At 36.6% G+C, this 116,891-nt stretch overlaps 2 protein-coding genes across 2 annotated transcripts; one reads left to right on the top strand and one right to left on the bottom strand.

The window, feature by feature from the left end:
* Nucleotides 1-35,862: 35,862 nt before the first annotated feature.
* CCNH (cyclin H) lies at nucleotides 35,863-48,551 on the top strand. The gene is made up of 9 exons (XM_058168499.1): nucleotides 35,863-36,090; nucleotides 37,123-37,245; nucleotides 38,422-38,495; nucleotides 38,724-38,934; nucleotides 41,032-41,195; nucleotides 42,307-42,377; nucleotides 45,299-45,410; nucleotides 47,072-47,132; nucleotides 48,369-48,551. Exons 1-9 carry the CDS (start codon nucleotides 35,974-35,976, stop codon nucleotides 48,399-48,401), a joined length of 966 nt encoding a protein of 321 aa, XP_058024482.1. The 5' UTR covers nucleotides 35,863-35,973; the 3' UTR covers nucleotides 48,402-48,551.
* A 2,505-nt stretch (nucleotides 48,552-51,056) lies between these two features.
* Nucleotides 51,057-101,753, bottom strand: RASA1 (RAS p21 protein activator 1). The gene is made up of 25 exons (XM_058168498.1): nucleotides 100,952-101,753; nucleotides 89,979-90,131; nucleotides 87,736-87,871; nucleotides 86,288-86,358; nucleotides 85,327-85,444; nucleotides 83,516-83,547; nucleotides 81,848-81,900; nucleotides 80,805-80,955; nucleotides 75,130-75,208; nucleotides 73,125-73,245; nucleotides 71,772-71,928; nucleotides 70,144-70,231; nucleotides 69,497-69,574; nucleotides 67,860-68,017; nucleotides 67,537-67,613; nucleotides 66,896-67,068; nucleotides 63,832-63,991; nucleotides 63,504-63,646; nucleotides 62,101-62,216; nucleotides 61,148-61,234; nucleotides 60,417-60,484; nucleotides 59,684-59,772; nucleotides 58,897-58,974; nucleotides 58,016-58,150; nucleotides 51,057-51,862 (listed from the first exon to the last, which is right to left on the bottom strand). The coding sequence occupies exons 1-25, from the start codon at nucleotides 101,380-101,382 to the stop codon at nucleotides 51,779-51,781; spliced, it is 3,036 nt and encodes a 1,011-aa protein (XP_058024481.1). The 5' UTR covers nucleotides 101,383-101,753; the 3' UTR covers nucleotides 51,057-51,778.
* Between the last annotated feature and the right edge of the window lie 15,138 nt (nucleotides 101,754-116,891).

Raw genomic sequence — 116,891 nt, forward strand, 5'->3', positions numbered from 1 at the left:
CATGGAGCGCTTTAAAGGTAGTAACCAACACCTTAAAGTGCACCCGAAAGGCCACAGACAGCCAGTGCAGTCTGCGCAGGAGTGGTGTTACACGGGCGCTACGTGTGGCTCCTCTATAACCCGCGCAGCTGCATTCTGGACTAACTGAAGCCTCCGAATACACTTCATGTAGCCCCATGTAGAGAGCATTGCAATAATCCAAGTGAGAGGTAACAAGAGCATGAGTGACCGTGCATAAGGCATCCCGGTCGAGGAAGGGGCGCAACTGGTGCACCAGGCGAACCTGGTGAAAAGTTCTCCTGGAGACGGCCGTCAAATGATCTTCAAACGACAACCGTCCATCCAGGAGAACACCCAAGTTGCGCACCCTTTCCACTGGGGCCAATGACTCGTGCCCAACAGTCAGCTGCAACTGCAGCTGACTGTACCGGGGTGCCGGCATCCACAGCCACTCCGTCTTGGAGGGATTGAGCTTGAGTCTGTTTCTCCCTATCCAGACCCGTACGGCTTCCAAGCACCGGGACAGCACTTCAACAGCTTCATTGGGGTGGCCTGGGGTGGAAAAGTACAGCTGTGTATCATCAGCGTACAGTTGATATCTCACCCCAAAGCCACTGATGATCTCGCCCAGCGGCTTCATATAGATGTTGAACAGGAGAGGCGAGAGAATCGACCCCTGCGGCACCCCACAAGTGAGGCGCCTCGCGGTCGATCTCTGCCCCCCTGTCAACACCGTCTGCGACCGGTCAGAGAGATAGGAGGAGAACCACCGATAAACAGTGCCTCCCACTCCCAACCCCTCCAACCGGTGCAGCAGGATACCATGGTCGATGGTATCAAAAGCCGCTGAGAGATCTAATAGGACCAGGGCAGAGGAACAACCCCTGTCTCTGGCCTTCCAGAGATCATCCACCAACGCGACCAAAGCTGTCTCCGTACTATATCCGGGCCGGAAGCTGGACTGGAACGGGTCTAGATAGACAGCTTCATCCTGGTATTGGGGAAGCTGCCGTGCCACCGCACTCTCTACAACCTTCGCAACAAAGCGAAGGTTGGAGACTGGATGATAATTTCCCAAAATAGCTGGGTCCAGGGAAGGCTTCTTGAGGAGGGGTCTCACCACCGCCTCTTTCAAGGCAGCAGGAAAGACCCCTTCCTGCAAAGAAGCATTAATGATCCCCCGGAGCCAGCCTCGTGTCACCTCCTGTGTGGCCAGCACCAACCAGGAAGGGCACAGGTCCAATAAACATGTGGTGGCGTGCAGCCTCCCCAACAACCTGTCCATGTCCTCGAGAGCCACAAGGTCAAACTCATCCCAAACAATCTCGACAAGACGTGTCTCCGCCCTCTCACCTGGATCATTCCAATTTTGGTCCAAACCATCCCGGAGCTGAACGATTTTATCGTATAGATAACCACTAAACTCCTCGGCATGTCCCTGTAAGGGGTCATCCCGCACCTCCTGATGAAGGAGAGAGCGGGACACCCAAAACAGGGCGGCCGGGCGGTTATATGCCGACGCAATGAGGGTGGAAATCTCGCCTCCCTCATTGCCACTAGGTAGGTCTTAGAATAAGACCTAACTAGTGTCCGGTCAGCTTTGGAACTGCTGGACCTCCAGGCACTCTCTAGGCATCTTCGCTGGTGTTTCATCTCCCTCAGCGCCTCGGTGAACCAAGGGGCCGGTTGAGACCTACGCCGGGTCAGAGGCCGCAAAGGCGTGACACGGTCCAAAGCCCCATCGCGGCCTGCTCCCAGGCCATGACTAGTTCTTCAGCCATGCCGTGGGCCAGATCCTCAGGAAACGGCCCAAGCTCCGTCAGGAACCGCTCAGAGTCCATCAGGCACCTGGGACGGAACCAACGCATTGGTTCCGTCTCCCTGCGGTGGTGGGTGGCAGTCCAAAAGTCCAGGCGAAGGAGAAAATGATCTGACCATGACACAGGTTCTGTTATTAAATCTCTTAATTCCAGATCATTTAACCACTGACTAGAGATATAAATCAAGTCCAGTGTGCCTCCCCCCATGTGCGTAGGGCCATCAGTTACTTGAATCAGGTCCAAGGCCATCATGGAAGCCTGGAACTCCCGGGCTGCCGTCGATGACAAGCTGGTCGATGGCAGGTTGAAATCCCCCATGACCATAAGTCTGGGGGTCTCAACCGCCACTCTGGCAAGCACCTCCAACAACTCGGGCAGGGCTGTAGTCACGCAGCAAGGAGCCAGGTACGTGATCAACAAGCCCATCTGATTCCTATGACCCCACCTCACAAAGAGGGATTCACAACCGGCCATCTGAGGTACAGTGGACTCCCTCGGTTCTAGACCTTCCCTAATAACAACTGCCACCCCGCCACCCCTATCTTGGGCTCTCGGTTGATGAAATGCTCGGAAACCCGGAGGGCACAACTCGACAAGGGGAATATCCCCTTCCGTGCCCAACCAGGTTTCCGTAATGCCCATGAGGTCCGCGAACTCCCCCTGAATAAGGTCACAAATCAGGGGGGCTTTATTCACCACGGACCGAGCATTGCACAACATCAACCAAAGGCCCAAGCTCTGAGAATCTTGGCCGTCCGGGGAACGGGTAAAGACTAAGGGGCCGGAGCACGTGATCCCTTTAATATAGCGAGCACGTGCTCCCAAAAAACAATACGGCCTCTTGCTTCCGCCATATCTGCCTCTCCCACTTACCGTACAGATGGAACGATCCTCAGAAACTGGAACATACCCTTCCCCCCCTGCCTTCGGGCCAGATAAAGTGGTGCCGCGAGCGAACGCAGGGGCTGGACCCCTCCCCGACGGGTTTCTCCCCCCACCCGTCTCATCCCTCCCACCCCTTAAAAAACCCTTCTTTAAAAACCTATTTAAAAACCCCCAAAGGTTCTTCTTCGACGCATGCCACCTCTCTGGATCCCAAGACCCTTCATTAAGGCAGGCCCTCGATAGTGTAGAGGGCCATTCCTGCGAGGCGGGGGAACCCCGCAGTCGTAAGAGCTCACTAGACAAATATTTCATGAAAAATGTAAAAACAGCAGAAAAAGAGGGAGGGAGGGCCATCCCTAGCCGGCATAAATATTGCAGTCCTTCTGAATAATCCAAAACAGGACCCGATATAAGATGGTAAAAATTCGGGCAGTTCATTCTCCGTTGGACAATAAATATCAGAATAAAGTCGCTGGGTAAAATGCCACACAGTATCAAGACTCAGATCTTAAACCAGCACCAATGTCTGCTTCATCCTTGTCCTCAGCGATGTTATTGTTGTTATAGTTGTTATCAATGTCGTTGGTATTATTGTTAACTTATCAAGGGCCAACATGGGCCACAACGACATCCTTAGGACCAATAATACCATCCCTCCATTGATGTCAAATGCCGCAGATGAAAAAGCGACCAAAAGCCAGGTCATGGCCAAATCAGGTCGGGAAACAGCCGATGGAATATCACGGCCACAAGACAAGGCCCGCCACTGATGCCGCAGATGCCAAACACGGCCAGGGAATCGGGCCAGACCAGGCCGGAATGCCGATCCAAACCATGACATGGCCACCACAAGACCAATCAAAGGCCAGAGGGATTCCAATGGTCCAATATCTTAGAGGGGGGGAACTCACGCAGCCGACCAGTGTTGCCAATACCGTCTATACCATCCATACCGCCATTAATAAGCCGCTGGTGGAAAACACGGCTGATGGAAAAATACCGCTGGTGGAAAGCACAAAAAGCACGGTCAAAAGTCAAACCGCTGGTGCGTCGCTCCACCACCGTCCATACCACCTTCAGCTAAAGTCTAGAGATCTTTTACAAAAAAAATAAATAAATGCCGGGTTGCATGTTTATGGAATTTTGCCATAAGGTTTGTGAGCTATTTTTCCCTATTGTACTATGTACATACATACCCATAACAATTCCTTTTGGGATAAATAGTGTTATCAAAAGAAGAAAAGAAATAATAAGCAAAATAAATTAATGATAGGAGGTAAGAAGAAACCAGAGGAAAGCACAACTAATAAATCTAGTTTCACCAGTTTTATTCATTATTCTTCTCTATACCTTTCTACCTTTGCAGAGCATTCTTACTTCTACCAAAGTCATACAACAATTCATACATTGCCATTTGTTCTTTAAACTTGTTGCCTTCTTTTTTTTGAAGATCTAATCAACTAAACTTCACTGTAATTTTGTGATCTCTCCATTCCTTTAACTAAAAAGACTTGAGTCCTTTTATTGTGTTGATTTTTTTTTTGAGCTTTAAGAATTTAGCTGCAACATTTACAGTTTTTTTATTGGACATGAATTTGCTGCAAAAGTGAGATAAGAATAAATAAAATAGCAAAATAAGGCAGCATAGAACAAACCCACACTAGCTGCATCTTCTAATAATAATATTTATTGATCAAATAGATGCATGTATGGTCTTTATTCATATATGGATAACCACACACACAAATGCTGGAATTAAGCTGGTGCTCATACAGTAGGTAGGATTCATGTCATATGGTTAACTGCTACTCTAGATAAAGGAGTGCCTGCTAAATAATCATTGAAAAGCAAAGATGCCTTGCTTAGCTTGGGAACAGTCATCATCCCAGCTTTCTTTGCTAGCCAGTTTCTTTTAAATAGATAAATAAGATGGTCCAAAAGGGTCAAGACTTGCCTTCTCTGTTTGCTTCATTTACACAGGTTTGTATCCCTGCAGGGAGAGGGCAAGGATGAAAACCACAAAGACAAAAAATAGTACTGATGTATCTAATGAAACCTCAGTTTGCAAGTCACATTAGCCTTGGATTGTTTCTGACCCTAATACAAAATAGATATTTTTGTTTCTGTGCACATTAATCTCACCCTTGACCTAGTTATATATGAACAGGGCCTTATAGTAAAATGAGATTTATGTAAGCTGCCATTCAGCCAAACATTCATATGTGGTCATCCAGGATTTCATCCTTTGCTTCCCATACTCCAACACTATCTTGAAGACTAGCAGCACAGCTTGATTTAGGGTTGTGTACTGCTTCAGATTGGATCTCTAAGAAATGTTTGAAGCCCACTGGAATCAAAAGCAGATGCACCTTTTTCTAGAATTTCTCTCCTCCTTTATAACTACACGAATGGCATGTCAGTTTCACTGGAAATTGAGAGGGTAATACGACTTTTGCAGAGCAAATGTTCATATCCTAGTCTTTTAACTATAAATTAAAAAATCTTCAAATGGGAAAGAGGAAAATTAAACTATATCCTTTTCCCCTTCAGGAAAACAGGCAAGATATGAGCTAGCATGAAGCCATGTAAACAAGATGAAAAGTTTAAACCCAGACTTAACAATTCTATGACATTAGCACTGTAACCATTTAAATGCCTGTGCCTTTACAAGATGCTAGTATGTGATGGGTAATGTCATAGAGGTGATACTCTTTGCCTCTTTGAATGGTAGCAATTAGATTATTCAAACTGTTGGGTTGGCATTTTTCCTTCCTCATTTCCAAGGGCTTCTTTTCTACTTTCAGAAACTAGAAAAGATTTGTGTACATAAACTTCTTTGGGCCACTGGATATGCTGGAGAAAGCCCAGAAAGGATTTCAGGCAATGCCCCAACTTGTATGTTAGAGAAAATTGTTTGGTTACCTAATTGGAAGAACAGAATCATAGCTCCTGTATTTATTGAGTCAATCTTCTATCCCAGTATTTTCCACCAGAAAGCCTGACTAATCCAAGTCTAATTTAAAGGTCTATAGGAAGGGAAATATGAACTTAAAATTAAGAATTAACTGGAAGTGGAAAAAAAAACCACACAGGTTAGCTGGCCGCTTGTTCGCTGGCTTCTGTCTAGGTAATCCTTGACTTACGATTGAGCCCAAAATTTTTGTTGCTAAGCAAGACAGTTGTTAAGTGAGTTTTGTCCCATTTTATGACAGTTGTTAAGTTAGGAACATGGTTATTTGCTTGTCAGAAGGTCACAAAAGGTGATTACATGGCCCCAGGACACGTAACTGCCATAAATACATGCCAGTTGCGAAGTGTCCAAATTTTGGTCAAGTGAATCATATGCTGAAACACTTGTAAGTGTGAAAAATAGTCATAGTCCTTTTTTTCAGTGCCATTGTAACCTTGAACGGCACTAAATGAATGGTTGTAAGTAGAGTACCTCTAATGCATTTTTATTAAATTGCAATTGTTTCTAATTTAGCAACAATTGTATATAACAGAGTTTTCTGAAGATTTCTATTTCATTTTTTTCAGGGCTTTGTTCTTTTTTACAGTCATTAAACGATCACCATTTTACCCCTTAACAAAAAAGAGAAAACTTCTTATTCATGCCTATGTAGAAGTGCAACCTTGGGTTAGTGTGTCAGAAGAATTACAAACCAATTGTATGAAGACTCTTCCTTTTTTGCATCTCTGTTTGCAAACAAAAAATACAGAGGCTAAAGCTTGGTAATCTAATTTGCTTCTGGGCAAATTCAAAGTGCTAATAAATATTTATTTAAGCCCCAAAAGGCTCGGATCTGAATCAGTTAATAGAGTGCCTTCAGCTGCCTGATCCCAACTGTTCCGTAAAGTCATCTGGAGAATTTGGTCACAGCTGCCACAGATCATCAGATGATGGTTTAGTTTTCTGTAGTGACTCCTTATATAGATAAGTGGCCAGATACCTTGGGTTTTCTTTAAGACCATCATTAACATTACATTTTGTTTCCATGCTGTCAATTGATGTTTTAATTGCTTTTAAATATTTTGATAAATTAATCTGTTATATGAATATGTGTCACAGTTAAAGGTTGTTTTAAATGTGACATATATGTGTATATGACTGGTCCTCGCACTTATAGCCATTGCAACGGTCCCATGGGCATATGATCAGAATTTAGGCACTTGGCAATTAACATGTATTTTTAACAGTAGCATCATCCTGGTGTCATGTGATCATCATTTGGACCGTCCATCTGGCATCTAACAAGCAAAGTCAATGGGAGATTTTGCTTAATGTGTGATTTGGTTAACTGGGATAATTCACTTGACAACCATCGGAAAATAAGTTATAAAACTGGATGCAACTCACTAAACAACACCTCAACTAGCAATTAAAATTCTGGTCCCAATTGTGTCATAAGAGGAGGACTACCTATAATAAAAAGGTGTAATAAACATTTATTAATATATTCCATAAAATTTAAGAAAAAAAAATCTAAGCAAAACAATTAATTTGGCCATGACAATTTTATTGCTTGGTAAAAGTAACATGCCAAAATAATAAATAGGATTGTCATAATATTGACAGCTTGAGACAAAGGGGAAAAATTAAAACTCTCTGGGGAAAAAATATTTTGAAACCTGTCCCCGAAACTTTCTACATTCTGAAAGTTGAGTTATCTCAGCATTTCTACCAGCCCTTCTTACAATAGCTGGCTGCTTTCACTTTAATTGAGAGGCTTGAAGAAATCTGATGGTTCTTTATTTATTTATAGCTTGTGCTCACGTTTATGCAAATAAGGAACAAATCCAGTGGCAAGCTTAAAAAAAAAACCTGGAGATCTGACTGAATGCACAAAAGAGCAATTGCACATCTTTTAATGCATTCTCTTAAGGAGGGAAAAAGAAACAACAATCACAAGGCAAAAACTTTGCAATACAATTGCCTTGAAAAAGGCAACAAATATTTCTCACAAAATAAATACTGTCCATTCTTGTCAGCTTTTTTCCCACCTCCTTTGTGTTCCAAGAAATTGCCAGTAATGAAAACAGAGCAGAGCCAATCAAATTGTTGTGTATACTACTGCACTGTGGAAACTGGAAACCCTGCATTTCAAGTATGTGTTATGCATTATTCATAGCCTATGCATGTTTATGTAAATTAACAAAGGCGGAAGTGTATGGTGAAGCAGTATTAGTAGGTGAAATAATGATGGGGAGAAGTACCATGCTTAAAATGTATGTTAACAAAGATGCTGTCCTTAACCTACTTCATTAACATACACGCACGCACATGCATATATGTATTCAAGAAGTTACATCCTATGAAAAAATTGAAATACATGATCTTTTACTCAGGAAACTTGCATTTTTCATCCTTTTCCCAGATTACAGCTATAACATAAAGCTTTATAAACAGTAAGAAAAGAAAGATATATAGGCATCAATATCATTGTCAAATATATGACACCCTAAAATATTAGAATGCCTCAAGTGAGAGTCTAAAATGTGATCAAAATAAAAAAAGGGGGGGGCATTGGATTTTGGGATGTAGTTAAAGAAGAGGTAAACTTATATCTTGGTAGGATCACCAGACCAGGTGTAATTCAAACCGCATCGCCATCCTCCCCCTCCAAACAGAATGATTTGGGTTAAGATAATTACTCTACAGACACAAAGAAAAGCTGTTTTCTTTTTCTGTCTATCTCTTTCTTTCCACAGCCAGTGATAGGAGGAGCAAGGAGGAGAAAGGGGAGGAGAAGAAAGACTTGATTGTAATGTTCATTTGCAGGAGATCTGTGCTTTGGAATTGAATGTGTGGCCTTCTGCAGCTTATTGACATACAGTATAATTTTGTGCAGGTTTTCTATGCATACTGCATTGTGATTTGATAGAGAAAAACAAGATTCTTTAGCTATCTCCTGCCTCTTGCTTTAAATTTGCTTGAAGCTTAGCATTCAAAAGCCTTTCGATTTTTCACTCAAATTAAATACAATAATCTTCCAAAATGCAACTGTAGATATGTGTATAATTTACTTGTTTAAATATTATTCTTGGCTTGACTTCCTACTAAATTTATTGTATCTGTGTGTGCAATATGTGAGAGGCAGATTGAGAAAACATAATACTGAAAAGTGTTTCCAGCAAAAGAAGATTTGGCACTGCATCTGAATATTTTCAGTAGATCTGATTGAGCCTATAGGTTATCTAAGCATTTGGGTTTTTCTTTTATATCTCTGATATGTATTGATCTAATGCTTACTAGAACCAGAGTGGGATTTTTTTTTTAAAAAAAGGGATAAGATAGCTATTATTAAAAAAATTGAGACTTTCTAGAATTTGGTATTAACATTTATTGCTTCCAGATTTAATATGAATATCAAAATTGAAGGTAAAAGTACCTCACAACAAGGTACTATGCCTTTTGCCATATTCTCCTCATACTGCCATTTTAATAGTAAGATCCCAGTTGCTACTGAATGCAGTCCTACAAACTTCTGCATTTCCTTAAACATTGTATTCTTGCCAAGCCTGTGGATGGGTAGTGTCCTTTTGGATAGATAAGAAATGGATAACAGAATACGAATATAGACATGGAACTTTTAAAATAATTTGACCAATCCTTCAGTGGAGCTATCCTGTCAACTCCCATTCCCCTCTAATCAATTACATTTACTCAAATTTGCTCCAAAATGTGCTTGCCATTATTTGATAAGGAATGGTTAGGTCATTGTAGTAACTTAAACGCAAGACAATAGACACCAGGTTGGCATCGTAAGTGGGAGGCGCACATTTCTTGCTGATATTCAAGGAGAGAAGAACAATACTATAACTGAGTAACTTAGTGCTACTGAAAGGCCCTTAGAAGAATTATCATTGTTTTCCTTCATTTGAGGTTGGCACTTTATTCCATTGGCAAACACTAAAAGATATGGAGTTTGTGTCACAGCAACTTTCATCAGTATGCCTCTCACTTTCTACCCCCAAGGATGTTGCGGGATACATGGTCATGCTTCCTGCTTTGATGTTGTTGACATCCTCCAAGAACCAGGGACAAGCTAACTCTTTTTAGCATGCATACAAAAAGGTGGGGCTTCAAGGGCTCAGTTGACCTGCTATCTTGAATGATGCTGTTGACCCTCACAGAAGCCACTGATCAGGAATACTTTAATTTCTTTGTTCTTTACTAAAGACTAGCAAAGAGGAACATTCTAAGAATGGCCATGGTCCAGGCCTGAAGCAGGCTGCTATTATCTGGAACACCAAAAATAAACTTTTGCTGTTTTGCTGTTGTTTGTAAAGTTAGGCAAAGTTGGCCCAGATCATGGCTAATTTATATCATACAAGTAAGTGTCCCATTCAGTAGGTGCAACTAGTAAGCATGCTGTTTGATTCTCTCATGTGAATTGGTATGATACTGTGAATTTTATACTGTGTGAGGATTATTTCTGTATACCTGCTAGTATTCTAGGTAATTTACTTTTTGATGAAGGACTGTAATAAATACTTTTCCTAATTCCTAACTGACTTATTCTACTTTTTTGACTCGATTCTCCCAAAAGATGCTGATGCATGCATGAGTAATGAGCAAGGGTGCTGCTTCTACCTACCAGTTTTTGTTTTTATCCCCTTTCCCAATCCCTTACAAACCACTCTGAAGCTGGCCTTCAATACTTTCATGGGCTAAAATATGATAAAATGTAACTTATAAAATTAGGTAAAGATGCTCCAAGTGAAGATGAACTACTGTTTGTATACACAACAGTCATTCTGGTAACAATGGAAATGGTTTGCCACTGTCTTCTTGCAGAGCGGGTTCCTCCCACCTCCACCAACCCATCTCTTTTTAACTTTTCCACCTAACTGACTATTCTGGTATTCTATGGTCTTTCATCCATGGAATAACCTGGACTGATCCTGCTTATATTTGGAGTCCAGGCAAAATTTCCCAGATGCTATCATTGCTAAAACAGCTGAATCATAGAATAATTGAAGTCATTTGGAATAACAAATACATTCCATTCCTGGTTTTGGAAAATGTGTTAATTTGTATGGCTGTTCGCAGTTTAGCTGATTGTGCATACACATGTATGCATGCATATACAGTACATAGTATACACACAGAGAGATTGTTGTGATGGAAATTCTTCCTGCTGTGAAAGTGCCATTCCTTCAGTTTCTATTAAAATATCTCTATTGCTAAAAGGATAACATTGCAACCCTTGTTGAAACAGATGTTGAGAACAACTGGAGACTGCAAAATAGAGCATCTATGGTATTTTTCCCACTGCTTAGTTAAAGCACTCTCCATCCATTCTTGAATCAGGAAGTAAATCTGTGGCATGAAATTTGCTGCCCCATTGTTAACTTCTTTCCATCTTGTCCTGTCTCTGTTCTGAATGATGCTGTCTTGATTATGTATATGTTTTTTGTATTATGTATGGAACCCATGCCACATTTCTGACATCAATACAATTGAACGTGTTCAGAAATATTTTACAAGAAGAGCACTCCATTTCTCCGAATACAACAAAATACCTTATGCCACCAGACTTGAAATCCTGGGTTTAGAAAATTTAGAACTATGCCGCCTTCAACATGACCTGAGTTTAACTCATAGAATCATCTATTACAATGTCCTTCCTGTGAAAGACTACTTCAGCTTCAATTGCAACAATACACGAGTACACAATAGATTTAAGCTTAATGTTAACCGCTCCAATCTTGGTTGCAGAAAATATGACTTCAGTAACAGAGTTGTTAATGCTTGGAATACACTACCTGACTCTGTGGTCTCTTCCCAAAATCCCAAAAGTTTCAACCAAAAACTATCTACCATTGACCTCACCCCATTCCTAAGAGGTCTGTAAGGGGCGTGCATAAGAGCACAAACGTGCCTACAGTTCCTGTCCTATATTTTCCTTCGTTATATCCAATTAATATAGTTATTACATACTCATACTCATATATATGCTTATATATTGTATAATTATTTCATGCTTATGCTTATATATACTGTGTGACAAAATAAATAAATAAAATAAATAAACACAGCACCTGATAAACTAAGTGACTGACTGGTTGATTCCTCCAACTTTACTGTCTTCGTCTTCTGGACATCAACAACTAATGGGAACAATAGCTGCTGATCAATCACATTGTGGCAGGAATGAAGCAGGAGTGACAGCAGAATTCTTTGTGGCCTCTTTGTGCTTCTTCTCTATTTTTCTCTACCCTATACTTGTTGTAAGCTGAATGAGATAGTTTTCGTTTAAAAAAAACACACCTTCAACAAAGGAGGTTGAGTCATAAAACCACTTTTATTTGGTGTTTCTCTCAAATTCCTTTTTTATCTTATGCAAACAACAAATACTGATTTCCATATTTCTCCGTGCTTTGTTCTGTGTAGCAGGGGTGGAATGGTTAGTCTCGTCATTCTATTTTTTTATATTATTTGTACTAAACTGGTAAGAATTATAGAATTAAAGTATTTACAGATGTACTGGCTGAACAAACATTTTTAGCAGTTTTAATTAGCCATCACCCCAACATTAGAGTGTTTGGCTCATGAAGGCGAAAATATCAGACTGGTGACCAAAGGGGTTCTCTGTGAACCAAAACTGAGATAACATTTTCACATTAGTTTGAAGAACTCAACAGGCCACTCTTTGACCCCAAATAATCTAATGGATTTTGTTGTTGTTGTTAGTTGCGAAGTCATGTTTGACCCATCGCGACCTCATGGACAATGTTCCTCCAGGCCTTCTTATCCTCTATCATCCTCTGGAGTCCATTTAAGCTCATGCCTACTGCTTCAGTCACTCTATCCAGCCACCTCATTCTCTGTCGTCCCATTCTTCTTTTGCCTCCAATCTTTCCCAGCATTAGGCTCTTCTCCAGTGGATTTTCTATATCTCATAACTGGTTTTGGATGCTGTCAGATGATGGGAAAAACTGACTTTAACCTGTGTACAATGAAGGATGACTTAAGCTTTTCTCACTCAAGGTCTAGTGATCAGATGAAAGAGACACTGCAGACAAAAAAGAGATGCTGCCAGATATATTTGGACTGTTGTTAAGTGCGAGGGAGAAATGGATTGTGTGGACCCCAAGTGGCAGAGGAGAGGGAGGAAGAAGAGAAGGGAACTAGTAGCTCCTTTTTGCTGGGGGCTGGAAGAAGGGTGAAACAAAGCCAGGTAACTGGTAGTGGTGGTGGATTTTACAGAGAATTAGATACTGACCAGGAGGATGAAGATCAGATTTGTGTTATGATTGCCTGCAGTTAGATTGCTGCACATGCTGAGTTTGATTCAACTCATGAGCTGTAAGCCATTTTTTTCAAAATGCCCCCCCCCCATAAGCCTGCATGCATGTATGTAAATTTGTTCTAGCTGCCCACTCCAGGAGACTGGAGGCTGAAGACAAAGGGTTTATCTCTAGGGGGAAAAAATGGTCCAGAGGTTGTGAGCCTAGAGGGGGAAGTGGGAATGACCTTGAGGAAGAAGAGGAAAGGCCACTATTAAGGCAATGGTCATATAAAAGAGGTCTGAATATGGGGCAGAAATGTAACACGAGAAAACATCTCACATAAAACCATCTCACCTTCTGCGATGAAAATAAAGAGAGGGAAGGGGAAAATGCATTCAGACTTGCTGTTATTATCTCTTTACAATAAAAGTAGTATTGCCTTCATGACATTGGTTTCCTAGTCTGGGTCACCTTGAAGGGCTCAGAAGGCCATGACAGAAAAAAGCATGCTTGCTTGGACCTGCAAAGTGACAACAATGATTAGAGGAAACGTGGAACACACCCTATTTGAAGGGCAGAAAAAGAAGCTGATATCACTGATGTCAATGGTGGTGCAGTGGTGAATGTAGTATTACAGGTTAATTCTGCCCACAGCCAGGAGTTCAATCCTGACCTGCTTAAGATTGACTCAGCCTTCCATCCTTCTGAGGCTGGTAAAATGAGGACCCAGATAGTTGGGAGCAATCTACTAACATATATAAACTGTTCAGAGAATGCTGTAAAGAACGTTTGAATGGTATATAAGTCTAAGGTCTATTGCTAAGTGCTACTGCTATGTGAATCCATAGCTTGGTAACTTCCAGGCTGTCTTAACAACCCAAGAGGATCTTACAAAATGGTTGCTGAGCAAACAGGCAGAGAACTTCCCCTGTCCACTTCCTCAGGTGTCACTGACTGAATTCAGTCTAGATCAGGGGTGAAATGCTCCCAGTTTGGACCAGATCGCCCGATCCAATAGTGATGGTGGCAGGTGGTTTGGAGAACTGGTAGCAAAAATCCCTGACCCGCCCCCCATGCCTAGCTGAGCTGCGCGATCATCAGAGGTTTTTTCTTTTTAACCTTTAAAAGCATTTTTCCTTTAGCCGAAAAAATGCTTTTAAAAGTAAAAAAAAAACCACTGATGATCGCGTGGCTCAGCAGGGATCATCAGAGCCTTTTAAAAGCATTTTTTCTTCAGCCGAAAAAATGCTTTTAAAAGTAAAAAAAAAGCCAGTGATGATTGTGTGGCTCAGCAGGGATCATCAGAGCCTTTTAAAAGCATTTTTTCTACAACCTCTTTGGCTGAAGAGTTTGTAGAAAAAATGCTTTTAAATTTTTTTAAAAAGTTGGCCACGCCCACCCAGTCACATTACCCTCCCCACCAAGCCACGCCCACAGAACCGGTAGTAACAAATTTTACATTTCACCACTGGCCTAGATGGACTTGCCCAGTTGGAATCCAACTCTGAGTAAATCTGAGGGACATTGTAGGGTCAAGTATGGGCTAGCACTCAGGTTTAGTTGAATTCATTCTTTGTTTTTCTCTGATACTGTTCAAGATTTTGTCTTTCTCCAAGAATGCTTCTGATACTTAATCTTGTGGAGAACCAAGGAACACCTTAGGTTTGGTCCAGGGGCTGCATAGAACCTATCTGGTCCAGATCCTCAGATACTTATTCCAGGTAGTCCTGAAATAAATAAGTGCTGAGGCAATAAATGCCTCAGCATAACTGTCCAAGAGATCTCAGGGAAAGCCTTAAGATCCCTCTGGAGCCCAGTCAGGTCCAACCAATCAGACACTGACTGGACAAAAGAATCCCATTTTTTCTCTGGATTAGTCAATAAAAAAATAAACAAACAAAATGCAAAAAAAGCATATTCATACTTCAAAAGAGAGTCAGCATTATGGAGAAATGTGCTAGTAAAAAAGAGTGTAAATATATCCCAAATAGTTTAGTTTTGAGGATGCTAAATTTTTTATAGGGAAAATATGTTGCTTACTCCATCCTAATATACCTGACAATAGTGTTTGAATCTGGCTAATGGATGGAGACAATGAGTTTTTCAAGCAGCTATGAGATATAGTAATAACCTAATATCTGGCCTAGCTGGGCTGAAGCTAAGAAAAATGGTTTTATATTCAACTATATTGCACATTTTCTACCTTAAAATATATATTCAGGAGCATGGCTAAGGGGTGGGGTGTGCATTTCATAACTACAGTTACAGTTCTTCTTTCCGCTATGCCTAACTTGTCAATAGAATTCAGAAGAAAATCCTTCTTAGAGATTTGAGAAGATGAGGCACCACTAATCAAAACAGAGACTATACATTGGATGGATCCACTGTTTGATTTGGCATAAGCTTCATGTATTCAAAAACACCAATAAGAACAAAAGTCAGTTTGTACATTTTGATCCAGCAATCTTACGTGGCTTTCAAGCAAGCTGTATAAAATAACATTTTCCCCCATTTTAATTTGTTGCTAACATATTTCCATATAAGAAGAAGCAAGGGAGGGGGAAGTGCAGTTGTCAACTGTCTTTCTAGCAATTGCAAGGATTTATTTATAGGTGTAATTTCTCAAAAGACCGTTCCATGTGTAAGAATGGAATTGCTGGAAAATGTTGGCAATTATTTTGCAAGCTGTGGTTTCTCCCTTGCATGATGCTACAGCTTATTTGCATACAGTATGATTGAAAATGAAACTCTGACACATAGGATTTCACAAATATCAAGCAGGGTTGGGAGGGGGAAACCGACTTAAAACAAATAAATGCTGCCACTTATAGATCACAGACAGTGTTGCAACTGCTAAGTATTTCGGCTGTTTGCTTTGTTAATGCACATTTATGAATATTTTATTAAAATAAATATATCATTTTTTAACTCTTAGACAACAGACAAGAGAATAGCTTGATAAATTCTACAATTGATTGAATCAAAAGCTGTCCTATAGGTAGAAGATGTCTTTTAAAAACAAAATATATTAAACAGACTTTTTCTTTAAAAAAAGTTTGTTTTTCAGTATGTATGGATTTATTGATCCCCATGGCCCACCAGAAACTTGAAAACTGCTGCAAAATCACTATACATTACAGTAACCTTAAATATGTTTATTCCAAATTGTTCCCTAGAACTCAGAGTGAAATATCATCAAATACTATGTACTTACAGAATTCTGAAATTATCTTACAGATATGATAAAATGCACCAGGATTTCTGTGAGCAACAGTACAGAAATATCTCTTATAGAGGAATAAATAACAAGGGACACAATCCTATGGTCTGTTGCATATCTCCTTCCTTTCCAGGCACCCAGAAAAATCCTATCTACAATGTCATGTCCTCATCCCAGTTGCAGGCAGCCAATGAATATAAACCTCTATTCAGGTAGCAACTGGATGTGTCTAAGAGCCAAACAAGATGTGTGCCAATTGAATGAAAGTAAATAATGTGTGCATTGTAATCTCATTTTAAAAAATGTGGGAGAGCTAAGCAACTACTCTGATGATTGAATAGACAGGGTTGGTTCTCTCCTAATATATATCTGAGGACCGCTTTGGTATAGTGGTTAAGGCATGAGGCTAGAAATTGGGAAAACTTGAGTTCTAGTCCTGCCTTAAGCACAAAGCCAACAGGGTGACTTTGGGTCAGGTACTTTCTCTTAATCCTGGGAAGGATTCTGTGACAAATCACTTCTGAAAAAGAAAACTGCAGGATTTATCCTGGCAGTTTCCGAGCATCAGACATGATAGAAAGGAGCAAAATACTTCAACTTGTGTAAACCACTCTGGTTGATGCTATTTTATGAATTGCATCAAACAAGGATGTGCAAGGAACTTGGAGCCCACCAACGTCAGGTTTGTTGGCTCCCCATCTGCAGCCCTAGGTTCCTATGAAATCTAAATAGTTAAAACTATGAAAAAGAAAATCTACAGAATCTTATTTAAAATTTGAAAATATATCTGGAATAAAAACACAGAATATAAAAGTCACCATACAATAAAACCTACTTGAGTAAATGGCCTTATTGGCCCCCATATTCAGGTCTTAGCCTGGTACCAAAGCCAATAAAGCCTACCAGACACAAGGTGCGGGATTAATTTCCTTTTATTGAAGTGCTTTAGCAAAAGGGGTCCCAGCCAGCAAAATTCCAGGACCCAGGACAAAGGATTCAACAAGATATAGTTTTTCAAGATGGGATAAAGAAGCATTGTGTAATAAGCTTTTTGAAAGTTATCTAAAGGGTCCTCTATTGGCTCCATGACATCCCTATTTCTAAATCTTAACTAATAAACACTTCAGAAATTATCTAACAGGTTTTCTATTGGCTCTGCTTCAGCCCTATTCCTAAAAGTTAACTAATAGGCATTCTAGAACAGGGGTCTCCAACCTTGGCAACTTTAAGCCTGGAGGATTTCAACTCCCAGAATTACTCAGCCAGCTTCTGACAGGTTCTGGAGAACCAGTAGCAGAAATTTTTAGCAGTTCGGAGAACCGGGAAATACCACCTCTGTTTGGCCCCAGAGTGTGGGGGGATGGAGATTTTGCAATATCCTTCCCCCAGGAGTGGGGAGGGAATGGGGATTTTGCAGTATCCTTCCCCTGCCACGCCCACCAAGCCACATCACACCCAGCCCACAGAACTAGTAGTAAAAAAAAAATTGAATTTCACCACTGCTTATGACGATTACAGCATTCCCATGGTCATGTGACCAAAATTCAGGACTTAGCAACTGACTTAATATTTGTGACACTTCAGTGTCCTGGGGTCATGTGTCTTCTTTTGCAAACTTCTGATAAGTGAAGTCAATGGGGAAGCCAGATTCACTTCACAACTATTACTAACTTAACAGCAGCCATGATTCACTTAACAACCATAGCAAGAAAGATTGTAAAATGGGACAAAACTCACTTAAAAAATGCCTTGCTCAGCAGCAGAAATGTTGCTCTCCATTGTGGTCCTAAGTCAAGGACTACCTCTACCTCTAGTAAGTCAAGGACTACCTCTATCTCTTACTAACAGGTAGCTTGGCTTGCTTAAGGACTCATCTATCATTTGGCTCACATGCAGGTATGCCAGCCTGGCTGCCCAAATATCTGCCTGCCCAAATATCTCACCTGCCAGGAGGCTCTCTTTGGGGGCAACAAACTGTAGCTGTAATTTCTGGTTCCCTGAGGCCCAATGTAGTTCAATACATTTAAATTGCCCTGATAATTATGATAATATCTACTTGTCTGAGAAAATGAAACCCACAGACTTTACATGTATTGGAAGCTTTTTAAAAAACAACAACACGTGTTTGAGCTTGGTTTATTCTAGCTTTTAAACAATTTTTTATTTAAAGTTTTAACAGCATTAATAACTAACACAAACTAAAAGAGAAAAGGGACAGGAAATAGTAATAAAAGAAAAGCTAAAAGTGCTATAAGAAACCTGTGTTGATAAATTTATAATTTATCGACAGACTAAATCACAAGTTCTTTTTTTTGTAATCCTCCACTACCAACCATTTTCTTTGGAAGAACATCTCATTCAATCTTCACCCAAAAGAGCTATTTCTCATTTATTGTTAATGTTAAGTCACTAACATGTTCTAAGGAAGTCTTTGGTAATGTCTCAGTTTTATGTACATTAATATGCATAAACCAAACCAAACTAATAACCAAAGAGTACGAATCACATCTATTCTTGAAAAAGATCTATATCTTTCAGAAAAAAACAGGAAGCTCTTTTGTATCAGCATTTTTATATCTCCATACATCAACAAGACCCAAATTATCCATCAAATAAGTTAAAAAAACTCTTTGGTAGTTTGCATTGTGCATTTTTAATATTTTTCTCAGAAGTTCTATTTTTTGTGTGGGGAAACCACTCCTTTTCAAATTCCCAGAAGACACCAATTTTCATATGTGAAATCCAATAAAATTCCACATTAAGCATTTATAATCCATAGTTAGGCCAAGATTTTAGAAAAGTCAGTTTATTCAACTTTAGTATTATGTGAGCAATTAAAATTTCATTGAAAGAGCACTATTCATCAAAGTGGAATTATCTATTGCTTTAGGACTGAGAAAATTCACCAATATTTTGACCAGGTCTTTTAAATGCTTACCACACCTGTAACACGTGAAAGAATTAACAGGTTTTTAGCTGATATTGCAGGAACTTAAGTTTTGACTATGGCGTTGATTTTCTTCTGTGACATATCTTCTACCTTTATTTGCAAGTATAGAGAATATAAAAAGAAATCTGACATTAGATTTCATATCTCAGAATTAATAGCCTATCATGACCCCTTGTTTTAAAAAAAATCAGATATATTGCTGGCTGAATAATTTCAATTTCAGTCATTAGAGAAAGATAATATGCACCAATGCGGCTTAGCCAATATATTTAGCCCTGCTTCTCCCTTGTATGTATTCTATATATGTATGTGTATGTGTATGTGTATGTGTATATGTGTGTGTGTGTATAGGTACACACACACACAGACACACACAGACACACAGATACAAACACACACACAACCCAAAATCTGGAATTGGAATTATATACTACCAAGAAGTATAATCATAAGAAATGTACCTTGATATGGGAAATGGGAGAAAAGAGCTGGAACAGTCCATAGTCCAGATGTTCTGATGTAGATATATTCACTTAACTTTTTGGAGAGTTATAAATGGAGATGAGAAAGTTTCTCTTTTAGATTTGGTATGAATTCCATGATTAGCCATTTCTTGAGAAGAAACAAGCTTGAATAAGGTTGATATTTTTTTAAAAAAATACTGATTTCCCTCTCATGTGAGTATTAAAAGCAGTTAAAAAGAAAATATTCCTGAAAGTTAAAAAGTATAAATTAAAATTAATATTAAACTAATTAACAATATTTGTGAAATAAGCCTTATCCTCCCCTCTAGCAATTTTTTTTAAAAAAAAACTCTTTCTGAGCCATGCCAGGAATTAATGGTTTGGCCTAAGAAACTGAATTATTAATAACTTAGTGAACAGAATTAGTTTTTCAGAAATAGTTTATAGTTTGGTTTCAATTACTAATCTAGTACCCAAGTTTCCGTTTTTAAACCCCATGCCAGGATACTAGAGCCATTTTAATGTTGAAGCTCACTCACCTCCACAAAAAAGCAGAAAAGATTGTGACATAACTAGGTCATGGAAATATAGGAATTTTTCTCATCCCCTTTTCTTAAAGGTTATCCTGAGGAAATAGTTCTTCCACAAATTATGTTTATCACACTTTGAGAACCTACAAGGTATATCATTATATTTTACCAGTGTAATTGGTTAACTCAAATCTTTTTTGGACAACTGGAATCACTAGGAAAGCAACATAATTTAGGAACTATACGTGATAATGGTGTGTATGTTTCAGTGTTATTAATATTAATTGTGGTATTTTACTTAAGTTGGCTACAGTGAAATGCAGAGCTCTTGCCCAAAAACAAAATGCCACTGAAAGTTATTCATGCAAAGACTAAAGACAAACATATTATAGTCAGCAAAAGTCAGAAACTCATCAGAAGCAATTATAGAAACTGTAATGCTTTCTGTCTTTCTAACTAAACAAACTGCATAGACCAGTGGTTTACCAATGGTCTACAACTCTCCCCTTTCTCCCCAGACATTAATAGTTGGTGATATATTTCTTCCCTCAGTTGGAAATAGTATATTAATATACACAACTGCAATTTTCAGAATGTAGATCTTGCTGTTGGTTGTGATGAAGAGCAGACCTGACTTTCACAGACACCACATATTTCCTTTTTTCTATACCTGTATTTACAATGTTGTGTAGCACTGAGAGATGAACTCATTTAGGAAACTGAAAAGAGTAGTAGTAGTAGTAGTAGTAGTAGTAGTAGTAGTAGTAGTAGTAGCAGCAGCCGCAGCAGCAGCAGTTTTTTAATCCTGATTTCCTACAAATGTTTGATACAGACTGGAGGGCACAATAAATGTATTTTTATTTCCTAAATTAGTCATCTTGGAAAATATGGACTGTTCTTTACAGGAGATAACTGGTTTTTGACTATTTTTCTACAGACTATATGATTCTGGCAAGCAATAATGCAAAGAGTGTGCTTTAAGCAGCATGGCAGAATGAGTTGTGACACCCAAAACCATCCACTGCAATATATTATAAATAGGAGCCCATATGTCCATTGTATCCAAAAGAGGACACAATGGAATATGAAGGTGTTGTCTCCCCACCTTTTCCTTATTTTAAACTATTCACTAAAGGCAACTGTCTGCTGAGAACATTGATGGAGCTCCTCTCATGATTTGTGAATCTTGGCTTCTGAAAGTTTCAAGAAAAACTCCAGATACGAAATGCTTTGTTACGCACACTTTCCATCTCTGCATATAGTATAAGTGTTCTAGATTATTTCAGATTGTTTAAAATACATTTTAGGAATACTATAATCAGGTAAGTTCCAGTTTCATTCTTGTGCATTAGTTTTAACTGTAGTTCTGGGGAACTTCTGCAAGATCCTGGAAGATTAATCATATAGAGTTCCACAAACCTTTATGTAATTTTCCCATTTATTAACATTTGGACAAGGCAAATTGGGAGAGGTTTTTGAATGTCTGAATTAATTGAATGGTACCACTGAAGGTTACACAACAAGGAGTAGAAAAGCTGTGACCCTAAATTGAATGTAGTTCTTAGCTCCTTTTGTGGAACCTATGGGAATGACAGCCATATGATTTCCCATGCTTTCCAATAAAAATAAGTAGGCTAAATATATCCATTTTACTTAATCTTGCCAATGAAAAAGGGGTGAAAATCCCTCTACTGAATAGCCAAAGTAGCTTGAGATGTAGAATCTACTGAATATAATAGTATAACTGCCCAAGTAGTTACTTCAAATAATCATGCCTTTTATCTTCTAGAAAATTCAGGAGGTTGAGTACAAATATTTAATACATCCTGTGGATATGTGACTGAAACTGTTATGTATTAACAGTTGTGCCTTTAAATATTTGAGCGGGAAATCAGCACGTTGCTGATTGGACGAAGCCTCCAGCAGAACTGTATAAAAGGAGAGGTTTTTCCCCCAGCCTGTTGCTGGGTTCACCATATATTAAAGAGCTGTTGTCACTACCCTGGTCTCCAGCCTCGTTACTTCCCGAACTTAACATTGGCAACGAAGGTGGGATCTCGAGGCTAAGGAGAACCAGAACCGAGCTGAAGCACGCTAGTTCCGAACCCAGCAAACTCAGGGCAGAAACGCGGAAATGGCAAACACGCCACCCGCACCGTACAACCCGGGCAAGGAGAAATGGGGAACATATATGACCCGTTTGAAAGCTTTCTAGAAGCCAACGAACTACAGGATCCCTGATAACCGCAAACGGGCTTACTTCCTAAGCCATTGCGGGCCGGAGGTAATCGAGATTGCGGAAGCCCTGGCAGAGCCAACGCCGATACAATCGGTATCGTGGCCGACTCTGCAGACTTTGCTGAAGAACCATTTCGCACCGGCGCCGTCCAAATCGTGCAGCGGTTTGAATTGGAGAACGAGACAGATGGAGGGCGAGTCCATCGGTGACTACATGGCGCGTTGAGAGAAGAGCGCCCAAGGACTGTGGATACCGAGACTTAGACGAAGTGCTACTCGAGCAACTCATCCGAGGGGTCAAGGACATCCGCCTCGGCGACGACTGCTAGCCAGGAGCAACCTGACACTAGCCACCGCTCTGGGCGAGGCCAGAGCACACGAAATGTCTACTAAAGCAGCAGAGACTCTGCAAAGCCTCTTCAATCCAAGGCGGCGCAAAGCCAACGCCAGTACACCAGGAGGAGATTCAGTCCGAATCAAGGTGAGGGCGAGGATGAGGAAGGGTCTGCCGGACCGAGAAGCGCGACACTGAGGACCGTGAGTGCGGAAGCTGCGGAGGGCAGCATCAGCGCCAACGCTGCAGGTTTAAAGACGCAACATGCGGCGGTGTGGGAAGAAAGGACACTTAGCTCAGGTTTGCAGAGCGCCCAACCTTCCGCCGAAAATTCAAATCGGCCAATCAAAGCGGAACCGGAAAGGCGGCCCGATTGGTTCAAACAAGAAAGCGCGAAGTCTAACCAAACGACTGTCATTATAGGCGCGCCTCAACCAAAGTGGAGAAGAAGATTTTACAAAGCCCAAGATCGAGGGAGTACGGTGCAGGCTTGAAGTAGACACGGATCAGCGATCACCATCATGTCCTGGGACACCCTGGCGAAGTCGCTGCCGTCCGTCATGAGCGCCATTTGCAAGCACAGCGGCTACGAGTGCCACGACTACCAGGGAATCGCATCCCTGTTCGAGGGACCACCTCCGTCCGAGTCGAGTACGGCCCTCACAAAAGACCCTGCCCATCACAATCGAAGGAACTCTGCCCAGTCTGTTGGGACTAGACTGGTTTCGTGCCCTGGGCATGGGAGTGACTGGCATCTACAGAAGTAACTGCAATTTGAAAGACATTCTCTTTAACGAGTTCGAAGATGTCTTCAAGGACTGTCTGGGCAAGTACAAGGGGACCCCTATGTCCTTCAACTTAGACCCCAGGTAGCCCCATTAGGCTTAAGGCGAGGAGAGTCCCTTTGCCCTAACACCAAAATTGGATAAGGAGCTGGACAAGCTCAAAAATCAGGGGGTTTTGGTGCCAGTCGATCACGCAAAGTGGGAGACGCCAATCGTCACCCCCATCAAATCGGACGGGTCAATTAGAATTTGCGCTGACTACAAGGCGGCTAACAAAGCCTTACAGAAAAGCGTACCGGTTCCGTGGTGCAACATTTATTGCACTCCTTGGGGCAAGGGCAAGTCTTTGCAAAGTTAGACTTGGCCCAAGCCTACCAACAACTGCCAGTAGCGCCCGCACAGCGAAGCCCAAACGATTGTGACGCACAGGGGGGCATTCAAGTGCACCCGATTGCAATTTGGGGTTAGTGTGGCACCAGGGCTGTTCCAAAACCTGATGGAACGACTACTGCAAGGGCTCCCAGGGGTAGTTCCCTACTTCGATGATGTCCTAATTTCAGGAGAAACATGGAGGAATTGGGGAGGCGGTTAAGAAAGGTCTTGAGCATTTTCCGGACAGCGGATTAAAAGTCAAGACAAATAAATGTCAGATAGGGTCGAATCGGTCGATTTCTTGGGCTACGGATAGACAAGAAAATTCACCAATATTTTGACCAGGTCTTTAAATGCTTACCACACCTGTAACACGTGAAAGAATTAACAGGTTTTAGCTGATATTGCAGGAACTTAAGTTTTGACTATGGCGTTGATTTTCTTCTGTGACATATCTTCTACCTTTATTTGCAAGTATAGAGAATATAAAAAGAAATCTGACATTAGATTTCATATCTCAGAATTAATAGCCTATCATGACCCCTTGTTTTAAAAAAAATACTGATTTCCTCTCATGTGAGTATTAAAAGCAGTTAAAAGAAAATATTCCTGAAAGTTAAAAGTATAAATTAAAATTAATATTAAACTAATTAACAATATTTGTGAAATAAGCCTTATCCTCCCCTCTAGCAATTTTTTAAAAAAATCAGATATATTGCTGGCTGAATAATTTCAATTTCAGTCATTAGATGAAGGATAATATGCACCAATGCGCTTAGCCAATATATTTAGCCCTGCTTCTCCCTTGTATGTATTCTATATATGTATGTGTATGTGTATAGGTACACACACACACACACAACCCAAAATCTGGAATTGGAATTATATACTACCAAGAAGTATAATCATAAGAAATGTACCTTGATATGGGAAATGGGAGAAAAGAGCTGGAACAGTCCATAGTCCAGATGTTCTGATGTAGATATATTCACTTAACTTTTGGAGAGTTATAAATGGAGATGAGAAAGTTTCTCTTTAGATTTGGTATGAATTCCATGATTAGCCATTTCTTGAGAAGAAACAAGCTTGAATAAGGTTGATATTTTTAAAACACATTTATAAAAGGTGGATGACTAAATTGGCCAATTCCTGATTTCCAGCTTTTGTTAATAAAAGACCTCATGGCCAATGGTCAAATTGATGGGAGAAGTTATTCAGTAGTCTGTGGAGAGCCATTCAGCTTCTCTACTTCTGGTCCATACTTTTGCTGCAAGGAAAACAAGACATTGTTATTTAAGAAATAAATAAGAAACAAGGAAGTGCATTCTTATTTTAAAAAAATCAGATATATTGCTGGCTGAATAATTTCAATTTCAGTCATTAGATGAAGGATAATATGCACCAATGCGCTTAGCCAATATATTTAGCCCTGCTTCTCCCTTGTATGTATTCTATATGTGTATGTGTATGTGTATGTGTATGTGTATGTGTATGTGTATGTGTATGTGTATGTGTATGTGTATGTGTATGTGTATGTGTATGTGTATGTGTATGTGTATGTGTATGTGTATAGGTACACACACACAACCCAAAATCTGGAATTGGAATTATATACTACCAAGAAGTATAATCATAAGAAATGTACCTTGATATGGGAAATGGGAGAAAAGAGCTGGAACAGTCCATAGTCCAGATGTTCTGATGTAGATATATTCACTTAACTTTTGGAGAGTTATAAATGGAGATGAGAAAGTTTCTCTTTAGATTTGGTATGAATTCCATGATTAGCCATTTCTTGAGAAGAAACAAGCTTGAATAAGGTTGATATTTTTAAAAAAAATACTGATTTCCTCTCATGTGAGTATTAAAAGCAGTTAAAAGAAAATATTCCTGAAAGTTAAAAGTATAAATTAAAATTAATATTAAACTAATTAACAATATTTGTGAAATAAGCCTTTCATTACCTTTAAACATTTGCTTTGGAGAAAATGAAACCCACAGACTTTACATGTATTGGAAGCTTTTAAAAAACTCTTTGGTAGTTTGCATTGTGCATTTTTAATATTTTTCTCAGAAGTTCTATTTTTTGTGTGGGGAAACCACTCCTTTTCAAATTCCCAGAAGACACCAATTTTCATATGTGAAATCCAATAAAATTCCACATTAAGCATTTATAATCCATAGTTAGGCCAAGATTTTAGAAAAGTCAGTTTATTCAACTTTAGTATTATGTGAGCAATTAAAATTTCATTGAAAGAGCACTATTCATCAAAGTGCTCTATTGCTTTAGGACTGAGAAAATTCACCAATATTTTGACCAGGTCTTTTAAATGCTTACCACACCTGTAACACGTGAAAGAATTAACAGGTTTTTAGCTGATATTGCAGGAACTTAAGTTTTGACTATGGCGTTGATTTTCTTCTGTGACATATCTTCTACCTTTATTTGCAAGTATAGAGAATATAAAAAGAAATCTGACATTAGATTTCATATCTCAGAATTAATAGCCTATCATGACCCCTTGTTTTAAAAAAAATCAGATATATTGCTGGCTGAATAATTTCAATTTCAGTCATTAGATGAAGGATAATATGCACCAATGCGGCTTAGCCAATATATTTAGCCCTGCTTCTCCCTTGTATGTATTCTATATATGTATGTGTATGTGTATGTGTATGTGTATATGTGTGTGTGTGTGTGTGTGTGTGTGTGTGTGTGTATAGGTACACACACACACAGACACACACAGACACACAGATACAAACACACACACAACCCAAAATCTGGAATTGGAATTATATACTACCAAGAAGTATAATCATAAGAAATGTACCTTGATATGGGAAATGGGAGAAAAGAGCTGGAACAGTCCATAGTCCAGATGTTCTGATGTAGATATATTCACTTAACTTTTTGGAGAGTTATAAATGGAGATGAGAAAGTTTCTCTTTTAGATTTGGTATGAATTCCATGATTAGCCATTTCTTGAGAAGAAACAAGCTTGAATAAGGTTGATATTTTTTAAAAAAAAATACTGATTTCCCTCTCATGTGAGTATTAAAAGCAGTTAAAAAGAAAATATTCCTGAAAGTTAAAAAGTATAAATTAAAATTAATATTAAACTAATTAACAATATTTGTGAAATAAGCCTTATCCTCCCCTCTAGCAATTTTTTAAAAAAAAAACTCTTTCTGAGCCATGCCAGGAATTAATGGTTTGGCCTAAGAAACTGAATTATTAATAACTTAGTGAACAGAATTAGTTTTTCAGAAATAGTTTATAGTTTGGTTTCAATTACTAATCTAGTACCCAAGTTTCCGTTTTTAAACCCCATGCCAGGATACTAGAGCCATTTTAATGTTGAAGCTCACTCACCTCCACAAAAAAGCAGAAAAGATTGTGACATAACTAGGTCATGGAAATATAGGAATTTTTCTCATCCCTTTTTCTTAAAGGTTATCCTGAGGAAATAGTTCTTCCACAAATTATGTTTATCACACTTTGAGAACCTACAAGGTATATCATTATATTTTACCAGTGTAATTGGTTAACTCAAATCTTTTTTGGACAACTGGAATCACTAGGAAAGCAACATAATTTAGGAACTATACGTGATAATGGTGTGTATGTTTCAGTGTTATTAATATTAATTGTGGTATTTTACTTAAGTTGGCTACAGTGAAATGCAGAGCTCTTGCCCAAAAACAAAATGCCACTGAAAGTTATTCATGCAAAGACTAAAGACAAACATATTATAGTCAGCAAAAGTCAGAAACTCATCAGAAGCAATTATAGAAACTGTAATGCTTTCTGTCTTGCTAACTAAACAAACTGCATAGACCAGTGGTTTACCAATGGTCTACAACTCTCCCCTCTCTCCCCAGACATTAATAGTTGGTGATATATTTCTTCCCTCAGTTGGAAATAGTATATTAATATACACAACTGCAATTTTCAGAATGTAGATCTTGCTGTTGGTTGTTTATTTATTTTATTTATTTATTTTGTCACAACATCATACAAAAAGATTATATAGTATATACACATATAAACATATATAGGAAGAAGAAAAGAAAAACAATAGGACAGGAACGGTAGGCACGTTTGTGCGCTTATGCACGCCCCTTATGGTCCTCTTAGGAATGGGGTGAGGTCAATAGTAGAAAGTTTTTGGTTAAAGCTGTTAGGATTATGGGAAGAGACCACAGAGTCAGGTAAAGTATTCCAAGCACTGATGATTCTGTTGCAGAAGTCGTATTTTCTGCAATCTAGATTAAAGCGGTTTACATTAAGTTTAAATCTATTGGTTGCCCTTGTATTATTGCAATTAAAGCTGAAGTAGTCTTTGACAGGAAGGACATTACAATAGATGATTCTGTGAGTTAAACTTAGGTCTTGTCGAAGGCGACGGAGTTCCAAGTTTTCTAAGCCTAGGATTTCAAGTCTGGTGGGATAAGGTATTTTGTTGTTTTCAGAGGAATGGAGAACTCTTCTTGTAAAATATTTCTGGACACGTTCAATTGTATTGATGTCAGAGATGTGGTGAGGGTTCCAAACAGGTGAGCTGTATTCTAGAATTGGTCTAGCAAATGTTTTATATGCTCTGGTTAGTAGTGTGGTGTTTTTGGAAAAGAAGCTACGCAAAATTAGGTTTACAACTCTTAGAGCTTTTTTTGCTATGTAGTTGCAGTGGGCTTTGGCACTTAGATCATTTGACATGAAAACTCCAAGGTCTTTAACGGGATGGGGGTCGTCTGTAAGGTAATGTCCATCTAGTATGTACTTAGTGATGAAGATATGTATTAGTGATAGTATGTACTTTGTGATGAAGAGCAGACCCGAGTTTCACAGACACCACATATTTCCTTTTTTCTATACCTGTATTTACAATGTTGTGTAGCACTGAGAGATGAACTCATTTAGGAAACTGAAAAGAGTAGTAGTAGTAGTAGTAGTAGTAGTAGTAGTAGTAGTAGCAGCAGCCGCAGCAGCAGCAGTTTTTTAATCCTGATTTCCTACAAATGTTTGATACAGACTGGAGGGCACAATAAATGTATTTTTATTTCCTAAATTAGTCATCTTGGAAAATATGGACTGTTCTTTACAGGAGATAACTGGTTTTTGACTATTTTTCTACAGACTATATGATTCTGGCAAGCAATAATGCAAAGAATGTGCTTTAAGCAGCATGGCAGAATGAGTTGTGACACCCAAAACCATCCACTGCAATATATTATAAATAGGAGCCCATATGTCCATTGTATCCAAAAGAGGACACAATGGAATATGAAGGTGTTGTCTTCCCACCTTTTCCTTATTTTAAACTATTCACTAAAGGCAACTGTCTGCTGAGAACATTGATGGAGCTCCTCTCATGATTTGTGAATCTTGGCTTCTGAAAGTTTCAAGAAAAACTCCAGATACGAAATGCTTTGTTACGCACACATTCCACCTCTGCATATAGTATAAGTGTTCTAGATTATTTCAGATTGTTTAAAATACATTTTAGGAATACTATAATCAGGTAAGTTCCAGTTTCATTCTTGTGCATTAGTTTTAACTGTAGTTCTGGGGAACTTCTGCAAGATCCTGGAAGATTAATCATATAGAGTTCCACAAACCTTTATGTAATTTTCCCATTTATTAACATTTGGACAAGGCAAATTGGGAGAGGTTTTTGAATCTCTGAATTAATTGAATGGTACCACTGAAGGTTACACAACAAGGAGTAGAAAAGCTGTGACCCTAAATTGAATGTAGTTCTTAGCTCCTTTTGTGGAACCTATGGGAATGACAGCCATATGATTTCCCATGCTTTCCAATAAAAATAAGTAGGCTAAATATATCCATTTTACTTAATCTTGCCAATGAAAAAGGGGTGAAAATCCCTCTACTGAATAGCCAAAGTAGCTTGAGATGTAGAATCTACTGAATATAATAGTATAACTGCCCAAGTAGTTACTTCAAATAATCATGCCTTTTATCTTCTAGAAAATTCAGGAGGTTGAGTACAAATATTTAATACATCCTGTGGATATGTGACTGAAACAACATGCAATTGTTATACATTTTATACTTGATTGATATGAATAGGCTAATTCTGGTGATCTACTGGTATTAGTAACTGACTTTCCCACCCACAATTACCAATGCAATACCTAATGTAACCAGAACTGAGACAAAGGGATGTTTAGAATTAATTTAGGTACAAATAAAAACAATAAAGCTGAATCTTTAAATAAATGATCATCTGAAAGGAAAGGCATTGCATTCCTATGGTTCTTTAGTTCCAGCATTTGTTAATAAGCGACAATATGGCCAATGGCTAAAATTGACAGGTTATTCAGCAGTCTCTGAAGAGCCATTAATTTTCTCATCTGGTCTTGCTGCCTAGATTCAGGTGTAAGAGCAGTATGTCACATGTTTTAAGGGTTTACCTACTCCAAGCAAGCAATACTACTCTTACCATACGGTTTTTGTGTTTTGCGTCTCACCCCAAAGAAACAAAACAGACAATACCACACCATTCAGAGTAGTAGTAGCCCTTAACAATAGCATCCTTTATGCCATTCTTTTTATTCCGCTGCAATTTTTGAACACTAACACGCAGAAAAAATAATAATCTTATTCCTATTTAATATATTATACAGGCAAGCAGGGTAGGGGGAGATTCCTGTTGAGAAAACATAACCATGGCAACAACAGAGCCTGGGAGGGAACCATTGCTACTTGTGAATTTCAATGTAATCAAGGCTACAGGAAAAAAAGAGAAGAGTTTTTCTTTCTTTTATCCCAGAACAGACCTGCTTTTCAAGTGGAGAAGGAAAACACTTATCAGTAAGGCAGCTGGTCTGGTTCATGTTAGTGCTTTATTGTGAATCTGAAAAACAGGCAGTCGAGTCATACTTAGTATTTATTAGGGAAATCCTCTCATGCATGTCACAGGATTTGGAAATGAAACATTTTTAATGCACAGGCTGGTTGGAAATTCTTGAAGCTTCTACTCCTGTATATTTGGAGGGCAATGTTCATTTAAATGTAAATAATTTGACATCAATCTTTACTTTAGACTGGTCCAACCACTACTTTTTGGAGTGAGGTCCTTGTCTTGGTACTCAAAGACCAAGCACTATTCTTGCCTCAGGAAAAAAAAAGTAAACTGGCTTAGCATTAAATTATGTCTTTAACAGGAATCGTTACAGCAACATTTATCCATTTTACTTCTGGATGATGCAGAATCTGACATTAGATGTTCTCAGTTCTGCATGCTAAGGATCTCAATCCACATCATATCTTTTAATACATTTACTTCTGGTGGATAATAAATTCTCAGAACTGTTCCACAAAATGTTAGCTTGACAAAGACTGACTGTGTCAAGATTAGTTATCACAGAGACAAAGGGATTTGAACTGGGTCCTCTTAGCTCCAACCCAGCACTCAGATGAATACCAATAAAACCAACAGAATGGTAGAAAGAACTAGATGCATCTTTTGTATCTTTTTGTGCTTTTTTTGAAGCCTTGATTAACAGCAGTGGGGCTTCTTGTCTATTCCTTAACTGTCAGAAGTGGAAACAAATAGTGTATATGTACACCAGTCTGCAAGTATGGTTAGTAGAGTAAACAATCTGAAGCCATAAATCATGGAATCTGAAGAACCACAATATCACATCACCCACAGGCACTCACAATGGACATGGCTAGTGATTGTGTCATTATATCGTGACTCAAATACTGTGATTTATGTATTTGTATATGATATTAGGACGTGATTTTAAAAGGTGGGCTTTGCATTTTGATGTCCCCACTGTTAAATCATTGTATCTAAGAGCAGATGCCTATGGCACCACACTTTCAATGGCAACCAGTCTTATCTGCTACCAGGAACAGAGCACAGCAATCATGAGCAGGACTGCCAGAATAAAGAGCTTAAGCCTTTCACTACTTCCCATTTCAGACTCTTCCACTGTACTTGGTTGAAGAAAAATAATCTGCAAGCAACATTGCCGTCTCTTTGGAAGATCACCTTGATCTGGTGAATGGGTATTAAGTACTGTATACTGTACATGAATGGACCACAGCCTTTAAGAAATCAAAAGACAGAGCATATTTGGAATTCCCCACTTAATTCTTTTTTCATTGACCCTACATCAAAGCCATCCCCCCCCCCAGTGTTTTGGCTAACTGAAATCTAAGGCTCTAGGATGTAAGAATCCTCACTCCTAGCCTTATATTTGTAACCATTACATTAAACTGACTCTTTAATTTAAAGATAATTAATATCAAAACATACTCCTAATGCAGCATGCAGTCTGCAGCTAAATAAACACCAGCATTCTGCTTTGCACCAAGAAAGTTCTTTAAGACATGTTTGCTAGGTCAGGAATTCCACATATGTGTGTACTCATTGATCTTTATGCCTATGCTGGGAGCATTTTTTAGACAGAAGAATTGGAATAATAATTCCAGTTCTCAGAGATGGAAAGGACTCCATTCAAACTATGGTTTAGTATTTGAAATAGTTAGGTGAGTTGATCTTTTTCATTCAAGGTGGTAAAGTTAATCACTCCCAAGAATTAATTTGGTGTTTTGAGTTTTTCCATACACTGCTGTTTTTCAGAGCCTTAGATAGCATCTTTAATTTACTGTAACTGTTTAAGTCTGCAATGAAGTTTTTTAAAAACACATTTATAAAAGGTGGATGACTAAATTGGCCAATTCCTGATTTCCAGCTTTTGTTAATAAAAGACCTCATGGCCAATGGTCAAATTGATGGGAGAAGTTATTCAGTAGTCTGTGGAGAGCCATTCAGCTTCTCTACTTCTGGTCCATACTTTTGCTGCAAGGAAAACAAGACATTGTTATTTAAGAAATAAATAAGAAACAAGGAAGTGCATTCTTATTTTAAAAAAAAAACCCTCAGCAAAATTCTGGCAGATTTTGATATAACTCAGGTACATTCTTAAAGGGATAAGTAATTGGATAATTTTCATTATGTTCCAAGTTTGCTTTGCTGTTCCACCATTCTCATAATTCTGATCAAATATTCTAGGACATGTAATGCTTAATGGCAAAATAAAACATCTTCATACATTAAGAATGTTTACACATGACTGGTCAGAGCAACTGATTAATAACTTTTACAGCTAGTTATGAAAATGAGATTACAATACTTGTAAAATTAACACTGCATTTCTAATTCTCTAGCCTCTGGACAATTTGCACAACAGGCAATTGAGCCATTCATAATTAACTAGCACATTTCAGTTTCCAGTTTTAATTTTCAGTGGTGCATCTTTCTGAGTCATCCATTAAAACTGTACCATTAAACAGGTACTGAGGTTTTATTTATTTGCATTATTCCCTTCCACCATTAATGGCTTGGTAAACTTTATAAAATAATTTTTTGCTACTGCTGCTTTCAAAACATTGAACAAAATCACTATGGCTTTTTGCAACAATTTGAATAAATCATCAACATTAATTTGCTGATGCAGTATTTCTAGAAACACAAAGCATATGGATAACTTCTCCCTCTGTATTAGGAATCTGCAACCTAAGATATGCCATATGTTTGATACAAGTATGAAGAACCTGTGACTACTTGTTTTCTTAATTACATCTAGAGCTTTCCCATCTCTGGCCTACTTTATGCAGTAAATATTATTCTGCTCCAACTAACTTGAACTCTTAGCCAAACTTTTCACCTCTGATTTGTATTGACCATTAGTGCAATTGTGGTGCTATCATTTCTATATTCTGGAATAGCAGGAGTTTTTGTCAATATTGTCACTATATTGCAGAACTATCACACTATTAATATTACTAGGTATCTATTGTATCTGTTTTTGTCAGACAACTTAAACTTTTTTTGATGTGTCTCTATTATTCCCTAACTTTAACTGGCTAAGTGTTATATTATATCTTTACAGAAGCCAAGTACAAAGTTAAAACTTGGACGCAACAAAATTATTTCTTGGCAGTTAAGGAGATGGAGCAACTAATCACAGCATGGATATAAATAAGCCTTTCATTACCTTTAAACATTTGCTTTGGAGAAAATGAACAACTTAAGGCTAAAGATCTGTATTTTTTTGCAGCTATACCAGGGACTGAGATCAGCATGACTGCATCTTCTGAAAGCTGCATACAAAGATGACTTGATAAAGAATTTTTATTTTTTCGTCAAATCAGCACAAATTGCCTATCAGAGATCTATGGTGGAGTGGGTGGCTGTTATCCTACTCTAATGAAGGCGGCAAGCGAAGCCTATTCGGCCAGAGGCATCTTCTAACGAAGTCACCCTTTGCGCCTGCATAGAAAAAGACATTAAGGCAGCACAAAATTTTGCTTCAGAAAGATTAAACCATGCATTAAGATTCTTGCCGGTCCCTGTAAATTGTTCAAAGATCTATCTACGGCAGAGTAACCCACCCGGTGGGAACCAACTATTCAGCTTGACAGTAGAGAGCTGGTAGTCCAGCTGCATAGTATTTCTTTTCCAAAAGAGGACTACGAAACGGCTTTTGGAGATGTGATATCCTTTTCGGAGCCGCCTCCCCAGGCATTGAATTCATCAGAAAAACTAGGATCCAACTTCTCGCAACGTTGAGACGACGAGGAGAAAAAAACACCCTTCGAATTGCGTTCTCATTGCAAAACTCTTTGCTCTCCGCACCGCCACATCCAATAGGAGGAGGAATCCTTTCCCCGTTCGGAGACCCACCTGATCCGTTGCACTTCAACTCCCATAATTCCTGGGCCGGCCTCGGACACTATGGGAAATGAAGTTCAACGTGTTCGGAAAGAGAGGGCAGGTTAGGCAAACCGATCTTCAGAGCTGCGCACTTTTCCATTCAGAGAGAATGGGTTTACTTTATTCCCTTGGAGGCTGCGCCCGGGGACTGGCATGGTGTTGCAGTACCGATGGGCATTTTCCGAGGCTTTCCAGGGCAAAGACGTCTGCAATTTTAACGGGATTTCAATCCCAGCCATGTCGGGCGGAATGCCGAGATCCTATACTACTGGATCGCCGGAGGCCAAAGCTAGGCGCGATCTTCCATGCAGAGTCTCCGTTGACCCAGCTTGCCCATCTCTCGCAACCAGGAAGGCTCGGATCGGATCTAATCGCGGTGCCTTTTCTCCGAGTTTCCAAAATGCAAATTGCTAAGTGAGAGACCCCCCCTCCCAACACCCCCCGTCCCCATGAGAGCCAAAACCAACAAACCGGCAAGAATTTACGGGCGGGAAAAAAAAAACAACTAAGCGGAGGCTCCAGCATTTTTCCAGCAGCCTTTTTCTCGCTATAGTTCGGAAATCCAGTCCTGAATCACGCGGCGTGTGAGAGCTCTTTACTTTTTAAGTCTATATCTGCACTCGCCAGTTATTCTATTAAGGACTTTTTTTAAAAAAATTCCCCGAGCTGCCCGTTGACTGAATAGAAATACAGGCGAGCCACATCAGAGCATGTGCCAAGTTAGATTAATACTAGTTAATTGAGAAAAATGCTCACGATGCATATATAGTGTAAATCTTAAATTGGCGCATGCTCCGATGTGGCTCGCCTGCATTTCTATTCAGTCAACTGAATATATACCGGTATATATAAAATTTCAGAGCACCGAATAAGATTCATTACGCAGGTTCGGCTTGTAAACGACGGGAAACTGAACTAGCTCATATGCTATTATGTAGGTGGTGCGAGCCCGCGAATTTTTTTTTTTTTTTTTTGCTGTTGCTCAAATCTAAGGTTTCCTTTTTCTGAGTAAACGTGAAAGTTGCCCCTCAGAAAGACGTCGCGTCGCGCTCTTTAATATTATAATGCAGCTTTCCGGAAGTGCGAGCTTATAAAGCGACTCTAATTTTCTTATCTCCCGGAACGGCCCTGCGAGAAAACCCCGCGAATTTAGATTTCAGGGCGTGCTGGGAAATCCCACACCTCGCCTTTTGGTGCAAAGCATGCCGGGAACTCGGGGCGGAGTGGTAGCGACTGTGATGACAGTTGGGGAGGGTGGGGCCGGGGCCGGAGGTGAGCATTCCCGTGGCGGGGCGTTTCGCCGTTTCCGGGGTTGAGGAAGGCGGTTCGTCTGAAAGGCGGCGGTTGGGCGAAGCTCGGGGTCGTCGTCGTCGGTCGCTGTGATGTACCACAGCAGCACGCAGAGGCGCTATTGGACTTTCCGCAGCGAGGAGGAGTTGGCCCGCAGGCGCTCGGACGCCAACCGCAAGTTCAGATGCAAAGTTGTGGCCAATGGGAAGGTAAGGGCGGAGGGAGGGGGGAGAAAGAACCAAGGAGCCCCCGAGCTTGCTTTCCGTTGCATTTGCCTTGGGTCTTTAGGATTGCCCGCTTTAGGATTTGTCAGAATGGTACAGGTACCCGTTGCTTACCGACGTTAATTGGGACCCCTATTACTCCACAACCCCGTCGTAATGCGTGGGTGTCACACGTGAGTACACCGACTTATGGAGGCAGTTTGGCAGTCCCCGCCAACTTGAATTGTAGTGCGATTTGCTACCCTGCCGGCTTCCCTTTGCTTGTTGGAATCGCATATCTGGGACATGATGCCTTTATAATTGGGAGCCAGTTGCTAAGCGCTGGAATTGTGATCATGTCACTGAGGGCGCAGCAATGGTTGCAACTATGAGGAGCCGTTACAAGTACCATTCATTCAGCAGTACTGTAATAACTTTGAATGGGTGGTCATTCAATGATTACAACCTGTATGTACCAACACTAATTCAGTATGCTGGCTGGGGAACTCTCGGAACTGAGGTCCACAGATCTTAAAAGTTGCCAAGTTTTGAAAACACTTATATAGATTCTGTTTTCCCTTAAAAGTAAGAGAAACGGATGTTATAGTGGCCGTGTCCCCATGAACAGGTCAGACTTCTCTTGGCAGGAGTGAGATACTGTGTTATATCTGTGCATTATTTTACAGTTGCATTGATCACTAAGTGCATAAACACTATATCTATATAGGGTTATAGTCTATTACTGATAGAGAATATTGGTGCACTGATGTTACCTGGATTGATAATGAAACATCTGCAAGAAAACAAGCTCAGAGAGCACCAAGGACCAAAGTTCTTCTGTGCAAATATGTAGATTTATAACTCACAAGTCCTTTAGCTGCCTGGGGATAATGGGAATGGTAGTTCTGCACATGTGAACAGTACTAGGTTAGTAAGGCTCATGTATAGGATTATGCCTTAAGTGGTTCTACTTAATAGTTATAGTCTGTATTAGTGAATTGTGATTTCTATTTAAGGTATGTATTATTCTTTCATAAGGTTCAACAGACAGACTCATTTCTTCTTGACCAACATGAAGAGCTGATAATTTGTAAATATTATGAAAAAAGATTAGCAGACTTTTGTTCTGTATTTAAGCCAGCAATGCCCAAATCTGTTGTGGTAAGTTGTTGAATTTTTACACCTGTTTTAACTTTTCTGTTGAAAGAAATTAGTGTCTTGCTAGTGCTTACTTGAAATGCAACTTTTAAAGCTGATTTAAAGAAAACCAATTTTTTAATGCTCATGACATAAAAGTATAAATTAAGCACACATCTGGGTTTATATAATATCCCGTAGCTATGTTGGATGTAAATAGCTAATTCATTCTTATTCTTTGTAAGTTTTAATCTTTTCTTTCTTCATTTTTCAAAATTTAATGTGATTTGCAAGGTTTTCTTTTCGATATACATTGTACATTAGCATCAATTAATAGTTTTGTACATGCTGAAAAGAAATGCAGAACTTTCCAAGTAATTAGAACTGCCTTAAGGTTAGCTGCTTTGATTGCTTCATTCCCATGAAAACCCTGGTCCACCTTATTTTGTTAAATGGTAAGAGAAAGAAAAGATTATGCATCAAATGTCAGAGCAGCAGTTAGATCAATTTGTAATGTTGTAATATTTTTAATCAATTTGTAATATTGTCACAGCTTCTGCTAGAGTTGTGCAGCAGATATGCAGTAGAATGCACAGAAGATCATAACATTGTGAGGAAAGCTAATTATCCTGTAATACTGCTAAATTCTACTGTAAGAGACCACATCTCAGCTATGTTGGGATCAGTGGTAGGGACAACCAAACAAATCCCATAATTCTGGAAAAACTATAGTTGTAAAGAATATAAGCCTATCTGAGATCATAGGCATGTAGACTTGTATTTATTGTATTTGTGAAGTGTACCATTTGTGACTTGGAGAAGGGCAGACTTGCTGATCTAGTGTGTTGTTTAGAAGGGAATTCTAGTATCAGTTTTGTGTACTCTACTCTTTAATAAATAGAAAAATGTATTAGTGTCTTCAAATAGATTGGAGCAAACATGCTATTTTATTCTGGGCTAATTTATACATAAAATAGGTGCACTTTTCATTGTTATAGTAATAAGCTATTTCAGGGCTGCATCCTTTGTTTCTGACATAAATTCCCTTTCTGACTCTATTGATTTGATTTTTTTCTGAAGAGATGTGTGTAGAACTGAGCAGTATGTTATTTAGTTTTCCATTGGCATTTTAAAATGTGTCTTGTATTATGTTTATAACAAGTAATTTGAATGAACTTTCCAACTTCTTTGTGCTTTTAGGGAACAGCCTGCATGTATTTCAAACGTTTTTATCTCAATAACTCAGTAATGGAATATCATCCCCGTATAATTATGTGAGTAACTCTTAACCATTTATGCTTTGATATCAGTTAACATTGATAATGTTTATACATTTTTGAAAATTTAACTAATAATAGACAAGAAATATGTAGAGCTCATATTCATATTCCAAGATGAAAACTGCCTCTTTCTTAGGAAAATGTTTTTGGTCTTGAAATTATTTATATTGTCTCAAGAACGTATACTTTGTTACAATAAAATGTTTATGTTTTATTTTTAAGGTTAACGTGTGCATTCTTGGCTTGTAAAGTAGATGAATTTAATGTATCTAGTGCACAATTTGTTGGTAACCTCCGTGACAGTCCAGCAGGACAGGAGAAAACATTGGAACAGATCTTGGAATATGAATTACTACTTATTCAGCAGCTGAACTTCCACCTTATAGTACATAATCCTTACAGACCATTTGAAGGGCTATTGATTGATTTGAAGGTACCTTTTTTTTCTTTTTTTCTTACCAAGTTAAACATTGACTGTAACAACTGTATTAAATGTTGTTATATGAATAATACAGAGATAGTTAAATAATTACAGTGATAATTACTGAGTATCTCTTTTTAAGCTAATGTATTTTAAAAATGAATGGCCATACTATGAAACCTAGATATAAATATATATTTTGTGGCTCCATCTTTATACCTTCAATTTTCTTTTCACATCTTTCAAAGCCCTTTCTTCAGTTTCTGAAAATGGTAACACAATATTGCTTTTAGAACTGAGTGCCAAAATTATGGTTGGGAATGTTGAGTTGTTTGTGCTGATGTTCATATGTGTTTGAGAGGATTCTTAATTCCTTTGTAAATAAGGATATTACCTATATAAATATAAGAAATTATATTTCTTATGAACATCAATTATGAGTAATGAGGTATAGAAAAATTGTTGGGTTTTTTTTGCTACTCTTAAACAAATATCTTTAAAGATAAATCTTGGTAAAGAGTTTGATATCATCATCAGCTTAATATGGCTCTGTATTACATCCTACAACTTGAATCTCCAAAGACCTACTCAAAGGTCCTCTTTGTAGACTTTACTTCAGCATTCAACATAATTCCAGCCATTCTTCTAACTAAACTAAACCAGCAACGGTACCCAAACACACTTTTAAATGGATCATAAACTTCCTAACAGACAGGAAGCAGCAAGTGAAGCTAAGCAGAATCACATCAAATACCTGTACAATTAGCACAGGGACCCCACAAGGCTGTGTGCTTTCTCCACTTCTCTCTCTATTCCAATGACTGCATCTCAAATGATCCATCTGTTAAACTACTGAAGTTTGCAGATGACACAACAGTGATCGGTCTCATTTGAGACAATGATGAATCCGCATACAGACGGGAGGTTGAACAACTAGTCTCATGGTGCGACCAAAACAATGTGGAACTGAACACACTCAAAACCGTAGAAATGGTGGTGGACTTTAGGAGAAACCCACCCATACTACCACCTCTTACAATACTAGACAAGTATCAACAGTAGAGACTTTCAAATTTCTAGGTTCTACCATATCTCACGACCAAAAATGGACATTCAAGATCAAAAACATCATCAAAAAAGCACAACAAAGAATGTTCTTTCTGTGCCAACTCAGAAAGCTCAAACTGCCCAAGGAGCTGCTGATCCAGTTCTACAGAGGAATTATTGAGTCTGTCATCTGCACCTCTGTAAGTGTCCGGTTTGGTTCTGCAACCCAACAAGACAGACACAGACTTCAGAGGATAATTAGAACTGCAGAAAAAACAATTGCTATCAACCTGCCTTCCATTGAGGACCTGTATACTGCACGAATCAGAAAGAAGGCTGTGAAAATATTTACAGACCCCTCACATCCTGGACATAAACTGTTTCAACTCCTACCTTCAAAACGATGCTATAGAGCACTGCACACCAGAAGAACTAGACATAAGAACAACAAGTGAACGCCATTACTTTGCTAAACAAATAATTCCCTCAATACTGTTAAACTAGTTACTAAGTCTGCATTACTATTAATCTTCTCATTGTTCCTATCACCCATCTCCTCCCACTTATGACTGAATGACTGTAAACTTGTTGCTGGTATCCTTAAGATTTATATTGACTATTTCCCTATGACTATCATTAAGTGTTGTACCTTATGATTCTTGATGAACATATCTTTTCTTTTATGTACTCCGAGAGCGTATGCACCAAGACAAATTTCTTGTGTGTCCAATCACACTTGGCCAATAAAGAATTCTATTCTATTCTATTCAAAATCTATGAGCTTTTTTTTTTTTTGAAGGTCAAGGTAATGTAGAAGACTTTTTGGTTTGATTTTGTAAGGTCCAAGTTTTGTTCACTATCAAATCAGTTCATAAAAACCTTGGTATTATATACAATTGTTTTGAAGTGGGTGATAAGCTTTTTAGTTTATTTTGTTTTATTCTATTGCTTGAAAAGAGAGAAATCCATTTAGTATCCACCTTTCATTTGAAGGTACTTATCTTGGATAAGGACTTGGAACAAATTATTCCAAAGCATTATTGTCTATTACTTATTTTCTAGACCCGTTATCAATTGCTTGAGAATCCTGAGACATTGAGGAAGACAGCAGATGATTTTCTTAATCGAGTATCTTTGACAGATGCCTGCCTTCTATTTACACCTTCTCAGATAGCTCTCACTGCCATGGTATCAAGTGCATCCAGGGCAGGATTTAATATGGAAAGGTAGGCAGTTTCTGAATATTTAAGCAATCACATAAACATACTCTGTTTCTGTAGGAAAAATATAGGCTATAAAAAGGCATGAATAATGATAACTGCTGCAACGACGATTCAGTCAGACATATACCCCAAATTTTAGGATTTGATTTGATTACCTATTGGCAGCAGTAAATCGTTAATTCTGGTGTATGTAGAATTTTTCTGTGGAATGATCACTTTTACAACTTTTAAAACTGCTTTAGATTGTACCTCCCATTTGGATTACTGCAATGTGCTATAGATGGGGCTGCCCTTGAGAACCACCCAGAAGCTTCAATTGTTCCAGAATGTGACAATGTGCTCTAGATGGGTACTCCTAGCTTTACCCATATAAACCACTATTGTGTGAGCTGCACTGGCTTCCAGTTTTCTCCTGGGTGAAATTTAAGGTGCTGGTTATCACTTTAAAGCCCTATAGGGCAAAGGCCCAAGTTATCTGCCTTTTCCTAAGGACATCAGCCTATGCTACCAGCTTAGATAGGGTGGGTATGCTTCTAGTCCCTTCCCTTAAATATTGACATCTTAGGTGAGCTTGGAAGAGTGCCTTTTCTGTGGCAGCCCCTGCCCCATGGAACCTTCTTCTGCCTGAAGTTTGGCAGGCCTCTACCTTCCTAACCTTCTGTGAAGGACCAGGCTTCCTCCCCAAGTGCTGGGATAAGATGTGGTGATTGCATATCTGAAGCTTGACTTAGCGTCAGGGTTTTTTTTTTAATGCATTTGGTTTTAATACTTTTAATATGGCTTCTTGATTGGGAGCCAGACAGTGTTTGGTATAAATGTTATATAAATGTTTTAAACAAAGCCGGGCAGGGGGGGGAGAACTTGAGTACCTTAGGATGTGGAATTATGAGAAATTAAGTCTAACACAAGTTACTTTATTTTTTTAATTTTTTAAAAAAATTGCTTTCATGAGCATAAGCTGTATTTTAAATACTGTAAAAATATCTGGCATTTTGATCTATATGTGATCACATTGTGAAATGTGATTTCTTTGTGATTCTTTCTATGATCTATAATTTAATTGTTTGTAGCTGCTTTTTGTTTATTTTTGCTAATTTTCTGAATTTTTTAATAGTTACTTGTCAGGAACCCTAATGCTCAAAGAGAACAAAACATCCCTTTCGCAGTTGTTGGATGGAATGAAATGTAAGTATTGATATTGACAATGAAACAGTACCTACATATTTATTTAAAATATCTTTGATGCTTCAGAAAGGAAAAGGTGAAGAGCTTGATATGTTTTAAGAGGTGTAAAAGTTTATTTTTGATATTTCTTACTGAATAAAAGAACCCATTATTTTAGAACAAAAATACTTGCAATCTTGTCTGTTTCCATCTTTCCTACTCCCCATGTCAATATGTAGGATAGAATAGGATAGGATATTTTGTTATCAATAAAGGAGAATATCCTTTATTGATATTTTATTTTATTGATATTATTATTTTATTTTATTGAAATGAGGGATCCTTGGTGCTCTCTGAGCTTGGTTGTTTTCTTGCAGAAGTTTCATTACCCTAACTAGGTATCATCAGTGTTAGTCGCTGATGATAGTGTAGCACTGAGGTTGTTACCTAGTTTGTATAATGAAATTTCTGCAAGAAAACAGCCAAGCTCAGAGTACCAATGACCTCTCATGTCCTGTTACATAAAATGTTTGTAGCTGTATGGATTTCTGCAGTATAAACTATAGCAGACTCATTAACAGGTTTGCTTTATGTTTTGATACTGAGTTTTATGTTGCCTGATTCCAGAGTGAGTTCCTTTAAATATTGTGTCTGTGTAGTCCAGGAGATATTAAAATGTCAATAACTATACTAAAGTTTTTTCTTTAGGACTTACTAGATTCTGTTTTCAGTTGATTTATATTTTGAAGCATTGATGTATAAACATACCTATGTCTCTAACGTTTTCTCTGTGACTGTATTGCTAACTATACGATTAGACTCCAGGAAAACTAAAACAATGTAATAACAATTTTAGTGTAACTAACTGTACATTTGATAAAAATGTATGTCAATTAAAATAAAGCCATGATGGTGCAGTAGTTAGAGTGCAGTATTGTAGGCTAATTCTTCTGACTGCCAACAGTTTGATCCTGACTGGTTCAAGGCTGACCCATCCTTCCAAGGTTGGTAAAATGGGGACCCAGATTGTTATGGGCAGTATGCCAACTTTACAAAAGATTTAGAGAGGGCTGTGAAGCACTCTAAAGTGGTATATAAGTGTAAGTGCGATTGCTAAATTTGATAAAAGAGTGAAAGTTTTTTATAAGTACGATCTGAAGAGAAACTGGAAACTATGAAACTATAGCTCATGTCCCGCTATACTGCACCATCTATAAGGACTCATAGATTCAATTTATAGCACCTTACCTAATCAAATATCTGGGAAATACTGATCTTTTTAAATTGCTGTTAATCAGATCTGTATGAAGTAATTTCTCTGGATGTCGCCAAATTCTGTATGCTATATGTAAAATTAGGCAAACTTTAACAGCCTATGATAATCCACTACCAATCACAATATATTATTCTGCTTGTCAGTTTTTTATTTTTTGCTATTTTTGTTTTAATGCTTTTATTTGCTGGTCTGTGACCATAATAAAGCTTGATTGATTGGTAAAAGAACAGGACATTTAAGCCAAGGGTGTGTGCAAAAGAAGCTGAAGCACTTCTTAGCTACTGTATGAAAGATTTGTTTTTAATCTGAAAGGGACCATGATCAGTAACTGCTCTGTATTGCATCTTATTGAGATCTCGACCTCATGCAGACATGTATTAGGGGAAAGAAAGTCAATTTTTGAAATATCAGAATTAACTTTCTTTCCTTGCAAGAGACATTGGCCATATCTAATAACAGACAGGGACAACCTTTTGCTACCCATGGACCATATTAAGCCTGGAGGTAGGTCATATCATTCAAGAGTAAGACTAGATTTGGAGAGGAGTCTGCAAAGTTTTTGTTCTTTTTATGGGAATCATTTGTTACCCACCTCAAGATGGTGAGAAGCTTATTTTATTTTGAACAATAAGGGGCAGAATGAGCTTCACAGGTCAACCAAAAAGGCTTTCAGGATCCAATTAACCCATCCTATGCCAGAGAAAAGTATTTTTCTTCAGCTAATAACTTTGCCAGCTAAATAGTATAGTGTTTCAAAATGAAAAATGTGCTTCAAATTATGCAAGGGTGCATATGTAGCATGCCAGCAGTGTCTGTCTCCATGGGAATTAGTATAGAGGCAGCTGTGAAATCCAGGGAAATAATGGAGCTATCTTAAGGTTTTGTGGACAAATATTTTGTGAATGCATTGAATGCTTTAAAGCATCTTGTTTCTGTTTGAATCCAGTATGCTGCAGTGACCTATGCTTGGGACTGAGCAATATTGAAAGCAATGTTATATCAAGAGAGCCACTATTATGTTCATTTTCTTTATAGTGATTATAAGGCTATTTGGCTAAATATGCTATGACTTGAAGAAATGAGATAAAAAAAATTGATAGCACTCTTCAGATATTGAAGTGTTACTTGAGAAGAGAGTCAGAGCTCTCCATCATCCTAAAATGTGGCACTTTAAATAACATTCTTAAATAACATTCTTAAGAAAGCAGGTTCCAAGTGTTTTTTTTAAAAAGTTTTAATATTTTTGAACATTTAAACAATAGAACCAATTACTTAGGCATACAGTGGCCTTCCCTGCATGTATTCAGGTAACATCTATACTGAGAAAAGAATTGATTCACCTTTCCTAATCTGAATATCCTCCAACATATATCTTGGAATTAGAGAATTCCTTAGCTGACATCTGAAGCATTTCCATTTGGATAGGGTTGCAATAACCCAAAGTCCTTCAGATTTAGTTTCATTGACACCACCCCCACCCCGTCATTGCATTTTTGATCAATTTTGTAGGAGCAAATAGGCTAAATACAAAATTACTTAGAATGCAAACTGTTCTGTGACTGAGAATTTTCAACCAGCACATTTGTTTTCTTAGAATTTCTTGATTTGTTTTTGGTAAGTAACATAAAAGTTCATATTTTTATAAGTGTTTATTGCATTTGTGTAGGCATGAAAAATTTGGTAAAAAAATATGAGCTGCCACATCCTGAAGAGGTTGCTGTATTAAAACAGAAGCTAGAAAAATGTCACAGTCCAGAACTTGCTCTTAATTCAAATATGTAAGTAACAATTTAAAGCTTTGTTAAATTTCTTCTGTTTTAATGGCTAGGGTTGTTTCCTTATTGATGCTATTCCAGGTGTTTGTCAGTATTTATTCCTCAATTGGGGCTTAAATGTATAATACGACGAAAGTCATTTTGTGGATTATAATGTTGCTTAGCAAAAACTTTCATGCAGCAATGTTGAATAGGGATAGGCTTATGTTATACAATAAACATAGATAGAGAAGATGAAGGATGTTATATAAAAACATTAGTTTGCCTCATTTAACAACATTAGAACTTACTTGGAGTTGTAGGTATTTTGTAATGCCACATTCCTCTACTAGGTTCACATCATTATTTATATAAATAGGAAAAGTTTACTTTCAAAGAACACTTCGATTAAATTTAGATAATCTTTTTTCTGCTGTGGGTTATACACTCTTAAGGTAGTCTTCTGGAGGTTGCATGATGCAGAAAATGAACAAACAGTAGATGGGGCAAGAGATAGAAATGGTGAGGATGCTCATTCTTATACTCCCCTTCCCCCCACCTTTTTTTTTTTTTTGGTGCTAAATTGGATACCAAAAGCCTAAGATGATCTGTTACTGAAGGCTTCATTGCAAAATAATATTTCTATTAATCTGAAGATTTTTTCCAACCTCATCAGTCTTCTTTGCATTACTTTTTCTACAGTCTATCAATGGAAACATATCTCATGGAAGTTGATTCCAGTATACAAAAATCTAGCAAACTTTTCATTTATCTCAGAGATAAATTTTAATTTATAGTTTTAAAGGATTTATAATTTTAAATGTGCCCTAATTGCAGAAGAGAAGTATCTCAAGCCAGCTGTGCATTTTTTTGTTACTCTCAGTTTTTATTGCCACCTACCTGCAGAAGGCTTCTGGATTTTCCAGAATCCTTAATCTCTGGGAGAGATAGACTCCCTCAATCACCCTCTCCTCCTCTAAGAATGGCTATTTTTACTTGTTACATTTATTTGCCACCTATCTCGCCATGGGGCGACTTTAGTGGCTTACCATAATAAAAAGAAAAATGAAAGGAGTGTAAACAGACTGGAAGTAAAATAATAGAACAATAAAATAAACAACGACAAAGGAACACAATGAGAATAATATATCAATCTGAGAACCGAAAAGATAGATGGGTAGACAGCAGAGCAAGTGGTGAGGAGATGGAGTCTGCCATCAATCCACACCTCGAGTGTAGAACCGCACCATTTGTTCCCCAGGCCAATTGGCAGAGCCATGTCTTCAGGCTCTTGGAGCAGGATAGGATTAGAATTAGAATCAGTTGGTGCTGAATAAATCTTCTACATCAGGGATCCCCCAAACCCTGGGCCATGCAAGTGGCAGGCGAGTGCATGTGGTTCCATTTGTGTGAGTGGCGGGCATTCACACGGGAAACTACATTTGCAAGAGTGGTGGGCGCGCACATCCACCGCTTGCATAGATGGAGCTGTATTCATTAGTACCCATTGCATGTGCGGAACCGTCCCCTTTCTCCCTAGTCGCCAGTCTGCAAAGGTGGAAAGATTGGAGACCTCTGTTCTAAAGAGTAATTAAATTATTTTATTTTTAATATAAAAATGGGCTTGAATAAATTTAATAATGGGACATACCCTCTAACATTTTTCTGTTGTGGGATTTTGATAGGAAAAAAAGAAAAGGCTATGAAGGTGATGAATTCATCTCGAAAAAATCTAGAATGGAGGAGGTTAGTAGATTTTATATCACCATTAAATTTGTATTTAAACTGTATTATTAAATCAAGATCACTATTGGCACTTGTATCATGTCAAAAATCATTTTTTCTTATGCCATTTTTTTTAAACTAAGACAAATAAGGTGCTATTTTGTTCCTCTTATCAGAGCGAATCTCGGATCAATTTTTATTGTTTCTTTAGCTCATAAGAAATGAAGCAAGAATTGAATTTATAAATGTCTCTGGATCATTCACTAAAATTTCCATCTGACACCACCGAGCACTAATCTGTAATATGTGCTACCGTATTTTTTACTTTTTATCTACTTTTTAATTTGAATTGGTGGTTTTAGTGGCTTTATTGTATTTTGTTTATCATGTGAGTCATCCAGAGTCACTACAATAGATGGGTTATGTGATAAAGAAGTAGAAAATAAATTATCATGGAATCAAAGGGGTGGGACTAGTTCCCTGGACTAGTTCCCAGATATAGTCCCATAAGCCACTTATGGGACTATGGTTATTAAGAAATGTATACCTTATTTTACCCATTAAACCAGAACTATTAATAATTAAATGCTACCAAATTATTAAAATAGTTTTGCCTTATTTACAAAATCTGAAAGTATCAGGAATATGCGGACAGTTAAAATTAGCACTGCTAATTTTAGATTTGTACTTTTGGTTTTGAAATAAATGTGACATTAACTGCAAAACATGTTGCAAGAACATGAGCCAAAGCAAATCATGGTTTAAACTAAGCAATCAGAATTTATCCCTAATATACTACACCCATTTTTACAAGATGAGGTTACCTTGCATTGAATTAAATCTTTGTACCATTCACTCTAGTCTTTTTGGCTCAGGGGTAACTCTTTTCATGTCCTGTTTCAGTTGGACATCTGGACATGCTAGAAGCAAATTTATGTATACTGAGATTCTTCCATCTTTAAATGCTTACAGTATTGAAGTTGTGCAGTAATAGTTGTAACTTATTTGAAAATGCTGATAGGCTTGTCATATTTGTTTTATATGAATAAAATTTGTCTTTTGATATAAAAACATCTGATCTGTAATCAGGATCTTGATAAATTAAGGGGAATGTTTTTTAAAACTAGTGTAGTTAACTCACTCTAACAGAATACTTATTGTGACCAATCTTCATGCAGGAAAAAAAAATGATTTAGGAGTAAGTTGGGAGTTTTAATATTTTGTAATATGTGGTTAATTTGATTTTGTTTTACTTAGGATGAATGGACAGATGATGATTTCATGGACTGATATCTACATTCCTAATAGAAAATAAAATCTGAATTAATATACATTGGAAATAAACCCAGGCAGCACGTTGTATAATTTATCATTCATCAGAAAATTATATATTTATAATATAATAAATTTTTTTACAAAGTGACTGGGATACTTGAACTTATTTAAGTGGCATTATTGTAACTTCACAATGAACAGGGCTTTTCATTTGTTGTCAACCAACCAACTCTAATAACCATGTTCAGAGAAGATATGAACATAGCTACATTCAAAGGCCTGTACAAACAGCTTATAGTTTCATAATTATTTCTTCAGGAAGCACTAATCATGAAAGAATCTCAGGATGATGCCATGCAATAATTTTGAAATTCTTAGGATATTTAAACTTTATTTTTAAAGATATGCACCTAATTAATTGCTCACAGAAAGTCTGATATACCAGACTTTAAAAGCTACTTAACTACTCTAGTACAATCTTTGCTTGAGCAGAAAGAGAGAACGAAAAAGAAAGAAGGAAGGAAGGAAGGAGGGAAAAAAAGGAAGGGAAGGAGAGAGGAAGGAGGAAGAGAGAAAGAAAAAGAAAGAAAAAGAAGAAAGGAGGGAGGGAAAGAAAGAAGGAAGGATGGATGAAGGAAGGAAGAAGGAAGGAGGGAGGGAGAGAGAGAGAAAAAAATGAGGGAGGGAGGAGGAAGAGAGAGAGAGAGAGAGAAAGAAAGAAAGAAAGAAAGAAAAAGAAAAACCTTTCGCTAACATCCCAGACAAATATTTTTGTGTTCCAAGGGCTGCAAGTGAAATATCCTGCTTATTTTGTATACTTTGGAAACAGCTATGGAAATGTGTCACAATATGTGAACATAGAACTTTTTTATAAGGCATGTATTGAGTTGATTTGGAGAATCAAGCTTAATCTCCAAATCAAAAGTTTGCATTGACCTAGTAGTAAAGTCAGCAAGTTGTATTTAATGCCAAGTATATAATTGGGGAATAGAAGAATTAATGTATATATTGTCTAGGTTTGATCTACTCGGCATTTTAGCTCAGTGAAGGAGCATGAGAAATGTTTAAATTAAAAAGAACACTCCCAATTAGAAATACTGCTGTAATTATCCAATTTACTCTCGTTAGTGATTGGAGATACATTTACAGGAATACATAAATATCAGCTATACAAAGTATTCTGAGCTGATATTTAATGTCTTACAACCCACTGAACTTTTCATAGAGATTGGAATATTCTTTTACAACTAAAATACTTTTTATAACGACTGCATAGTCTGCCTTTTGCATTCTGTCAGGCATAACTATAAAAAATAGATCCATGAAGAATGCAGAACAGTATGATTAGGTTTGAATGGGCAGTTTAGTATAATATAATTTGTTAGTCACAACAGAAGATACATCTCTCCAAAGGGATCTGCATTTGTAGCCAACCTCAATTTTTAACTGGAGAGGGGGATTCTTCTAACTAATCCCTTTAAATTAGTAATATCCTGCTTTATATTTCAGACTGTTGAAAATCAGTTTGGATTTCCCAATCCAAGGTTTCCCAACTTTTGAGGGCTAGTAGAACTATTTTGAGAGTATGGCCACTTGCAAAATCTACCCTATCCCATTGTTTGATCACTCAGCTTGCTTGATTTTGCTGGGTAGGTAGGCAAGTTTTCAAAGAAATCATTTGGGATGTATCCCTTATCCCCTCATGTTTTTTAAAAGAATGCCTCCAATATATATGCAAAGTTCAGAAAACTAGGAATGTGGGAGGAGAATGCTGCTTCAGGATACCACTTTGCAGAGAGCTTTAAACAAATGAAATAGGCATACCTGTTGGGGAGAAGTCCTAATCAGCTTGAGAGCACGTCTGGGTTTTTTGCACAAAACCATCTCTACACTTTTTCAGAAGGCAGGGGAACTGCTTCTGATGCAGGTAAGGTTCTTTATCAGTCTAAGGCCTCTGCTGATGTATCATGTCTACTGTCCCAGCACTGATCATTATGAATATCTTACACTTTCTATTTTTTCATATTATTCTTCATATATTATGTCTAAAGATGAGAGGTAGTTTATGTTGCAAGATGGCTTAAATGTATAGACAGAAAAGATACATACACATACTTGGGAAAGAAATATTCACTCATTAATATTTTTGTTCATTTACAATCTAAAAATGAATTCAAAGATTTTCACAATTGTTTTAAGAACTATTTTGAAATGAATTACATTAAAGCTTCCCCTGCTTCAGCCTTCTGGAACTCCTTTGTTTTTTCTGCTTTATTTGTAGCTTGATTTTTAGGAAGAACAGAGACTTCAAAACTCAGTAATGCAGTGGGCCATGGTATATTTTTTTAGAACCAACAATGACAGCATATTAGTAAGCGACTTTAAAATGGCCATCACCTAGTCATCCTTAGCCTTTGTCATATCTCAGGAACCTAACACCAAGTGACAGGAGAGTACTTTTCATTATGATTCTCTTTCAGTAATGGTGTTTTTAGCAACTCCTAGTTCAGAAAAGTCCTTGTTTAGACTTTTCCTCTTACTCTTCTAAAGGACTGATTAATGGCAATATATAGATTACTAACCCTAAGTAGCATTTTTTTTCAGTCAACACTTATGAATGTACACATATCACTAAATTCTTAATTATTAGTCAAAAAAATTGAATGAATGTATGCTATAAAACTGTTTAATGAATGCATGCATGCCTGATACAATAATCAATAAATTTACTGAATTCAAATTTACTGTTGTAAACATTTTACAAAAAGCATTGCAATTTATCTGAATACAGTCATTGGTGAAAAAAATTACTCAAAATGATAAATGGCACATAAAAAAAAAATAAAGGTGACAAAACCCAGTCTGCATCTTCTTTCAGCACAACTCTGAACAAGCAAAATAGAATGGTATAAAAGTGTACAGCAAAGATTTCCTTTCAAATTCTGGAAGCTGTAAATACAAAGTAGTTGAACAATTGCAATGTAATTACAGTAACTAGGTGAATTACAGTAAAAGGTGTTTGATCCAGTTATACTTTGCTGTTGAAACAATTTATTGGCAGTTGACTGTGTTTTCTGAAAGACAGCTAGACTTTGGCAATTAGAGGTTTGAAATAACATTGAAGTTCAAAGAGACAGTCACAGCATTTACTTCGTGGAAGGTGATTTGTACACCAAGGCTCAGAGGTCCTGAAAATTGGTTCCAAAAGTGCAAGTGTCCTGCACAGATAGCTTAAAGCTGTTGGTACAGTCAGTCACCAACAGATCTGTTGTTTTTTGCATAGTTCACACATCACTGGAAACGTGAAACGTGTGCTATTTTTGGCAAGAGCAAGAAGAAGTGATATTGGTGAAAGTTGTCATGTTGGTCATGCTAGCTCATGCAGAAAGCTGCTACCTAATGTTGTTAGACACTGAATACTGATTCTGCTTTTGTTGAAGCAGTTCTGTAATTGCCAGCAACTTCTTTAGCACATGCTGTTTTAAAAAAAAAAGGTAAAATTTATTAAATTATCCATGGTCTTTCTGGAAGTTTTAAAAGCTGGAAGTGATTTATTTATTTAAACATCTTTAGAATACTTTTGGATTTTGAGGAAGGAAAAGATAATCTAAAAGTTTTCTAGCTTGAATACATACATCAAAATAACTTTCCTGCAGCTTTAAAGCAAGTGATAGTATGCAATGAATATAAAAATGTAATGTCTTGCAATATCACTGTAATCATAGATATAACTTCAAATACACAGTATATTTGAAACAGAAAAGACAGCCATGCTAAAAGGTTCACTCATTTCACAGAAGGCAGTTGTATTTGAGGATGCTTTGCCAATTACACCATCTGCAGTCTTTAAGTGCCATCTTTTGAAGCTGCTCAAGGGTCTCCAAAGCCAGAGCAGACTTTCAGAGGGCAGGAGAAAAGACATTTGGTGAGTTTGCTTCCTCCCAATTTTACCCATAAAAGCTCATAGATGATGAATTCATCTTAAGTGAATAGGAATTCATTCCTGAGTCCTTCGGGAGAAGGGCAGTATACAAATCTAAATAAACTAAACTAAACATTGCCTACATGATTTTCAGTAAACTTTTACTCATTTTTTCACAAGACTGTATTTCTGTTTTCATCTTCAGTTTATATTTCACTTCATATATACTCAGTATATATGATTCTTTAACTTGCAGAATAATTTCTTCACTACTTTATGAGAAATCTCCAGTTTACTTGAATTATCTGTGAATATTAAACATTCCCAATCCAAGACTCCAAAAAACAATGTACCATACTTAAATTTGTCCGTAATACACTTTCAATACAATTACTTTGGAAAATACCAAGTTTGCTAAGTATCATACTAGTTTGGTATTTAGCACATATAAAAGCGAAAGACAAGGTCAATGTGATTCTAGGATACTGACTTAATCAAGCACAACTGTATTTAAAAGGCTAGCCAAATGTTTTAATCCAATTTTTAAAAAGTCTGCTTTAAATACAGATTCTCAAGAAAGTAAGGATTTCTCAGAAGCCAGGAATTCTCACTTCAGCTCCTAAATTCTAAAAGTAGAATTTATTTTATTCTGCTATGTTTTAACCTTATGGTTTGAGGTTTGGATATATTTCACAGTTAACCAATATACTAAGATCTTTCTCTAAATTAAGGTTATAAAAAAATATAGAGATTGAGATTGCTCCCCAAACTGGCTGCTTCCAGTAGGAAGATTTGTCTCTTCTACCGATGATCTGCTTTTGTCGCCAAAGCTGGTTCTTTGGTAGTGTTACTTCCTGGATTTGAATGGCGGCACTTAGAAATTGCCCATGACAACTTTTGGATGATTGTGGACTCACCCGAGAGAGGGAATCTTGAAGAGAGCAATTCCCTGTGGGAGCAGCTGGAATTTTCATCCACCATTTCTTCTCAGCAGACCGTTTTCATAAGCAAGTCTGGGTTTTAGCCTCACTTTTTGAAGCTTTTGTTTTGCTTTGTTTTTTATTTCTAAAAGTTGGCTGGTTGAATGCTGATTTATTTCAACCTCCTGCTGAATTTTATCTGTTCTTGATTTTTTCCTTTTGCTTTGTTTGACTATTTTTATTAACTTCTGTTTTTTTCCAAATGGAGAATCATGGCATGTTTCTGGATAGTGAAAGTGCTTTTACTTGATTTACATTTTTATTGGACATTCACTACAGGGATTCTGTATTTAATTCAATTTGCAAAAAATTTAGCTTATTTTCTCAGTCTTTCTTTTAATTTTGTATTTAAATATCCAGAAAACACCTTCCCTGCTCCTTCGTCAGTTTTCTTATTCTGCTTTATCTACTACACGGAGCAACAAGGTTTACAGGTTACAGACAAGGGATGAGGCTGATACTTGAAAAAAATACTGTATGATAACATGCAATTCTTAGCTGAAAGCTTTTTTAAAATTTTGATCAACTTATAAAGGTGTGGTAGTCATAGGCAAGTAACTGTAGATAAATTAAACCCACAAAATGAATGTGATTCAAAAGCAGTAGTTTTGCTGGGAAGAAATATGGACCCAGACATAGAATTAACTGTGTTGACTCCATACACCTCTCTGAAGTTCAAGCCTGCATTCTTATACAACAGCAGAAAGCTGTCTGAGTAGATAAGTGACCAATTAATTTTTTTAATGTGGATTGAAGGACATTGAGGCATAGATTTATCACGCTCAACTGGGAAACAATTTCATCTGGACATTTTGGGAAGATAAGATTGGCTTTGGAGATTAAACTTATTATATTTAATCAGATAACAATTGATAAGAGATGCTATTAAGAAACAAATGTGAATATGTGATCCAGGATGAATTAGTATTAATTTTGGGGGCAATTTGGGATAGTTAAGAAAACATGATAAATATTCTACAAGTTGATTACAATAGCAGTTTGTTAAAAGAGGGTTTTGAAATTTTAATCTTGTCTTTATTATTATTGTTCTTCCTGTTAACTATTTTATCATTAGTATATAGGTGATAGGTTAATAATTTGTAAATAGAATTAATAGTAGAATAATTTAAATTTGGGGGGGGGCTGTTTTGCTAGGGATAGGAAAACTAATATTGTTATATTAATCAGAATTCAACTAGGGATAGTATGTAGTGGGGTTTTTTAAGTATACTTTTTGAATGTTTTGGGTTTTTTCTTAGTTTGTCTCTTTAAATTTTTTTGGTATTTTGTATTTTAACTTGAATCAAATAAAAATAAATGGGAAAAATATAGAGATATATAATTTTTTCCTCCAAATTACATAAGCAAGTTTTGAATGTAAAAAGTTGTAAGAGAAAAAGGAATAAATTTAAAGAACAGAAGTAAGAGCCACAAACCAAACAATTGTCAAAACCCTGTGTCCCAGACAGAACTGTAATATGAGAAAATATCTCAGGTAGACTTTACCTATATCTCATGAAGATAAAATGGAGAAAATACATTCAAATTTATAAAACTATGTTATAACTTTGCAATAAAAGTTATGTTGGCCTGAATGACTTTGGTTTCCTAGTCTGGTCTATCTTTTATTGTTAGTTTCCTTTGAATGTTTTCCACATTCAAAGGAAATGTTTTTATGAGTTTTTATGAGGCCCACAGCACGACTGAAGAACTAGTTGCGGCCTGGGAGCGGGCCGCGGCTGGGGCTTTGGACCGTGTCGTGCCTTTGCGGCCTCTGACCCGGCGTAGATCTCACTTGGCTCCCTGGTTCTCTGAGGAGCTGAGGGAGATGAAACGCCGGAGAAGACGCCTAGAGAGTACCTGGAGGTCTAGCCGTTCCGAGGTTGATCGGATACTAGTGAGCTCTTTTACTAAGACCTACCTAGTGGCAATGAGGGAGGCGAAACGTTCCTACGTTTCCACCCTCATTGCATCGGCAGATAACCGCCCTGCCGCCCTGTTTCGGGTGACTCGCTCCCTCCTTCAACAGGGGGGGCGGGATGACCCCCTACAGGGACGTGCCGAGGAGTTTAACGGTTATCTATATGATAAAATCGTTCAGCTTCGGGATAGTTTAGACCAAAATTGCGATGATCCAAGTGGGATGGCAGAGGCACGTCTTGTTGAGGTTATTTGGGATGAGTTTGAGACTGTGGCTCCGAGGCGTGGACAGGTTACTGGGAGGCTACATGCGACCACGTGTTTACTGGACCGTGTCCTTCCTGGCTGGTGCTGGCTACTCAGGATGTGACACGAGGCTGGCTCAGGAAATTATAAATGCTTCATTGTTGGAAGGGGTTTTCCCCGCTGCCTTGAAAGAGGCGGTGGTGAGACCCCTCCTCAAGAAGCCTTCCCTGGACCCAGCTGTTTTGGGTAATTATCGTCCAGTCTCCAACCTTCGCTTTGTGGCGGAGGTTGTAGAAATGGTTGCATGGCAGCTTCCCGGTACCTGGATGAAGCTGTCTATCTAGACCCGTTCAGTCCGGCTTCGGTCCGGTCACAGTATGGAGACAGTTTTGGTCGCGTTGGTGGATGACCTCTGGAGGGCCAGGGATAGGGGTTGTTCCTCTGCCCTGGTCCTATTAGATCTCTCAGCGGCTTTTGATACCATCGACCATGGTATCTTGCTGCACCGGTTGGAGGGGTTGGGAGTGGGAGGCACCGTTTATCGGTGGTTCTCCTCCTATCTCTCCGACCGGTCGCAGACGGTGTTGACAGGGGCAGAGGTCAACCGCGAGGCACCTTGCTTGTGGGGTGCCTCAGGGGTCGATTCTCTCGCCTCCTGTTCAACATCTACATGAAGCCGCTGGGTGAGGTCATCAGTGGTTTCGGGGTGAGTTATCATCTGTACGCTGATGATACTCAGCTGTACTTTTCCACCCCGGACCACCCCAATGAAGCTGTCGAAGTGCTGTCCCGGTGCCTGGAAACCGTACGGGTCTGGATGGGGAGAAACAGACTCAAGCTCAATCCCTCCAAGACGGAGTGGCTGTGGATGCCGGCACCCTGGTACAGTCAGCTGCAGCCGCAGCTGGTTGTGGGGGGCGAGTTATTGGCCCCATCGGAGAGGGTGCGCAACTTGGGTGTCCTCTTGGATGAGCGGCTGTCGTTTGACGATCATCTGGCGGCCGTCTCCAGGAGGGCCTTCCACCAAGTACGCTTGGTCCGCCAGTTGCGCCCCTTCTTTGACTGGGATGCCTTATGCACGGTCACTCATGCCCTTGTCACCTCCCGCTTGGACTATTGCAATGCTCTCTACATGGGGCTGCCCTTGAAGTGCACCCGGAGGCTGCAGCTAGTTCAGAATGCAGCTGCGCGGGTAATAGTGGGAGCGACTCGTTGCTCCCATGTAACACCAATCCTGCGCAGCTTGCACTGGCTTCCTGTGGTCTTTCGGGTGCGCTTCAAGATTTTGGTTACCACCTTTAAAGCGCTCCATGGCTTAGGACCCGGGTACTTACGGGACCGCCTGCTGTTACCTTTTGCCTCCCACCGACCCGTACGCTCACACAGAGGGCCTTCTCAGGGTGCCGTCCGCCAAGCAATGCCGGCTGGCGGCCCCAGGAAGGGCCTTCTCTGTTGGAGCTCCTACGCTCTGGAATGAACTTCCCCCTGGTTTACGTCAAGTGCCTGATCTTCGGACCTTTCGCCGTGAGCTGAAAACGCACCTATTTATTCAAGCGGGACTGGATTGATATTTTATTGGGTTATTTATGTCTTATGATTTTAAATGGTTTTTAAAATTTTGGCCACGTTATAATATTTCTTTTTAACTTCTTTTTAATGTTTATACATTGTATTTTTACTAGGCTGTAAAATCTCCTGAGTCCTTCGGGAGAAGGGCGGTATAAAAATTGAAATAAATAAATAAATAAAATAAATGAGTTCACAAAACTTTTTAAAAAAACTTTCAGCTAAAGATTGCATGTTGTCAAGCAGTCTTTTTTTTTTCCTGAGCTCATCCTCCTTTCCACGGCTAATCTAATACGCTGTTGCTCAATGTAATAGATAAGAAGACAGGGGGGAAAAATAGCAAATTGAGAAATACAATTTCCCTGCAATGAATGTTCAATAAAATATAAATCAAGTAGAAGCACTTTCACCATTCCAAGGCATGTGCTGTGTTTCCTTACAGAAAAGCAGGCGTTAATGATAGCAGCCAAGTAGATCCAAGAAAAAAACAACAATACCAGAAATAAACCTCAGATAAAATCTAGCAGCCAGTTGAAATCAATCAGCATTCAACTACCCAATTAACATTTAAAGATAAAGAGCAAAGCAAAACTTTAAAAAGTGAAGTTAAAATCCAGGCTTGCTTATCCAAGCTTCCCATCAGTAAAACTTTCTGCTGAAAGGAAGAAATAGAGAAAAGACCAATGACTTTCCAGCTACTCCCACAGGGAGCTGAAAACTTCAAGATTCCCCTTCCCAGGTCGGCCCACAGCTCTTCAAAAGTCATCTTGGATCATTCCTAAATGCCTGCATTCAAAGCCAGGGAGCAATACTGCCAAAAAACCAGCTTCGGCAACAAAACAGATCATCAGCAGGAAAGAAAAACTTTCCTCCTGGGCAGCAGCCACCTTGGGGGGGTGGGGAGGAGCCCCCTAGTCTCGTCTACTTTGAAGGGCTGACAGAAGTCAATTCTTTGCATATTTTGGAACAAGCCTATGTTTGGTATCAGCTCTTACCTGCATTGCCCCTCGCTCATTACTGAGTGTTCGAAGTTCATCTGAATGTGCCACACAAATCTCATGAAGGGCTGCTAGATCACGTGATAAGTCAGTTCTAGAAGGCTCTGTAGTGTCTGGAAGCTCAGGTATGTTCTTGAACAAAATATAACAAAGATTATCATCTTTTACAAAATAATACAAAAGTCAGACTTTTCTCACTTTTTACCATTATTTGACAATATTTATCCATATAGAGAATGATTACAGTCACTGTCATTCTTTAACTACAGGCAGCTTAACGCTTAAATGACATAATGAGTGCTTTTAAAAAGTTGTGTAGCATCACAGAAATTAAAATTGTGTAACTAACAGATTCCATTTCATTGTTGAATGATGCAGGAAGCTCAAGTAAGAACTGATATCCAATGCTGCATTTTAGAAATATTACCCTTACTTGTGAAGTTTAACCTTCTATTTTTAATACCAATAGGCTGATTTTATCCAACGTGAGTGAATAAGCATGGCAAACAGCTACACTGAATTAATGTGTTCTGGAAGAAAATATCCTATGCAAGAAAAATCCTATGAACGAAGATGGTAATGGGAATATATAAAATAGCAAGGCAGGAATAAGCAGGGAGATGAATTACATAAAATAGAGAGACAATATCAATTGAATATTAAAAAAGTCCACTGAAATTACTTTAACACACATAAAAGCAAGCCATATAAAGAAAAGCCATTTCAGAAAGCACAGATAGTGCCTTGGAGAATAAACAATTAATACTTTGAAGTACATTTCTAGAACTAGAGAAATAAAGTCTTTTCCCAGTTCTCAATGAGATAATAAAGCAAATATTTACAAAACTAATAGCTGTGTTATAAATAAGTGTTCTTACCCCAAGTTCATCCAAAAACATGATCATCCTGTGTTTGTTACACTTGATAAATGGATTTACACCTTCCATATAAGGTTCCTAAAATTAAATAAGCAAGATAGCAATAAAAATGCTATCTTTATTCCAAATCTATTGTAATGCATGCAGTAGTTTTAAATTTTGATTTCTACATGAACTCCCAAAGCAGCTTAAGTAGTTAAAATATTTAATATCCCTTTCCTACATTTAATGAGAATCACATCAAAAGATTCACATGACAAAAGACTAAATCACAAGTTTTATATATTTTGTAAAATGGTAACAAAGGTAATGAGGTTCCTTTATGAGATTTACTAAATCTCATCCTATTTGCAGTCAGCGAAGCAATTGACCAGAACTGACAAGGGAAATTCATAATTGGCCTTTAAAAGGAAGCAGTTTTTAAATTGTGAAAAATGTTACAGCACTTCAAAATGGATTGAGAAGCAAAGTGATAACCTGTCTATCTAAACAGTACAGATCAATACATATGAATTGGCATTCTGCATCAGTTCAAATTTCTAAGCTGCTTTCAAGAAAACCCACACATGGAACATACAATAACAAACAAAACTGAAAATATACTCCCTTCCCGGGAAGACCGGGTCTTATTTTTGGGGAAATACAGTATGATATGTGGATACAGGATGTAAGGTGATCCTTTCCCCCGATGATTAACTATGGGACTATCTGCAGGCAATGTATATAGCAATTAGGATAGGCTGTTTGTACTTTCTTGATGAGAGTATAATGAACTAATTATGTTTACCTTAGCTCCAAACTCAACAAGATTTGCCAAATTCTGCACAGACTTAGCGACCAGCGTGAGTGTTCTTGCTGCAGTTGGAGAAGGAGAATCTGTAATAAACAGTACAACTAGTATTACAATAATTTATAGCAAGCCAACCTAAATCAAGTTCTTCCTTCCAAGCCACATTAAACCAGCTAAGTTGCTCCTGATTTCAAGTGCTAACTGATAGCCTTTTGAACGGAAAATTCACAAACCATAGCACTTCCTTTCCTAAGGCACTGATAATATAACCAGAGAAATCTTAAGGACAGTAAATTCTGGTTTCTACTTTCCTAAAATTTCTTTAAAGAAAAAAATTGGCGAACTAGTTGTTTAGGAAATATATAAAAATAATTATACAACTGCATATTTGTCATTATCTTCCTAGTATCTAACCCTCTCAAAACAATTCAAAATGAATTGAATTGAGTAGCAGTATGAACTTATTTTACTTAAAAAAATTAAAATGTTGAAAGGAAAACTCTTAGGGAAGTTTAGCAGTATTAAACACATATGATGCTGAATCCAAATGAGTGCACCAGATCCATAAACTCTCATTCTCATTTTATTACTGACATTTCTAATAAGAATCGTACATTTTAAAAAAGCACTTAACCCTATTTAACCAAGCAATATAATTTATTTTCATGACTGCATTTGAAAGTGTTGTCCTAATACTAAATATGAGTTAATTACTATCTAATGTATTCACCTGAGATGATATTAAACATCCTTGGATTTAGAATAGCAGGGCAGATCAGCCGAAGGAAAACAAAGCCACTGAAATTATAGATACAAGAATATGTTGATATTTGAAATAAATGAACCAAACATTTCATAGATGTACTGTAGTAATGTACTGTTTAACAAGTAGTTAAATATACATATTCACAGTCTCAACAAGATAAGGAAAAAAGAGTTAAAATTTGGTATGTTAATTTCTTTCTCTATCTATAGTTTTCTATAGATGTTTTCTGATGAGGTCCTGTTCCATAACATATTATGTTATAGAAAGAATAAGTGAACTACCACCAATAATAGGTATTTAACATCACTTTGCAGTGATGTTATATATACATTCACGTTTGAGACAGCACTTATACCAGCATCTTTTTGCAAGAACAGTTACAAAAGCATATTTCCTAATTGGGATGTAGGAATTACTTTCCTACTTACCCAACTAATATTTTTCTCTCAAGTTTTAATAGTATTTTTCTGCACATGCAATGTTTTTTCTAAATATGTTATTTAATTTACACAATAAATTGTGTAATTTATGAAAAGTGATTTTTTATAACTATGAAATCTAAATATTGTGCATTTTCAAAGTTTTAAAACAATGTATCTTTTCAAAGATAGCTGAAAAATAAAACATGAAGGTGAATTTCTCAATTATAGCATATAACAGGCAACAAAGCAAAACTAATAATAAAAATATCTTACCTAACTACTCTTGTTCTCATGGTTGTGTTGGCTGGCCACTTGCTCTGAACAGATTTTTGTAAGCAACCATAAATATACCTCAATGTCCTATTCAAATAATACAATTGGAATAATAACAAATGTAAATTATACTATAGTCAATATTCCAAAATTATAGATAACTGATATTCCCAATACTTCATATTTTGTCTATACAATCAAAAGTAGTATTTAAAAAAATGTTGCATGAAACATCAGGAAAAATTGAATGAAATAAAATACATCTGACTCAATAAATATATATTACACAAAAACTTTAGCAAAGTACTGAACTCTCCATAAATTTTACTTTTAGGTATCAGCTGAATAGCTGTAAGATACATAATTTTAAAACAAATATAAGAACTTTCTAAATGTTCATCGAAGTTTATAGCAGTGCTGGCAGTGTGGTGGCCTAGTAGTGAAGATTAAGCCATCTACTTAGAATGCTGAGAGCTCAATCCTAAATCACAGCAGATGTTTCCCTCTCAGGGCACAAAGAAAAAACTAGCTGCTGCAAACTCCACATGGCGTCAGGATGGGCATCCAGCCAGTAAATGCTCAGCTCCATCCAGTGGCACTGTCTTTACCCCAAATTAAAGGATTATAGGGTTGTAAAAAGGGAATTATTCAAGTTTATAGTAGAAATAAAGTGACTGAGACTGTAATAACACTTCCAGTTCAATACATCATAATCAAGATGCAGGTGAAAACCAAGGAAATTTATTTTTACAATTTTACAGAGGTTCTACTATGCATACATAACCCTAACCCTAACCCACAAACACTCAGCTAATGAACAAAATCAAAGATCTTGGCCAAGGAATAACTTTTTAGAAAGAACTATATCAGAACAATAGACAGAATGTGTATACATGTGAAATTGAAACAACCAAATTTCAACAGATTTTTCTAAAAAATACTGATGAACTTACGGAGGTAGTATTTCTGCAGCCATGAATATTTTTTCCACTAGCTCTGAAAGGATACTTAGTAGATGTGCTAAATTAGTATTTACATCTTCATTTTTTTCTAATTTTGAAGGATTCAACTGAAATATACAACCATAAATTGAACATTAATTCTTATTTTGAATGAAATAGATTAAATATGTTTACAATACACAGCAGTTTAAGATTAAGATTAAGACTATTGAAATACACAGAAATTTTAAATTCAGTAATAAGTATATGGGTTGTAATGCCACAAAACTAAGCATTCTTGGCTTTTTTGTTCCATTTTGACCTCTGAGTATTTGGTGAAACCTACAAATCTTTCTCAGAAAAATGTATTTAATTTCATCAAATAAAATACAAAGACACTGTCTATATTACAATGGAAAAATTATATACAGGTTAAATACAACTGTAGAAACATTTTTTAAAAAAACAAATAGTTAATATATGTGCTTCTTTATTAATCCATTTAATCGATAACAAGATGATGCACTTTTAGGTACAATAATTTTAGATAACGTTATGAGGTTAGCAAATATTTTTAATCTCTTAATTCCATCTGAGATTAGGGTATCCTAAATCCTATTGGCCTTTTGCAGTACCCCTAAAACTTAGTTTTATACATGGCCTGGGGCCCAGATGAGTGATAAAGCCACCTCTTGGCTTTGTTGATGGTTATTTTGTGACGCTTGGCTGCTATATGTTTTTAATATTACTAATATTAAAATAATTAATATTATTTGTTTGATCTATTTTATTGTAAACTGCTGAGAGTCATATATGTGTGGTGGTTGGCAATATAAATCAATTTTTTAAAAACCCAAGTTTTGGAGTCTAGAGGCCATATTTACATAGTACCGTATGTACAGTATATCATTGAATGCAAAGTTTGTTAGAAGTAGTGAAAATAAAGCTGTAATGTTTTTTTCCCCAAGTTCAAAGATTCCTTTGGAAAGGATTCTCAAGGGATCTGTGGACCCCAGGTTGAGACTATCTGCTCTAAACTAAAATAATACAATGGAATAATATTGGAAATACAGTATGAGCTATAAAGACAGTACTAATTAGATTAGCATATGATTTTTTTTACACTTGTATAATAGTTCTAAAATTAATGTACTTAGAAAATTGACAGATACAATATATTAATAATTCAATTTAAAACCTAAATAATATAATAGAAAGGGAATTAATTTTATAAGGATAAATCTCAATTTAAAATCTCCTCAAAAACACTTAGCTTAGTTACTATCATGAAGATGGCTTATAGGCTTATAGTATTAAAAATTGCTGTAAATGAAACAAATGTACATTTAAAAAAAGTGTTTCCTAAAGAAAACGTGCATATTCATTAGATAGTCATATTAACTGAAGTTTCTTACCTCACAAGATTGTTTACTCTCCATTATCTTTAAAATAGAGTCCTTTAGAGCATGATGCACAAACCGTGTAGCTGTAGCTTTCATATACTGCTCCATAAGTGTACTTGCCAATGTGGTGGCACGGAATAAAGTAGTGGCTTCATCTGAATAAAAATATGTGTTTATATACTGGGAACAAATATTATGTATGGCATTTTATAATAAATCTGAGAAATGTTAATGGTACAAAAGACATTCTAAAGGAAAGGATTAGGAATCTTGGGAAAAGAGAAAAGGAATGTCATAGAAAATTAATTTCAGAAATCAGTATTAAAGATTTACAATGTACCTTCCACGCATATTTCTCTGTCATTCAGCGTTCGCAATAATAATGCTTCCAGTTTTTCATGGAGAAAAATTTTAAGTAAAATACTAGCCAGCAATGTTCGATCTTGTCCGCACACATGAGATAAGGCATAGACCACATGCAACTCTTTTTGAAGTACCAACTGAAAAATAAAGGTTAATATTTAATATAAAACTGAAATATCATTTTTTTCCTAAAACAAGAAAACAAGCAAATAAAAAATTAGTTAATGCAAAAATGGAATATTAGTGAATGGAAATTAGCTGCAGAAGCTACTATATTTTTACAATAACAACTATTTTAAATATGTTTTTGTGTCTCTCCAACTGATATGTTGTTTCTAAACATTTTGCAATTTTCATGTATTTCTGATTTCAGTTCTTTTTTTCCTTAAAAGAACTCTAAATATTTTTAATTTCTCTTGCTGGGTAATACACAATATATATGAAAGCCATTTTTAAAAATTTGGTCAAACCTCTGTTATGAATATATGCTGTTAATTCTGCTGTTACTGCATATTCTCCAAGTTAAAATTTCCAGTCCAATATCATTGGTAAGATATCTCATAGTCTAGATAGTGTTAAGTTTATCCCCGAGTTTGTGAACATGTATCTTGTTAAACTGTGGTGTTTTTATTAAAATATCTTGGAATTATGCCTAGTTAAAAAATCTGGTTTTTTTCAGATTTGAATTCTAAAATTATCTGAATAGTGCTGCATCTTTCTTTATACTACTTTGTAAGTTTTCTTTACATGTCTCCCCCATTAGGTAATTTGTTCTTCTCGTGGCATTTTCAGCATTTATTACAGTATGCTTATTGATGGAGCTGTTTATCATCTATAAAACATTTTCTATAAGTTTTCTCTTAGTTACAGCTTGAGAAAATTTTATAGACATGATCCATAGTTCTTCCATTGTTGTCTAGGGACTGTTTCTTTTAAGTTTTGCATTACAATTTTAATTTGTTTTGTTTCTGTATAGAATGTAATTGACACGTTATACATGTACCCTAATAGGTGAACTTTTTTTTTATTGAAAAAGTTTTACAAAACTTTCCCCCCCTTCCCCCCTCCCCCTCCCTTCACAACCCCCCCTCCCCCCTCCCCAACTTCCCGGAACAAACACAAGGTATAGTTAAAAATAAAACAAACATGCTAAAAAAATTTCCCTCCTAACTCAATTATACTCCTACAATTCTCATCAATTCCTAACCTCCCCCAAAACAATCAGAAATAATACATCCTAATCATTCAAAGGCAGTCTGATAACTCCTAGTCTGATATCTGTTTTGAATATAGTCGATCCATTTTTTCCATTCATTTAAATATCTTTCTTGCGTATTGTCTTTCAAAAAGGCTGAGATTTTTGCCATCTCAGCCAGATTGGCAACTTTCAATATCCATTCTTCTATTGTAGGTACTTCTTTTTTCTTCCAATACTGTCCTATCAGTAATCTTGCCGCTGTTATTAGATTTAAAATCAGTTTAGTCTCAATTACTGTACAGTCTGTGATAATTCCCAACAGGAAAAATGCGACAGAAACTAAATTCTGTACAAGAACTTCAAATACTGTCCTTTTTCTTAGAAGCCTTCCCGAATTTTTGAGACCAGTTTTTATTATTCCAACAATTTATAGGTACATAGACTATGATAATATTTAGCCTTCACCAAGTAATTTTTGTCGTAATTCATCTATAATGGAATCTAAGTATCTGCATATATACCGTATTTTTCGGAGTATAAGACGCTCCGGACTATACGACGCACCGACCTTTTTTGGGAAGGAAAACAAGAAAAAAACCTGCCTCTGCCTCTGCCTCCCAGCAATTTGTCTCCTTGCAGCAAACAGCTTTAGTTTCATTTTCATCACAGCCTGATTAGCACAAGAAAAAAAAAATCTGCCTCCCAGCAATTTGTCTCCTTGTAGCAAACAGCGGAGGCCTGCGCAGCAATAGGCAATGGCAATCCCTGCAGCCTGAAACAGCTGAGGGTTGGGTGGCCGATCCAATCGACAATCAGCTGCTTGTGCTAATCAGGCTGTGCTGAAGCGGCTGTTTGCTGTTTGCTGCAAGGAGGTAAATTGCTGGGAGGCAGAGGCCAAAGGGTGGCGGCCGATGGGTGGCTGGGGCTATATTCATTGTATAAGATACACCCAAATTTTCACCCTCTTTTAGGGGAGAAAAAAATGTGTCTTACACTCCAAAAAAATACAGTAATTCTTACTATAGTAAACTCCAGTTTGAAAGGAATTTAAACAAAAGGCTAGGGGTGAAATGATTAGACTTATTATGTTTCTCATGAAGTTTCAAACTTTGTCTTATAAGTCCTGTCATCTATGGAGATTCTCAGCCATCCAGGTCATGGTTGTCCCAAAGGTGCTTTTTCAAAGGCAACTGGACTTTTGTTTTTTTCCTTAAAAGGTCAGTTAAAGGACACCACCTATCTCCTCTCCTTTTAGCAATCCCCAAAAAGTTCCACATCATTTGCATACTGAGTTAGGTGACCTTAAAGGTTCAGATAAATCCCCAAGTGGCCTCAACAACTCTCAAAGAGCTAATGACCAGATGATTGCAAAGAATATAAATCCTTCCATTCCTCACCAGTCAGGGCTGAAGAAGCCTCTTGGATGAGAAGCTAAATGTTTTCAAGAAAAGACAAAGTCCAGCTGCCTTTGAAAAAGCAACTTTAGTAAATCCTTTCCAATTTTTGTTTTTTTTTATGTTCCTCCATCATATATATTTATGTAGTTCATGAGCTATGCTCCTTCAAATAATAAAGTTCTAGTGTTTGAGGATTTTGTGTATTCTGTTAGCTATCACAGACAGCTTGTTCAATAATACAGTTTGGAAGAGCAATATTATTCTATCTTTTAAGTCTTGTAACACTGACATTGTTTTATGAAGTATTTCAGTGTACGGCTTAAATAAATCTAAGCATCTTCTGTTCAAATTGAGAGCTACACAAAAATATAAACACCTTGAAAGACCAGTAAGAAACTCTTTCAAATGTTTTTCAAAATGCTACTGAAATTACACTATGTCAATACCTCTTTAAATTCACTGTATTCTTCTTCAGGCATTATTTTCTCCATAGAATATCGTGCTCGGACACGCAAAGAGCCTGGTTCAATACCTTTCAGGGGTACATGTGAACTGAGCTGAAACCATTCATCTGTTGCTTGTCCTTTCTGCAGTCGGTTCAACTGGCATCGCATAAATACTTGAAATACAACATTACAGATTATAGTTAGCGTTTTGCAATTCTGTTATAACTGACATTTCAAAAGTTGCTGTTCCTGGCCAACCTTATCTGGGCTAGAAGTTTTAGAGGCATTAGCAGCAACCTAGCCCTCAGTTCAGGATTGCTGAAGAATTTCCTAAGTGAAAATCAGATAGGATACCATTTGAAATGAGAATGCATAATGGCCACTATCCTCTCTTGTTTTCAAAGTATTTCTATGAACTGAAATTACAGCTGAAATGACTACCAAAAATGAAGATTCAACAGCAATGAAATTTACAATAAATTATGTGCTAAGAATGAAGGAGAAGGAAGGAGGAGGAAGGAGACAAAGCAGCTCTAAGTTATATGAAAACTTTTTTTATTTAACTGGGGAAAAGAGCCATTTTCCTTTTTGATAAATGCAATAGTTTTGAAATGATATTTTTTTTTAAAAATCGAACTTACATATATCTGGATCTTTACTCTTCTTTGTTTTATTACTAAGGCTTATTTCAAACCTGTTGATATCAGAAGAAAGATCACTGGGGAAAAAGAAGAAAAATCAGATTCATATTTGTATTTTAACCTTCACACTGAACATCAAAATGCCAGAAAGTTGTTGGAGTTTTCATTACAGTCATATTGGTAAACAAACGAAAGAAAGCTGCATACTATAAAACTGTCTGATTTCCAATTCCATTTTCAAGTATGGTAGTTCCCCCTCCCAATCTATTCAGTTTGTTGGCAAACATCCCTGCCCCATGTAATAGAATTTGCATAGAACTTACTCAAACACAAACTCCTCTGACCACACAGGGTTCTGACCTTCTCGTACATGGGTTTTTGCTACCTGAACACAGTTCAGGGATATATTACAGTAAGGATTAGTAAAATGTTTTGCTGGAAGTGTATGGGCTTCTTCAACATGCAATATAAGACTGCTGACCTAGAAAAATGACAACAGAATTTTAAAATTTATTTTACACAAATTACGAAGTATAAAAAATTGTACATAAACTATAAATACTTACATCTACTGATATATTAAGTAATTATATACCTAGTAATACCACATTAAGAACTCAAGCATAAATAGATTTAACTTGAATGCTATTGTATATTCTTTCATATCTATCTAATGTTGGTAAAGAAAGTGGAAAAATGTCTGGATAGAATTTACACACTACTAAAATAAGAATGCAATGGAAAATTATTGAGTGCTGTTTTTTAACTGTGGTTTTGCCTGCATAGAGCAAATTCAGAGAAACTGTTTAATGATATTACTGCTCCAGAAGGACCATGGATAAAGACAAACGGAACCCAGAGCAACAATAAAAGCAACACATGTTTAATTATTGAAAGAGATAAGGTGGGGGAAAGCACCTATTGCAAAATAAATAAACTCCATGGAATGCAATAATCTTCACAAAATATCCTACACTGCTACTAATGTAGGACCTAATAGAAAGTTGAAGAGGAGGATCACCAGGCCACTTCCTGGGGTTTACAGAAATGTCATAGAATGTGGAAGGCATAAGCACCAACCTCTATTTAAACCTCTCTGTAATTCATAAGAGTTTGCTCTGTGCAGACACATACAGCCTTTTGAAAGAACGTACAGTAATCCTATAAGAAAGTTAATATTTAATCATAAAAACACTATTTTTATGATTAAAATAATTTATAATGACTAATTTTGTCACGTATAAAATTGGAAGGAAGGGTACTGTAACATCTAAATCTTAATTGTTCTACCAAATATTAATATGTAATCAATACAATTTGCTATTTACTATTTTTAATTTTCAAGAATTTTTTGAAGAAAAAGCAACCCAATAAACGATATACAATTATTACAATAATATACATTTTTGGAGTTGGCTTCTCTGTAAAAATGTCTCATTTATGCTAAACTAAACTTATGCTAAATTAGTTTTCAGAGGAGAATATACTTAGTTCTCAGATTACATTCTCAATATATAAATCCTGTAACATATATAGGATGACATCCACACAATGAGAATCCCAATATAATTAGACATAAAATACAGTAAATGATATCCTGTATGTTTGCTCCATCATGATTATAGAGCAATCTATAAGAAAAATGCCAATTAACATCATAATTGATTATATAACTGCTTTTTCTTATAATTTGGTTAGTAGGTTAGTTCATGACTTTCCTATTAGCTTTGACTTCATTATTAAAATTGAAGTTAAAAATTATTAAAAACAAAGCAGTACTTGTATGTTATTAAAATTATTAACTCCATTTATTTCATGTTTATTTCAATCTTTAATTTGTTTAAAGTACATGGTAAAGGAGACACTATGATTTTTCTAAAAAAAGTTATAAATTTTTTACTTTATACAAGTAATAATTAGTTCAATCAAAAACATTTCAGTATCAGTGAGAACACATTACCTGACGCAAGCGCTTATTAGATGTTCCTGAACTAGTTTTTCGTAAATTGCAAAAAGTTTGCAAAACTTTCATCCAGTCCTGCAAGCAAGAATATCTCAGATCAGCAGTTCCCATCTATACAGTGCAAACTTTTATAGGTCCATAGCTGGGTGCAGGATTACAGACAAAATAGCACTTATGTTTAACCCTTTAACTAATCTCTAGGTATTTTAGTTAAGTTTAATTTGTTATAGCAGTTCTCTTTCTTATTCCTCCTAATGCAGAAAAGTAGTAGGATCATAATCAATTAACCATTTAATTACAGGAAGGTAAAGAATAAAAGCAACTGAAGACACTTTTTGCTGAAGACACTATTTCTGTAAGTATTTGCTCTTGTTCACTTCTAAACAGATTTCTTAAATAATGACAACTCTTTACCCTCTACCTTTTAATAAACTGCTACACTAAGCTGTATGTCAATCTACTTACAAGGAAAATGTCCTTTTTGCATAACCAAAAACTTTTGATCTCGAATATTATAAATACAAACCACTATAGTAAGCACATTATTACAATCCAATCTAATTTTTATCACAATACATTAAAAACATGTCATATACTACTATCTTAATCATATTATTTCAGTAGGTTTTTTAAAAAATATTTACCTGTGCTTGTTCTGGAGTTTCTCCTGCAAAGTAAAAGATGTAATGCTCTTCACTAAAGTGCTGAACTACTATCTGAAAACAGTTTGGCCTATTTAAAGGAAAAACAAACAAACAAACAAATAAAAATAGAATTCTTTTAACAGAATACAGGTGTCAATCCTGGGACATGCAGATATGTTTACTATTATTACTCTCCTATTGCAGTGCATTAAAATCCCTCTTTATTTTCCAAATATGCCTATATTTTTAATTGATAATATGCATCTCTTTTTAATATTAATGTGCAAAATGATGCACATTAATAGCATCATTTAAGGATAAATTACCTCAAGATGAGATGGGCAGAAAAGAAATCTAATCATTAAAAATAAATGAGTTAATATTGATTGCAAAAACTGCATGAATATAAGTCTGAATTCTAAATAGTCAGTTTTAATTTGCTAATAGTCTTCTCCAATCTAAAATGTCATTACATACAAATTTGTTTTTGGGTAATCAAAATGTACCTAGTATTGGGCTTGATGTTGTTATATTTATGTTCAGGAACTAAGAAACTTTAAAAACAATTTTGAATGATAGAAACAAACATAATTTTAAAATAATCTAATATTTCAACTGAATTTTACGAATAATGTACACTAGGAATTTAATCCAACACTTTAATGCAAGTTATTTTTCTTAACTTTCCAAGTCCTAAGAATAACACCTTTCATTCATACACAGTACTTGTTTTTGGTTTAAGTTCTGTTATAGATTTTTGGGGGTATTGGCCCCTTTTCCAGTAATTCCTAGAAAGTCTGCTTCCTGTCATACACGTTATAATATCACCATCTTCTTAAAGGTAAGTCAAAATCCTTAGTTGAATTATTCAAGTCCTATTGTCAGAAATAGAAATGGAAAATCCATAGGCCATAAAACTGTTAGTTTGAATGTTCTTACACTGACCTAGCCCTTCTCTCACTAAAAAAGCACTAACAAAAATAAAAAATAAGTCATTTTACTTCCAGAAATACTCATCTTTTGTTCCTTGTAAAATTTAAAAATCAATACATTGTACAAGTTTTGAAAACAAAAAGATGACTAACAATAGCTCTTGAGCAACAGAAAATATAATGTATCAAGATTTATAACAATACAAAATTAAAAAAGAAAAATGAGGCAAATTGTTCAAGAACCACTTATAAGTCACTTTTTTGTTTTCAAGATTTGTACACTTTATTATTTTTAAAAATTATTGACATTCTATTATTTATATAAACTAGAATACTAAAAACAGAGATGAGAAAAAAGATATTCTATCAATATTAATTGCAATTTGGATTATTAATGTAACATGCATTAGATTTATTTGACTTGTACAATAAATCTTGTATTGTTAATACACAACACACAGATATACACACACATACAAACACACGTTAATGAAAGGCAAATATTGATGAATGGAACAAATTTAACAAGAATTAAAATACAAAAAGGTAAAAAAAACCTACCCAATTTCTATTGGATATATGTTACTGCAATTTTCCAAGTTTAAAAACCCATTCAGATATTGTCAGAACACTGTCTTTACATTTGCTTCATTAATAATGAAATTAACCCCAAAATATTTGAAAATAATATCTTACCTGCCAAACAGACTATCATGTACACCATAGACAGAACATACACTTAGATCTATCAATCCTTTGGGTTTAGTCGCTCGCTTTTCACTTTCAAAATAAATAAGCTGAGCATCATTTCCTTCTAAAATAAAATATAAGTTCTTCCACCGCTTTCCTTTACCTGTAGGGTAAAGAGGTAGGGTAAAGTATGTGGATTTTTCTATCATCAAGTCTCTGACCATCTGACTTCTAAAATTATCTTTGTCAATCTTGCCTTATTTGTCCAAATTACTGCCCAATTTTTTTTTATGGATCTTTAACAATGGAATGGTACATAAGGTAAATGTTTAGCCAAACTCAAATTTTGATTGACTGCTGGGAAGATTCCCTATAGACTGGGTATGAATGTATGAATTCATACCTTTCTGGAAGTTTTTTTAAATATTGTAATTTTTATTAGTAGTTTCAAGTTCTATAAATCCTAAGCAAAAGAAAAAGGCAATTGTAGAATTTTCTTCTAGCAGGAATATTAATATATAAATATGAGCTAAAAAAGACCGTAATACGCAGTTACATTCTATATAAGTATTTATATATATAAATATAAATACTCTCTATATATTTCTAGATGTGCTCAATTGTATTAATATTAATATTGTATTAATATTAATTGTATTAATGCACTACCAGACTCTATGGTCTCATCCCAAAATCCCCAAAACTTTAATCTAAAACTGTCTACTGTTGACCTCACCCCATTCCTAAGAGGTCTGTAAGGGGCGTGCATAAGAGCACCAGCGTGCCCTACCGTCCCTGTCCTAAAGTTCCCTTTAATTGTATTCATTTTATGTATTCAATTCATGCCTATACTTATATATATTATTTAATATGTATTTGACAAAATAAAATAAATAAATAAATAAATAAATAAATAAATAAATAAATAAATAAATAAATAAATCATACAAATTGAGTATAAGCAGATAGGATTACATTATGGTTCTACCACACAATTATTTATTTATTTCCCTCCTTTATTATTTTTACAAATAATTAAAGGTGGTGAACATATACGACACCCCTTCTTCTTCCTGCTTTCCCCACAGCAACAATCCTGTGAGGTCGATTGGGCTGAAAGAGAATGACTGATCCAAAGTCACCCAGCTGACTTTCATAGATAAGGCAGGTCTCCTGCTTTCTAGCTTGTTGCATTAACTATTGGACCAAGCAGATTTAAGATTTCCTAAACTGCAGTATGTACAAGATTCTGATCACTGACACTGGATATACTTGCCACAAGTGAAGCAAAATTTAACTGAATTGTCCTATAATCACAGCCATTCTTAACAACAAAAAAACCCTACGATTTGTACTTACTTTTTTTAAGAAGATATCCTTTTTTAACAATATTTTTATAGAATGCATCTTTAGTTTTTCGCCGAATTGTATTGTAAATTTCTTTTCCATCTACAACATCGTTAAGCACTTGCCCTTGATGCTGAGAAGAAAAAATACGTTAATTTTTCATTCTGGAACACTAGAATTCTACAATGCATACTATAGCACACAAGATGCTAATTAAAGAATAGTATATTAAATTCATGGTATAACTTTGTCAGCTACCTCCCTCCCCCTTTCCCTGTATCCATTTTTAATCCATTTTCCCAACTCGAGCAAATTAACAATACAATAAAATAATAAGAATCAGATGATTTCTTTTCCTTTACATTTTAGAAATCTTTGAACTTCAACTAATGGTTTTAAAATTATATTAACTCTACTTCCATTATTTAGTTTTACAAGTAGGAACAGCAACAATATGCATGTTTCATATTTCTGTTTGGAAGTTCAGGAATTCTTATTCCATTACTCTTCTCCTAAGCTTCTATTCCATTCCTTGGCACAATGTTTCCTGGTCTACCTATTTTGGTTGGTTTACTTAGTTTTGCTTCGGTGTCACTTCATAATACTGAAAACAAGTGGATCTGCTTGTGCTTGAATTTGTTCATGTTTGTTCATGTATAACAGTAAAAACAGTAATAAAGAGTGTGATGATTAATGTTTTGTTTTTAAGTATTAAGGATTTAATTATGAGTCACATTCCAATGCATGATAAGAAAGAGGATCAACTTAAAAGGATGATCAAATAAAAACAAGAGTTATAAAAGATAAGAATTTAAGTGATGTACAAAATAGAATAAGCTTTTTGGATGAAAAAGAAATTTTTTCATTACTAACATTATCATACGTTTCGGAATATAAGACATACTTCCCTCCCAAAAGTGAGTGAAAATTGCGGTGTGTCTTATACACCAAATGTTGCCGAAGCCCCGCTCAAACTCCAGACTCTTCCCTTTGGCCATTTTCGACCTCCGCGCGTCACATTTTCAGCCTCCGCACGCCCCATTTTAGACTCATTCCAGGCTGCAGAGTTCGCCACAGCACATCACCACCTATCACCGCCTCCACACGCCCCGTTTTTGTCCTCTGCCACCACTGCCACCGATCCCCACCTCCTGGAACTAGCTAAAAATGTGACATACGGAGGACAAAAATGGGGCATGCGGAGGTGGAAAACATGACGCACAGAGGCCAAAAATGCAACGCACAGAAGCGGTGATCGGTGGCAATGTGCTGTGGTGATCCCTGCAGTTGGAATATGTCTAAAATGGAGCATGTGAAGACCAAAAACGTGATGCACAGAGGCCAAAAACACGACACACGGAAGAGGTGATGGGCTCTGGTGATCCCCGCAGCCTGAAACAGCTGATTGGCAGTATTCCAGGAGGCCGATCCAACTGCCAATCAGCTGTTCATGCCAAATCAGGCTGCAATAATGTGCTGAAGCTGACCAGGCTGCAAGGATGCTAGCCAGAAGAATACCAATGGATGCTGGTAGGCAGAGGCAGAATTTTTTTTCTTGTTTTCCTCCCCAAAAACTAATGTGCATCTTATACTCCGGAGTATCTTATACTCCGAAAAATACGGTAATTTCAATTACGACTCTCTCTACCGAAAGAACAAACCAAATATTTTTTATTTCATTTATTTGATGTTTTTATCCTTCCTTTATTACTTTTAAAACTAAATCAAGACAGTGAACACAAATAATACTCCTTACTCCTCCTATTTCCCCTACAACAGCAGCCCTGTGAGGTGGATTGGCTGAGAGTGATTGGCCAAGTCCCCAGCTGACTTTCATGCCTAAAGTGGGACTAAAACTCACAGTCTCCCTCTACTCTCGGACAGCACTTTTAAACTGGCTGTCAATACACATTTGCAAGAGCAAATGATGAAAAAACAATAAGCCTTTATGAGTTTTTTGTATTTTTGCAATTACTAAGACTTTTAATTACAATTAAACATTCATGTAATGACTCACCTGCATTGGAACAGGATCTTTAAGATAATAGCCTTCAACAATCTGTTCTTTTCTATAGTGATCTATGATATCTGCTATACTGTTAAAAACAAAACAAAACAGGAGTCAATTAAAAGTTAGAATTTTATAAAATTTAAATAGAATGGCTATAAAATATAGATGGGTGCAAAAGTATAAGCTTTTCTACTCAAATTGTATATTTTAATGAATTCCCAAATGAAACAAAGTTGACACAACCTACACAAAGGGCAAAGCTAAATACACCAAGATATCTTTCTGAAAATTTGAATGCATTTATACTATTATGTGCAGTTGTTTATTGATTCAAAAATAAGAAAACACTGAACATTGCAGTTGCAAAGTTTGGACACTCTTCCAGTTAGCAATTTCTAATGCCTCTCTAGAAACAATAGTTTTTAAAGATGTCCTGTATTTAGCTAAGGCTATTTGTGCCTGTTTTTGGAATGTTTTTCTACTTTTTCTTGAATTCTTTTAGTTCAAAAATATTCTTGCATTTTTTTAGATCTCTTGACATATTTTCACTACCATTCAAGTCTGAAGGCCAGACTTTATTTTTATTTTGCTGGCAAGTACCCTGTAGTTTCTTTTTCTTTTTTGTTAAGTCCTTTATTTCTCTTTACTGTAAGTACTTCATGATTAATTTGCAGGTATTTTTCAGGTTTTCTTTCTGAAATACCCAACTTTTTTTCAACTTTATCACTGACTGTGGCATATTAGCTGTTGATATTTAGTTGAATCCATTCTTTTTCTCACCTGCACAATATTTAATATGCCACTAGCTGCCCCACAGCTGCAAAGAATAACTACCATTTCTTGTTTTATTTAAATGCTTCATCCATTTTTTCCTACAAATGTACTTTATGTAGTTGTGGCTGAACATTTCAATTTTGTTCTATCATTTCAAAGTGTCTTTGGATATTACAGAACAACAATCATATCCTGAGAAATTATAAAGATTAGAATATGGGTTCATCTATAAAACTACCTCTAAAAATCTTTGTAGACTTAATGAGGTGGGCGGGGTGGTGGTGTACTCAGCAATAACTTTACTGTAAAAAGAAAGTAGCACTAAATTAACTTGATGTCCAAATTTCTCCATCTACCATATTTGTTTCTTTTCTTCTTATTTTGAGCAACAGAGAACTTGTTCAAATTTGCAGGATTGTATGTTGTATTTAACATTGTACCCTTGTATCAGCTTCTGTTCACTTTGTGACTCACTGAAATGTAAGATTCTGCAAGTGTAACCTGTTAGAGCTATTTTAATAGCACATAATACATTTTCTACATATATGTATTTTTACATTGAAAAGTAAAGCACATTTTAAATTTTTGTAGAAAAAATTATGAATGTATATATTTTAATGTATTCAGTATTTAGTATGTTATACATAATATTGAAACTCTCTAAGATGAAACAGAGGTGCAAACAGTAAGAAAAAATTTTAAGTCACAAAATTCTAATGTGAACAAATGGTTTGGAACCAAGTTATATGACAGCCTTCACCTATAGCACCCTCTCCATACATTGAGATAAGGAACAGTAGCATGTCTCTTACAGTTCTCCTTTGAAAACAGGAAAGCAGTCTCATACGAGTTTTCTATCTGGCATATCATTTTTAAAAGTATAGGTACGCAAACATAAAAACGATTTCTTTCTCCATTTTATTATTTTATTATATTGCTTTGAAATGGCTCATTTTAATATGAGGTTGAGGAATATTTTAAGTGTGGCTTTTATAAACTGTTGATCTATTACAAATCTATTCTTATTTTTATAAATTGCTCTGAGTTTTTTCTTTAAAAGGGAAAACAAAAAAATCATATTCAAATTTAATCATATTGCGCTGAAAAGTTTGAAATGTATTATAATAGGGAGACAGAGTAAAATTGCATTTGAAGGCCAATATTCAAACAAAGAAACAAAATCTTGCATTCCATATCATTTACAAGTCTGTACATCTTGCACACTAAAATGCACCTGAATAAATCATTGTGTATAAAATATATCAACAGAGCACTTTTCTTCATTTTGGCATTTTCAATTATAATAAACATGCAATGACATCAGAAGAAAATAAAATTTGAATTTAACTATATGTGCTTAAAACCAATAGTAAACTATATACTTTATGTTATGTTTTCAGAAGTGCAGTGCTCATAAACTTAAAGTATTTGTTATATTATCAAGCTTTATACTATTCCCCCGCTTTCCATATTTTTAGAGACTTTGCCCAATAAAACCAATACATTTCACTTTAAAAAAATGATATTTATCAATTTTTTTCCTCTGTTATATCTACAAGCAAAGAAAGATGGTGTCAGTTTTACTAGGTAGACTCTCCTGCCATTTCCTTTAGAGGGCAAAAAACTAGGTTTCTGAGCCTCTTGTCCCACCCACTATAAAATAATGGGCTATGCTGTCTCTTATCTGACATAGCCCACAACTTTATATTTTATAGCTTTCTAGGCAGGGATGGGTTCTACTTACCTTTACTACCGGTTCGCATTCTGCTTGCGCACTCTTCTGCGCATATGCAATAGAGTTTTGATGACGTTTGGGTCAGTGGGCAGAGCCTCCCGCCAGTTTTACTACTGGTTCTATAGAACTGGTCCAAACTGGGGGCAATCCACCACTGTTTCTAGATATCATCTCTCCTCTCTGTCTCCCAAGGTCTTTACAGCCAGGAAGAGAGAAGTATGATTTTCTGAAGAGACTGCTCTATATTTGAGCAGATAAGTTTTTACAGATAAGTCTGTAAAAACTTATCTTATGCCCCTCTTCCCTACTGTATAACGTAGCACCTATTGCATATCATTTTCCATAGAGTCTTAGTAGGCAGCTGCAAAGAAATTCAGCTGGCTAAAATTTTCTAAATAGAATTTCATAAAAGAAAGGAAAAAGATAAAAGTCAGTCACTGAATCTGGAGCTGTTAAAGATACCAACACCAGTTTCTTTCCTACACTTCTCTTACTTTCACTGGCTCACTAAATTCATTTTGGTTCATGCTTTACATCATAAATATTTTAATTCTGGTTGAACTGTCAGGAAAAAAACCCGTTTTCTGTGTATAACAGTTTGTGTTTGGATATCCCTTCCTTTTGCTAATAGAAATGCATAGTATGCACTTATTCAGTAACACTCATATACAGTAACCTATATGTAAAACCTAGCAATTAAAGCAATACACATTTGAAAAGGAAGTTAAATCTAGTAAAATACTGAATATTTTAGGTTATGACTGTTTTGAGTTAAGTTTGTCTCCTATTAACCATAAATATTTTAAACAAAAATTTGGAAGCAGTTGATTTGCTACTGAAAAAAGATATATTGAAGAGTTACATAAGACATACTTAAAAGTGTGCCACTATCAATGGATCTACTAAATTCTCATACCATATACTCCAGAAAAAAATATAAGTGGCAGAATAAAACTGCATTTGAAGGCTAATATTTGAACAGTTATGGAACTCTTGCAGATCATATCATTTACATCTCTGTACATCATGCTTTCTGAAACATATTTGAATAAAATCACTGCGTACAGATAACATCAACATAGCATTTCCCCGCCTTTTAGCATTCTCAATTATAATGTAAACATGCAATGACATCAGCACAAAAAAACCCTCTAAATATAAATATGCTATGTACATAAAACCTAGTATGGTAAATGGTAAAACAGCTCCCATCTGTTTAGATCCTTGTCAGCAATTTTAGTTATAGTTTTAATAAAACATTTTCCTATCAAATATGTATTATTGTTATTATTTATTATTATATTCAGTTTAGATTTTATGCTCAAAAATTTATCAGACTGTCAATGAAGCTTACATCTTTGCATGCTCAATTGTGTGGGGAGGCCTTTAAATTGTTCCTACTGAACCTCCAATATCTACTGCTTTGATAATTTGAGAGCTGGATCTGGAAGTGTTAAACACTACTTCAATAGTATCCTTTGCAGCTAGAACTCTCAGATATATCAACTACTTTGCTTTTCTGCAAAAAGCATTTTCATTTTGAAAATTTCATGATAATATGTCTTTCTCTTTCTCACCCACATGTGCATATCTAGAAGCTATCCAATAATGAAACTATATCTTGTGACAAAAGAAATTTAAAAAATGTTATATGAATGAAATCCTACTATGAACAGTTTAAAGGTATCACTTTTAATTAATTATATATACATGGTAATTAATTAATTATATACTCAGTACACCACACACCAAAAACCTCAGCTAATTAGCACAACATTGTCTTTTGGAGAAGTTGATGGTAAAATAATAGGTTAGATTCAGAAAACCTATGTAAAAAACTTATGTGGGCTTTTTCCCTTTACTTTGTAGCTTTGTCAGGATCAGAGCGGAAAAAGCAAAAAGAGAGCTGCTGTAGTAGTAAATAGTTTGTGAGATCTAGCAGGATGCTTTAGATAAGTGTAAGTAAGTAATTCCACTCACACAGTGTAAAATCACATCACAATTTCAGTATCTAAACAATGAAGTACAAACACAGACTTAAGGTTGAATTATTGTACTCGTAACAATCACTGAGAATAGCTTGTAAAAACTGAAATATGCAGTTTAATTCAAGATGGCTTCGGATGAGAATGTTTTCTAAAAAGAAAAGACTTTCTAGTTTTTCCTCATTGTCAAGTTACACAAATCAGATCCTGTGGAAATGGGATTTTTATTGCTTAATTCAGGACTGTGGACTCCTGTTTCATACACATCAAAGTTTTCAAATGGGAGGCTTCTACTGCCATACCCTTAAGAACTAGACAACTAGACAATGGGCAAAAGATAGTTTACCTTCAAAGGGGCTGACTCTGCTGCTAGCTCGTTTTCAATGAGGATGTCTGAATGCCAGACAGATTTAGTGAAGAAGATATTCAAGAAGCTTGTATGTGGGATATGCAAAATGATCCAATTGTATAGCCTCATAACATCTTCCATTTGAAGTTCTATGACAGTCCAATGACCTTCTCAGCTAGGAGAACTTGATACTTTCTCAGTCACACCAGCTGCAGGATTTCTAACCACTCAGAAGACAAGCTGGAAGCGAGAGAAATTCTCGGTTGGGATGGACATCAATTCCCTGGTTCATGTTTGGCATATCCAAGTTCCATAATCTAGGTTGGGGCAAATCTTCTTTGGAAATGAGAACTAAACTTAGCACTACTAAAAGTTATTCAAACACAGTCTAGATTAACATATTTTTAAGAACTTGAAAAATAGAATGAAATATACTCAGTTTCTACACTCAAGTGCAGTTTTATGTCCTACATTTTCTCTCAAGTGAAAATTAAGTGCAATGACTAGTGATGAAGCAATGATACTTTTAAAAGAAATATAGCAGAATCCATTTTTATGTTCCAATGGCCAAACCTTTATTTGTTAAGATCTGACAATGGACACATGTTCTTACTCATTTGAAAAAATGTATACAATTTTTATTTAATGTATTATATACATTTTTTAATTTTGCATCTTTCAAATCAAAAATAATTGTTACTTATAATATTCTCCCTCCCTGCACCAAAAAAAAATCAAACCCCACAAAACCAAAAAAATCTGATAGAATTCAGTATATACCATTAATGACAATTAACAGTATACATAACACAAATTGTAAAATATGTTTGCAACATACCTGTTATAGTATCTGCCCCCCATCATAAACTGATTGTTTGGTGTTGGACATATTTTAAAACGCTGTATGTTTTCACTGGTTCGAAAGTAGAGTGAGTAATCTCCAGGTGTATTATCAGAAGGCCTCACAAGAAAACTTGATACTTGACCCACTAATTATAAATAAGAAAAAAGTTACAGGTCGTTGTTGATAAATCTAGCTGTTTTATTTTATTGGTCTGGAACTTAGCATGCAGCAGAAAAAAATTTAATCAGTTGCAAAAAGACTTGTCATTTTTTCTTAGGATATTCTTGTTAATTAAGCAGTAATAAAGTAGTCAGGAATTTCTAAAAAAAGGTCAAACATTTACATGTCTTACTTTGCAAATAAAGCCTTCTACATCTTGAAGTAATCCCAAATTTAAAAATGTTCGATGAAAAATGCCCCATATTTTTATAGTAGACAATTTCGGCAAATACCTCAATGGTATTTAAATTTTAGTTTAGACATGAGATAAGATACTACTATCCCTGCCAGTTTGAAACATATGGATTATATACTGCAAGTTCTAAAATAGTTTTAATTTTTTTTTTAAAATCACACCAAACCCCCTAAAAAGCAGAAAAATCCTGGCCTAAGCACATGTGTGACATTCAACAATCCTAAATCTATCAAAAATGTTACACGATGTCATACAATTATGTTTTATATAGTAAAAAATGGACCTTTTCCGTCTTTTTAAAAAGAAGCCTTAGTTCAACCACAACATTTAGCAGAGTAGACATGCATGTATTTAGGACTGAGTAATACTTAGATTCAAATTTAAAAAAAAGTTCATGAGGAATGCAAATACTACATAAGTCTGAACCTTTGTCATAGTCTGAGATTGTGCTATTGTCTTTTCCAGTTTCTAGAGATCTCAGGAAAGGACTTAACTGCTATGAGGTGCTACAGAAAGATGCTACATTCTGACTTCCATGCTCCAACATTTGGAGATAGTGGCATATAATTCTAGCATATATTTCATATTAACAGATATTCTATTAATTAAAATTCATAAGTACCTGTCATCAGCAAACTATAAGCCTCTTGTTTTGAAATCTTTCCATGGAACCATCTTAAAGAATACAACAACAACAATAAATATACTAGGAAATATTAGTAGCAAGCTCTTTGGTTTGCATTAGGAAACATACATCTTACAAATGACAGTTAAAATGCATTTACAAAAACCGGAAATGTAACATTAAAAATACTTGGAATTTTTTATATCAGTTGGATTAAATGTCATTTAATATCTGATAAGTAAGTTTTAAAAGTGCTACTTTTTTTCTAAATCAAATATAATAGAAAACAGCAACCTGATCTATTTCATGAAAGGACCATCTGGAAGGTAGAGCTGGTCCAGAATGTGGTGGGGAATGTTGGGAACATCTTGCTATGCTCACAGGACCTCACTGTTCTGCAAACTGCACTGGTTGCCACTTAGTTTCTGAGTGAAATTCAAGGTGCTGCTTATCACCTTTAAAACCCTTCATGGCATACAGCCTTGGCTATTTCAGGGACTGCCTATTTCCAATTGTTTCTGCTTGTTCAGTACAATCAAACAAAATGAGTGTTCTCTGGATTCACTTGATTGAACGATATTATCTTGGAGGTAGGGCTGCTGTTGCAGCTTCTTCCCTTTGGAACAATGTCCGCACATGGATTCTTGCGCCTCTCTTCCTTGTGATGTTTAGGAAGCTGTTAAAAACCTGGCTGTTCTCCCTGACCTTGGGATAGGATTGTTGGAGTGGTCCCTTTTTATTATGCATGCTGAATGGCCTATGCATTGTTTTCCAGTCAGCGAGGGTTCTTCTTTACTTGTATCTCAAAATATTGATTTTCATTTTTATTTGTAAGTTGGAAATTCAATTAAAATACATTCAGAAAACATTTCAAAGCAAGCTTTATTTCTATTGCTGTTCTTTTATCCAGATGAATATATTTCATTCCTTTTGGACTACAACTTGTTGTTTGAGAACTTCTCTATTGTACTAATTAATCATCTTAGTGCTAAAAAAAATTGTGACTAATACCAAACACAGAAATCCAGATATGACTTGTGAGTCAAAATTGGAATATATATATATTTTTGAAGTCCTAAAATGTTTCTCATTATGCACATTAAAATAGCACTAATTCAGTGTTCAGCCTCAGTATCTTTATTTGTGCTGTTTGTTAATAATTTGGCTCAATACAGGTAGTCCTCAACTTACAACAGTTCATTTAGTGACCATTCAAAGTTACAACAGCAGTGAAAAAGGTGACTTACGGCCGTTTTTCACATTTAAACGACCATTGTAGTATCCCCATGATCATGTGATCAAAATTTAGGTGCTTGGTAACTGATTCATATTTATGATGGTTGCAGTATCCTAGGTCATGTGACCCCCTTTTGTGACCTGATGAACAAAGTCAATGGGGAAGCCAGATTAACAACTGCAGTGATTCACTTAACAATTGCGGCAAGGAAGGTCATAAAATGCAGCTAAACTCATTTAACAACTTAACTGTTTCGTTTAACGATGGAAATTTTAGATTCAAAATTGGAGTTGTAAGTTGAGGACTACCTGTATGTATCTAGGCATACAATCTTGGTTTTATGAGATGATGCCCATATAAAAAAGCAAGAATTAGCATGCTGGAAGAACATATACCTAGAAACTTATATATAAAAATTCTACACTTACATTTTGCCTTCATGTGGATCTTCCTCTCTTCCCTTAGAAAAATATGATACAAAAGCATGAACCCAAAATGATTGTAGCATTAAGCATGTTAAAGAATTCTTTTATCTTTAGAAAAAAATGTAATTAGTCTAATTTGGAAAATTTAAACATTAGATTGTTCTGAGTCAGAACAGAGAGTCTGTCCATGCTTATTCAGGATTACATAGTACATTAGACAACAAAGCTTTCTGCAAATAAAGTTTATAAAGGAATTAGTCTATGATGCTTAAAAATATCTAAATATTTTAAAATATTTCCCGGGTTGAAAACCTTAGTAAAAGAGATTGATAAGATCCCTCAACAAGCAGGTAGCAGATGTGGTCAAGAGATTCTCTATACAAGTACCTGGTGTGTTAACTGCAGCCATTCCTGGACCAGGAGATCTGGATACAATCATTTTTAAGCCACATCTCAGTTGGGCTATTGTAATGTGCTCTACATAGGGCTGTCCTTGAAGACCATTGAAAAACTCAACTGGTTCAGTAGTCATGGTAGCATCTTGGTACATGCAAGTAAAATTTCAATTTTACAGGTGCTTTGGCTCCTAGGTATAATTCAAGGTGCTGGCTATCACTTACAAAGTCCATCATAACACAGAATTGTACTATCTGCAGGACCACCCTTCCTCAGTAGTCTCTGCCTGTCACATATACTCTAGGAAAGTATGCACGCACCCTTTCTTGAAATAACATCTGTCAAGGTTTAGGAGACATGTTTTTAGGTTGCAGCACCTGCCCTGTGGAACTACCCACCAAGATGTCTCTGACTCTATTAACCTTTGAAGATCTTGCTATTTTCTTAGGGCCAAGGTGTTAGGAGACCTATACCTAAGAGGTAAAATACAAGTTGATGCAGCCTCAACTGTGGTTTTTATTTGTTATTAGTGATTTGTTTTTATTACTGTATACCACTTGAAGTATCATTTCTGCAAATTGGATAGTCATATAATTAAATAAACACAGTCCCTGTGCCTAATTTTTTTTCTATTTCCCATCCAAATGAAGGACAGGTTAAAAATTAATTAATATACCTATAATATTAATAGAAGGAAATATATGTGGTTCATATATGTGGAAGGACACTGGGGAGTCTTTCATTTATTTATTTAGGGAATTTATATTGCCATCTATTTTCACCTGGTGACTCAAGTGGCTTACAGAATATAAAACCTCATATTCATGATGAGCTGGATGTTTTCATGCAGATGTTTCATTACCTGGCTACTAATATCTTCATTTTAGAAGGCTTGGAGTTTGCTCTCTGTTTATATACAGCTTGCTCTATCAGTGTGTGTGTGTATGGGGGGTGGTGTTTTCTCCTTGGTACTTCCTTAATTAGGCTGTTGTTTACTAGTTGATTTGTTCACTGCTCGATTGTTTGTTTGATGCTGCTCCTGGTGTTACCTGCTTATCTGGGTACTGATTTCTGGCAAGAGATGGTCTGATCTTTTTGTTTCCTTTTTAGCTTTTTTATTGCCTCTTTTGAATGCTGTGTAAATGTGGTTTATCTCTATGTGCCAGTTGATGGCTGATTTGTCTGACTGTCAAGTTCCCAGGAACACCACTCTCAGGACTCATAGCAGAGACTGTAATGCAATGTGTAGAAACAATAGCTTTCCCATACATGCAACTAAAAATTTGGATCTGGTATGTAGATGACACCCTTTGTCATAACAGAAAAGTAACAATTAGAGAATCAACAATCTACAATATCTTCAAAGGAATAAAGTTCACAAGAGAATAAGAAAACAACAGTTGAATAATATTACTTACCACTTCCTCTACTAAGTCTTCTACAATAAGGCCTTGTTCATCTGTACGTAAGTTTGTAACCCACATCCATCCATCTTCTAATTCATTGTGGACAATGAACATGTCTCCTTTAAGGAAACTACAGGTAGTTAAGGTAAATTTTATTAATTATTTAAATCAACACTCAAGCAAGCAAAGTTACACTTTTATCAACTTGAGCTAATTTCTAATCTGTCTTTGCAAATTAAATGAATTTCTTATAATTCCCCCCTGAACCATAGGCTACTTGATGATCTTTTGTAACGTAATTGTAACATAGTAAATCTGATGATCACTTATAATTTTATTTTAAATGTGTTTTATGTTATATTAAATTTATTTATTTATTTATTTGAAGGACTCATATTCTGAAATATTGGTGGAGAAACACATTGGAGCAGTATATAACCCTAAATGCTATTGCTATTTTTAACCGTTATTGCTTCCAGAACAGCAGATATGGAGCAAGACAGAATGTTACTGAGCTCTCCAGAAACCTCCTGAAATCCTTTAATTTTTTTAAAATCACATCCTACTTTCAAAATTGTTAAAATTGGTAACATATGATTCCACAATTATTTATCACGAAGTATATCTGCTTGAATTCAGTGTGACTAACGCTTGGGTACTACATATAGAATTGGATGGTGCTTTAATAAAGTTACTTTAAATAGAAACCTGGAGTATTGTTGTGCATTCCTTAAATCTAAACTTACACCATATTAACTATATGCATCATTCCCATAAATTTGACTGACTTCACTATTAATTTAATGATAAAACAGGCTTTACATTGAAATAGAAGAATTATTAAAGTGATTATTTTAAAGAAGTTTTCCATTATTTTAAATTAAGAGAGTGTAGTGCCATTTTAATTATTACAAAAAATCTAACAAATATTAAACCCAAATGTACATGCATTATTTATCATTCTAAATTATACCTTATTTCATCTGTTTCTGGCACTTTAGTATATGGCAGAATGGCTCGGACTCTCCTGCGGTCCTCTACTGGCTGTAAAAAAAAAAAAGATTTTCTGTTTTGAAGAAAAACTTCAGAATTGGTATACTGAATCTGGACAAAATCTCCAGCATATTAAGACCCACAATTTATAGTCAGTTTTTTTCTCTCCCATTCCTTCAATCATAAAGTTCCAATTGGCCAGAACCAATTTCAAAACCAATAAAAAGATCAAGATTTTTATCTAGATTTTGATGTAGCATCAGAAATAAACACAATTTAATAAATTGGGACACAATCATGTTTTAATTAAGATTACTATAAATAAATATAAAATACTGGCATTTTTGTTATATTTGGTTGAATTTTTTGTAGAATTTAAATAAGTTATCAGAAAATATATCCTAGATTTATATTCAAATTGTAATTTATAAAAATAGATTGCATTACATTTAATTATTGTCATATTATTATCTTTATGGATTTTTGTTCAATATTTCTGTCTATATCTTCATTATATATCTATGGAGATTTTCAATCATCCAATTCATGGTTGTCCCAAAGGTGCTTTTTCAAGAAGCAACTGGACTGTCTTGTTTTTCTTTGAAGATGTTTCATTTCTCATCCAAGAAGGTTTTTTCAGCTCTGGAAGCTTCTGGGATGAGAAGCAAAATATCTTCAAAGAAAAACCAGAAAGTCCAGTTGCCTCTTGAAAAAGCACCTTTGGGACATCTTTATTATACCTGAACAAGTTGACACAAAAGACTATATAAGCTTTTGGAATCTCCAGAACATTTCATCAGGCATTAGTTACTAAAAGAAGGAATAAAGAACCACAGAAGTCCAACCCACCCAAATTTTTTTTGCTCCCAAGGTAGACCAAGTTGCCTGATTGCAGATTGCAAGTATTGTTGGTATCGTATTAAATTGTCTCTTTTATCCTGAAAACTGTATTGTTCTTTAGTCAGTCTATATCACAGCTTCTATTCTAGGACTGACTTTGATGTAAAGTTCTAGAGACCTTCAAAACTTGTAATTATTCTGTGTCAATCTAGTTAACCTCTTTAAGATACTATATAGGCTTATATAGGTATGGCGTTTAGATCCTCCAAAAAAGTGCAACAAAGCTGTGAATCTTGAAACAGTGATTTTCATTTTCTTATTTCAATTTATTCTTTTGGTCCCATGAATCAGTATTGACTCCTGGCAACTGTAGTTTTCTTGATAAGATGTTTGGAAATGATTTAACATTGCTGTTTCCTAATGTTAAAAGAGTGACTGCTTATAAGGTTATCCACTTGCCTTTGTGTCTAAGTAGAACTCATCATCTCCAGATTTCCCACCTGGTACTTTAACCACAATACCAAACTGGTTCACTTCCAGTTAATTTCAAATATATAAAAATGCACATTCTTATATAAAAATACATACCTCTGGAGGTGCTACAGGAAACAATAATTTTTCCCCTTTAAGCAAACAAGACACATGGCTGTAATACCCTATTAGATCAGAAAGTGAAGAAAACCGTCGGCCACCAATGTAATAATCGCCACACATTGCAATAATCCTATCAGAGAAAATAATAACCAATATTAGTAGAATGTCCTTTTCTATTAAGAATGACTGCACATATAGCAAAACTAGAGGCAATCCTCACTTAAGGTATATTTTTTCAGCAACTGTTTGAAGTTATGATGGTGCTGAAGAGGAGATGCTCATAGCTGTGTCTCTCTCTGCATCCCTGCAGTACTGCCAACTTCCAACAAACAAAATCAATGAGGAAGAAGGCAGATATTTGCAAAAGATGATCACATGACCACAAGACGCTGTGATCACATGGCATTCACCTAACTACGGCAACTGGGACTTATGGAATTGCTGTCATAAGTTGGTGTGATCATGTGATATCATACCTTACAAGCAGCTTGCTTAATGACAGTTCCCAGTTCCAAATGGTAATCAAGAATTTGATTAATATTCTACATTTCAACTCAACTGGCAACTTAGTTTTTTAAGGATATAAAAGGATAAAAAACATAAATTAAAATTAATATAACAATTACTAAGTAATATTTATATTACTTCCTTTCAGCAAATCAAAGATAATTTAGATTTAGACTTAAAATAACTTTATTGTCACTTTGAATGTACACTAATCGGTATACATTAAAATGAAATTTCATTGTATATAGCTCTCAAAGGGTCACCACCTCCAATGTACACTACATAAACATGACAAAATAAACAAATACAAAATTATTCATATATCCACATTATTATATGACACAGAGAAATAACATTCTAGTCAATTTATTTTCAAAATCATGGAAAGACAGATCTCTTTTGAGAATTGTGTCTAGAACATGGTCCTACATTAAACAAAGCCGCATTTTTAAAAAATGACAGCTGTAAAACATGTGGCTACACTCTCAGCAGCTGCCATTCTTCAAGCAAGAGAAGCAACCCTTCTTGATTCTTTCCAACATTTACAAATTAATCGCCTTGATTTGAAATTAGAAATTATACCAAGCATACATATGCTAGTAAATATGTGTTTGATGTATGCTTCAGAATATTTACAAGTTCATGGAATGGTTACTAGTCAAAGAAAGCTCATCTTACCACAATATTTTACAAATAAAAATGTTTTAATGCACACAACTTCATCTTCTAGACCTGTGATGGCGAACCTATGGCACGCAGTGCTCTCTCTCACAAGATGTTGCCCCAGTTCAGCTCAGCCGAACATGAGTGTGCGCCTCCCGCCCCCCAGCTAGTGTTCAGAGCGAGGCACATGTGGGGGAGCCGTGCACACATGTGGGGGGGCAGGGCACATGCAGGGGGTGCAGGCATGGGGCGCATATGTGGGGCCCTCACGTGCATTGCATTTGGGGGGTTCAGAACATGAGCATGCATTCGCACATGCGCATGTGCGCTTTGGGCACTCGGTTCGGAAAAGGTTAGCCCTCACTGTTCTACATCCAGTAGTCAATAGAAGAACGATGATGGAGTGAATAAAAAAATGGGGACAGGAGTTAAAAATAAGCGTAAGAGACAGAGTGGAAGTGGCCAATTCCCTATTAAATGTAATGTATAACTGATTAATACCGTATTTCCCCAAAAATAAGACCCTGTCTTATATTTTTCTGAACCATGAAATAAGCCCTTGGCCTTATTACATATGCCCATATGATTGGGCTTATTATCAGTAGATGTCTTATTTTGGGGAAAAACTGGGTATTTGCAGCTTGCTTGAATTACAAGCAGGGCACATTCTAATACATGCAAAGATATTGATCACAAATCTGCCAAAACTCAATATTAACTGAATATGTAACCTGCATATGTAACCTTCCTTCAGCCAAAGAGATTTTTCACAAATGTTTTGAAACTTGTGAAAGAATATGTGAACCATAGTCATTACCCTTAAAAACAGGGGGCTCCAATCTCCAGGCCGCACAAGCGGTGGGCGAGCACATATGCTGCTCCACTGGCGTGAGTGGCAAGTGTGCGCAAGCTGTACTGTACCACTCACACAGAAACATCCCCTCTCCCCCACCATCCACTGGTTCGTTAAACGGGAAAGGATGTGAACCACTGCCTTAAAAGACCTGGTTCTCATATTTTATAGGTTTATAGGAACACATCAATTTCAAAAACAAACATTCACTCACCTAAAGTGATTAACAACATTGGTTTTGCTCAGAAATGAAAGCACAAATGATCCAGGCCTTCGATCACTCTCTCGAATAAGGTAACTTCCAGGTTTTCCTGCCTGTCGAAGACGTTCTTCTGCAATTGTTCTGTCAAGTTTTCCATGATACCATCTGAAAACCAAAGCATAATGGCATGATATATTCAATCTATTAAGTAGAGCATCTGGACCTGAAAATCCTGGATAAAATCTCCTACAGGCTTTTTTCCCCTTTCAGGCTGGTGCAAGAGAATGACAAGTGTATTCCTAATTTAATACTGACAACAAAAATCTGACAGTAAGAATTATGTAGTTGTTTCATTTTTTAAATTAAATGCATTTTATTTTAAAGTAGGCATTAAAACTTCAGTGGTACTTATGCCCACAAAAGAATTTATTTATTTACTTACTTATGTATTTAAAAATAAATAAAAAATAAATTTGTAAATTTATTTTTAATAGTCTCCCATCTCACTCTTAAGTGGCTCTAGGCAGCTTAAAATATAATAAAATACTTATTATGGGAAACAAAAGTAAAGACATATAGCAGCCAGGCATCTAACCTATCATACATATAACCGAGACATGGGCTCTAACTCAAAGTCTCTCGCTTGAATAGAAAGCCAAGTTTTCAAAGCCTTACAAAAGGCCAAAGGGTACAGGGCCAATCTAACTTCAGGGGAAATGATATTTCAAAGGGCAGGTGCTATGCAGAAAATGTTCTCCTTCTTGGCCCCACCAGTTGTGTTAGTATTCAGAGCACACCCTTCCTGCTAAATTGGATAAGATGGGTAGAAACAGTTGGGGAGAGATGCTTCTATAAGTACAAAACATATGTTTCCTTCCTTGCAAGAATGCAATGAATTACAACATTGTGACTCTAACAGATAATCAGAATAAAATTCCACATATTTTAAGTTATATATTTGACAGGTCTAAAATGTTCACATAGAGTATGTTAATGAAAGTATTTCTGTTGATTTTTTTTCCGAAGTTGTACTTCAGTTTTACACATAAACCACACTGTCTTCGTCCATTCTTCTTCCCCATCTGATCCCAATTTAAATTCTACATCAGTTTAGCCACTTCATGCATCTGATCCTGGATGAACGGCTGTCTTTTGAAGACCATTTGACGGCCGTCTCCAGGAGAGCTTTTTACCAGGTTCGCCTGGTTCGCCAGTTGCGCCCCTTTCTAGACCGGGATGCCCTATGCACGGTCACTCACGCTCTCGTGACGTCTCGTCTGGATTACTGTAATGCTCTTTACATGGGGCTCCCCTTGAGGAGCACCCGGAGGCTCCAGGTGGTTCAGAATGCGGCTGCGCGGGTGATAGAGGGAGCCCCTCGTGGCTCCCATGTGACACCCCTCCTGCGCAGACTGCACTGGCTACCTGTGGCCTTCCGGGTATGCTTCAAGGTTTTGGTAATGATCTTCAAAGCGCTCCATGGCATAGGGCCGGGCTATTTACGGGACCGTCTGCTGCTACCGAATACCTCTCACTGACCCGTGCGCTCTCACAGAGAGGGACTCCTCAGGGTGCCGTCGGCTAGGCAGTGCCCTCTGGCGACACCCAGGGGAAGGGCCTTCTCTGTGGGGGCTCCCACCCTTTGGAATGAGCTTCCCCCAGGACTTCGTCAACTTCCGGACCTCCGAACCTTTCGCCGCGAGCTTAAAACTCATCTATTCATCTGCGCAGGACTGGACTAGATTTTAGATTTTAAATTTAAACTGGTTTTAATGGGTTTTATTATGTATACTGTTATTTTTAATTATTCGGCTATTTGGAATAAGTTTTTTAATTGATGTTTTATTTTGTATTTATATGTATTTTTTATCTGCCTGTAAACCGCCCTGAGTCCCTAGGGAGATAGGGCGGTATAAAAATACGAAAAATAAATAAAATAAATAAATAAACTGAGCTGTAAGTCAAAAAAAGCTTTGCCTTTTAATCAATTGGATTGGTCTGAAAAGATGCTAGCAAAACCCTTTTACCTTTTTAGTTGACCTGGTTACCTTAAACCAGGCCTATCAAACTGGTGGCCTGCGGGCCAGATGTGTCACACATAGGCCACAGCCAACCTGGCTCCGCAAAGGCAAAAAATACACAATACATAACATGACACGAATGAGTTTGACACCCATGCCTTAAACTAACATAGGTTTCAACTACATTAATACCTATCATCATACCTAGCTTCATATATAAAACAACTGTATCCAAGAATGTTTGCGTTATTTAAGTTTCCCAGATTTTTAAATGTATTACATCAAACTCCAAATCAACATTATATTTGTGATGCATACTAGATATTCCATCACGCCCATTATTCTGGGATGCCATTTGCCATAGTTAGAACAATAAACCGAGTCTGTCTCTCTCTCTTTTATTAACATATATCACTCACCCACCCAAATATTTTCTCATACCCCTCTGCAAACCCATTGATTCAAAAAAGTCTACAGGATCATCTATAAGAAGCATATGTTTTCAAAAATTCCTATCAAGTTACGATTCCTGATGTGATTGCAATGAGAGAAATCCTGCAGCTTAATACTTCATAACTCTTGCATGATTTCTCCCAGCACAACTATAAGACAAATCATTACATCTGTGATCCAGTTCAGCACAATGTGTAGAATACAATAGAGTAATTTAGAGTATAGTAACATTTAAGAAGAATGTCTTTAACTTATCTTGTTTCCAATTCAAAATTCTCCTCAATTCTGCCTCTTACATGCTAACAGAAAACACAGTCCACAAAAAAGTGTTAGTATACAGTACAGGAAAAAGTTTTGTTTTTTTAAAGAAAAAATACCATCTGCTACTTGCTCAGGTAATACTTTGATAAGGAAAAGCTTGAAAGTAGTGATTTAACAGATTTCTGAATCAGGTAATCCTTGAATCAATTTCCTTGATCACAAGCTTTTAGGAAGATGCCAGGATCCTTAAGGCTACAGTAGGCAGAGACATAAAGGTGATGCATACTGTACTATTTATAAAATATCACTGTAATCATTCCACACTCTTGCTACTGATTTTTATTCCCATTTGTCATCTTAATTTTTATCACTTGACTAATTTCCACTTAAATCTTATGCAACTATCAATTTCTTTCCTTTATCTTTTCTCTTCTACCTATCAATTTAAGCATTATTCCAATTGTTCATTTAAAAAAATATTTGCTTTAGTTAATGAGCCCTCTTTTGTTGCTCAATAATTAAGTGTATTATTTTTTCTTTTTAATGTGTAAGTATTTTGAAAAAATGTATATTGTATTGCACCATCTTGTCTTTTGCAATTGGGAATAAAAAATTAGCCTGTAAAAATTACTCTCTTTTTCTCTTAGTCATCTGTCAGCCCTTACTATGGGGATGAGGTTGCAAAGAAATATTTCTTTATCATTAATACATAAAGAAATTTGAGCTCTTAACATTTGCAGCAACTTTAAATTAATGATCTATGTGAGTGAAGGAAATTGTAATCAGTATACACCCAAAACAGATTCTACACTTAAACTCTAGGTTTGCATCTAGCAGTCAAATTATGGGTACTTGTATTAGTTCTTTGGACCACCTGCATATCTATATGCAAAACGTATTAAAAGATCTATATATTTAAAATTATGTTGTGTTGTTACACAATGCACAATTGCTAAATGCAAAGATTTACAACCAATCTGCCTTCTAGGAAATTTTTACTTCTGCTGCTCCCTAATTAAACATTATTTCGTAGAAAGTTATATAATACTGTATATAGCTACGGTAAGGGGTCCTCAACTTATAATGCCAACTAAGTTTCCATTTCCATTTCCAAGTATGATGACCTATAACCACATTGCTTAGCGACAACAATCATGGCGGCTGTTGTAACTCCAGGATCATACAGAGTGTTAAGTAGGACGATGTGGGAGCTTCAAGCAAGGAGCATGGAAGATGCATCGGTGCTGCAGGGGGATAGATGGGTGTTGCATGTAGGTGTTACAGAACATGGTGGGTTCCATATTGCTAGGGAGCTTGACTGTGCCAATAAGGGTGGTAGGGGCATATAGGTGGGTGCTCAGAGTACAAAATCCCTGGAATTTCACATTTTGTACTGAGGCTCCTTGAAAAAGAAAAAGCAGTGGGATAGACTTATGGCAGTTTGACTTTGCTTGTGGAAAGCTGGTAGGGAAGGTCACAAATAAGAGATAATAAGACCACAGCTTGCTACAATATTGTAATCATGAGCCAGGCACCTAAGTACCCCAATCATGTTCACATTACAGTGGGGATGCTGAGACAGCCACAGTCTTGTGCACTGGTCTTAAGTTTCCCTCTTTCAGTAACATTATTTTGAATATTCTCTGAACAAATGATTGTAATTCAAGGACTACCTATAGATCCTCTAAATGAAGTCTTTATTATTCATTCATTTTACAATAATTAAGTATTATACCAGTCTTCAGGCTCTGGGCAGTACAAAACAATTAAGAAAATATTTAAAGGAAATACTTAAATATAAAGAATACTAGGTAAGCTGTTTAAAATATTAATTCTTGGCTAAAGACCTGCTGAAAAAGAATGTTAGAAGATGCTATTTATACTAGGACATTTAGTAATGGACAGACTGCTATGGAAAAGATTTTCCTTCTGCTCCACAGCCTCCTACTTCATGTCAGGGTAGCAAGCTCTCTGTTCATAATCAAACTTCAAGCATGTAGACATGTTAGTGAAATAGCTCCACTCTAACCCAGTCCATATGACATAGGGCTCTAGGGAATTGCCAGTGTTCTGAATTAGGCTCAGAGGTCCACTGATAAACAGTGTAGCACCATAAAATTGATGTAACTTTGTTACATTTTGGCAATCTGGTTGGATCTGGGTACAGCATGAAAACTATTCGTTTCACTTGCACTTCTGGATAATTTTTCAACAAATTGGGATTTGGACACTGCAAACCTCCTATTCTTCTGGACTTCCTTTGGGGTATTGGACATACTCTTGTCCAGTAGTGCTCTTCCTTTTTCAGGTGATGGTTCCAATCTTGGAGGAGGGGGATAGAAAGATCTCCTTCGAGGTATCTACTTTGTTAGGTAGATATTTATTCTCTCCACTTCTTTTTAACAATTACATGAAGCCACAAGAGAAGGGGGGGAGCGTCATCTGTTGGCAACGGATGTTATATATGCTTATGATAAGCAGTTTATACATATGCTTATACAGCATAAGTGTTGACCCAATCCCTGGAGACTGTCACATGAAGCCCTGACTGGATACCTCCGAACTGGACTGAATTTCGTTTATATGGACCAAATAATTCCATGAAAATATATTTGACTCTGAAAGGAATTTTATTCCCATTCAGAGATGGTTTGCAAGAATGAGAGTACCTCTGGACTAAACGCTTGACCTATTAGAAGGTGGTAGCTGCAGCTAAGATGTTTTTTGTACAGCTATGTCTTGCTTGCCAATTCTAATCATTTCTGGATTAGAAAACCCTATTCAATCACTTGTGACTCAGTTACCTTCTGTTTGGATTGCTGCAATATGCTGTACATGGGGTATTCTCAGGAAGCATAGGTAAAGTTAGCATAAGTTCAGAAAGTACAGTTAGTACAAAATGCAACAGTCCAAGTGACCAGGTATTTTGGTCAAGGTTATATTTTCTGGAATCCCCTGCCTATGAAGATCCAGTCTTCTCATATTTGCAGACAACAGTTAAGATGTGGTTATTCCATCAAGCTAAGGAGAAGGGTATGCTATGATTGAAGATCTGAATTCAGCAGCCACTTATATATATTGTATATTCTCTTTTTTGTATTATTTGATAACTATGGTTATTTTATCAGTGGGTTTATTTACTATTTTGTGAAAGGTTGACTTGGTGATGTTTTTGATTGCTAGCTGCCAAGAACTTTCATGAATAGGTGGTATATAGACAAAGCAAATAAATGAATAATGGGTTTCCCAGAGGAGGCATATGGCTATTCAGTTCTGCATCAGTTACGGCCTCCAAGCTGTCTTCAAAGGTAAAATTATGTATAACTCATTGTAGTAGCCATGTGGTGATCAAAATAAAATCAAACATTCTCATCTATATTGTCCATGTCCCTTTACCCTTTGATTCATCCTAATGAGTTTGTAAGTACTTATTCCAATATAAATGTATATCAGATTACAACCCACAGTTCCACACACAGCTGCAGGATGCAAAATATATTATTCAATTGGGAAAGAAATCACAATTCCACAATGCACTATCTTTTTATGGGTGTTCTAGTTATGCATCTATATATTATAATAATAAAAAATTACAAACCAGCAAGAAAATTAGATGCCACAATATTTAAATCTGAAGTAGCAAGTAAGTTTATATTACTGAAATGTAACTTTTTCTCACGAGCCTCACAATCAAGCTAATCAAGCTAATAATATATATATATGGTAAATTTTAAATTTCCAGGCTAATTTAAATAAGTTTTTTAAATCGCATTTTAAATTGTACTTTGTATTGTTTGTTTTATTTTGCCTGTACACCGCCCTGAGTCCTTCGGGAGAAGGGCGGTATAAAAATCAAATAAATAAATAAATAAATAATAAATATACGATTATGCCTATTTTTTCAAATCTAAAAGAGTTTAAATTTTCCTTTTGAGGTAGATAGTCCTTGACTTCTGACCACAATTGATTGAAAGTTTCCATTGCTAAAAAAGACAACTGTTAAGTGAGTTTTGCCCAGTTTTCTAGTCACAGTTGTTAAGTGAATCACTGTATTTAAGTTAGTTACATAGCTGTTAAGTGAATCTGGTTTCCCTCATTGACTTTATTTGTCAGGGGGTCACAAATAAATGATCACATGCCCCTGAGATACTGCAAACATCATAAATACATGCCAGTTGCCACACGTCCAAATTTTAATAAAGTGACCATGAAGATGCTACTACAGTTGCCAGTAATGAGCCATTCTTTTCAATGCTGTTATAACTTTGAAGAGTCACTAAATGATTGGTTGTACGTCAAAGACTACCTGTATCTACTTGAAACTTTTCATAATGTAAACATGTCAAAAAAATTAATTTCAACACAATTATAAATACTGTATCAAAACTAAACTTGAGATTCATTTACCCTTCCCTATAGTTCCCAAATTAAAATGTATCAAACTAATATTTCCAAACAAAATACTCTTGGAATAGTTCTCAATATTTTAGTATCTTGCTAGAGCATATATATCAGACTGTAAATTTACTTGCATCTTGAAATCTCAAGCACATGTTTTGAAAAATAACTTTGAATTTTAAATCATCCTCTGTACTTACAACTGCACTGTGAAGTATTATAAAATATTTTTACACACAGGGCTTAATATCTTCATTCTCTCAAATTGAAATAATTTTCTCACGAGGTTTATTAATATATTACAGGATTGTTGTGAGGAAAATAGGAGAAAAGTGTGTTGGATATATTCATCTTCTGTAGTTATTTCCAAAAATAATAAAGGCAGGATATAGATTATATAAATAACTTACATCCAAAATTCCCAGATACTTTGTTGTAATATCAGCTCTAATCATAAAGCATACTAAATATCTGTACAAGTCATCCTGAATCATTTCTACAAAGGAAAAGTATACCAAGTATCACTTTAAAATTTTACATTATCAAGACAAGATCAATTAAATTTTGCTAGTGAGAATCTTTTCTATATAATGGTGTGTGCATAATTACTAATTTTCCCTTTTAAAAAATAAAAACCAAATTAATTCCTTCTACAACTCTACTATCAAAAATAAAATCTTGCCCTACTGAAAAAACACTTGCATTTAATTCCATAGATGGTGGGCAGCATTCAGACAAAACAATAAAGTTTTGATGTTCATTTAATTTCAATATTGTATTAATTTCCTGTTTTTTCTATGGGATATTTATAACTTACATTTTATACATAAGTAAGCAATATATAAAAAGTTTACATAGAACAGTATGCCATTGAAGTTGATATATACAACAACTCTTTTCAAAATGTTGCTTCAAATGTATTTTTCCGATTACACAGTAATTAAAATAATTAATAATAAAACTGTGCAAACAGTTTAATAATTTTATAGTGATTCTATGCTGACTTAAAAGTCAAGCTCCGCTGAGTTTGTATGTCCAAGTATACTGTACAGGCAATCCTTGCTTTATGACCCCAACTGAGTCCAAAATTTATGTTGCATATATGAGACTTTATGTTTGCTAAGTGAGCTTTGCCCCATTTTATGACCTTGCTTGCCATAGTTGTTAACTGAATCACTGCAGTCATTTAAGTTACTAGCGTAGTTTTTAAGTGAATCTGGCTTCCCCATTGCCTTTGCTTTTTAGAAGGTCACAAAAAAGTGATCCCATGATCCCAGGACACTGCAAAGGTCATAAATATGAGTCAGTTGCTAAGTGTCTGAATTTTGATCACATGACTATGGGGATGCTGCAGTGGTCATAAACGGTCTTGTCACTTTTTTCAGTGATGTAATTTTGAATGGTCACTAAGTGAACTGTTCTAAGTCAAGGACTACCTGTATAGCAGCCAGACAGAGTTGTGCAAAGGAAGCAGAGGAAAAAGAATCTATTGTGAAGGACAACCAAACCTAAATTCCAACTGACACCAACTGGGGGTGGTGCTGATGGGAAGGACACACAATTTCCCCCTTTTTCACTAGCATGCAATTTCTAGAGCTAGAATATTTCAGGGATTTGTCTAAGCAACATATTAATTTTCAATTTCCCAACCTCCCTAAATTACCACATTTCATTTTTCATATCACAGTAGCAGACTTGTCAACAAGTGCTACAGAAAGACTCTGTGAGCAGACCTCCCACAATGGCTGCAAAGAAGTAAAGATCTGCAGGTGTACAGTATTTGGATCTAGCACGGGCACTTTCTATTCCTACTGGCAGCTGGTCTTTCTCTTAATTTAGAAAATAGGCATTGGTTAAGTAAGTTAAAAATCAGTGGTTATATATCCTATTGCCACCCCCTCAACTCTTAACAGGTATTTTCCTATGCCTGCACAAGTAACATGTGAGTCCAGGAAATGGAATGGTTCCTTTAAGGAACAACCTGTTCAGAGCTAAGATATATTTTTCAGATCCAAATACTGGTCACCTTTATGAAGCCATTGTATCTAACAGCTCCAGAGATATTACTTTAACACTTTTATAGTTATCCTGTTAATAAAGCAACTGCACACATATATAAGATAAAATATTTTCATTAATGAATTTATATAGCTGCCAATCTCACCAAAACTGACCATTTGTGGTGGTATACAAAGTAGCATTCAGTTAACTTTTGATCTAAGAGTGTAGTTGGGTACACAGATTATCCATTAATAATAATTTATTAAACTTCCATGCTGCCTAACTCAATAATTCATGTACACCACCCAACTCTCAACAAATAACTGCCTTAATTCAATAAAGGCATTACCCCTAAATATCCATTTAATCTATTTTACTGCAATTATTCAAATGTCAGAAATTCTCATTTTTGTAAATTCATATTATATACATAATGTAAACATAATGTGACATAATATAAGTGCTTCTCTTGAAGTATTTGGATGCAGATTTGTCGTTTATTTTTCAAGGAGAAATCTTTTCAGGAATAGTATTTTTATAAAAATGATTATAAGGCTACTACTGGAAGAAGACAATACATGGATTCAAAATAGTTATAATTTGTCACCAATACATTTGGTTTTTTTCAGGAAAGGAACATACTAGGTGATTGGATACATCCATATTTTCCAGAAAGGCACTAAATCATTTCAATTTTGCATCTATGCTAGGTTTATTATGGCATCAGCTATGACCATCCTAAATAAAACATCTGTTTTGTTATAATAGTTTTGACTTAGAAATAGTATTCAGGCTTCAAAAATCATTTTAGCAAATGAGGCTGTAGAGCAACTATGTGCCACTTCAATAAACTCAATTGTTAATAGATGAACAATTTTTATCTAATTTATCTAGTGCAATGTCCTGCTCATAAAAGGAAGACTGAAGTTTCTTTGGAAATAAAAAGTCATTGGATTATACACTAGCTGCAATGGATGAGATGAAGCATATTTTGCCTCCTTTGAAAACCTAAACTACTTCCCATTGTTTTTTAAATACACAGCAGAAAGCTGGTTTAAAGCTTTGCAGTTGTAAATACCTAAAGCTTCTCAGTCCCCACATGAACCTGTTCTGATGTCAGGATCAACATCTCTGCCCCTTTCAAAGTTAATCCATTATCAGAATACAAAACTTTATTTCTTTCATTCATTAGAAAATATCTATTTAAAAACATTTTCTGTCTAAACTCAATAGATAGTGACACTTTTAATGTCAGAGACAGGTTACCAGATGCAAAGAGTGATAAGCTGTATTTATTTATATTAGTTATTTCAGAGAAATGTTACTACTATTTTTTGCTATTTTACATCTTCCTTGAAAAGCTTTGCATATAAAGTGTGTTACACCATGGCAGCAACCTTTATATGCAGAAAATGCCATAGTTAAAAGACAAGCAAGTCTCTTACAGCATTTTTGGTTTCAGTCATGGATTCCTTAGATGAAAATATTGAGGACTTTTAAAGCTAAGGTTAAGCTTTGGGAAAACGCCCACTTTGGGGAGCCTTAGGCAAAAGCGAAGGAAAAATGTCAAATGCGAGCTTCTTATTATTTTCAAGCGAAGGGACGGAGGAAAGATTTAATCCTTAGATTTTCAGTTTTTCCAGGCAAGCAGGCAGTTGACTAAGCAGCTTCCAACGGGATGCGGGAAGAGAAAGAGGCGGCGCAAAGAAACTTTCAGGACTTGCTTAGAGTTTGACATACACAATACACTTCCACCGGGTGCGGTGCTAGAAACCGAGACTTTTGGGAAGGATCCTCATCGGAATCCTTAGCCTGGATGGGGGGTGGGTGGGTGGCGGGGGACATACTCACTGGTTCGTGGGGGGCGCGTTCAGTGGGATGGCCACCTCCTCTTCTTCGTACTCGGGCCCGTCAAGAGAGTCGCCTTCATCCACGGTGCTCAGTCCCCCGGCCGGAAGCGGCGGCTGCGGAGGCGGCGGCAGAGGAGGGAAGCTCCCGGCAGTACTAACGGCTGTACCGCCGCCGCCGCCGCTCTCGGAAAGCGGTAGTGTCGCCGCTAGCGGCCCCTTGGACATCTCCGCAGGGGCAGGCCTGGAGCCCACCGCGAGCGAGCCCGGGGCAGAAGCAGCATTCAGGCCGGAGCCTCCCAGAAGAACCGCCGCCGCGCTCTTGGTGCTCCCGCTGCGAGGGGCTGCGTTGGCGGCGGGTGGGCAATGTCCCCCCGCTTCGCCGGCCGCTCCCGAGCTCCCCTCTTCGCCGCCAGCCTCGGCCGCCGCCATCATGCTGCTCCGGCTCCTCCCACCCCTTCCCCGCCTTTAATGGGACAGCCTGCAGCCGGGAGGAGGCGGCCGAGAGGCACAGGGGGAGAGAGAGCTGTTCCCCGCCTTCGCCTCTCAGCGGGGAAGGGAGGGAACCGGTGGACCTGAGCCGCCTGAGGCGCGGAATGGGAACAATGGGAGAGCCGCCCGGTAGCCAAGCACTCAAGTCAGTTCCTGAGGTGGGGGGCGTGACATTCCGCCTCTGGCACCGAAGGCGGCGGCTCTTTCAGCGTCTCTCGCGCTCCCTCGCCCGGCCTCCCTTCTTGGACTCACAGTGGGCTGCTGCGAGGCGGCAGCGCCCCTAGTCTTTCCACTTGCCGCTCCTCTCCTTCACACGCCCCCATCCGATTTTTTTTTTCCCAGGCGCATGCGCGTCCTTTGGGCCGCCACTGTTTGCCATGAGGAAAAGCGCGGAAAGAACTGCGGCAGCGGCGAGGCAGTTCTCGGGGCAAGCTGGGCTTTCAGGGAAGGCAGGAGGCGCCCCTGGTCCTGTTGGGAAAAGAAGGCGCGATCAGTAACTCAGCAGGGAGCGCCTCGTTTCCGAGTGTCAGAACTTGAAAGAGACTCGTAGTAGTGCAGAGGCAACAGCGCAGTCTGCCAGTTTAATCCGATTGCGGAGACAGATTTAGAGTTCATGAGCTATAGAGGCTTTCTTGACTGCCCGCTGCCTGCAATTTGGCAGTTCGAATCTCACCAGTCTCAAGGTTGACTCAGCCTTCCAACGTTCCGAGATCGGTAAAATGAAGACCCAAATTGATGGGGGCAATATGCTGACTCTGTAAACCACCTATAAAGCACTGTGAAGTGGTATATAAGTCTAAGTGCTATTTCTATTTCTGAGAAAGGTTCTTGGTTCTCCAAAAGATTTCTCACCCACAAAAATCTCTGCCATATTTTAAATAGGCCTGATTTTTTTTTTCTTTAGTGCGACTGCCACACTTGACTTTGTAGTTAAGGTGAGGCAAAGCAAAAGGCTATTGTCGCTCCCACAATGGATATCGTGGTATAGCTCAGTCTTTCTCAACTTTGGCAACTTGAAGTCCACATGCTTAAAAGTTACCAAGGTTGAAAAACACTGATAAAGATGAATCAGTGGGTGTGGTAATGGTATTTGCCTCTGGTCCTCTGGTCCACAAAATTCAAGCTAGTTAAATGTGATAATATGCCTCAAGATTGTGTGTTAATGTGCTGTTTTCTTGCTTGCTGCGATTTACAAATAGGATTATTGCTGGCCCAAGCTTCTTGGATGTAACCCCAGTAAGATGTCATCAAGCTCAGCAAACACAGGTCTGTATGTATTTATCTCTGTGCAGGTGACTCTTACATCAAAGGCAGCTTGCCTATAACTGGGTGCAGAAACATCTATCCATGTGTGATGTCGTGTCCCACTCCTCCGCTGACGGCCGGGTCAGGGAAATCCGAATCAGGCTTGCCTCTGCAGCTCTGCCCAAAGTCCTAGCAAAGTCCTCAGAGCAGGCAGGAGACCAGTAAGTGACTTCAGCAAGATATGTTTAGACTTTGCCTGACTCAGAGACTGCCAGAAAGCAGATCCTTTATATAGGCCATGGGGTGTGGCTCCATGACTCAGCACTCATTAAGGCCTGCCCCTCCCTTCCTTCTGTTGCCTCCACCTATCCAATCTTCTGATGGGAGGGTCACTCCAATCAGCTGTTGGAAGTAAACTTTCCTCAGGCTCACATGCTGTGGAGGAGGGGGAGGGGTCTAGCTGCTCCGTTTGCCTGGGCATGGAGCCAGGGCTGGGGCCGGGGGATGCTCCCTCCTCTGCAGCCTGCTTGGGCATGGACCCAGGGCTGGGACCGGGAGGTGCCCCCTCCTCTGCAGCTTGTCTGGGCATGGAGCCAGGACTGGGGCCGAGAGGCATACATTCCTCCGTGTTCGGGAGCAGATAAGCAGACCCCGGCTGCGGTGAGAGCGGACAAGACACAACATGTTATGGGCATATTTACTCATTTTTCAATGTTGATAGCCTGCCCAATTCAAAAGACTTTGGACAGGTTACTGCATGTTGAAAATAATAGCAACCATAAAATAAAAATATAAAAACAGTAACAATAAATCAACCAAGTAATATTTCAACCCTTCCCCAAGTCTGGATGGATAAGGTTGGCAGAAATTGCAGCATTCCAGGCAGTAGAGCTGGAACCAAGGCATCCTTTGTATCTCATTCTCTAATGCCAAAGGTATAAATTTCATTATAGTATTGTAGTTGTTTTCAAAATTATTTGATCTGAGGCTATATATTAATATATTCCTATTTGGTGTTTCAGAAATGTATTTTGTTAAAAATTTACATTCATATAGAACAGGCCTGTTAATGGGACTCAAGATCCAAAAATAAAGGACTCATTGAAAACACGTAGGTCAGGGGTCCTCAATCTGTGGGCTGCGGCCCACTACCGGTCCATGGCCTATTTGCAACCGGGCTGCATGAGTGGCTAGGTGGTGTGCGCGTGTGCTATCAGCCTCACTTGTGCAAGCAACAGTTGCTCATGTGGGCACATGTGCACGCGCCTGCCCCTCCAACAAAACCATCCCCTCTTTTCCCCCCCTTTCCCCCACTCCGGGCCACCAATCCAGAAAGGTTGGGGAACTCTGCCATAGTTGATATAAAAGCTTCTCCCCATCCCACGCCGCCACTTTTGTTTTTCTAAACTTTTTTTCCCTCCCTGTTTTGGAGTGGGAGAGGGAAAATCAAAATCAAAAAAGTGATTCTGGAATCTAACAATTTTAGAATAGAATAGAATGTTTTATTGGTCAAGTGTGATTGGACACACAAAGAATTTGTCTTGGTGCATATGCTCTTGGTGTACATAAGAAAAGAAACCTTCATCAAGAATCATAAGATACAACACTTAACGATAGTCATAGGGTACAAATAAGCAATCAGGAAACAATCAATATCAATATAAATCGTAAGGATACAAGCAACAAAATTACAGTCATACAGTTTAAAAACCCTCAACAAATAAATAAATGGATGATTTGTAGATGAGATAAAAAATGCAACCTTTATCTATTTATTCCCATTGTTTACAGCAGACCTAGCATTTTACAGCCCATAGGCCACATCCGGACCTTTGATAGTCCTTGTCTGACCAGTAGTGGTGGTGGTGGTGATTGGGGTGATAACAACAAGTCCCAATTACTCATGGCTTTTGGGGAAAATTAATTGCCCACCTCTGGTTTATAGGAACCAAGCAGGAGAAATAGTCAGCACCCACTAGCATTTTTTATTTTGAATGACCCGTAATTTTGAAGAATTCTGTTCTACATTATATTGGAACCTACCTGATCCAGTTTTGAAATAAGGATTGAACTTCAGAATGATTGTGATAAGAATGGATAATGTTTTTCTTTATTTTTTTCTTGTTGAAAAATGGGAATGGATGAAGAAAGGAAGGTACAAATGAGCTAATGAAACTTTCCCCTTCTCTGCATCTTGATATTTGGGTATATTACATGCTTTCTTCTGTGTTTAATATTTTCTAATTTAAGATGCTAGTTATCACAGGAAAGGGGAAAATATTAGCGTATTGATACAGTTGTATGAAGAAAAATGTTTTCATTAACAACAGCAAAACTCTGTAGTGTTCTGAGATAACAACAATAAACAAGCTTCATACAAAATTAATTTAGGAAGAAGGAAAAACAGGAAATTGGTGAAAGGAGAATCTAAAGCAGAAGTCCCTAATCCCTGGGTCGCAGCCTGGTACCAGGCCATGGCCCATTCAGAACTGGGCTGCAAGAGCAGTGGGTCAGAGCACACGCACGCACATAACTTGACTTCCATGAGTGGCAGGACAGCATGCACACAGCTCGACTAGTGCAAGTAGCGGGCTGGTACGCACATGCACAGCTTGACTTGCGTGAGTGGCAGGCCTGTGCACACTGCACAACATGTGTGTGCATTCTGGCCCACCACTTGTTTGGGCCTGTTCCCCTCTTCTCTCTTCCTCTCACTGGGCCGCCAAACCCTGAAGGTTGGAGACCGCTGATCCAAGGCACTCTAAAAACCTAATATACTTTTATCCAAATTGTAGGATTGTTGATGTTAGTTGGTTAAGTGGTGGTTAAGCAAATGCTGTGGCCATTAAGTGAATCCGTTTTATCCAGTGGGTGGTTTTGGTCAGAAACTGGAAGCAAACATCAGCAAGTGGTGTAAAATTGTCAACAATCATTTCATGTGGGACTCTGCCAACAGCCATAAATGTGAACTGATTTTCAAGTGCTCAAAATGCAGTCATGTCACCACGGGATGGTGCGGACCTCCAAATCAGGCCTTAAGTAGCTTTTGGAGGTCTGCCATAACTTTGAATGGTTGCTAAATCACCGGTTGTAAGTTGAAAACTACCTGTATGACTGTTCTAAGCAGTTGCGCAAAGAAAATGTTCATGCATATAAATTAAACTATGTAAGCCAAAAAATAGTTCATTTTTAATGAAGTGAGGCTAACACAATTATATACTACCTCTTTATGATCTAGGAGTGTTAGAATTTATGACAGGTGTCAGAGTAAATTGGCAACTTGCTTTATTCTTAAAGTAGTTTCAGTTACAAAGAAGAAGTGAATTTAGCAGATGAGAGGATTCAGATTAGCAAGTTGCATAAAATGGCAAGCTGAAATACAACTAATATTATAGCTATGTAACTTGTAACATATTGACATTGATGTTTTTTTTCTGTCAACAAATTGATTAGTTATTACAAAAAAGATGGAACTATACATGGAATGTAAAATAATGCAATCTAAGAATTAATTGCTTTTTGGAATCTTGCCTCATTGGAGACCAATACATAAAAACTGTATTATAATTAGAACAATGTTTAGAAAATAGTTACGGTACTAAAACAAATAGCCAGTTAATGAATGCATTTAATTTCCAGGCATCTTCCTTGCTTTACCTTACCTTACCAAACATCCTCTATCAAAAATGCAATCTATACATTTAAATGGTCTGAAAAAATATTTAGAAGCTCTAAATAGAAAAATGACATATCTGCAGGTCAGCAACAATGTGCATAGTCCCTATTATGCATCAACACATTTTGCTTCAGGTATAACAGTTCAGTCACAAAACTTAGCAGAGCATAAAAAAATAACTTACGGGTTCAGTAGAAAGAGACAGGAAGAGAAATACTTTGAAGAAGCTTAGTATGTGCTTATGACCAATAAAGTATATCTCTAAACCTTTCTGAAAATTCTTATTGTCTTTTTACAATGCTTCACTAAACCTTTAAGGCAAAACTGCCCTTTTCAAATAAATTCAACATTCTGAAATCAGGTTAAAAATATACTTGGCAATTTCTACTGAGAACTGCATTTAGAGTGTATGAAGTATTTTTTATCTGCAAAACTGTGCCGTGATCTTTACCAATATAACCACTCGGATTTACAAGTTGCATTATTTGCCTTTGGGCCTTTCCCCTACTTTGGTTTCATGTAAAATATTAATGCAAATGCCATTATATTTAATCATACCCCTATGGTGCCATTAAACTTTCAAAGCACAGAACAGTTGTGAGATATTATTAATTAGGTTACAGTTAAATTGTGGTCCATTTACTGTTCTCTAGAGAGGCAAATGGCTGTAGTCACATGATCTTAATTCAGGTGGTGTAGAAATACAGCAAAACAAATAATAAATTATTTATGATGTGGTGTTTGGGAATACAATATGCAGCAGCCTCCTAACTATGTAATTTGAGTTTGGAAGAAAAAAATAGTACATAACTAAATATAATGAATTAATATGTGAAATAAATGCTGTTCACTATAAAATGGTATAGTACCAGAATATGAGGACTTCAACAATAATTAACTTACTGAAATATATGACTATATGCATTCACTGCATGTTGCATAGTTTTTAGGTCTCTATCCTTCTCTCACCTAGTGACTAGTAGGTGTATTCAGATTATAACTCAGAATTCCTAACCAATGCATTTATAACTTGGAATTTTGAAAGCGAAACCCCATGTATCCAATAGGTAACTGATCAGTTGGGATAAACTTGATTATAAGAGCTTTTTCAGTTTTCTCTGTCATAAGGCCTTTTTCTATGCCATTCTGCCATTTTATCTTTTTAAGAGAGAGTGAGAGTAAAAGTTCCATTTGCATGTTATTATGTTACGCTTTAAGAAAAAGAAAAGGAGAAATAACTGCAAGTATGCTCAAAGCATTTTCTAGGCTTCCATGATAAAATATTTTTCCCTGAGTAACACTTAATCAGATACTATGTAACATTTAAGTAATTCCCCATTTTTAAAAAATCATCCTCTCTTTCTGTCATTCCTCTAAACCTCTCAGGTACTTGTGGTTGTTTATCTTTCATGCTATGCAGATGAAACTAGATGTATTCCAAGGAAAAGAGAAGCTGAATCATCAGACATAAACATGCTATTCTTATTATCTTGGCACCTAAGCAAAGGCAAAATTTTCCTTTCAAATACCACTGTGTGGCAGCTGTGACTGTCCTTAATGAGTGTTTTACTTAAAATAGACAGAAACTGGGAAGGCTTAAATGGGAACGATACCAAGAAAACAGACCAACCAGCCAGATGGTGAGTACTTCCAGCAGGGTGGGGGGAGAGGCAGACTGTGAAAGAGTCAAATCACAGCAATTAACAGAGAATAAAGGGACATGTGGGAGCACTTACACTTTTGTGAAACACTCTTGTTTTTCATCATCCCCTACACATTTATATGTATGCATATGTAATTATATCTGACAGACAGGTTGAATATTTACTTTTGGTCTGTTACAGCTACATTTTAACTATTCCCAGCCATATTAAATCTTCCATTTGAAACTAGATGCAGTTTTTCCCAATGCAATTCCTAAATTGTGACATTAATTGCAAGTGTTAAACAATTTTTATCAAGCAAATTAATAGCAATATTTGTCTCTCTGCAATAAGTATGAAAGCAATAAGTAAGAAAGGATTCATTCTCTTCTTCCATGTTTTTGCTGAGAATTTTTGGCAATATTCATTAACCAGTTGCCTTTGAAGGACAGGAAATAAACCCTGTTAAGTAAAATAAGGACATATATAGTATCACAGTATTCGCAACATGCATGCTAAAATTGCATGATACAAAGCACCTTAAATCAATTTACATCTTCCCAATCTACTGTTTCTCAGATGCATTGGATAGCAGCTCTTACAATTATCAGTTAGCTTGGCACTTGGACAGTATAGTTTCCAAATTAAGGATAAAAGTTTATTAAACAATGATTGAATTAGAATTAGAATAGAATAGAATTCTTTATTGGCCAAGTGTGATTGGATACACAAGGAATATGTCTTGGTGCATACGCTTTCGGTGTACATAAAAGAAAAGACATTCATCAAGAATCATAAGGTACAACACTTAATGATAGTCATAGGGAACAATAGGCAATCAATTCATATTAGGAAACAATCATTAGAAATCTTAAGGATACCAGCAACAAGGTTACAGTCATAAGTGGGAGGAGATGGGTGATAGGAACGATGAATAGATTAATAGTAATGCAGACTTAGTAACTAGTTTGACAGTGTTGAGGGAATTATTTGTTTAGCAGAGTGATGACGTTAGGGAAAAAACTGTTCTTGTGTCTAGTTGTTCTGGTGTGCAGTGCTCTAGCGTCGTTTTGAGGGTACGAGTTGAAACAGTTTATGTCCAGGATGTTAGGGGTCTGTAAATATTTTCACAGCCCTCTTTGACTCGTGAAGTATACAGGTCCTCAATGGAAGGCAGGTTGGTAGCAATTGTTTTTTCTGCAGTTCTAATTATCCTCTGAAGTCTGTGACTGTTTTATTGGGTTGCAGAACCAAACCAGACAGTTATAGAAGTGCAAATGACAGAATAATTCCTCTGTAGAATAGTGTGCTTTACCATGAAATGATTAATTTGGTTGGATTTGTCTTATTGCAGTACCTAAATTTATCCGATTATGATTTATTCAACTGTTAACCAAGCAGAGCTTTTATAATATATGGATCTAGCCATATGCTGAGTCTCAATAATGAATTTCAGTTTCAGTGAGTTTTCCAATCCTGATGTTTTTTCCATTGGCTAGCAAAGAATAATCAAGTTCTCTATTTAGTTGTATTCAACAACAACAACAACAAAACTAGCCGTGATTCTGCATGTATTCTTACACACACAGTTTCACAGTCTGCAATTCCAGGCTTGATTTAGAATTAGATCAAGATTTTGAGTGCCACAAAGAAAAATCAGACTTTTTTTAACGCAAGTGAAAAAGCATTGAAATCAAATCAAATCCAGGAACAATACAATAAACTCATATTTATCCCATTTTAGCAGATCTTAAACAGAAGTAAAATACAAGTCATTCAAATAAAAAAAATCATAATAACCTATCTATAAATTTGGCAATTCAAAAAAAATGGGGCAAACATTAAAATGATATAAACTAACATTCAGTATGAGGTTAAATTTCTGGCTCAAGATTTTCACAGATTTTCTGACATTAAGGTTAAGGTCTCTGAAATAAACTTGTAGTTCCAGTCATCTTGGTCTTAAATCAGCTTTAAGTTCTCTACTCCCACAGATTTCAGTCAATTCCAAGATTTATCACCTCACTTGTTTTTTGCTTTCTCTCCAGAATCTTTTATCATTTTCCAACAGTATTTCAAGTTGTGAAATTCATGCCAAATTCTGTGATTCATAAATGTTATGATCTGTTTTTCTGCTGATTAAAGAAAATAGATACTGAAATGATATCTCATTCATTGGGAAACTCATGTGGGCAACACATTTTTTTAAAACAGCAGTCAACTGCCTCACATTTAAAAATAACATTAATTATGTCTGACATTTAAATTGCAATTCCCAAACACATTTTGTACCGCATGTTAGATTACTGATTTTGCCAGTTGTGTCTGAAACAAACTTTCAGTTGTTTTCAGAATTCCTTTTTACAGGAGTATCTCTACAAATTAGAAGCTTTACCTAAATTTAGCATTAGTGCTACATATTTCATGCTTTATATATCAGATACAAAAGTATATTTGAATAATCTACAGAATCTCATTTTGCATTTCAGTTGTGAAATGATTGAAAACAGCCTTGTAAGCAGATGCATCAGCAGGTTCCATTCCTTTTAATAAATGAGAGCAAAATCAGATAATTGTGACATATAGCACATGGTTGTGACATTGTGACACATGTACCAAAGGAGTAGAGGTTGCATCACATTAGAACAATAATGCTTTTTTCATGCGTCTCTCCACTCCCCTACAAGGGAAATATAATTCCCTTTGAAGACTTAAGTTTCAATGTAGCAGTCAGGTTGACACTGAACCTGTTAATCTTAATATTTCATCTTTTAATTCTTAATTCAGACTCATTGTGCATATATTTTACGATATATAATTTTCTTCATCTTATTAAGGAATTGTTACTTTATTAAGACAAATTTGGATTTCAAAAGTTAACTTAGCTTTTTGATATTGCTGGTCTTGTTGCTAAGAATTATGAGAAGTGTAATCTGAACGCCAGGTTCCGTAGTATTAGTTCCAAAGTGCATTTCTACCTGTACCAATTATCTTTTTGTATTTCATGTCTGTCTTCTGAACTAAACTACAAATGTGAGAGAGATCCAGTTCCCTAATGAAAAAGGACATTTTTAAAAAATTGTTACTTAATGGAGTTGAAGGATAGGTTCTGAATTTCAGTGGTGTAAAATCATGGCAGTAGATTTATACAACGTGGCCATCATTAAAGACAGTTACAAACCCACCTAGTTGTTTATCCTCTGAAAACTATGGGTGAGGAATTCTGGGAATTGAAGTTCACACAGCTTCAAGCTGTTAATGTTGAGAAACACTGCCCTAGGAAATGCTTTGTTTGAAGTTTCAGTGAAGCAAAACAGAACTTGAAATGCTGCTTCAGGAGAATCTAAATCCAGAACCATTTTTCCTCAGAGACGATATATATTCCTAATATTAGCCAAAATTCTTAAGGTCATGTTTTTCTCTGATGTGTTTTTCTAACTTATCCGAAATAATTCCAAATACAAATATGAATACAATTTAGCATCTTCCTCTGTTTCATATTCTACTTCCAAGATAGTTCAGGCAGCTTGAAAGAAAAGGTAGGCAGTATTATACCTGTGAATATCACTGTGTCTGAGAAAATTCTATTGATTGTTATAAAGCTCTTGGTTTTAAAAAGGGCTTATTTAAAAAAAAACATTAAAAACAAGGCTGGAATGTTTAATTCTATCCTTTCTGCAGGAGGCAGCTTGTTTATCCCTCTTCATCTACTGCAAAAGCCTATCAAATTTCCCCCTGCCTGTTTTAATCTTGACTATTTGTTACTTTATTTGGTTGCCCCAAAGCAGTTTTGGTTATTATTTTTTATTTGGTTTGTTTATTTTTAGTTGACCAAAAACAAAGGTAGGACAAAATTTAAAATGAATAATAGATCCTCTCTTCTAGCTTCATTTTTTGTATGGTTCATTTTTACACATCCAGAACTTTTTGCATTCCATCAACTATCCTTTTTGATCCTTAGTATCCTCTTTATAGCAACTTCAATCAGCTTAATGGCACTTTTTAACATCACTGTATTATGAGCAGCGCCTGCATCTTTTCAGGAACACTTTCTGTTCAATCTATTAGAAATTTCATCTATCATTTCTTGGTTCTTTGTGTGTGCAAAAACATGTATTTTATCTTTCTGAAATCATTCTATTTTCATTCCTGTTCCTTTTATATGTTTTTTCCATGTCAATTGTTGTTAATAGAGCTAGGTCAGCTCTCATTATATTGTATTGTGCTGTCTGGAACAGTTTTCTTTTGCTTTCAGTTTTGTAGCTGATAGCCTTGCAAGTTTAGGCAATTTGTTTCTCTTTATTCATTCCTGCTTATTGCCAATACAAATTTATGTTCATTTGTTTCTCCTAAGCATAATGCTGAAATGCCGATAATATAATCAATTGTCTTATTAAGGAGTCCTATCCATTCTTTCAGCTTGGTTTAGAGTATGTTCTTTTAGTGACTACTCTCTTCTGAGTCTCCTGGGATTGTTTCAGCCATTTAAATATTTAACTACATTCTAATTTCAACTATTCAATTATTTTGCCAATAGAAATAAATAAATTCCAGGAATAGTGCAAGCAAATCAATTCACTTTCTCCCTCACCTTCATTTAATAAACAGATTACTGATAAATTCTTTTCTTGAAACTTTGCTGAAATGAATAGCACTATATGCAGTAATTAGCATTTTTAACTCCAGAAAACATACTTTATTGGCTGATCAACCTAGCTAGTCTAATATTCTTTCATGAAATTTATTTGCATTTATGTGAGGTTAAACTAAGAAATCTAGCTCAAAAACACCCAATGAATTTCCATGGCTGAGAGTGGATTTGAATCTAGGCCTAGTCCAAAACTTTAACTACTGTACCTGTATATCATAACATAGTACTCAAATTATTTCCTTAGACGCATGAATGCTATGTAAGGCAATAAACAATATGACATAAAAGGATACCACATTGATAATTATTTGTAATTGTTTATATTTTTATTGTTGATGAGAGAAAGATAACAAAAGCAGTAGGATTAATCTTGGATCCTAAGCACCTAGAGGGGTGGGGAGAGAAAACTGGCATTAGCACATTCCAAGTGATGGGACCAAAGCAAAAATTAAATTTGATTTAAATTAGTTTAAAATATCAAGCTATTAAATACAATCAACATAAGTTATTCCTATGTTATTAATGCTTTCATTTATCTCTATCTATCTACCTACCTACCTACCTACCTACCACACTGATAAATAAAAAATAACTGCAGGCTGCAAATGTAAAATCTTAAGCCATCTTTCTGAACTGGTGCCTTTCAAATGGGTTGAACTACAGTTGCCGTCACACTCACCTGCATATGCAGTGGGGTTTATGGTGTGACACAACTGACAGGCACTATGTTGAGAAAAGCTGATAAAGTATGTGAATGAAATCATCTGACATCAGAGAATGTCAAGGAGGAAAACTTGCATAAATGTGAAATAGGTTAAGAGATTTTGCTATTATTAATAAAATAGGTTGCTCTGAGGAAATAGAAATTGGCAAGAGTAATAGCATAGTCATGAATTAAACAGCAGCTTAAAAGCAAGAGATCCATCCTACAACACATGTTGCTTTGCTGTTAAAAAAATCATCTGGCATATCAAGGCAATGATCATGGGTTTAAAAGTGGATGAAATTAGAAGGAAATTATAACAGGATAACAGAGTTGAAAGGGACCTTGGAAGTCCTCTAGTCTGGGGGCCCCCAACCTTTTGGACCTCACTAAATTTATAATTTTAAATTCTACGGACCACTAATATGTGCCTAATGACCAGCTGGGTGGGTGTGGCCAGGTGGTAATGTCACTGGGTGGGCATGGACAACTCAATGTCACTCACATTGAGGGGCACCTCCTCAGCCTCTACTCACCCCTCCCTAGCCACTCACTCCTCGCCTCCCCGCCAGGGCTCCTTAGGGCTCCAACAGGAAACAGTTGTTGGAGTTAAGCAGCCACCATGAGAAAGAGTTGGCAAAACAGTTGGCCTAGTTCAAATTGAATCTGACCGAGGAGAAGGCTCAGCAGAAGCACCTCACTGAGGACTACGAGCATAGGCTTTCCAAGCAGAGGGAAGACCTGCGGGAATGCAAGGCCAGGTACCAGCACCTGGAGGCTCAGTGGGCTGAGATGGTCTGTCAGTCCTAGGCCATGATGCAGTCCCATTGAACAAGGCCCTCCGGCTCTTTGCCACCTGCACAACTTCCCTCCAGCCTTTGCTCAAAGCCCCACACCAGGAGGCTGAAGCAGACCCCAAGTGGGAATTTCTGCCCTCTCCAACCCGCACAAAAAGACCCCGAAGTGGGAGTCTCTCTACAGCAACACAAATGTTCCTTGCACATATCCGGCCCAGGGGCCATACTTTGAGGACCCCTGATTTAGTGTAATATAAAAAAATGTAAATAATTTTTCTGTGGACCACCAAAATTTTCTCAAGGATCACCAGTGGTCCACGGACCACCTGTTGGTGACCACTGTTCTAGTCCAACCCCCTGCTCAAGGGTCCTATATACCATTTTAGACAAATGGTTGTCCAGTCCCTTCTTAAAAGCCTCCAGTGTTGGACTTATTCTATCTCATTCTCACTAATATATTATGCTCTGGTAACAAATGGAGAAATAAAAACTAGACATATATAATTAAAACTTTTAAACAAGAAGGTGAAAACTAATATAAACTAATATAAAGTAAGGAAGAAAGAAGGAAATCAAAAAGCAAAAAATGCAAGTAAAGAAAAAAAGTTGAAGAAAATGAGGAAAGCAAGAAAAATATATAAAGTGACTTCTAATATTCTTTACAGCAGTTATACTGTAAATAAAAATATAAATTTTAAATTTTCTAGAGTTAGATCAGAAACTAAAGGGTTTTTTGATGTGATTAACTTAAGAGTCTATCAGTTTTAATTCATGAAAGCCTCTCACATTCAACTACATGACATGCTACACACTGAGTAATATTAAAGTACTAACATCTATGGATTATAATTTTTCTTTTTTGCATTGGGATTGTAATTGCATTTAATTGATTTTATGACTGTTTGCCACCAAGAATCTCTTCTCAGATATGTGTGACCATACAAACTGGATCGATCAATCAACCAATACAGATTAATAACATTTTACATTTAATAACATTTTACATGTATACAAACATAAAAGATGGAACAAATACAATTAGTGGTGTCTCAGTAAACCACTCAATCAACCACTTGATTGTGCAAACACTATAATTACATGGATATGTCTAAACTTCTGATATAAGTACAGAGGTTTGGCACATGTAGGTTTCATCATTGTCTCCCTCCCCGCCTTAATGCTCACAAAATACTTCTTTCATTAAGTTGGTTTTGTATACCAACTAGCATTAGTTAATTTCTTAAAGGAGTATACCAATATATGCTGAGTATTTTTGCAGACAAAATAAGAGGGGAAAAGAAATTTTAAGTAATAAATTTCACTTAAAATTAAGCTCCACTGTATTGTAGCTATTAAAAAGACATGAGAAGGTTTCATTTGTGTCTGGAAATAAGGGACATCTCACCCCATCATAACTTAGAGATTATGAAAGAGCAAAGGAAGAATGTATAACATTGATGGCAATTTTAGCTTTTGGCATACTCATTGCAAACATGCATGTAACCCAGCTTTTTCTCTGTGAAGGGTATGTTTTGCCAAGGAAAATAACCTTTGCAAATTATGCCTTCACATTTTCAGAGAAGTCGAAAATAGAAGGATGGAAGTACAATCATCTTGTCATTATGAAAAGTATTGGAAAACTTCACCATTTTTTTTTTACATCTATTCTATTTTGACCCCCAGGACAAATTCACAGAGATAAATAAAGGAAAGGGTCCTTGTGTTTGTTCCTCATCTGGCTTATTATTAGTGAAATGAATTTTTGTGTTTAAAACGTAAAAAGATTCCTCTCGCTCACCCTTCTCTCTGCCATTTTTCTCTTCAAAGTTAGTTTAGATAAAAGTAAGTCTTTTCAATACTTTTAATAAAATCTATTATTAATAATAATGATAATATTGAATGTCTTATTAATATGTTCTAATATCCGGACTAAACCATACTTCTGTAAAATAACTATATTAAGTGTTGTCTGCAATGTTTGGTTAAAACAATCATTATTTGTTTTTTGCCTTAAAAAGTTTTATTTTAACATTCTTATCCAATAACATATCCAATAACATATTTAATGTACCATCATATACAATTAATCGGATCTGCCCGGTCACCACCCCCTTCCTTTTACTCTCCTTCTCTACCTTCTTCTACTTTCCACAACCATCCTCCCCCTCTCTTATCTACATCCTCTCCTCCTTCCTCCCTACTCCTTTCTTCTCCCTCTTCTATCCCTCTTCCTTCCTTTCCTCTTCCTCCTCTTCTCTTTCCTACCTCCTTCTCTCTTCTACTTCCTTCTTTCCCATCATTCTGAAGTGGTAGCCAGGCAGCTCCGATCTTACATTAATTATACATCTTCAATCATCTTTGTACATTAACTATCAATCCATTTTCTACCCTCATCCCCCCTCAGCGTTATCATTATTTGTTTTTAAATAATGTTATTTAAAGTTATTAAAGCTGTCCCTGTTTTTTATGTGGATCACAATGTACATAAAAACAGGCAGAGATTTGATCAAAGATTTAATCAAGACTGCACAGCTGCAGTCTTTTTAAATATATATTGCAAGTACTCCTGATTATGTTAGGAGCTTTAATTTCTTTTAAAAAATGGGAACTGCTGCTATTTGATTAGTGGTTGTATTGTTCAACACAGGTAGTCCTCAACTAATATGTGTTTAGTGACTATTCAAAGTTACAGCAACATTGAAACAAGTGACTGACAACCTGTCCTCATAATTTTGAC

Source organism: Ahaetulla prasina, chromosome 2 (genome assembly GCF_028640845.1).
Source record: "Ahaetulla prasina isolate Xishuangbanna chromosome 2, ASM2864084v1, whole genome shotgun sequence".
NCBI classification, from domain to species: Eukaryota; Metazoa; Chordata; class Lepidosauria; order Squamata; family Colubridae; genus Ahaetulla; species Ahaetulla prasina.

Bases quoted from the DNA above. Each gene is read 5' to 3' on its own strand.
- RASA1 (XM_058168498.1), bottom strand. From the start codon at position 101,382: ATGATGGCGGCGGCCGAGGCTGGCGGCGAAGAGGGGAGCTCGGGAGCG. The intron at 87,872-89,978 runs GTGAGTGAATGT...TTTCTCTGATAG, and splicing joins AATGTTGTTAATCACTTTAG to GATTATTGCAATGTGTGGCG. The intron at 73,246-75,129 runs GTGAGTCATTAC...TTTTCTTCTCAG, and splicing joins AAGATCCTGTTCCAATGCAG to CATCAAGGGCAAGTGCTTAA.
- CCNH (XM_058168499.1), top strand. From the start codon at position 35,974: ATGTACCACAGCAGCACGCAGAGGCGCTATTGGACTTTCCGCAGCGAG. The intron at 36,091-37,122 runs GTAAGGGCGGAG...TTCTTTCATAAG, and splicing joins AAGTTGTGGCCAATGGGAAG to GTTCAACAGACAGACTCATT. The intron at 38,935-41,031 runs GTACCTTTTTTT...CTTATTTTCTAG, and splicing joins GGCTATTGATTGATTTGAAG to ACCCGTTATCAATTGCTTGA.